General features: G+C 44.7%; 1 protein-coding gene across 1 annotated transcript; it reads left to right on the plus strand.

Annotated features, from left to right (window-relative positions):
* The first annotated feature begins 43,430 nt into the window (after positions 1-43,430).
* Positions 43,431-107,999, plus strand: LOC148539223 (organic solute transporter subunit alpha-like). The gene is made up of 8 exons (XM_088451510.1): positions 43,431-43,542; positions 71,296-71,447; positions 74,967-75,040; positions 86,151-86,309; positions 88,700-88,811; positions 102,743-102,889; positions 103,888-103,993; positions 107,815-107,999. Exons 1-8 carry the CDS (start codon positions 43,437-43,439, stop codon positions 107,997-107,999), a joined length of 1,041 nt encoding a protein of 346 aa, XP_088307636.1. The 5' UTR covers positions 43,431-43,436.
* The last annotated feature ends 36,180 nt before the right edge of the window (positions 108,000-144,179 follow it).

Genomic DNA, 144,179 nt, shown 5'->3' on the forward strand with positions numbered 1-144,179 from the left:
GGGACCCAGACCACGATGCTTCCGTCCAGCGCTTCCAGCAGCGTTCACCATGCGTTCTGGAGAAGATGGCCGCCGAGGAGCAGAGAGGAGGCTGGCCTGGGGGAGGAGCGCTGCCACAGGACCAGTCGGCAGCATGCAGAGAGGGCTGTGTGCAGCGGGGGAGGCGCCGGCTGTGAGACAGGGAAGGCGCGCTCCCCTGGCATGCATTTAACCCCTGGGACGCCGCAGCGCTACCGCTCTGCTGCGGTCCGCTGTCCCAAGGGGTAGTGGAAAGCGCAGGTTGGTCGCCTGGCTCCACGCTGCAGCCAGTCCCCAGGGAGCCCCCTGCCTGGGGACTTAGGACCATGTGACCAGCGGGGACCCACCGCGGGACCCCGCTGCTTACCTTTGTCCCCCTTGGATCCAGCCATGGTCCGGAACATCTGGGGTCACCGCTAGCTGTGACCCCAGATGCTCACCAGCATCCCCGGATCGGTACCGGCGTTCTGGTACCAGCGGGGGTGTAGGGAAGACAGCATGGACGTCAGGACTGACTGTCCATGCTGTACATCCAGATGTGCAGCCACAGCTGCACTGAAGAAAGCTTTAGGGGCTCTTCTAGCCCCCACTCCGACAGGTGCACCCGACTCCGGCCGGGCACCAAACTAAACTGAGGTGCCTTGGCTCGGGGGCGGGGTATAGGAGGGGGACCCTAGTGCATCCTGGGAGACTGACGTCACACCTATACCCCAAGGTATCCTGTGGATACCCTATGGACCCTGAAGTAGAAAAACACTTACCTGACACCCGCTCCTGCTCCTGGTCCCGCCGCCGAGATCAGCTCCTCCGTCCGCCGCTTTGCATTATGGGAGTGACGCAACACTCCCATTACCCACTGCGGGAGCCGGAAGATGTCCGGCTCTGGCAGTGGGAGCTGCAGCCGATGAGAGTCGGCTGTGTGTTTGTGCTGTGTAGCACTGACCGAACTCCGTCCGGTCAGCGCTACACACGCGGTGCAGCTGTGTCACAGAGACACAGTCTGCCCACGTCCCGCATGGTACGCAGCTGAGGCACCCTGCACTATGTGGCGCCTTACGCAGCTGCGTACCATGCGTAACGGGAGAACCAGTCCTGTGTATATATATATATATATATATATAAAAATACACCTCACATTTTTGTTTATTAAATCCCAGATGGGGCATGGCCTCACTACAGCTAAATCTATCTACATATATAGATATATCTGTTATATATCCTCAACAAAAAGAATATGCCTCTGGCCTATCATATAGCTGTATCTATATATCTATCTATAGGGCTTAAACATGTTAATGGTGTGATTTTACAGATATAGCTAGCCTATAGCTCTATAGCTATATCTATAAAACCACACCATTATCATGTTTAAGCCCTATGGATAGATAAAGCTTTATGCTATGATAGCCTAGGTGTCAAATTATTTTTGGAGATATATATGTTATAAATATACATCTATAAATCAACACCATATGCAAGTTTATACCCTGCTCCAGGGCCAGGCCAGCACCTCATCACTAGATGTGAGTATTTGAGTGTGACATGTACTGTCAGTCTGTCACAGTGTTATTCCAACTTACCAGCCAGGCAGCCCTGGGCCAGGGGGGATGAGGATAGATTGCCTTCCCAAAACCTGGTGATGGCGTCTGGTCTGGAGACCCGGGTGGGCGGTTCAGCTGCTCCAGCCCACAAAACAATACTGCTTACATAGAGCTGGGCGCTGGCGCTGGGGCGCCAATATAACTACTCTGTCAGACTCCCAGGCCTTTCCAAGCGCAGGCCGCGGCTCCCAGCCCAGCCTTCACCTATGCACTCCTGCCCTTGCGTGATGTCCCTGTGACCTTGCGGCGTGACGTCATGACGTCACGTCGCCGCATACAAGGCATCCGACGGCCGCCCATTAGAACTGCGGTGCAGCTGTGTCACAGTGACACAGTCTGCACCGCGGTAAAACCTCTCCGCTGCTGGCTAAGTAAATGAATGTCTGCATGGTCGCGGCCGCGGCGCCCTTCACTATGTGGCGCCTTACGCGGCCGCGTACCATGCGTAATCATAGAACCGGCCCTGCTTACACATCATTAGTGGCCCAATATGCATGAGACATGGCCGTGCCTGCATTCCTCCTTGTTTGGCCATGGCCACTTACAGTACCGGATCTTCTTCACTATGTATTTAACTGAGTGTCCCTCCCCGTTCCAAACTAAAAACAGTTACCTTTGTAACCCATTTTGTCCAAAAGAGTGTGGGGGCATTCCGTAGTCACGAGTGAGACACTTGCACTGAGGTTTTCTTATCAAAAGAGGCTCTCTGTCATATTATGAAGTATATTTACATTATTATGGTAGATTACATAGAGTGTACATGTTATTATAAGATGTGTATGGTAACTCTTTATTTGCATCGTTAGGTGTGGCGTCATTGATTTTCAAACTTGTGTCACGGGCAGCCCTAGCCCAAATTTTTTGGTAAGCGAGTATATTTTTTGGCGCCCCCTATGCAGTGCCCCTTTTACAGTGCCCCCAGTAGTGGTCCCCCCTGTGCTGTACCCCTTGTGCCCCCAGTAGTAAGCCCCCTATATAGTGCCCCCAGTAGTGGTACCCCTTATGCAGTGCCCTTTAAACAGTGGCCCCAGTTGTAGTTGCCCCCTATGCAGTACCCCCAGTATTGCCCATTATATAGTGCCCCCAGTAGTGGTCCCCCGATGCAGTGTCCCCAGTGGTGGTCACCCCTTGTAGTGCCCCCAGTGGTAGTCCCCCCCTTTTGTAGTGGTCCCCCCCTTGTAGTGCCCCTAGTAGTAGTCTCCCTTGTAGTAGTCCCCCAGTAGAGGTTCCTCCCCCTATGCAATGCCCCCAGTAGTATCCACCCCCTTGTAGTGCCCCTAGTAGGAGTACCCACCTTGTTGTACCCCCAGTGGAGGTTCCCCCCCCTATGCAGTGCTCCCAGTAGTAGCCACACCTTGTAGTGCCCCTGGTAGTAGTCCTCCCTTGTAGTAGTCCCCCCTTGTGGTGCCCCATAGGCAAACGCAGGGGGAGTTTCCATCTATCTGGAAACCCCCCTGCCCAGCCCACACCATGACCACAATAGAAATAGTAATATAATAGAATTTTACTAGTGCTGCATTTTATTCTCAGTATCATAAATGAAATAATTAGCACCACCTGTGGATCTTTTATCATATAACAGCCAGTGATAAATAACCCGTGCACCAACTAGGAGATCTGGAAAACATGTAGTGTTAGGGATACACTGCTATAGAGTAGAGATGAGCGGGTTCGGATTCCAGAGTTCTGAACCCACCCGAATTTAGCATAACCGAGTCAGATCCAAGCAAGCTCGGAGTTTCCCACCTTACTCGGATCTCGAAACTGAGGCTAAATGATAGAGTCTGAAATGTCACGGTTCGCAAGCTTTCGTCTCTATGATCAATGTAGTATATAAGGGACCACGCAACGGACGCCATTTCACTTCGGCTGTGGAGACTGAACAGGGAGGTGCTGGTGCTATCTGCTGTGTCCTGGGCTGGTGCTGATCCATTCTGGTCTCTGGTCATGGTGCTGTCACTGTCACTGTGCTTACATGGTCAGTGTTGAGTCATAAGAGAAGTGACTCAAAAAAATAATTTTCCTTTGTTGGTGCACTCTTGATATTAGATAATTATAACATTAAATATTAATACAGCATAAAACTTAACTTTTAATTAATTAAGCAGACAAACATAAAAAGACATACACAACAGATCTGCTCGCAATTGAAGCATATAATGCTGCAGATCACTTACTCCCATTAGGAGCATTGAATGTAAAGCCGGCTCAAAAATAAATGTAGGTCTATTACTATGCCAATAAGCTGTGACTTAATGTGTGCTAATTGTTTAATACACCATTATCCATTACATTAATTCCAAATTGATAGACCATCTTTTGAACAAGAAAAGCAAAAGTTAAATATATCAGTAAAAGAACCACTCCAATAAATCAATCCTATATTAGACTTTGCTAGTAGTCTAAATATGGGTGTGGTTTATATTAGGGGTGAGCGGGTTCGGATTTCTGAAATCCGAACCCCCCCTAGCCCCCCCGATCCGAGGCCGATCCAAGTCAGGCTCGACTTTTCCCGCCTGACTCGGATCTGAAATCGAGGCAAAACGTCATCATCTCGCCTTCTGTGCTGCTATTGTCCATAGGGGCTGTGTCCACTATTTCAAAGTCCATAGGGGCTGGCTGGACTGTGTTGTGCAGTCAGTTGTCCATAGGGGCTGTGTCCACTCCAAAGTCCTGTGCAGTGTCCCAGTCCTAAAGGGGTGCTGTAGTGTTGTCCAGGGGGTGCTCTGTCCGTCAGGGGTGCTCCCCCCAAGTGCAAAAAAAATAAAATATTTTTTCTGTGTTTGTGAATTGTGTGCACTGTGGCTGCACGTGCATCAACAAAGGAGCAGCGCCAAGCGTGCGCCTGTGTCCCATAAGTAAAAGGCCGGCTGGCTTGTCCGTTAAAGGGTGCTGTAACCCCCAAAGGGCACTCCAAACAAAATAAAAAATATATTTTTTTGTGTTTGTGAATTGTGTGCGCAGTAGCCGCACGTGCATCAACAAAGTAGTGCCAAGCGTGTGCCTGTGTCCCATAAATAAAGGGCTGGCTGGATTGACTGCTAAAGGGTGCTGTAACCCCCAAAGGGCACTCCAAACAAAATAAAAAAATATATTTTTTTATGTTTGTGAATTGTGTGCGCAGTAGTCGCACGTGCATCAACAAAGTAGTGCCAAGCGTGTGCCTGTGTCCCATAAATAAAGGGCCGGCTGGATTGACCGCTAAAGGGTGCTGTAACCCCCAAAGGGCACTCCAAACAAAATAAAAAAATATATTTTTTTGTGTTTGTGATTTGTGTGCGCAGTAGCCGCACGTGCATCAACAAAGTAGTGCCAAGCGTGCGCCTGTGTCCCATAAATAAAGGGCTGGCTGGATTGACCGCTAAAGGGTGCCGTAACCCCCAAAGGGCACTCCAAACAAAATAAAAAAATATATTTTTTTGTGTTTGTGAATTGTGTGCGCCGTAGCCGCACATGCATCAACAAAGTAGTGCCAAGCGTGCGCCTGTGTCCCATAAATAAAGGGCTGGCTGGATTGACCGCTAAAGGGTGCTGTAACCCCCAAAGGGCACTCCAAACAAAATAAAAAATTATTTTTTTTCTTTTTTGTGAATTGTGTGCGCAGTAGCCGCACGTGCATCAACAAAGTAGTGCCAAGCGTGCGTCTGTGTCCCATAAATAAAGGGCCGGCTGGATTAACCGCTAAAGGGTGCTGTAACCCCCAAAGGGCACTCCAAACAAAATAAAAAAATATATTTTTTTGTGTTTGTGAATTGTGTGGGCTGTAGCTGCACGTGCATCAACAAAGGAGCAGCGCCAAGTGTGCGCCTGTGTCCCATAAGAAAAAGGGCCGGCTGGCTCTTTTCGTAAAGGGTGGTGTAACCCACAAAGTGCACTAGTCTCCAACAAAAATAAAAAAAAAATTTCTGTGTTTGTGTGCGCGTTAGCCGCACGTATATATCAATATAACATATGTGGAGGACCAAACTTTCTCCGATAAAAATAAAATAGGGAAAGATCAAGAACCACTTCCTCCTAGTGCCATTTACGACACGGAGTGGCAAGGAATGGCTAAGGTCTTTCCCTATGTTCATGACTAGTGGTTCAGCTTCACATGATGATGGAAGCCCTCCTCCCACTAAAACAATCAAAAGAGTTAAGCTGGCAAAAGCACAGTGAAGAACTGTGCATTCTAAGAAGATATCACAAATCCCCAAGGAGAGTCCAAGTGTGGTGGTGGTTGCGATGCCTGACCTTCCCAGCACTGGACGGGAAGAGGTGGCTCTTTCCACCATTTGCACGCCCCCTGCAAGTGCTGAAAGAAGCACCCACAGTCCACTTGCTGATATGCAAACTGAAGATGTCACTGTTGAAGTACAACAGGATGAGGATACTGGTGTAGCTGGCGCTGAGGAGGAAGTTGGCGAGGAGGATTCTGATGGTGATGTAGTTTGTTTAAATCAGGCTCCGGGGGAGACAGTTGTTGTCCGTGGGATGAAAAAGACCATCACGGTCATGCCTGGGCAGAAGACCAAACATTCCACCTCTTTGGTCTGGCAATATTTCTATCCAAATCCGGACAACAACTGTCTTGCCATATGTACCATATGTAAAGGTGAAATAAGTAGGGGTAGGGACGTTAACCACCTAGGAACATCCTCCCTTATACGGCACCTGCAGTGCGTTCATAAAAAGTTACTGTCAAGTTCAGAAACTTTGGCTAAGACCATAAGCAGTCCAGGGACAATTAAATCCCGTTGTCCTGTTGTATCCAAGCACCTGCAAACCACACCGTCAACTCCCTCCTCGTCAATTTCCTCCTTAGTCAGGATCGGAAGTAGTTCTGCAGGCCATGTCACTGGCATGACTGACTCTCCTATCCGGGATTCCTCCGGAGGATCCTGCATTGCTACGCCTCCTGCTGCCGCCGCTGCTGCTGTTGCTGCTGCTGGGAGTCATTCATCATCCCAGAGAGGAAGTAGGAACACCACTACTTTTACTAAACAATTGACCCTCCAACAGTCCTTAGCGAGGAGGATGAAGTACGACAGCAGTCATCCTGAAGCAAAACGTATAACTGAGGCCTTGACTGCTATGTTGGTGTTAGACGTGCGTCCGGTATCTGCCATTAGTGCAGTGGGATTTAGACAATTGATGGAGGTAGTGTGTCCCCGGTTCCAAATCCCGTCTAGATTCCACTTCACTAGGCAGGCGATACCGAGACTGTACAGAAACGTCAGAAAAAGTGTCCTCAGTGTCCTGAAAAATGCTGTTGTACCCAATGTCCACTTAACCACGGACATGTGGACAAGTGGAACAGGGCAGACTAAGGACTATATGACTGTGACAGCCCACTGGGTAGATGTATCACCTTACGCAGCAACAGCAGCAGCGTCACCAGTAGCAGCATCTCAGAAACGCCAGCTCATTCCAAGGCAGGCTACGCTGTGCATCAACGGTTTCAGTAAGAGGCACACTGCCGACAACCTCTTAGAGAAACTGAGGGAAATCATCGCACAGTGGCTTACCCCACTTAGACTCTCCTGGGGATTTGTGATATCTGACAACGCCACCAATATTGTGCGGGCATTACATCTGGGCAAATTGCAGCACGTCCCATGTTTTGCTCACACAATAAACTTGGTGGTGCAGAATTTTCTGAAAAGCGACAGGGGCGTGCAGGAGACACTTTAGGTGGCTCTAAAAATTTCTGGCCACTTTCGCCATTCAGCGACTGCGTGCCGAAGACTGGAGCACCAGCAAACACTCTTGAACCTGCCCCGCCATCACCTGAAGCAAGAGGTTGTAGCGCGGTGGAACTCAACCCTCTATATGCTTCAGAGGATGGAGGAGCAGCAAAAGGCCATTCAAGCCTATATATCCACCTATGACATAGGCAAAGGAGGGGGTATGCACCTGACTCAAGCGCAGTGGAGAATGATTTCCGTGTTGTGCAAGGTTCTCCAGCCCTTCGAACTTGCCACACGTGAAGTCAGTTCAGACACTGCCAGCTTGAGTCAGGTCATTCCCCTCATCAGGCTTTTGCAGAAGCAGCTGGAGAAAGTGAAGGAGGAGCTAAGACGGAGCGATTCCGCTCGGCATGTGGGACTTGTGGATGAAGCCCTTCATTCGCTTTGCCAGGATTCCAGGGTGGTCAATCTGTTGAAATCAGACCACTACATTTTGGCCACCGTGCTCGATCCTAGGTTTAAAGCCTATGTGGTGTCTCTCTTTCCGGCTGACACAAGCCTGCAGAGGTGCAAAGACCTGCTGGTGAAAAAACTGTCAGCTGAAGCGGAACGTGACACGTCAACAGCTCCTTCTTTATTTTCTCCTGCAACTGGGGCTGCCAGGAAAAAACTTAGGTATCCTAAGCAACCCGCTGGCAGTGATGCAGGGCAGGCAGGACCAAGTTTGGACATCTGGTCCGGACTGAAGGACCTGGCAACAATTTCTGACATGTCTACTGTCACTGCATATGATACTGTCACCATTGACAGAATGGTGGAGGATTACATCAGTGACAGCATCCAAGTAGGCATGTCAGACAGTCCGTACCTGTACTGGCAGGAAAAAGAGGCAATTAGGAGGCCCCTGTACAAACTGGCTCTATTTTACCTGAGTTGCCCCCCCTCCAGTGTGTACTCCGAAAGAGTGTTTAGTGCAGCCGGGAACCTTGTCAGCGAAAGGTGTAGGAGGTTGCTTCCACAAAATGTTTAGAAGATGATGTTCATAAAAATTAATTATCAACTCTTCCAGGGAGACCAGCCTCCAGAACATACAGAGAGACCTGTGGTGGTGGATTCCAGCGGGGATGAGTTAATACTCTGTGAGGATGAGGATGTACACAACACTGAAGAGGGTGAGGAATCGGTGGATGAGGAGGATGAAGACGACATCTTGCCTCCGTAGAGCCAGTTTGTGCAGGGACAGATTAATTGCCAGCTTGTTTTGTGGGGGCCCAAAGGAACCAATCATTTCAGCCACAGTTGTGTGGCAGACCCTGGCGCTGAAATGATTGGTTTGTTAAAGTGTGCATGTCCTGTTTATACAACATAAAGGTGGGTGGGAGGGCCCAAGGACAATTCCATCTTGCACCTCTTTTTTTTCTTTGCATTTGCATTATGTACAGTTCGGGGCCTAGTTTTTCAAACTGCCATCCTGTCTGCCACTGCAGTGCCACTCCTAGATGGGCCACGTGTTTGTGCCGCCCACTCGTATCACTTAGCATAGTCATCCAGCTACCTCGGTGCAACCTTTTGGACATAAAAACACTATTGTGAGGTGTGAGGTGTTCAGAATAGACTGGAAATGAGTGGAAATTAAGGTTATTGTGGTTAATAATAGCATAGGAGCAGAAAAACCCACAAATTATGTGATTTTAGCTGTTTTTATGCTTTTTTTAAAAAAAAATACAGATCCATAACACAAAACCCAGAACCCAAAACACGGAAGGGTGGTTTTGGCAAAACCAATCCAGATCCAAACACGAAGAAAGATCCAGATCCAAAACCAAAACACAAAACACGAAAAGTGGCCGGTGCACACCCCTAGTTTATATACAGCAAGTCTAATTACATCCTCATATAATATACTAAGCAATATCCAATATTATATCATATGGAAAACAAAGCAATTAATAGCCTATGTAATTGTATCCATATCAAACATATTGCAGAATGTGATATTGAAAAAAATAATAATATAAACTAATATAAGGTATTATTAGTTATAATATGCAGTAGGACCAATCCAGGTAAAAAATAGAAAGAAAAGACCCCCACCTTATTCGGGGGGGACCACTCACTCCTACCCCCGTTTACCCCTGTGGGTATTGAACGGGTCAGAGGGAGATGGAGACCTCCTGGAAGCAGGGTGAAAAAATGGAGACAGAGAAGGTGTTGTCGGTTCCTACTTTCCCTGCTGACTCTGGTATCCTCCTGTTGCGATTGCGCAGTGCAGGGCGGAATCACCGGTGACAGCGGGATGAGGGGGCCGACAGAGTTACCTGATTGCCTGGCAAGAGGAATTGGCAGGGGAGAGATGGTCGGGAACAGCGTCCCGCTGAGTAGTCTTGCCGCCGTCAGAAGCCGGGTCACATGGGCGCCCTGTGAAACCCGGAGTCCTGGCGCTGGCTGATGTCGCGCGTTTCACACAGAGAGCTTGTTCACATCGGAGCCTAGGATAGGATAGGATAGGCTCCGATGTGAACAAGTTCTCTGTGTGAAACGCAGCGCCAGGGCTCCGGGTTTCACAGGGCGCACATGTGACCCGGCTTCTGACGGCGGCAAGACTACTCAGCAGGACGCTGTTCCCGACCATCCCTCCCCTGCCAGGTCCTCTTGCCGGGCAATCAGGTAACTCTGTCAGCCCCCTCATCCCGCTGTCACCGGTGATTCCCCCCTGCACTGCGCAATCGCAACAGGGGGATACCGGAGTCAGCAGGGAAAGTAGGAACCGTCAACACCTTCTCTGTCTCCATTTTTTCACCCTGCATCCAGGAGGTCTCCATCTCCCTCTGACCCGTTCAATACCCACAGGGGTAAACGGGGGTAGGGGTGAGTGGTCTTTCCCCAATAAGGTGGGGATCTTTTCTTTCTATTTTTTACCTGGATTGGTCCTACTGCATATTATAACTAATAATACCTTCTATTAGTTTATATTATTATTTTTTTCAATATCACATTCTGCAATATGTTTGATATGGATACAATTACATAGGCTATTAATTGCTTTGTTTTCCATATGATATAATATTGGATATTGCTGAGTATATTATATGTGTACCTTCTGACAGGGGTTAATTATGAGGATGTAATTAGTCTTGCTGTATATAAACCACACCCATATTTAGACTACTAGCAAAGTCTAATATAGGATTGATTTATTGGAGTGGTTCTTTTACTGATATATTTCACTTTTGCTTTTCTTGTTCAAAAGATGGTCCTTCAATTTGGAATTAATGCAATGGATAATGGTGTATTAAACAATTAGCACACATTAAGTCACAGCTTATTGGCATAGTAATAGACCTACATTTATTTTTGAGCCAGCTTTACATTCAATGCTCCTAATGGGAGTAAGTGATCTGCAGCATTATATGCTTCAATTGCGAGCAGATCTGTTGTGTATGTTTTTTTATGTTTGTCTGTTTAATTAAAAGTTAAGTTTTGTGATGTATTAATATTTAATGTTATAATTATCTAATATCATGAGTGCACCAACAAAGGAAAATTATGTTTTTGAGTCACTTCTCTTATGACTCAACACTGACCATATAAGTACTATTTGTACTGTTCCAATGGTGCACCACCAGCAACCCTTTGTGAATTATTAAGGAATTATATCCTATTTTCATTTTAAAATATGCTGGTTTTTGACTATTATATCACACTGATTGCTTTAAATAATTGATTTCTCTGTCCTGTGCGGTTTCAAATAATCCCCCCCCTTTCCCTGGTTCACTGTCACTGTGCTGTCTGCTGATCCATTCTGGTTTCTGGTCATGGTGCTGTCACTGTGCTATCTGCTGATCCATCTGTGCAGTCTGCTGTGTCCTGGGCTTGTGCTGTGTCCATCTCTGGGCCCAAGTTCTGGACTCCAAAAAAAAAAAAAATCAAAGTGTGTTTTATTTTATATTTTTCTGTGTGTGCTCGTGGGTGTTAGGCTTAACCGCAGTAGCGCACAAGAGCCAGCCAGCAACGCACGTTGCAACAACCTTGTGCTGTCCGACTAAAGTCGTGCTCAATTGGTGCTCTGGGCCCAAGTTCTTCTGGAGCTGGTAAAAAATATAAATCATCATTTGTCTTTTTTTCTAATACTTTTGTGTGCGCGCACGACTGCACGTGTGTGAATTTTTTAACCGCACCTTGGCTACACTATTGGTGATTGTGACATTGCTTCAAGACTGCAGAAAATATGGAGGGCTGTCACATGACAGGAGAGCAATGCCAAGAACCACATGTTGTAGCTGCCGGCAGCAGTGCAAGGCCATCAACGTCGTCGTCCTCTAGGAAGGTCCATGCCCCAAGGCTTAAGTCACGCCATCGATATGGTAAAGCAAGTTTTACTGAAGTTAAGAAAAAAAAATTGAAAGGATATTTGCCTTTAGATAAACAAAAAATTGGCAATATGCCATTCACTACACGAAGCGGAAAGGATAAGGCCTTTCTTTATGAAGACTGTTGATAGCCCTTCTGCTTGTAGTAGTAGTGGTGGTGGTTCAATTAAAAATGTGAAAGTTGTTAAGACAGCTCCGGGAAAACCAACTGTGTGCCCTGAGAAATTGAAATCACAAATCCCAGAGGAGAGTGCAAGTGTATCCGCGGTTGCCATGTGTGAACCCGACCTAAATACTAGTGTACTGGAGGATCCTCCAAGTTCCAACATTTGTGTGCCCTCTGTAAATGTGGGGAAGGGCAGTCAACATCTTGCACACGTAGTCATTGAAGATGCTTCTGTGGAATTGCACATGGAGGAGGAGGATATTTTGGTAGTTGAAGGTGCTAAGGATGATGAGGATGTTGATGATGAGGATGTTGGTGATGAGGATGTTGATGCCGAGGATGTCCTTTGTGTAAGTAAGGCAACAGCTGTTGCCCATGGTTTGAAAAAGCCAAAGCCCATTGTTGTCATGCCGGGACAAAAGTCAAAAAAATCTACTTCTCACATGTCGAATTATTTCCATCCCGATCCGGACAACAGTTGTCAAGCCATATGTGCCCGTTACCATGCAAGAGTGAGTAGAGGGAGGGACCTAAACCACCTAGGAACCTCCTCCTTGTTACGTCACTTGGAGTTCATTCATCAAATATCAAAGTGTATGTCGCCAAGTTCCAAAACTCAAAACATAACAAGTCCAGTGTCACCTACCTGCTCCCTCTCTGTGGGATCCAAGCGCCTTCGATCTCCAACACCAACACCTGCATCATCACCTACATCCTCATTCGTTATCGGAAGTAATTAAAAAAAACAATTGACTATTAAACAGTCCTTTGATAGAGGAAGTAAGTATAACAGCTGTCTCTCCCCGTTTCACAGCGGATGACTGATGCCATGACGGCTGTGCTAGTATTAGATGGTGAAATAATAAAAAATGAGGATGATAGTGTGGAGGAAGTGCAAAAGGTGGTTGAGGATGAAATTTGTGTCCTATCTGACGCTAATGTGGATGTTGATGATAAGGATGTGATTTGCGTAAATCAGCCACCAGTGGCAACAGTTCTTGCGAATGATAAAAAGAAAGCCAGAACAGCAACGTCTTGGGTGTGGAATTATTTTAATCTAAATTCTGACAGTTGTGAAGGCATCTGTTCCATTTGTAAAGCCAAAGTTAGCAGAAGAAGGGACGTTAACCATCTAGGCACCTCCTCCCTGTTACGTCATTTGCAGCAAGTTCATGCAATTTGTTTAACAATATTATAATTTGTAAATTAATAACAAGCAGTCCAGTATCAGCTACCAGCAGTTTGGACCATAACATGCAATCAACATCCACCAACACCCTCATCATCAACCTCCTCCTTAATAATTGAAGGTAGTCCTTCAAAATAATGTTTTGTGGGGCCCAAACAAACCAAGGAGTTCAGCCATGAAAGTGTCAGTCCTAGTCGCCAAAGTGCTTGGTTTGTTAAACTGTGCATGTCCTTTTTAATATCTCACATAAGAGTGGGTGGGAGGGACAATTCCATCTTGCACCTCTTTCCTTTACATTTGGCACAATTTGGGGCATTGCTTACTGACATTATTATAGTTTATTAAACTGCCATCCTGTCTGCCACTGCTGTGATCCAAAACCAAAACACGAAAACAAAACACGGAGGAAAAAAGTCCAAAACCAGATTCAGATTCAAAACCAGGGGAGATCCAGATCCAAAACCAAAACACGGGGATCGGCGCACATCTCTACTATAGAGCCCAATATGTACATATATGTCCAGGGCAGTGCTAGGTCCTTCTGCTGCTCCTCCAGGCTCCTGAACTTGCTCCAATAGTCAGGAATGGTGCACACATCTAAAATAAAAACATTCAGCTCAGCCAGGATGGCCCTACTGCCGCATCTAATGGCTTACTGTGATCACGGGTCCTGTATATGCTGGAATTATTACACACACTACACTTTGTATGACACATATTAAAGCTGATTAAGTACTAATTCTTCCCTCTACATGGACCGGCCACACTCACTCTAAAATCAAGCATTTGGAAATCCTGTGTTTGCCACTGTGCCCCTACGCAGTGCCCCCAGTAGTAGCCACCCCCTTGTAGTGCCCTTAGTAGTAGTCCCTCCTTTGACCACCCCCCCCTGAGTAGACACACATGTAATAAAAAAAATAAAAAACACCTGAATCCCCGCTCTGTCTCCTGTTCCCGCCGCCGCCGTCCGCTCCTCGGTCCATCCTCCCGGGCCAGGCTGCTCTGCTTTATGGGAGAGACGTCATGATGTCTCTCCCATTACCCACTGCGGGAGCCGGAAGATGGAGCAGCTCCGGCAGTGGGTGCGGCAGCTAATGAAAGTCTGACAGACTCTCATTGGCTGCTAATTTAAAAAACACAGCTGCCGGCGGCTGCGTTTGTCACTGTGTAGTGCTGACCGAACTCCGTCCGGTCAGTGCTGCACGCACGGTGCAGCTGTATCACCGAGACACAGCCTGCCCGCGGCCCGCATGGTCGCAGCTGAGGCACCCTCCACTATGTGGCGCCCTACTCAGCTGCGTACCATGGATATGGGTAGAACCGGCCCTGCGGGTGGGACAGAATTACACATACCTTCTCACATAGCGAGCTATTTTATACAATCACTATGACTGTACAGGTGGGATAAAATGTATCATTTACCCATTGTGAAGTAAGAACTTGGTGTAGAAGAATATGTTACAAAAAAAAACAAGAAGAAAGTATTAGTTTTGTGCAAAACAATGATTTTTTAATTTTGTCACGGGTGGGACATAGTGCAAAATCATTTTCAGTAACACCCATAACTATATAAAACAAAATCAGTGCACTTTTATTGCTATATAATAATTTTTGTCATTTAACATGTTAATCTTATTACAAATATTATTGACTTGAGTATAGTTTTTTTTTTAACATTCCACCTTTAACCCGGTTCAAACACATCTACCATAGGCCCGTATTCATTTTGAGCCGAGCAGCGATAATTTAACGCGGCCCGGACTTAACGCTGACTTCGCCTGTTTTGTAGGCGTTAAACTATCGCATGTGTGCCTGCGTATCCCCGTATTCAATTTGAAAGTAGGCGAAAACGGGACCCGGCGATACTTGGATCGGAGTAAAAAAAACGATAATTTTTGGGAAATAATCATAGGACCCCCGTAAAGATGTCCAGACATGGTGGATCACTATGGGTACCCCCATTTTTGGCTGCAAAAGAAAGTCGGGTTTTTAAATAGCCGGGGCTGGTGCTTTTTTTCCCAACTTTGAAGAAGTGATGCAGAAGAGCACTTAGCTTTTTTTTCATTTTTAAAAGTGGTCCCATCAAATTTGGGGTACATGAAAATGGGTACTAGCATATTTTTAAGTCCCAAAACGCATATTTTGAAAATTCTGCAAAAATGCACCTGCCACGGCTATTTGAAACCTCGACTTCCTTCAGGAGTTAAAAATGGGGGTACCCATAGTGATCCCCTATGTCGACACATATTTAGGGGGGTCCCTAGAATATTTTCCGAAAATTCCCATTTTGTTTAACCTGTAAAAAAACGGGGTAAAAATAAAAAAAATAAAAAAATGACATAGGGCCCCCCCCCAAAAGCCAAAACAGCCCCAAGCTTGCCAACCAGTCCTAGTTTCTAAAAATACGGGGAACAAAATGTGTAAAGTTCCTCCGTATTTTAGAAACCAACCCAAGGTTGCAGGGACCAGTTCTGGTTTTAAATATAGGGGGAAAAAAACGTTGGGATCCCACTATATTTAAGACCAGCACCAGACCTAACCGACTGGGGTCTAATGCCACAGCCCTGAGACCCAATCACCGGGGCTCCAGGTCCAAAGCATTAGCACCCCAAATCGGTCAGCGCAAGCTGGTGATCTCGGGGGAGTTGAGGACCCCCCAAAGAAGGGTTCCCCCCTTCCCGATCACCACAGGCTTACACTGAAGCCTGGGGCTCTTCCCCATACCCCTGGTTCAGTGGGTATGGGGGTAATGGGGGGCCAAATAATGTAAAACTATTGTGTTTTACAGTGGAACTACAAGTGCCAGCATGCCTGCCATCCAGCTACTGACAGTTCCCACGTTGGCGAGTCACACCATGTGGAAACTGTCAGTAGCCGGAGCCAATCAGTGGCCGCTCTACAGATCACCAGCTTGCGCTGACTGAATTGGGGTGCTAATGCTTTGGACCTGGAGGCCCCGTGATTGGGTCTCTGGGCTGTGGCATTACACCCCGGTCGGTTGGGTCTGGTGCTGGTCTTAAATATAGGGGGAACCCAACGTCTTTTTTTCCCCCTATATTTAATACCAAGACTGGTCCCTGCAGCCTGGAGTTGGTTTCTAAATTATGGTGGAACCCTACACATTTGTTCCCCATATTTTTAGAAGCCACCACTGGCTGGCAAGCCTGGGGCTGGTTTGGCTTTGGGGGGGGACCTTATATCATTTTTTTTGTAAACTTTTAACCCTTTTTTTACAGGTAAAAGACAATGGGATTTTTCGGGAAATATTACATGGACTCCCCTAAACATGTGTAGACATAGGGGATGACAAAGGGTACCCCCATTTTTAACTCCTGAAGGAAATCGGGGTTTTCTAATAGCCACGGCAGGTGCATAAATGCGGCTTTGAATAAGGTGATGCAGAAGAGCATTTAGAAGTTTTTTTTAGGTCAAAACAACTATGCCCATCAAATTTGGGGTACTTGAAAATGGACTTCAGCATATTTTAAACTTGCTAAAGTGACTTAAAAAAATCATGGAAAACCCACCTGCCACAAGCACCTACAATGAAAAAAACACCTGGAGCATACTTAGGGACCCCCCCAGAGTCAAGTTCGCTAGTCTGAAGGCTGCACGGGGGTTCCCGCAACGTTGCACCCCAAAACTCCATTCACTTTGCGCCTTGGTGGAAAGTCTTTCAAATTGCATACGGGGTAAAACCAAAACAATGACGTCATCGGCAGTAAATTACCGTGGATCCGGACTTAACGCCTCAAATTGAATACGGCCCATAGCAGGAAACATAAGAAATACTGCCTCTCACTTATATAAGAACTGGTGTAGGTAACACACGCTGCTAACATGTCCTATGCCGCTCAGAACTCTCTAGCGAACAGGGCCTGTTTCAGAGATGGACAAAATTACAGGGCCGCACACAAGCAGCTGTGCAATTCCATCCATCTTAATGTAAATGCAGAAGGAGGTGTCAGACACCTCCATGCTGCATTTGCAAACACCATCACAACCAATGTTTGCAGCAATGGTTACCCCTTTGGTCAGGCTGCAAGAGCTGGAGCTCTGGCGTCCGAACAGGTGCTGGTCACGTTAGAGGGGATGTAGTTCATATTCTATCAGTCAGAATGCTGCTGCTCAGAATGCCATCTCCAGAATCCTGACACCAGTCAGAAACCTGGTGCCAGCATCCCGACCACAGTTATCCCGACGGTAAGTATTGTGGTTAGAGGGAGGGTTAGGCACTAGGGGAAGGGTTAGGATACTTACCTGCAGGTGTCGGTATCCTTACCCAATCGGGATGCCGGCATCAGGATCCTGAGCACTGGCATCCCGTATCCATCCCATATACAGTGTCTGCTTAGCAATTATCATTGACTCTTTGTACTCAGTGCACTGTGCACCGCCATCGATTATCTTACTGGCTACAGTTCAAACATACACTTAGAATGTGCCTCAGACCTGAAATCTATTTCTAATATTTTCACTGATATTGTTCCCAAGTTCTAGGTCTGGCTTAGGTGTTACCACAATCAGATAGCACTCCCCTGCCAGCCCGTATCTCATCAAGTTCTCCTGTATGTGTTCCTATCCCAGAAAGAACATTGTATTACAGGTTGAGTCTCCCATATCCAAATACTCCGAAATTAGGAATATTCAGAAATACAGAATTTTTTTAACATGACTGAGATGGTGACACCTTTTCTTTTCAATGTACACAAACTTTGTTTAAGGCACAAAATTATTTAAAATTTACAAAATTACATTCAGGCTGTGTGTATAGGGTGTATATGAAACATAAATTAATTTCATGTATGTACAAAAACTTTGTTTGAGCCACAAAATTATTGAAAATATTGTATAAAATAAAATTTACACTGTGTGTATAAGGTGAATATAAAATATAAATGCATTCTGTGTTTAGATTTGGGTCCGATTCCCAAGATATTTCATTATGATCGGCAAATATTCCAAAATACGGAATATTCCGATATCCAAAATAACCCTGGTCCCAAGCATTTTGGATATGGGAGACCAGGGTTGTCTTAACAGCAGTGTGGGCCCTGGGCATACCTACCCATTCACAGGAAAAAAATGTAAATGGTCAATAAAATTAAACCCTCCTGCATGCCCAATAATAATGAACTTAAGCCAATGCTTACTCCTAACCAACTGTACACTTAACCTCAAAACCATTATCTCGCTACAAAAACTTTTGTATGTTATTTGTCACGGACGGGACAATTAAATCACTCAGTTTTTGCTAGTTAAATACTATACATAAACTTACCTTTTCAAACAAATTCTCAGATAAATCTTGAGGTAAACACTTTAAATAGCATCCAGACTCACTAAGAACTTGCAGAACATAAACATCTGATACATATGTAATGGTGGCAAAAACTTCTTCTGTAGCAGCTACCAACATATGAATTTCTACCATGATATAAGACAGGGATGGGAAACCTCAGGCTTGGGAACGCCTACCGTCTGGGTCCAGCCCCACTGACATCACAAGTGATGCCAGTGGGAGTGATTTTGGCTCTGATAGAGCCATAATCACTCCAGGGCTTGCAGCCACGAGACCCTACCGCAGGGTCTCGTCGCAAGCCCGATGGTCGCGATGGTCTTGACCATCGCGACCATCATCATGGACGCTCGCATAAGCTGTGGGTGGTAACCCACAGCTATGCGAGCGTCCAAGAGGCCGCTCCATTTTTAGGTAGGAGGGCTCTGATTCAGAGCGAGCGCTCTGGTCAGAGCGTCCGGCTCTGAATTAGGCCCAGAGCTTTCTCGCAAGCTCTGTCCCTGCAAGGGATTTTTAGTAAATCCCTGTGATATTGGCTGAATTCGCAATGCAAATTCAGTCGGTAATATCACACTACAATCTGCATTCAGTATGCGGATTGAAGGAAATAGAACCCATAAAGACCACAGGTGTGTGCAGTAGCCGGCACAGAGGGTACCTTTTTGGCACTTCCCCCTCCATCGGGACATTGTCTACCCCATCTCACCCTCTCTCCGGGACATACACTGCCCACCTGGATTCCTCTGATGGCCAGGTGTGTAGTCTATGTCCTGGAGGAGGGTGGACAGGGTAGTCTATGACCCAGCAGAGGGAGAAGTGCCTTCTGTGCTGGCTTCTGCGCTTGCCTCACTTTTACAGTAAGATTACATTGCCACAGCCATTTGGTAGCCATTTTCAGGGCTTCCCTCAACACCACCTTGCGACAGCTGAATAACGAATAAACTTCTTTAATAAAGTTGTATGGCCGCCAACCAACATGGAATGAATTAGATTTTCATTTTAATCTGCCTACTCCTAATTGTGTTGCATCCCCCCAAGTCTTGGTGCCCTAGGCTGCAGCCTAAATCAGCCTAATGGTTAATCAGGCACTTCCCCTATTCCTCCAGTAGAGCAACTTTTGGAGGAAACTCCTCTGTTTTCTAGGTTCATGAATCAGGACTCTCCTGTTGAAATGGGGACATCTGTACGATATAAAAAAAAGGAAATTTTGAATGCTAATAGGGGTATTCAATATGAAACGAAAACTTCGCCGTCTATGCGGGTCGAAGTTTTCGCCGCACATCGGAGCTTTTGCCGGCGAAAAAGTATCGGGCGCACCCCCGATTATACCCGTATTCAATATGAAATCATCGAAAACGGCCATCGGCGAATGTAAAATCAGCGAAAACTTCGCTGATTTTTGGGGAAATGACCCTAACACGCCCCAAAAAGATGGTCTGACATGGGGGATCACTCTGGATACCCCCGATTAGGCCTGCTGAACGTTTTTGGGGTCTTTAAACGGGCTCAATAGCTGCTATTTTGGGGATTTGGGAAGGTGGTGAAGAATAGTATTTAGAAGGTTTTTTTGCAGAAAATAAGTAGTCCCAGCAAATTGGGGGTACTTGAAAATGGGGGTGAGCATATTTAAAAGTTGCTATAGTGAAGTTTTAAAAAACGTGAAAAATCCACCTGCCGCAAACACCTGCAATAAAAAAACCCCTGGGGCATACTTGGAGACCCCCCCTAGATTGTAGTTCGCTAGTTTTTAACTTTGTACTCCCCAATTTTTTTTTTCACCCCCCCCAAAATGAAAGTGATTTTTTTGGGGTTCTCTGATGCTTTTTGCAAAAAAATTTTGACAGTTTACCTTTGGGGGACTGTCTGAAGGTTGCAGGGTGGTTTCCAAAATGTTGCACCCCAAAACCCCAATTTTGCACTTTTTTTCACCACCCATTCCTTGGTGATTCTTTTTCGCAGGGTCGAATGCAATATACTTTTCGCACCGGCGAAAAGTTTTCAAATTGAATACGGTGTAAAAGTAAAACCGGCGAAAATGATGTCATCCGAGCGAAAACCTCACAGAAATGAATAGATAAATAAGCTGCCAAGCTTCTTCGTATCTCAAAACGAATTAAAAAATAGTAAGGTTTTGACATTAATACATTTGGATTAAAGTATAAATACAATTATATATAATTAAAGAAAAGCATATCACAAAAGCACATATACAATAAATATAAATGGCATGGATTAGAAATCCTGCAATAATAAACTCCATTGTGTGATTATGTCCATAGATATATGAGTACCTCCACAATGGGATAATCAAATAGTGAACAAATATTAGCAGCATGTATATTAACATATGAGGCATACTTGCCTACTCTCCCAGAAGTTGCAGAGGGCGCATCATTTTTTGGGTAGCCCCCTGTACTCGCAGAAGAGTAGGCGGATCTACCGCATCCTGTCTGCCTCCTAGTGAAGTGGGCAGATGGAGAGATCAGATTATACGGGAAGTTTTTGGTTCCATAAGGAGGGGCGAGGCTAAAATTACAGGAACCACGGCTTTTATCGAGGGCCGGCCCGAGCCTAAAATTTTTGGTAAACAAAGATACATTTTGGTGCCCCCTGGCTGAATTTGCACACGCTGAACGTGCGTGCACCCGACAAAGCAAAGGGGTGTGGTCTCGTGGGAAAAGCCATAATCACGAGCGCCAATCATGCTGGGTACATGCCCAGTGCTCTTGGAGCTGCTGGGCATGCTCCCAGTCCCTTTCTCCAGTCAATACATGCCGCATACATGCGCATGTCATCTATTCACCATTTCCCCTACCCCCCATCTGGAACACTTTGTCGCCAAAAAAGGGATGGTTGGAAGGCATGCTAAAGGAAAGGTTTTAAAAGAAAGGTGCGTAGTCACACAATAGTATTCCCAATTCAAACTACACCACACAATAGCACGATCTCAGCGGACACTCTGCAAATAAAGCCTCCCTGCGGCGGCCGCAGGTAAGAGGCGGGAAGGAGTGGGGCGCGCGCGGGGGGGGAAAGGAAACGGGAAGGAGTGTGGCGGTGGGAGGGTTGTGTGGCCGCGCTGGGGATTGAGCGCCCTCTGCTGGCTGGCGCCGTACGCACATGCATAGTCGGCGTAACGGGTGGGCCGGCCCTGCTTTATCCCTGCCCCCTCCTCATGGACCTGCAAATTGCATCATTTTGCCATGACAGGGGCATGGCCTAATGATTTGGAGGTCCCGGCCACCCAAAGCTGTCAGGTACTATACATCGCATCTGTGGGCTTCCCCTGAAGAAGAGTTAATTAAAGTAGGTAAATATTATATGATGTGCAGCAAATCTCTATTAATTACTACTTAGAGCAGTTTAACGCAGAAAGTCCATCGGATACATGATTATCAATGCTGCCAACAGACCCAGGAGCTCCAACGAGTAACACACCACTAGCCAGCGGGTAAGTGGAAGGCTGGTGTAGTAAAAGCGCAACATACAGCTGCATCTTTCCCATCCAATTGTAGCAGTCTAGACTGTCAGCACGTCCTCTGTTAGAGCCGATACCCTCAGGCGGTGCCCGAGTAAAGTACAGGTGTAGTAAGTGTCCACTTCTCCACTAAACATCAATGCATTTATGTCTCCATTGTGAGACTTTTTCTAGAAGCTGTATTTATTCATATAAATTTAGTTATGCTATTACATCTGCATCTGACTCAGTGGCGTAAATTCATCCCAGATGCCCAGAGGCAAGTTATAATTTGGTGCCCCCCCCCCCTCCCCACAAGAAAATGGAAAATAAATATGGTGCATATCCATCTATCTACATATCTATCTATCTATCTATCTATCTATCTATCTATCTATCTATCTATCTATCTATCTATCTATCTATCTATCTATCCTTCTATCTATCTACTATAGTATAGACATGCACAAAAATACCAATATAGAATATGTGAATTTGTTTCTATTAGGCCTATTTACTAAAGTAAATTTGCAGGATAATCCTCAAAAAAAAACTTTTTCGGGAGATATCTGCAAACTTAAAGAATCTCCAGAATGTGTCTGCATTCCAGAGACTGGCCCTGGTAGTTAACACTATCTCAAGGTTGCGTTAGCTGCTGTTGCCTATGGGCTACAGATTGCAAAAAGTACCAGTAGAGGAATCCGTAGCATCCCTCCCTGGCACTTTCTACTCAGACCATGCATGCACAGTAGTGCTGAAGGAGAAGTGAAGGGTTTGCATGAGGGTTGTGTATAGATCCCCTTTAGTTAATGTGCCTGGTACACATGCAAAAGGTATACAGCTCTCCCATCGTATACCAGAGACACAAGCTAAGGGAAAACATTGGAACATTGGGCCTGATTCAGACCCGGACGCAAGTGGCCGTTCGTACGTTAGGCGAACGTAAAGAAATATTTAAATTCAGGCACACGCTCGTATTTTCGTTCGCATCAAAACATCCTCCCCAAACTCAGGCGACCCCTCCTCTAACTAACGAGCGTGCCAAATAGCGAGCGTACATCCCCGAAGTGGCTTGAAGGGAACGCACGCACTAGTAGTACCCGGAAGTTGGCCTGAGACATTTAGATTAACTGCTCGTTTATTCTGCCTACCTCCCTCAATCGTAACATGCCAATCAATATATCAATTAGCTTAATTGGTGTTTTTTTTTTTTATACACAATGCAATAAACTTTATTTATGTCCGTGTTTGTGTTTACCCACAGAATACGTACGGCTTAAACATTCGCTTTTATTTGTCAAAATACATGTTAACCCCTATTAAATAATTGGTATATTTGTTTTTAGCCCCGCATATTTCATGGAGTTCATTTTTTAATGTAAATTAGCTTACGCATATCACTGCATTAAGCCTATCATAAGTCTCCTCAGATTTCTGGCCCTGTCGAACACATGACTCATACACTAACCAATAGAATTGCTCCTGTTAATATCCTAAATACATTAGCCAATCAGAAAATTTTTGAGCACTTTATCAAAAATGATTTTTTGCCAAAACTCCATTGCCATCATGAGAGCCTCCGCATTCACCAGGCGCGAGCTGCTGGTGCTTACGGAGGTGATGGATCGGCGGATAACCAGCCAGCCTCCACCCATCACCAACCGGGAGAAGCGATCCGCATATGCGGAGGTTCGGGCCCGCCTGCGCTCCTTCGGCTCACGCCGCCATATCGGGCAGCTGGAGCGCAGGTGGTCGGACCTGCAACGGCGGACGCCCCGCTTGCTGGCATGCTTTCGCATGCAGATCGCTGCGAGTAAGTTTAATGGATTGTGGTTTTCATGTTTGTCTTTGTGGCCCTAACTGCATGGCCATGTTTTCCGTGTCTTTCATCTTTATTCATTCTCCTCATATCTGCATGGCCATGTTTTCCGTGTCTTTCATCTTTATTCATTCTCCTCATATCTGCATGGCCATGTTTTCCCTGTCTTTCATCTTTATTCATTCTCCTCATATCTGCATGGCCATGTTTTCCCTGTCTTTCATCTTTATTCATTCTCCTCATATCTGCATGGCCATGTTTTCCCTGTCTTTCATCTTTATTCATTCTCCTCATATCTGCATGGCCATGTTTTCCCTGTCTTTCATCTTTATTCATTCTCCTCATATCTGCATGGCCATGTTTTCCCTGTCTTTCATCTTTATTCATTCTCCTCATATCTGCATGGCCATGTTTTCCATGTCTTTCATCTTTATTCATTCTCCTCATATCTGCATGGCCATGTTTTCCGTGTCTTTCATCTTTATTTATTCTCCTCATATCTGCATGGCCATGTTTTCCCTGTCTTTCATATTTATTCATTCTTTTTTTTTTTTTTTGGTTTGGGGGTGCATTTGAAATTGATTTTGTTTGCGGATTTGTGTTGGATCTAACCACAATTTGTTTACCATCTTTTAGGGGCCCAGCGAAGACTACACCATCAGCGACTCCACTCCTTCCCCTATTCCCCCCTCCTCCCCAACCTTCCTACACCCTCAGCCAGATTTTTCTGGTCTCCTTCCCCTCCGTCCCAATTCCCCCTCTCCTCCAACCACCCCTCTTCGAATGACCCCCTCCCCGGAGTCGGTCATTACACCACCCCGATCTTTGGGGAATGGACCCACCTCCGAGGAGGACGATGGAGGGCCTTCTGTAGCTGGCGTTGGGTCTTCCGGTATGTTTTTTTGTGCTGTTTTATTTCGACACAAACTGTTTTTTTTTTTTTAATTTTTAGGTTCTTTGTTTGTTTAACACAAAAATAAGTGGTTTTGGTCATTTGCTGTAACCTGTTACTGCTGTTTTCAACATACACATAGCACACCTGTCTGAATTTAGACATAGGCCTTGTATTTTTGCCCGACACCATTTTAGTGTGATGATTTTTATTGCCTATTTTTTTTTTTGGTTTTTTGTTTTAAATTGTTTTTTTATGTGGTTTCACTATTGTTGTATTAATCCCCAATTTTTTCTCACCCACAGAGGAACAGAGGCTTCGGGCAAATTTAGCCGGATGTGTGGCCCAGATGCACAGCCAAATCATCGGGGTGCTGGTGGTCCTTGACCGTATGTCGGTCCTCCTTAGGGAGTAGTTTTTTTTTTGTTCTACATTCTGTAAATAAATTGTTTTGTTTGAAGTTACGTTCTGGCTCATTCGTTTGGTCCCAACCACATATTGTTTACCCTGACATAAGTATAGTGTTCCTGCAAGGATTTCACATTTGGGCCAATAAGAGTGTGTGTTGTATTTTTGGGTCAAACAGCCACAAGAAACACCTAACAGTACAAATCTGATTTCCCTTTTTTAGTGTAGTCACAATTAGATATTTAACCATTTTCCAGGTTCCTAGTTGGTGTGCAAGCAGCTTAGGGCAATATTACAAAGCAAAAGGATTGTACAGGCTTCCTTTTGGTGTTGGTTTGGAGCCAGAATAAAGGAATAATTTTTGCACAAATGGCGTCAGTACTGGATTACCCCTTAGTCAAATGTTACATGTGTGAACCTGGTTACACTTGGTGGTAACGTTACAAAAAAGGGTCAACATTTCACTCTAAACAAATTTATTACCAACAAAACAGAAAATGCAAAGTGGTCACTCACAAACAAAACACACAGTGATAATCTCAAATACAACACATACCAAAAAACAAACACCCAAAAAAAACAATCAAGAACTGGTTAACGAAGGACCATGCCAACATGATTCCACATATATGGCGTGGCAAGAAGTGTTCCCGAATATAGCCACAAAATATCCACATACAGGTTTTGTAAGGGTAGCAGGAAGTAGTCATCGTTGGAGTGCCAAAGATTATGTCAAAAAACAGAAGAGGGAGAAACAAATTAGCAAAAAATTAGATGCTCTCAAACAAAACCAACCACATTAGGTATCAACACTGGTTTTTTGCAAACAATTACCTAAAAAATCTGGCCACCACATCATCGTGTAATGCCCCCCCACATACTGACCTCCGACCAACCTCGGGGGGGCCATCCTCAGGTAAGGCATCCTCTGGCTGCATTGGAACCCCACTCCTTATGGCGATGTTGTGAAAGATCCCACACAGGACCACAATTTTCGAAACCATATCCGGCAAATACATGAGTTCGCCACCAGAGCAGTGGAGGCATCTGAATCAGCCTTTTAAAAGGCCGATACAGCGCTCCACCACTTGCCTGGTGGCAGTAAGTGCGGAATTATACTCACTTTGTGGCCCTGGTGTGGGAGCCAAATAAGGAGTGAGCAGCCAGGGCGTGCAAGGGTAGCCACTGTCTCCTGTGAAAACGAAAAGACAACATCAGGCTCACTCTGTATGAAGCTTAACATTGTTATGTACTAAAGGTCTCCACTTACCCAGAAGCCACACATTACCAGCTTGTAGGTTGGTTAATTTGTGCCATATCCCTGATTGCCGGATGACGAAGGAGTCATGTGCACTTCCTGGTAATTTTGCATTCAGGGACAGGATCTGGAGGGAGGCATCACATACCACCATTACATTGAGGGAGTGATAGTGTTTACGGTTTCTAAATATTGCCTCCAGCCGTGCTGGAGGCTGAAGTGGTATGTGAGTACCATCCACAACCCCTATGATGTGTGGGAAGCCAGCTATTTGGTCAAAATTGGCCTTGGCCACACTAAGGGCACCCATATCCAAAGGCATTTGAATAAAATGATGGAGGTGCTTGAAAAGTGCCTCCATCACTGCCCTCAGGATCCGGGAAAAGGAGGATTGTGAGATGCCGGCCACTATTCCCACCGTTGTTTGGAACGATCCTGAGGCACAGAAATGTAACACCGCCATTAATTGCGTAAGTGGTGGAATTGCTGTAGGACTGTCAATTTGCCGCTCAAGATCACTCTCTATTAATGAGAGAGTGTCTATGATGATTTTTGGAGGAAGACGGTATCGTCTTAAAACCTCATCATCTGGCATTCCAAAAAGGGTGACACGTGTTCGAAATATCTGGGGCCTTGCACGCCTACGATGCCTACGCCTGGGACGAGATTGAGGTTGGTCGGCTTCCGGGAGCAGGGCCAGAACAATCCGACCCAAATCAACCTGAAATGACAACATTGGAAGGTCAGCCTTTTTACAACACCCAATAAAAATACATGTAACTTTGCTTTCAAAGACCATCCAGTGATGCTTACATGCCGGGGTATTGTCATGATATGTTGTAACTGCAAATAATAACATCAAAAATATACATCATTTTATGCTGGCCATGTCATTATCACAAATTTAAGCAACACAAAACATAAAAGGGGACACACACACATTTGGGCCAAAAGCAAAATGACATTACGCACACTACGCCAAATAGAGGCCAAATGTAATCAACCAATGCTCCAGGCGACAAAAAACTTTATTAAGGGATGAATACACATTTCAAAATGCGCAAATTACTTCGCAAATACAGGGCACAATAGCAAGTAGTAAAAATGCGCTAAGTAGATCGCAAATACAGGGCACAATAGCAAGTAGTAAAAATGCGCTAAGTAGATCGCAAATACAGGGCACAATAACGGCGGGCAAAAATTTTAACAAAAAACACAGAGTTCGATTTGGCAAAAAACAACGTCACATGTGGAAGGCCAACCAAAGTTGCGTACACACAAACAAGAACATTCCCTAAACAATTTAACACATAAACTTACCAAGAGCTAATATGTAAGAAACCGACAAAAATGTCTTTGGGGCAGAGCCAAAAAAAAACCTAAGAGAGATAAAATGAGTGAAAATAAAAAATTAGAAAAATAGACACCACAATGAGAGACAAATTGCCCCGAAGTTATACTTCCCCAAACTTACCAAAACTGGAAAATATCCAAAAAACCAAAAGTGAAAAAAAAGTAACTGAAAACCAAGAAAAACCGCTAACACAAAAAACCCCCAATAAACGCAATCTCCTAAACCAGCCAACAATCAACTCCAACCAACGTAACCTCCAACATTCAATAAACGCCACCTCGAGTCGAAACGCCTCAACCCATAAATAGTGTTTAGTTTCCCGCCCAAATTAAGGAAGGATCAGAGGAACGCACAATCAATGATGCGGCCGCAAAATAAGGACGCATGCATAAATACGTCACAAGACAAAAACACAATTCTGGTGTATTTCGAGTTGGAACAACACACATGGATACAGACCAGGAAAACAATGGACAACAGTCCCGCGGTAAGTATTTCATGCATTTTGACTCAATGATGAATTCTAAACATATTATTGTGCAAGTTGGGAAGTTGACATTTCTTCAAATTACCCAAATAGGTGAGGAGGATGACATGGAAGAGGCTGCTGGGCCCAGTAATCCGGGCAAAGCTGCCAAAAAGAAAAGGCAGCCACAATTCACAAGAAAGGAGATGGAGGTTTTGATTCAGAAGTGTGTGGACATCCTGCCACAGGCAGACAGGAATATGAGTGCAAGCCAGAAGTGGAGAATGTGGGAAGAGGTAGCCGTGGAGGTCAATAGGGTGGGGGATTATGTCCGTCTAGCCCGGGATGTCAAACGACGGTAAGTAAACACTTGACCACCCTAAAACCAACAACCCAATCAAATAAAAATTAATGGTTACAATTTAACCCACAGATGGCAAGACTTTAAATATCGGCTGAAACAAAAAATGGCACACAGGGCTAGGCATGCAAGGGGGACAGGTGGAGGTCCCACCCCTGTGTCATTGGAGTTTACAGATTTAGAAGAGCTGGCACAGGGGTGTGTGCAGCCTGTGGAGGTGTTTGGCGTGTCCAAGATGGATACGGACATGCCAGACTTTGCGGCTCCTCATGTTGTCCCAGGTAAATGTTGTGATGTCACCAACTGTGAAATGTTATTGTGCCAATATGTAGATTCTAATGTGACTCTTTTCTAATTTTTCCAACAGAGACACAGGCGGATGAGTCTGCTCCAGAGGGGAGCCTTGGCCGCAGAATTTCTGCTGGCTCTGCAGGGGAGGAACCAGTACATCCGGCTGAGGACCCTGCAGAAGCCAGTCCAGGGCAATCCCCTTCGCAGGCAGTGTCCCTCCTGACAGAATTCAATTTAAAATCGGATTTCCATACGGAGATTCTGCAGAGGATGGACGCCAGTCTGGTACGGGTGGCTGAGGCCCTGGAGCAAAATGCTGTGGCCAACGTGACCATTGGTCATGCCCTGGCGGAAAATACCAGGGCCAACATCCGCATCACCACTGCCCTGGAGCAGCTCGTTCGCCAGCACATGGTGGAGCCGACCTCCCTTCCTGCCGGAACATCAGGATCCTCCACCTCTGGCACAACATCAGCCAATCCTCCAAATGTGCCTAGCCCTGTGCCTAGTCCAGAGGCCACAACATCTGCCTCTGGACAGGCCAGCCCGATGACATCCCGGACCCGGTCTGGCGCCCTCCCTCCCCCAGCCAAACGGGCGAAAAAACGGTGACACCATTGGCTACTTTTCCCACACTCCTTCTGTGCTTGCCTCATATTCCTTTCTGGCCAAAACTTCCCTCTCCTTTCTTGTTAATTGTTTTTAATTTTTACATTTACGTTTATTCAAAAATTATAGTTTGCACAATTAATAAATATTGTGGAACACTGCCCAAAATGTTGTAGTTCAATATGTTTTTTTTTAATGGGTGGATACAAATAAATTTGGCAGAAATGTACGACTTTGTATTCTGACATTCTTTACAAAATGGGTTACTTTTAATCCGGGCCCACAAGCCAACAACGTTGTAAAACACAAATTACCCATTGTAAAAAAAGTGCTCGTTAAGGAACGTTTTAAACATTACCTATGGAGTAAAAAACACCTTGAAAACACAAAATGAAGGACCAAACCTAAACATGATGACATTATTGTTACAATAGTCCAAAAACGAACACATTGCGGCCAAAATACACCCCCACAAATGTACGCTAATTGATTGTGTAATCCTGACATTAGCAGCTAGGATTTCCACCTGCGTTCGGTTTTGTGCTATCCAAAAAAACAGCTTTCCAAACACATACCAAGCCGGTTTTCAATCCAACACTAATTGAGTTTCTGACAAGCCGTGATTAATCGATGCAACATCGTGGAGTGCCGGGACGGAGGAGAAGGCCATCGCCACTGTGGTCGAGTTATCCAGCCCTAAGCTGTGCGAGCATTTTGAAGGGAAAGAGGATCATCCAGTGACGTATGAGTCTGTACGAACACATTTGACGTTCGCATTTGTTAATGTATGTACGCCCCAAAAACGCCTCGCCACGCCTGCGTTTTTCCATCTCCACCCCCGTCAACGCCCAAAAACGGCCGGTTCTGTCAATCACATTTGACATGTCACTTCCTGTACGCTATTTGACGAACGAGACAAAAAAAACTCGCAATCAGCCGTACGCACATGCGCAGTGTAACACCGGCGCATGCGCGGTTAGTCAACATCGGAACGCAATGAGCGTACTGCCTCTAACGAACGGCTCTGAATCAGGGCCTTTGTCTATTATAAAGATGGTGACTGCACTGAGGAATGTAATATATGTTTGTATGAGGAGCAACCTCAGCTACAGCCTTGGGGTTTGTTAGGAGTATATATAGCAGGCTTGCCGACTTTCTGGCTGCCCCATCCGGGAGGGAGCAGCCAGATCAGAATGACATGGGGGTGTGGCCAGCACAAGGAGGCGGGGCCAGCCAGACTACGAGTATTTGAGGGCGGGGCCAAGCGATCGCGTTATTTTGGCCCCACCCCTGCTACACAATGCCGATATTACAGGCATTGTGAAGCAGGGGGTGGGACAAGATTCAGCATCACCGCCCCCCCCCCCGCTGGAGTTTCAAAGGTAACTGCGGAGGGAATAGGAGGGCAGGGCGGCAGCCGGGAGGTTTACCTGCCTTCCCGGGAGGTCGGGAGTGGTACCTGATTTTCGGGAGGCTCCCGACCAAATTGGGAGGGTAGGCAAGTATGATATACAGCTATGCATTAGTCACAGATAAGATAGTAACCTATATAGTGCAATTAGCATGAGACTCAGAGTCCCCTTGATGGAGGAAAAAAACAGATGTTGGTGGGGAGCCCTCCTGATACCCCTGATGGAGGGGAAAGCCATCTGATACTGTAAGTCTGCCATGGTGGTGGGACTACAAGTAACAAAATGCCCTGTCTACTGCCAACTGCTTCACATGCCAGGAAGTTGCTCCACCAAAGATCTGCCCCCAGACTCAGCCGCTGGTGTCCCAGGCCCCCATCTCCCATACCCTCTTATCTGCAGCTCCGTCTGGTGCATCCTTGTTGACATCCAGTCCCTGAAAGACCTGCAGCCGCGCCTATGCTCGGGCCCGCTGCATATGTCTGCGGTTAGAGTTGCTACCAGGGAGGACTGGGATGGGGAGTTGTGGGTAAGGGGGATGCCGGAGCTGCTGCATGGGTCTGCGACTTGAGCTGTCGCCAGGAATGAGTTGGACAGTGAGTTGTGTGTGAGGTGGGGCGGGACTGCTGCATTGGTCTACATCTAGGGCTGCCGCCAAGGAGGAGTGGGTCAGAGATTTGTGGATGAGGGGGGTGCTGGACGTGTCACACTGGCATAAGAAGCTGCTTAGGAGCAGTGACACCAATGAGTGGGGACAGGCTATAGATCAGTGGTTATCAACTTTTTTCAACTCGCGAAACACTGAGCAACATTTTAAAATTGCCAAGGCACACCATCAGAAAAACACGCACATTGATACCACGGGGAAAAAAAACTCATACATTGGCGCCAACAGAAAACAAAATAAAACACATTGGCCACCACAGAAAACAAAAATATAACACATTGAAAACAACGATCACACTGGTCCCCACAGAAGGCAAATTAATACACATTGTCCCTACATAAAGACACAATTACACTGGCTCCCTCATAAAACAAAATAAAACACACTGGCCCCCACAGTAAACAAAATAAAACACATTGGCCCCGCAGAAAGCAAAATAAAACACATGGCCCCCACATAAAAAACATAATTTCTCTGTCCCTCCCTGAAAGCAAACTAAAGCATATTGGCCCCCAAGTCAAAAAATAAATCACACTATCCCCCTCAGAAAGCAATATAATACACATTGGCCCCCACAGATTGCAAAAAGTACCAGGAGAGGGATCCGTAGCATCCCTCCCTGGCACTCTCTACTTGCATTAGAGTTGTGTATATATCCCCTTCAGTTAATGTGCCTGGTACACATGCAAAGGTATATAGCTCTCCCTTCATATACCAGAGACACAAGATAAGGGATAACATTGCAACATTGTCTATTATAAAGATGGTGAGAGCACTGAGGAATGTAATGAATGTTTGTATGTACGAGCAACCTCAGCTACAACCCTAGGGTCAATTAGGAGTATATACAGCTATACATTAGCCACAGATAAGATAGGGACCTGTATAGTGCAAGTAGCATGAGACTCAGAGTCCTCCTGATGGAGGTGAAATCCACCAGATGTGGGGTGGGGAGCCCTCCTGATATTCCTGATGGAGGAGAAATCCACCTGATGTGGGAGCTTTGAGGACTACGTTTGAGTCATGAAACAGTAAGATTGCTATGGTGGGACTACAAATAACAAAATGCCCGCCTACTGCCGACTGCTTCACATGCCGGGAAGTTGCTCCACCAAAGATCTACCCCCAGACTCAGTCGCTGGTGCCCCAGGTTGGTGCATCCTTATTGACATCCAGCTCCTGAAAGATCTGCAGCCGCGCTTATTCTCAAGCCCACTGTACAGGTCAGCGGCTAGAGCTGCTACCAGGGAGGAGTGGGACGGGGAGTTGTGGGTGACGAGGGTCGCCGGGACTGATGCATGGGTCTATGGCTAGAGCTGCCACCAGGGAGCAGTGGGATGGAGAATTGTGAGTGAGGGGGGGCACTGGATGTTTCACACTGGCATAAGACCAACACCAATTAGCGGAGACAGGCTATAGATCAGCGATTTTTTATATTTTACAACTTGTGGCACACCGAACAAGATTTTAAAATTGCCAAGGCACACCATCAGAAAAACACGCACATTGGTTCCCACAGGAAAAAAACACATACATTGGCCCCCACAGAAAACAAAATAAAACACATTGGCCCCCACAAAAATACAACACATTGGCCCCCATTTAAATTACAAAAAAAACCAATCACACTGGTCCCCACAGATGGCAAAATATTACACATTGTCCCCACATAAAAACACAATTACAATGGCCCCCACTAGCCATACCTGCCATTGGCTACAATCCGAGCCCTCTTCAGGCTCACAGTTTCTGTACTATATGGGGGGGCCCTGCCTATTTTGTCAGTCCTGGGCCCCACAATTTCTGATGGCAGCCCTGGGTGAAGCAGGGGCATTTCTAGAGAGGAGGGGGCCCGTGTGCAGTCTCCAACACAGGCCCCCTCCTCTCTGTCCGGTGGCCGGCAGCTCACTGAGCTGTGCGCGGCCAGCGCCGGTGTTATAGACTCTGGGCACTAGAGTGCGCTCAGAGTCTATAGAGTATGCACAGGTCACTGGGAAAATGGCTGTGGTGGCCATTTTCCCTGTACTGCGCATGCGCAAACGATGGGAAAATGACCGTGGCGGCCATTTTCCAGTTGTTTTTAGAGCGCCGGACCCCCGCACCAATGTGGGACTCCGGAGAGGTAAGTATGCTATGGGTGCAGGGTGTGCGGTGCGGCAGCAGCGGGAGCGTGGTGAGGCAGGTAGTACTGGGCAGGGGGCCTTGCATAATGATAAGGGGTATTACTTTAGGGGGGCCTGCATAAGGGGCACTACTTTAAGGGGCAGTGCATATGGGGTAAAACTACAGAGGGCACTGCATAAAGGATACTACTTTAGGGGGCCCTGCATATGGGGCAAAACTACAGGGGGCACTGCATAAGGGGCACTACTTTAGGGGGCCCTGCATATGGGGTAAAACTACAGGGAATACTGCATAAGGAGCACTACTTTAGGGGGCCTGCATATGGGGCACTGCTTTAGGGGGCACTGCATATGGAAAAAAACTACAGGGGGCACTGCATAAGGGGAAAAACTACAGGGGGCACTGCATAAGGGGCACAATTACAGGTGGCACTGCATAAAGGATATAACTACAGTGGGCACAGTATAATGGGTATTATTGCCTGAGAGCCAGTGAGGGGGCAGCCTGAGAGCTGGTGAGATGATGCCTGCTTTCATGCTTATGGGGGCAGAGTGGGGCTGTTGAGATAACTCTGGGGGGAGGGGAGGTGGCAGGAGTGACACATGAGGGGCCACTGCAGTGGCATGGGGGGGGGCTGCAATGACACATGAATGTGGACTGGAATGGCAAGTTAGGGGGCTGGAGTGACACATGGAGGGGTTGAAGTGTGTATTATGTGTATCTTGCTTTTTCAATGTATTTTATGTGGTTCTGGACTTCAAAATGTATTTTATGTGGATGTGGTTTTTAATGCATATTTTGTGTGGCTGGCTTTTTTAATTTCTTTGATATGGAAGTGGCTTGTTTCAGTGTATTTTATGCTGAAGTGGCTTGTTTCACTGTATTTTATGTGGATCTGGCTTGTTTCAGTGTATTTTATGTAGATCTGGCTTGTATTTTCCATGTGCTGGGCTGGCCCCCAGCATGACTAAAAACGGGGGTATGACACAAGGTGACTACTGCAAATGTCAAACCAAAAATGTGCACACAAAAATGAGGTGTGGCCACGCTCCATTTTTGTGCGTTTCATGGGCATGCATAAATTAGCAGCTGCGCCTTCCTATGCAGCATGAGACCTCTCTGCGTTTCAGGAGAGCTGCTGAGCTTGAGACAGGTCAGACCTTCCGCAAGGACAAGATTTGTGTCAAAGGGACCGATGTTTATGCTGGTATGCAACATTGGATGGATATGAGAAGGCATAGCGAGCTTCTTTATACTGGCTGTGCTTTGGCAGATATTAGCATATTTTAGCAACTGCAATCCGTTAGCGGTTGCTGTTGCGATTGCATTTGCGTCCACTGCTGAATCAGGTCCTAAGAGAAGAATCAGCCTACATAATACGCTAAGCTGCATGAAACTGGGGCTAATTGAATCGCCCCTTACAGGGACAAACGCAAGATTTTAAAGGGGGGTTATCAAACGGAAGATTTAAAAAAAAGCATATATATATTATAAGGGCACAGTCGTGCCCTTATATTAAGGCTGAATCGAAAAAAACTGAATTCTCCCATAGAGAACTGTTGCTCAGTGCTGCATGCCAAATTTTAGGGCAAAAAATAAATAAATTAGGATTTGGGAGTAATCTAGAGTTCCAACTGTTAGTTTTTTCTCAGTTAGGACCACTTTTCTTCTGTTCTCTATGGAGGATTTTTGGGAAGGCATAAGTCAGGGTACAGGGCAAATTTAGACTTGGGGTTTGTTTTATTAGGTAGCTATTGTTCCAGGGTAGGTGCTTTTGGGGTTCAGGTACTTGAGAAAGTTACAGTTTTTAAACTATTACCTCACAATGCCCCTTTATATAGATAGGAAGCTTCAACTAGTTGTGCAGCCTCAGTAGGTGCCTCCAGCAGGGGAGTGTACTCACTGTGGCTTCACCTGGGTGCACCAAGATGGCTGTCCTATTCGGGCAATGGGACCCGGCAAAGGCAGCGGGCGGTAGTGGCGGCAGGGACCCAGCGACGGTGTGGGAGTTAGCCAGATGGGGACCTGGTGGCGGTGCGGCCATCAGCGGCGGTGCAGGCGTCAGCGGTGCTGGCATCGGCGGGACCCAGTGGTGGCAGGGGACTCCCTTATTTGGGTTGTACCCAGCTCCCCAGCCTGGGCTGACTAGGGTGAAAGGGTTCCCCTGGCTGTGGCATTACTCAACCGCTAGAAAGAGCTTGGTGCGGATTATGGATAATACAGGGGATCCCTGCTCTTTTTGTCCCCTATATTTCCAAAACCAGGACTGGCTCAGCTGAGCCCAGTGCTGGTTGTACTAAATACAGGGGACACCTTTGTATTTTGTCCCCTGTATTTTGACAACCAGGACCAGCAGCGAAGAGCCCGGGGCTGGTTGTGCATGATGGGGGGGATCGTCTTTTTATATATATTCAATTTCTAACAGATGTATGGATGGTTCTCACTGATACGTGCATGCATCTGTCTTATTGACTTGATTTTCTCAGGTGCATGCCCAGCGCCAGTGAGCCCCTCTGTCACCCGCTGATGACCCTGTGTACTGCCCCACATCTCCGATGCTACCACTATCCTGCACACCTGCAGTCTGCCCCCGCAGCTGTCTCTCCCTCGGCACCCCCAAAACACCTGTGTGCAGTACCCTCCTCCGCCAGCGCTAGTGTACTATTATGTTGCCCTTCTTCTCTGAAGGTTGTCCGGTTTGCTCCTCCAAACCTTGATGGTTAATTATAAAAAAAGCTCTGAAATTCCATAGACAAAAAAACTTTACAGTTTCACATGTCCCATTAAGGCTTTATTAGACATGATCTGAATTTCCCCAAAACCTACTGAATTTCTGCAACTCAAACTTAAAAAAGCAATGAAATTCCGACTATTAAGGCTGACGTCTTAAAGGACGTGTTCCTTGCACAATACAGATGTGGTATGCCATCACATTCTGTGGTTAACTACAGATTAAGCACTCTCACAGAGTGAGATTGCTGTCACTCACAAAATGGTAGCGCTGCTAATTGGAATACATACGATGGCATACCATATCTGTATTGCGCAATGAACACATCCATTAAGGCATCAGCCTTAATGATTGGAATTTCATGCTTTTTTAAGTTTGAGTGTCAGAACTTGAGTATGTGTTTGTGTATACTGTATAAATAGATGGCGATGGATCGGCGCAGGTGGTGGTTTCCAGGTACTCAGAAACCTCCCCTGCCTGTGCTAGTGGCTTAGGATGGAGTGAGTAGAAAGTGCAAGTGTTATCTAGTGTAATCAAATGTATATACAAAATTAATCTGTCAGAGCATCTACAGTATGGAGCTGCTGCCTTTCTTTGTTAAAAATCAGGTGCCCATTACCTGTCATCATGAATCATAAATACACGTTAAGAAATATACAGCACTGCTTTCATGCAATAAATAATATAATGTTCAAATATTTTTAACAAGTCCATAAATGTAATAATCTTCAAAATGTTCTCTTTTAGTTCTTCTTATTCTTATCCAAGTAGGCTCACTGCAGGAGAGCAGTACTCTATTTGTCATATTGTGTATTTATGGTCTAGTGAAAGCCTGGCACCCATGCTACCCTCACAGAGTTGGATACATGTTTGAGATGCGTCCAGCTTGGCAAGCTGCACAAAATGCAACCTACCCCCGGTGGTGCCTAACCCTAACCCCCCTTCCCGCACCCTAAACCTAACCCTCCCGGGGGGTGACTAACCCTAATCTCCCCCCCATCCACGGCTAACCACACATACTTACTGCCATCTAGCTGTTCGGGATTCCGGCTGTCGACATGCCAATGCCGTTATCCTGATGTCCTTCGGGCTATCGGCACTGGCATTATGCGGGGGCAACGAGATTCCGGCTTCGGTATTTCCACTGCCGGCATCCTGTGCGCCGGCATATAAACTGCAAGGTAGGGACAAAGTGCCTGATTCAGAGTTGTACACTAATAGCATTGCTACTGCATCTTTGGAAGCAGCAGCAATGCTAAAATATTCCAATGCCGCAGGAGGCATCTGAAGAAAAAATCTGCCTCCTGCCGGCATCACAGATCCGAATGCTGTGTCTGGAAATGCAGCTTCGGATCACCATCACGACCATTGATCACGATGGCCGCAGTCATTAACCATCTGTGTAAGTCTAAGTTGGCACTCCCACAAAATAGAGACAACACATGTCAATTTGGGGAGCGGTCACTGTTACCGCCCATTCCGCACTCTCAAATGGCCGTAACTTGTTAATCAGGCTGCGGCGTCCAGGGCACTGTGCCCCGGGGTCACAGTGGCAACATAGCACATGCACCCTGTGGCCCCAGTGGATGCACAGTACACTCACCATAGGACTGTTACAAAACCATCAGGTTTGGGTACAACTGTGAATCAGGTCCAAAGTCTAATCTCTCCCAGCTTTTGTCAGGCTCTAACAGCATCCATAGAGACTTCCATGAAAACAGTGGATGACTCGAGCAACCACCAGTTCAACAGAAGCCGTACCTCCTAGTCAAAAACTCAAAATGATCCAGTACTCATCCTGAGTTTGTTTTATAAATCCTCCTTTTATTCCAGTCTAGTTCCCAGATGGTGTGGCTTCAGCAGGGTAGTTCTTAAATGGCTACTAGGTTACACAGACTTGCACGTAACTTCACCCAACTTATCCAGTGATAGCCAGCACCCTGCAGTGACCAGTTCCGGGTAGTCTATCTGTTCTCAAAATTGGACAATGGGAGCATAATCACATCAGTTTCTGGGCATCTTAAGTCTAGTCCCAATTTAACCTTGTGTGATCTTTTTTAGTGACTTGTTACCCTAGATCAGGGGTTCTCAAACTTTTTTGCTCTGGGACCCCGTCTAACAATCAAAATTATTACAGGACCCCAGCAAGTTACTGCAGAATGACTGCCACACATGCGTGGTCAGCAGACCACTCATGCACAGTAGCACTATGGAAACTGAAGTGAGGTATCTGCTAATGCAGGGGCAGAACTATGGGAGACAATGGAGGTGCGTCCTCTATTGCCCACAATATAGTCACCCCACTTAAGGCTATTCTATATTAGTGTCTTTGTGCATAAGTGATAGATAGATAGATAGATAGATAGATAGATAGATAGATAGATAGATAGATAGATAGATAGATAGATAGATAGAAAGATAGATAGATAGATAGATAGGTAGACAGATATGCACCACATTTATTTTCCCTTTTGTTTTATGGGGGCACAAAAATAATAACTTGCCTGCTGGCATCTGGTATGAACTTACGCCACTGCGCTAATGCGATCATTTCATTTAGACATTGCAGGGACGAGCTCCTTTCGAAGCCCCTGTCCCTGCAAGGTGAGGCAGAGAGTGACTGGGGAGACAGTGGGTGACTGGGGAGGCAAAGGGTGACGTAGGAGGCAGTGGATAACAGGAAGAAGCTGTGGGTGACAGGGAGAAACAGTCGGTGATGGTGGCAGAGGGTGGCATGAGAAGGCAGAGGGTGACTGGGGAGGCAATAGGTGACATAGGAGGTAGTGGGTAATAGGGAGAAGCAGTGGGTGACAGGGGGTAGGCAGAGGGTGTCGGGTGACGGAGAGGCAGTGGGTGGCAGCAAGAAGCAGTGGGTGACAGGGGGGGGAAGTGGGTGAAAGAGAGACACAGTGGGTGGCAAGGAGCAGCATAGGGTGTCAGGAAAGACAGTGGGTGACTGGGGAGGAAAAGGGTGACATAGGAGGCAGTGGGTAACAGGGAGAACGAGTGGCTCACATGGGGAGGCAGAGGGTGACAGGGAGAGACAGAGGGTGGCAGGGGGTGACTGGATGACAGGGAGAGACAGGGTGATAGGGGGGAGGCAGATCATGGCATGGAAAGGCAGAGAGTGACTGGGGAGGCAATAGGTGACATAGGAGGCAGTGAGTAATAGGGAGAAGCAGTGGATGACAGGGGGAGGCAGAGGGTGACAGAGAGGCAGTGGGTGGCAGGGAGAAGCAGAGGATGGCAGTAGATGACAGGAGGCGGCAGTGGGTGGCAAGGAGCAGCAAAGGGTGGCAAGGAAGACAGTGAGTGACTGGGGAGGTAGTGGGAGGCTAAGGGTGACATAGGACACAGTGGGTAACAGGGAGAACCAGTGGGTGACAGGGGGAGGTAGTAGATGAAAAAGACAGAGGGTGCAGTGCATTTCAAGGGGGAGGCAGTGGATGGCAGGGGGGAGGCAATAGGTTTTCAATTTGTTTTTTTCTGTTCACCTCTCCAGTTCCCACACTGTGTGCTCCCCTGTTCCCCCATACGGTCTGTGCTCAACACTCCCCTCATTCCTCCTCCTGCTGAAGTTTCTTCTCCCTAAACAGCAATCAACACACATTCTGTGTCCTCCCACCCTGGCAGCAGTGGTACCCCAGGCTGCACTTACTTAACAACATCGGCACAGACTGCAGAGAGAGTCCGGCAGCTGGCTCCTCTGAGTCTGTCTGCTGCTGAGGCTTGCTGCCTGTGTGTCAGTTTTTGCTGCTGGGCAGGAGGACAAGAGAAGCTGAGCACTGGGGTGGGACGGGGCTGCCTGATGACTCCTCGGATCTCTCAGCCAGTGATCTGAGGAGTCTGAAATAACAGAAAGTTCAACTGGTTTCACTCTCCTCAGAGAGGTCATCAACCTCACCCCATGTGAGTCGCGACCACAAGCTGAGATGGCCGCGACCCACTTTGGGGTCACGACCCACAGTTTGAGAACTGCTGCCCTAGACCGACCAGTAGTATTTACAAAACATGGCTGACAGTTTACAAATCCTGCACAGTCTTAAATGGGGCCAGAAAATCAGTTATCACCACAATGTATCAATCACCAAGCAGATGAGTGATATTAATTTAAATACTAGTTAGGAGCAGTGATGCTAAGCTAACTGCTGGGCTGGCTAGTCTCAAGGGATAAACTCATGTCTGAACCGGCTAGCCATTTCACACATGCACAGTAGAACTGTTAGGGAATATAGATTAAGAAACAGCAAAGGGTATCCCCCAGCACAATGAATGATATCAGCAATAAGATGTGAAAAACTACATGGTGGTTGATAATTCAGAGATCTCAGTTGCATAGACTAACTCCTCCCTTCCATGCACCTGCGTGTTATCACTAGAGTGATTGAGCAGCTACCAATATGCATTGCAGGAAATATAGATTGTAAGCTCCACTGTGAATATGTTCTAATTACCCAATTAATAAAAAATAAAAAAAATAGCTAAAAAGACTACATACTAAAACACTTTCCTGCAAAAATGTGTTAATACACTTCTAGGAATGTCAGAGCATCAGGTTATCATCATAGAATTTCTGGTCTAGAGGTGTTGCAGGTACAGTCAGTGATGTGCGGTGAGATGAGGCAGGTGAGGCAGAGCCTTTTCTGCTATACTTACTGTAGGTATACTCCTCAGTTTTTACTAGGGATGTGCGCCGGACCATTTTTACCGGATTTGGTTCTAATTCGTCGTCCGGATTTGGATTTGGATTTGCCAAACTGCGGTGACTGGATTTGGATTTTTTACAAAAATTTACAAAAAAAGCTAAAATCACATAAATTGTTTTTCTTTTCTTCCTAGAGTATTATTAACCTTGATAACATTAATTTCCAGTCAATTTAGACCACCTCACAGCTTATAATATCGTTTCACCATTATTGGCCAAAGGTTGCAGTGAGCTGACTGGTTACTAAGCGACAGAGCAGCGGTGCAGCGACACAGACACCACAGTTTAAAGCACATCTATGACACATTACCACACAGCAGTGGCAGAAATGAAAGGTAGTGCAAGATGGAATTGTCCTTGGGCCCTCCCACCCACCCAGTGGGGTACGGCCAGCAGAATCACAGTACTTGTTTATAAAGTGGGCTACGGCCAAAGGAGTCACAATGCAAAATCTTATTCACATTACACCGCACATAGTGCCCCTGATTCACATTACACCATAAAGTAGTGTATATTATTTATGTTACGACACACGGTAGTGCCCCTTTTACACAATGCCCACAGTAGTGACCCTTTTACACAATGCCCACAGTAGTGACCCCTTTATACAATGCCCACAGTAGTGGCCCTTATACACAAAGCCCACAGTAGTAATGCCCCTTATACAATGCCCACAGTAGTAGTGCTACTTATACAATGCCCACAGCAATAGTGTCCCTTACACAATGCTCCCAGCAGTGGTGTCCCTTACACAATGCCCCCAGTATAGGTGCCCCCTGTGCAGTACCCTTAGTAGTAGGGCACCCTATGCAGTACCCTTAGTAGTAGGGCCCCCTGTGCAGTGCCCCCAGTAGTTATCTTGTAGTAGTGCCCCCAATACTTATCCCCCTGTAGTAATGCTCCCTGTAGTAATGCCCCCAGTGGTAGTGCCCCTAGTAGTATTCCCCTAATAGCATGCCCCCAGTAGTAGTGCCCCAGTAGTATGTCCCCAGTAGCAGTGCCCCCAGTAGCACTGCCCCCATTAGTAGTGCTCCCAGTAGTATGCCCCCCAGTAGTATGCCCCCCCAGTAATGTGCCCCCATTAGTAATGCCCCTAGTATGCCCCATCAGTAGTGCCCCCAGTAGTATGCCCCCATTAGCAGAGCCCCCAGTAGTATGCCCCCATTAGTAGTGCCCCCAGTAGTATGCACCCCAGTAGTTTGCCCCCCCATTAGTACCCCTAGTATGCCCCCATTAGCAGTGCCTCCAGTAGTATGACCCCATTAGCAGTGCCCCATAAGTAGTGCCCCCAGTAGTGTCCCCCCATTAACAGTGCCCCCATTAATGGTGCCCCCAGTAGCATCCCCTTACATACACACACAAATAAAAATAAAAAAAACTTACCTGAATCCCCGCTCCTGCAGCTGTCCGCTCTGCTCTGCTCTATTACGCGCTGTGGAGGGAGTCGGAAGACGGAGCTCATGAGTGAGCTCCAGCCGGCTCCCTCCGTGCAGCAGCCAATGAGAGTCTGTCTGACTCTCATTGGCTGCTATAACAAACACACAGCTGCCGCTGGCGGCTGTGTGTTTGTTTCTGTGTAGGGCAGACCGCTATCACTGCATTCTGCCCTACACTAGTAACCCTGACGGCGGATTCTCTCGCGAGAATCCGTCATAAGGAGGCTGCCGTTCGGCCTCTAAGGGGGATCTGAGTCAGGAGGAGAACACCCAAACAGCGTTCGGGTGGACTTGGATCCCCAATGTTCGGAGTGGTCGGATTCCACAGAATCCGAACCGCTCATCTCTAGTTTTTACTATAAAAATTGTAAGAAAAAAATATTATAATATAATAAAATATTATAAATATCTTCATTCTTTTATTCTAATCCATTTTATAGTCAAAACTCTGGAGTAACTAGTGTATGGCAGGTGAGGCGCTGCCTCCCCTGTATACCTTTTCCGCACATCCCTGATGAAAACACACCAAATTTCCAGCACTATATATTGCTGCACCTTTGTAAAATGCCCACATGAACTCTTGGGTTCAATTATGTATCTGTAAATCTGGCTCTGATACTAGCCAGTGCCTCCCCAGCCATTTACCTAACTGCATATCACTGCACCTGGCACCTCCGCAAAGTTACCTATGCATATATTACAAAAGGAATATCTCTGGGCATTAACTAGGATTATACAGAATGGCAAACTCAGTTTCAATGTAGGTTAAACATCTCCTCCCATCAGTGATAGTGATGTGATTCAGCTACACCCCCAGCTTGTATCATATTAAGGAGCACTGCATAACTGATTTACAGCCTGTTTTATAGCCTTTGGTTGATGTTTAGCAAAACTTGTCTTGGCTTTAATACTTATACAGCAACTATAAGGAGTTGAAGCCTCAGTACTTCCAGCAGAACTTTTTTGTTTTACCTTTTAGTGTTTTTCAGCCTCTGAAAAGTTGTCTTTAAAACTCCCTCTGGGGACATTGGAACTGTGCGCTGTAACTGAGAAGCCAGGAGCCCTGCACTGCCACAGAGAGCAGGGGGAAGGCAGAGAGCAGGAGGGAAAGGGGAGATATCTACAGAAGAGGAGGACAGAATGGACAGAATGAATGTGACACAAGCAACTACTAATGCATCTGTTACTCCATTTAATCCAATCTGCGGTACCAGACAAGCTCCATACACATATCAAGTCCTTGAAAGTAAGTGCAACTGTTTCTACTTTTATAAAGTTTTAACGCCCTTTTCAGATGGTGTTAGCTGCGGGGACCAATCTCCGGAATGGAAGTTTGTAAATCTGGCAGCATTGCATCCCCCTTAGAAACCTACGGGAGCTATGGCTGCCGGCGGGAATGGAGGGATCGCAGCAGGTATTGGAGATATCTCCTTCATACATGGGGGTGATACTTAATATTTGCAGTTACCGCAGGAAAACTGTCTTTTTCTGGGAATAAGATGCAAATATCTAATGATAAATGGGCCCCTATGAGTCCTATTTAGCAATATATGTGTAATGCACCTGAGAAGTACCGTTCTGTTTCATGACAAGAATGAAATATTTAGCATAGCAATTTATTAATCAGCCTGAGCCGGGACGGTGTTTCCGCAATCCTAGGTGTTACGATCTACAGATGTGTCCTCGTACCCATAGACTTTTTGCGCTACTTGGCACAACATAGACGCTCCGCCATGGGAGCAATTCCCAGACTTTCATACTTATTTCTAAATGTAGCATATTTTTCGCATCATAGCTGCACCCAAAGTCGCTTATAGTGTCCTGGGCATTTAGGAATATTATTTTTGTCGCAACTGAGTTTGTATAAAGTCGCAGATTAAGCATAACGCTGCGCAGTGCGATGCATGGTGTGGCTCACTCATATTGGTCCTCAGGGCCTGATTCAGACCCGCTCACAAGCGCATAGTGCTCGCAAGCGGGACGATGGTGGCCCAGTGCGCACGCGCAGTGTGCGCTAGCCCCGGAGCAAGCGCAAAAAGCACTTGCTCCGTGGCTCACTACAAAAGGGGCGGCTGTGGACAGCTCGCCCCATTTTGTAGGCGTGGCGGGGGGTGGCATCACAAACGGAGGCGTTCCCATGCGAACGCCTGCCGTTTGTGGGCAGCCCCACTGACATCACCAGTGATGTCAGTGGGAGAGCTTCCGGCTCTATTAGAGCCAGAGGCTCTATGGGGCTTGCGGCCACGAGACCCTACCACAAGGGTCTCGTCACAAGCCCCGATGGTCGCGATGGTCTTGACCATCGCGACCATCATCCTGGCCATTCGCAATAGCTGTGGGTGGTGACTTACAGCTATGCGAGCGGCCAGGAGGCCGCACAAAAAAAAGAAAAAGCCTAGATTCAGAGCGAGCACTCCAAATCAGGGCCTCAGTCTTTTTCTCTCTACCCAGGTTAGCGTCTGAGTCGCACACAGTTACTGCACGCAATGCCAGCATCAGTGTAGAGGGTACTTGTGCACTGTACTATTACTGCACTAATGATGCGAATAATTCGAAAATTTGGTACAAAACTGTGTGGTGGGGCATATATAGCACAGCTTAGTCATCCATGGTGCACCAAATGGGACTATTTGGTGCAATTTGAGGATAGATATATGTAGATACATCTGTACATGATTGCAGTCTATCGCAGATGCAAAAGATTTCTCACATGCGCCAAATCAAGTTCATTAACTGAAGACACAGTACTGATTGTTACTAAGAGCCCGATTCAGCAGTGTTCACAAGTGTGATTATAAATGCAATCGGACAATTGTTGCGTTCTGCGCATGCACATGCATCCCAGTGCGCGTACGCGAACACTCCACTGCGATCAAGACTTCAGTCGTAGTGACTATGCAGACCCAATGGAGAGTCATTGACAGGAAGTACCGTTTGGCAGGCACGCCGACAGCCACGTGGCCTAATCACAGGAGGCGTGGTCACACCCCCTTAGGGGGGGGAAACACACATTTTTGCAGCGCTCTGGGGAGGGGGGGTGCTATGAGCCCCTCAGCCCGGCGTACGGCCAGTGGGGCACGATCAGTGTGATCGATCCCCCCCACAGGCATAGGAGACTGCTGCTTAGCCGCGAGCAGTCTCCCAGTGCAGCCCAGCACACAGCATTGTGTGCTGGGCCGATGTGATGTAAGAGGGAGGGGGGGTGGCACCGGGCACCTCCAGCAAGCCTGGGCCCGTGTAATTAATACCCGCCCCACCCACTCTCAGTGCCCCTGCCATTTGGGGGTGGTGACGGGGGGTTAGCCGGCAAAACGCAGGCATGCCATTGCGTTTGAACGCCGTTGCAGGGGCGTGCATAAATTAGCCACTGCAATGCCATACGCAGCTTGGGCTTGTGCTGCATGCAATGAGGTTATTCCCAAGCAAGGTCAGACCTTGTGCAAGCATGCGCGAGTCTGCGATTGTACTCGATATTACCGATGGGTTCGCAGTCTTGCTAAGTATTACAGATGTGTGTAAGGTAAGGTCATAGCGATCGCAGACATTAGCATATCTTTGCAGTGAGACTGCGTGTTTAATCGCTTTTGCAATTGCAGTTGCGATCCGCACTGAATCAAGCCCTAAGATGTCTATTTCTTAAACCCAAAAAAGTGGATAAAATACTTACTGCATTAATGAGGATCCTGGGTATTTACCAAAACAGTTATTGGAGAAAATGATAGAGTGGTTAATGGAATGGACAGGACTGGGAGAGAGTTTGGTAGATGAGAAGAATAAGGTGAACCATAACTAACGCAACGGGCAGGGAGGCAGAGGAAATTGTGGTCATGTGCAGCTGATACACAAAACTTTGCATATATTTAGTTTTGTAACCAAAGGGGGTCAATCAATCTGTTGTGTATTATTTAAGAATAGTAGAAAAACAAAGAATAAACATGATCACGTGTAAAAAATGCAGCTCTTGTACTTTTCTCAGTCAAAGAGACAGTGGTTGCAGCTTGCTGCATTCACAGTCATTGTTAAATACTACAACAATGACAGGAAAAACATTTAGTGATTGTGATAACCTAATACCCCTTTTACACCAAAGCAAAAACCTGGGTTTTTGCTGGGTCTACCCGGGTCGCAGCTCAGTGTAAAAGGGTCCCTGAAAAATAACCCAGGTCAAGTGACCCAGCAATCCAACCCAGGTAGCTACCAGGGTTGGCCCCAGGATGGACCCAGGTAATGGTGCAGTGTAAACGGTGCAACCCGGGTTATCTGACCTGGGTCATGCCTAGAATGAGCTGATTGGTGGTTGTGGAGCATTCACCTCCCACTTTTTATGACCTCATAGGTTTAGCAAGGCAGACCTGAGTTCAGTGTGAACAGGGCTGACCTGGGAGTAACCCAGATTGAAGGTGCAGTGTAAATGGGTCTGACCAGGGTTGGAACCATGTCCAAAAACCCAGGTTGGACCTGGGTTTTTGGTGGAAAAGAGGTATAATTAGTCTTTTGGACAAATATTTAAGCTGCCTTGCTATCTGGTGAGTGGAGCTGAGGTCAAATCACCCTGGTGGATTTAACTATGTATGTGGTTCCCTGAAATGTCTTGACAAAGGGCCCTGTGTGTGTCCCAAATAATTGACTTTGATGAGAATCATTGGGTCTAGCACAATCAAGATTGAAGTCATGAAATGTACAACACTTATTAGTAAATAAAAGCCAGTGCTGAACATTGATAGTTAGGGGCCTATTCATTATTACATAATTATCACTAGTGATAATCATGCAATGTTTAAAAAACCTTTTCGGAGGCATTCATCATACCTCATTAACAAAACTACCACCTGCGAAAAGCTGATCCCTTTGCAGAGTCTACATTTCGTAATTGTGTTGCTTTACCCCCTACAGCTGAGGTATTCATAAGTATTTCCTCACACTGCGTCTGTCTCCTCCCCTCGCTAACCCCACTGCTGTCTATAACCACAGACACACACCCTACCAGCTCAGAATTCCAGCCAACCTCACAAAGGCCATCGCTGTGGATGACCACCGCCCTCCCCCCGGCGGGTGTCTGTCTAAACACGTTGTGTGTGTGACCATACATCTGGATGCCGCACCTCCCCCAGCCACCTGTAACCAACTTTCCCCCCCACCTGCTCCTGTGATCAGCCTATGTGTCTGATAGACTACAGGCTGATCACAGTAAAAAAAAATGTAAATAAATAAAAGAAATAACACTTACAGTAGCCCTGCGCATGTGCAGCGACCGCACTGCGCGTGTGCAAGACCCGGAGAAACTCTCTCGCTCTGGAGCTCGCTACAAAAGGGGCGGCTGTCGATGTTGATCGACAGCTCACCCCTTTTTGTAGGCGGGCCGGGAGGATGGTTTCCAAAATGGAGGCGTTCCTTAAGGAATGCCTACCATTTTGTGGGCGGCAGCACTGACATCATCAGTGATGTCAGTGGGGAGCTTCCTGCTCGATCAGAGCAGAAAGCTCCCTGGGGCTTGCGAGTGCCCAGACCCAACCTTAGGGTCTGGTCGCAAGCCCCGATGGTCGCGATGGTGATCACCATCGCGACCATCACCCTGGTCGCTAGCTAAGCTGTGGGTGGAGGCCGCACCAAAAAAAGCTGTGGGTGGATGCCGCACCAAAAAAAGCTGTGGGTGGAGGCCGCACCAAAAGAAAGCAGCGCCCGCACTCATTCAGAGAGAGTGATCGCTTCTTGCGACCGCCTCTGAATGAGGTCCTCTGTCCCTGTGATATGTGATACATCCTTGTGATGTATTCAAATATCGCATTGCGAATTTAGGCGATATCATCACATCCCATCCACATGGGATGTAATAAAGTGAAAAATGCAGATTTTGAGGGCTTTACTGCATTTTCCAGATGTACTAAGCACCGGAAGGTGGGATGTACCGCATTGCAGATGCAATGCTTAGTACATCTTTTAGGCTAGACATAATCAGGATCAAATCCAGCCCAAGACATACTTTCTCATATGTTGATATGTTTGACCTCTACCTGAATAACCTTCCAGGCTAACTTTTCTGCAAGTTACAGGTCTATTACATACTTAGTTATGATTTTTTTGCGTAGTTCCCAGACCCTCGGAAGAGTGTGTAGATCTCCAGGTTGGGTAGATAACACTGTGAAATGTAGGTCTGTATGGAGGGGGTGGAGCTAAAATGACAAGAATCGCTTAACTATAGTACTGCTCCCCCCCTCGGACCCACAATTCACAGCATTTGCAGGCGACATGGCCTGAGGATGTAAAAGCCTGGCCCCACCCCCTCGAAGTGGTCATCTACATCTCCTATATGGACTTTTCCCCGGAGAGAAGAAATTAAATGTCGGCAACTACTGTATGGTCTATATAACGGATGCCTGGCTGAGTGTCTGAATAAAATGCTCTCCCGTGGTTGAATGGTGATTGGGTGGAACTTGCTACCTGGTATAAGAATTAAAATGTAAAACCCCTATAAGAATTAGTGAGTGGCCATTGTGAAGTGTAAGTGATTGTGATGCCTTGAGGGTTGTGTCCACAGCGTTCTCATAGACTAAATCTGGCCACACACTAGACCAAATTTCATCCAACCATCCAACTAGTTGGCTGATTGGAATGAAAATCTGGTAATATATGGGAGTATACGATGATCAGCAATTTGCTCCTAAATGCCAGAAAATAGATGAAAATGGTCGTCAGACAAGTTTGTTAAATGTTTAATCTAAAAAATTTGTTCAAACAACAGTTTTTGGCCATTTTCCGGTGTTTGAGAGCAAATTGCTGATTGTTATTTGCTTTAATACCTTACCAGATTTTCATTCCAACCAATCAACTAGTTGGATGGTTGGATGTAAGTTGGTCTAGTGTGTGGCCAGCTTTAGATTTTAGAATTGGGTCTAAGCTTTCAAATGATTAAAGAGTGAATCCAAGGGGGAGACTAATCAAAGCTTGGAGAAAGATAAAGTGGAGAGAGATAACGTACCAACAGTCACGGGCTTCCAGAAGGGCCCGGCGGGGGCCCGGGTCTGGCGCCGCCCCCCCCTCACTTCCTCCCTCCCTCCCTCCGCAGCAGCCCAGCACACAGCGTGTGCTGGGCTGCAGCGGGAGATTGCTTGCGGCTGCTAAGTAGCAGCCACAGCAATCTCCTATGCCTGAAGGGGGGAGTGATCACACTGATGGCGCCCCCCACTGGCTTTGCGCCGGGCTGAGGGGCTCACAGGCGGCGCTGCAAAACTCTTTTTTTTTTCAAGGGGGCGTGGCCATGCCTTCTGAAATTAGGACACGCCCCCTCTTTACCTGGGCCCCGCGTGGCTCTCTACGCCCCTGGTGAATGGTTGGCACTTTGGACCTTATTCAGAGGCGGCCGTACGGTCTACGACTGCACGGCCGCCTCGATGTTTGGCCAGTGCGCATGCGCACGAGGGAGCCGGCTCCCTCATGCGCATGCGTGAGACCCGCTACGACCGACAGCGCTGGTCGTAGCGGGTCTCTTTCCAAAGGGGGCAAGCTGTCGATGTTAATTGACAGCTCGCCCCGTTTGGAAGGTGGGCCGGGGGGGTGGCAGCCCAAACGGAGGCGTTCCCATGGGAACGCCTGCCGTTTGGGGGAGGCCCCACTGACATCACTAGTGAAGTCAGTGGAGAGCTTCCGGCTCTGACAGAGCCAGAAGCTCTCCGGGGCTTACGACAAGTGAGATCCTACCCTAGGGTCTCGTCGTAAGCCCCGATGGTCGCGATGGTCTCTGACCATCGCGACCATCGCCCTAGCAGTCGTTAGAGCTGTGGGTGTAAACCCACAGCCTAACGACCGAAACAGAGGCGGCCGGTCAGGATGCAAGCGACCGCCCAGTTTCTGAGCGACCGCTTGCATCCTCCGACCGCCTCTGAATGAGGCCCTTTATCTCTCTCCAAGATTTGATAAATCTCCCCCCAAGTGCGATATCTATTTCGGATGTTGTGTGAACCTTACTGCAGTGTGAGCTCAAGTTCAGCCTACTAAACTGGCTTCTGGGACGCTTGGTGTTTCAGTTCCAAGATGGAGGCCCCAGAATGCAGAGAGTGAAGCTGTGGAATATTGGCATTGTAAGGCCCAGTGCACAGTCAGGGCAGGATCCTGTCCTGCATGTGAGTGGATAGATCAGATCATAGATACTTGCTTTAAGAGACAATCTTACTAGAGTCCCAGGATTCCTAAATATGCCCCAATTGTGACCGACCGAGTGTGGGGAGACAGCACCTTGAGGTATTTGACTACACTGATGTGGCCACAGCAGTTTAGAGGCAGCGAAGTGAGAAATAATAAGTGACAGACCCTCTAAGCAGCTTTATGAGTGACAGACTTAGTGTCAGCTCTATATACAAGTGAAAGTGCTGCTTATGTAACCTGGTCCTGATTCAGATATGTGCGCAAAGCCGATATTTACTACGCAGATGACTGATTATCTGTAGACTGAGCATGCAGCTAATCGCACTGCGCATGTGTCAAGGTACATTACCATTGTCGCTCGCAATGACTTTTTACTTGAAGTGTGATTGACAGTCAGGGACCGTTTATGGGAGATAACAGGGGAGTGGCAGCAAAAACGCAGATGTGTCACGACCATTTTCAGAGTGCGTCACAGTCTGCATCTGCAATCCACAGGCAATAAAATTAGCTCTGGTCTCTCAGTACACTCAGCCATTTTGCGTGATCATAGGGTTACTCAGAAGGTCAATAATTGGAGGATCTGCGTCAGACTCTGAATCTTTATACGCAGCCGCTTGGATTTGCAATGCCGTCTGTGAGTGTCTCAGTACATATCCCGGTGGCTGCAACATTTGTATATTATCACACAGCCGCTGTGTACAAGGATGAAGCATTGGCAGCATTAGCGTACATCTCTGAATCAGGCCTTAAGTAAACTGTACTACAGCGTAAAGTTGTAAGTAAAGATCATTTTCAAAAAATGAGAGGTCATAGCGCTCATATATTTTACTACTGGTAATTGTTCACTACTACACCTGCTGTATCTGCACTTTACACATTCTGCTCTTATGAAACCTGTAGGGGGCTGTAGGGACATCTGTTTGCTCCTCACCCACAGTAGTCTGAATGACAGACCTAACGGCACTGTAGAGGAAGGTGTAATGGAGAAATAGCAGAAAATAAAAAGTCACAACTGTGGCTCTGTATCAGTGCGCACCTTTAATATAAAGTATAAGTAATTAAATAAAACAAATAACTCAAACCCTGCTCCCCAGTAAGGAAATCTGGATTGCTTCATTAAAACTTGAGGTTTGTGCAAATGATTATGCACAATGGGTGCGCTTTATAACTGTAACCAGCAGACACATGACCATTAAAAATATATTAAAAAGACCTATTATTTATTAAACATAAATAAAAAGACTAAATAAAGAGACAGATTGCCCCACAAGGACCAAGGAAAACAGGACATGCATAAAATTAGTAATTAATTGGAGTCCAAATCGTATGAATCCGCAGTGTCAGCCAGTATGCTCACCTCCTTATATTTGGTAGCAGGAGAGATTAAAATTGCACATCATCCAAAGGTGGTTAGCACACACCTATAATGATATATTACCAGAAGCAGGCAAAGTGGGAGCCGGAAGAATTCCCAGGGTTCCTCTTGAAACTAGAAGGTAAGTGCACCAGTCCAGTTCCTTAGTTCCAGTTTACTGCAGTGCTGAATAAAGTGATGAATAAAGAGTATAACACAGGATAGTTCCCACATGCAAATGATCTCAGTAGCCACCACTATAACTGCCGCTCCGTAATGAACCACAGAGTGCGGATCCTGTAGCTCAATCGTGTGAGCGGCCAGAGGGAGAGTCTCTCCTGTTACAATGTAACACACTGCTGACGGTATTAGCTCCGTACACTGTGGTGGAGATTATGTCCATTAATATAAATGGTCCTCAGGTTGAATACCTCTTGACGCGTTTCTCCATCTCGTTGGTTTCCTCAGAGGGTAGATGAACAGGGTCTCCCAATAAACTCCTTATATACTGGAATTAACCAATCACATTTGTTAAGACCACATTAATTAACTCATAATCAGGTAGCACTTGTGTCCCTGGATTCACATGTGATCGAACATATTAAAATACCATAACATAATAACATCAAATCTAAATAAAAATTACATTCAATAAACATTATACAGTCAGCATACAAAATAGACTATAAATACTACTAGTTATGCAAAAAAGTCCTTTTGCTTGATGTATAAGATGAAGAAAGGACTGTACTCTATAAAGTGCTGTGGCTCAGTGTTTAGAGCACCAGTATTACTTGACAGACCCAGGAACAAATCCTGGTCATTCTAGTTTGATTATATTTATTTTATTTTAGTATTTACTTAAAACTCATATTAAATTACATATTTTTCTAGAAGTAGGACGCACGATTGCAAGTTTGTTAGTGACTTGTAACCACTTATCCTAATACATACTTGCCAACTCTCCCTCATTGTCAGGGAGACTCCCTGAAATAGTAACAATCTCACTGACTCCCTGAAGAGTCCAGCAATCTCCCTGATTGCATCTTACCCCCATTATGTAGCTGTTATATACAGCAGGCTGTCCGCTTCACTCTAAGCTCCACCGTAGTGTACAACGGAGCTAATACCGGCAGCAGTGTATTACATTGTAACAGGAGATACTCTCCCTCTGGTTGCTGACATGATTGAGCTATAGGAGCCACATGTGGTTCATTATGGAGCAGCAGTTATAGTGGTGGCTACTAAGATCATTCAGCTGCGGGAGCTATCTTGTATTATACCCGTTATTCATCACTTTATTCATCACTGCAGTGAACTGGAATTAAGTAACCGGACTAGCGCACTTACCTTCTAGTTTCAGGAGGAACTCTGGGAATTCTTCTGGCTCCCACCTGCTTCTGGTAATATATCATTATAGGTGTGTGCTAACCAACTTTGGATGATGTGCACTTTTAATCCCGCCTGCTACCAAATATAAGGAGGTGAGCATATTGGTTGACACTGCGTTTTTATAAGATTTGGGGTCAAATGTAATAGGGTGAGAGTTTAGAAAATATGAGGTTTAGCAGTAACCTCCCACACTAATACATTGATCGAGTTGTATTTTCAAAACAGGAAACACCTGGATGAGAGTTTGGGGTAAATTTACTAAGAATCAAGTTTGGTCAAATTTGTTTTTTTAAACTCACTTTGCTTCACCAAAACTCGGGTGAGTTTACCATTTAACAACTCGCAAATTTACTAAGAAGTGAGTTTAGCTGAAAGTGAGTTTTCCGATGGTGAAGCAGATCGAGATCTCTCCCCCTACTTGCGAGCTTTGATGAGATTACCCGAACAAGCAGACTGCACATATCAGTGAGATATGTGTAAGCTGTTTGTGTTTTGTACCTGTAAAAAACGGGTTAAATGTTATAAAAAAAATGACATAGGGTCTAACCAGCCTAACCAGCCCCTGACTTGCCAACCAGTCCTGGTACCTAAAATTACGGGGAACAAAATGAGTAGGGTTCCACCATAAATTAGGTACCAGCACCAGGCGGGCTTAACATTAGTGGCCGCTCATTGGCTGGGTCCACGTGGGTCCCAGCCAATGAGCGGCCGCTAATGTTAAGCCACTGCTAGATTGGCTCACGGCCCGCTACTAATGACAGTTCATTTCCATGAACATTTGCGTACTGTAACAACATGCTGAAGTGTGTTGTTACAGTGTGTCCGTGGCCCTTATTGGATTTCTGCGGAGATCATCGTGGGACAAAAGGTGAGTATTGGATCTTTTTTTTTAGGTACTTCCATAGGATACTTTACGGTGACAAGGGAAAGTGAACATCTGGCAGCAGGTGAGTATGTGTGAGTGTGTATGTATATGTATGTAATAAAACTTTATTTTCACGGTGTGTGCATCTTGTGCTTTTTTACACACTTCTTTACAGGTGCAATACACGTACCAGTGGGCCCTTAATGCCCGGCATGCTGGTACTTGTGGTTCTCCAAGTACCAGCATGCTGGGGAGGCTTGCTGGGATCTGTAGTTCCACTGTAAAGACAATGTTGTTAATTCTAATTTTTACACACTACATACACTATCAACCCACCACCCAGGGCTATCAAACTAGGCCAGGGGTGCCCTGGAGAGGGGGACCCCTTTATTGGGGGGGTCCCCAACTCCCCAGGGATCCCTGGACTGGGCTGACTAGTAGACAGGACTGATGCTGCAGCTGGGGGGCCCAGTGAATGGGCTTCCCTGGCTGTGGCATCAGCCCCCCACTAGAAAGGGTCCGGTGATGGTTTTAATTATAGGGGTACCCCTACGCATTTTTTCCCCCTTATAATTAAAACCAGGACTGGCCCTGCAGCCTGATACTGGTACCTAATTTATGGTGGAACCCTACTCATTTTGTTCCCCATAATTTTAGGTACCAAGACTGGCTGGCATGTCCGGGGCTGGTTAAGTTTTAGGAGGGAGACCCTATGTCATTTTTATTTAATAAAAACACTTTATATTAGGTATACAGGCAGAAACATACACAAATCAGACTGATCTGTGTATGTTTCTGCCAATCTCGCAGCTCAGGAGGTGAGTGTTTAAAACTTCTATTTCACAGTGAGTTTTCTACAATCTCACACAAGATTGAAAACTCGATTCTTAGTAAATTTGCGAGTTGTATCTTTTTCATATAAAGTACTTCCTAATTTGGCCAATGGTGATTTTCTTCGAGTGAGTTTGCAATCTCACATGAGATTTAATAGTGAAAAGATAGAACTCACTTTCAAACTCACTCGAGTTTGTCTTTAGTAAATGAAAAACATGCCTAAACTCACGTGAGTTTGCAAACTCACACAAACTCACCCAAACTCGACTCTTAGTAAATTTACCCCTTTAAATCTTGAGAGTTTTTGGGCCAAATGTAATATGGTGAGAGTTTAGAAAAGTGAGAGTTTCTGACACTTTTTAAACTTTGCCAATGTAATAGAGTCCAAAAACAAAGTAACAGAGTGAACTTGCATTTTTTTTTAGACTTAAAAAACTCTCACGATTTAAAATCTCATTCAGACATTTTCCCATTTTGAAGATAAAACTTAATCAATGTTTGTATACAGTTTGAAACGTACACGTTGATAATTTTATTCTTCTGTATTTTGTACGTTCTTTGTTTGAAACCTCTAAAAAAACAGAGTGCAAAAAAAAAAAAAACTTAATCAATGTGAGAGTTTACTGCTAAACTCTCACATTTTCTAAACTCTCACCCTATTACATTTGGCCCATTGTGTCTGAAAAACATGCGAGTTTGTATGTTCTGTGACTTTATTACATTGGCTGAGTTTAAAAATGTGAGAGTTTTATTTCACATTTTCCATACTCCCGACCCTAATACATTTGGCCCCTTGACTCCAATTAATTACTAATATTAGGTATGTCCTGTTATCTTTGGTCCTTCAGAACTAGGTTTATTGGTTGTATTTTATTATGGGGAAATCTGTCTATTTATGTGTAATAATATGTGTAATAATAAATAATAGGACTTTTTAAATTATTTTTAATGGTCATGTGTCTGCTGGTGATGGTTATAACGCGCACCCATTGTGCATAATGATTTGCACTAACCTTATGTAATGGAGAATACAATACCACCCACCAGCCCAGCAGTCACTCAGAGACCTAATGACAGAGGACCTGCTTCAGAGGCGGATGCATATGTCACCACCACTGCAATCTTTGTATGCAGCGTCTATGCAACAATATGCAAATGCAGCTGGAGGCATCTTGTGTAAAATCCACATCCTGCTGGCTTCTATGATCCATTGCCTGCGTCAGAAGACCCAGCACCATATCACCATCGGGAACATCACGGCGGACATCGGATACCTGAGTAACCCATAAGTTACTCAGAATGGCCTCCCCATGTAAGGTGCCAAAGCCAGTAAATCTGCTTCGCAAGATGAGATCGCTGGCTTTGGCAAACCCACAAATTGCCAGCGACACGCCTGCGTTTTAGATGCTCCTCCCCGTGGCCTCCCCCAAAACAGCCGCAGCCTGTTAATCAGGCTGTGGCTTCCCACACATTGTGACCGGAGCCGAAAGCAGCATCACGGCACATGCGCACTGCGGCTCTGGGACAGTTAAATAAATATTGTCCAATAGCAACCGATGCGCCTATGGCAGCCAGTTTTAAATCAGGCTGGGAGTTACAGTGTAACTTACAGAATTACATAGTACTGTGGGGATGTAGTTATCAGACTTTGGAATATTATATTCTTTAGAATGTAAGCTCTTCTGAGCAGGGCCCTCTACCCTCTTGAGCTTCTCCTTACTTTATTTTCATCTACTTCTTACTCCCCACTAGGGCACCTAACACTTGGTTGCTTATGCTCTGTTGCACATTTGGGTGTTATGGTCACCAATATAGCAATGTATATTATACATGTCCTTGTCCTGCATTGTACTTGTATTGTACTGTTAGTCAGTTTTTTGGTTATGTACTTTGTAAGGCGCTGCGGAACACCTGTGGCGCCATATAAATAAACTATAATAATAATCAGACCGGCAGACGGCATTCCGCCGGTCTGAATCCCGTCACTGAATTTCCGACACAGGACTTAAGATAAGCGTTGAAATACCGGGGGAGGGGTGTTAGGTTTAGGCAGCGTAGCGGGGTTAGGTTTAGGGGTGGAGGTTAGGGTTAAGCACCCCTAGGGGAGAGGGTTAGAGTTAGGCACCACTATCGGGGGGGGTTGGGTTAGGCATTAAGGGGAAGCGTTAGGTTTAGGCATGAAGTGGGGAGACTTAGGTTTAGGCACTACCAGGGAGGGCTAGGGTGCATGGTGGGGAGGGTTAGGGTTAGGCTTCAAAAAGGGAAGGTTAGGGGGAGAAGGGAATGGTAAGTCTGCTTACCTGACCCCTGTCGGGTTACCAACCATCGCGATGCCGCTATCGGTATTTTGACAGGAGGCATTTACATACTGATTCCGTAATGTGTGTGCATTAATAATATTAGACATCTCATGTAAATCATAATTCATTTACCTATGAAGTTCCACATAGTTGGATGGAAGTGTAAATACCAATTATTATTTGCACCAAGTATAGGCTGGTGTAAGTGTGCCCTGATGATGGTAATGAATATCTAAAAAAAGCATAAGGATAGGGGGCGATACGATCGCAAAACGTGACTGCAATTCTACATACAGGAGAAATATACAGGACTTTCTATTGCTTTAATATCATGATATTTATGTTGCAAACTAAGGTAAAACCATTCTGTGTATCATATTTATTGCATATTGATTCATATATAAAATAGAAAACATTAGTGCAAAATATGATAAAGTTTGTACATGCTAATTAATGTTGTCAAGTCAAACTACCTATCAGCTGAATAGTTTCCTCAAATAAATTAACAATATCAAATTGTGCCCAAATTTTAGAATAATTAAAGCTGTAAATCTGGAAAATACACTGAAGTCATCTATTTTATGTTTGATGCTCACCAGCTGCTTGACTCAGTAGTTGTATTTCTGCAGTGCACAACTAAAGATAGGCGAGGGCTGCATAGGTCTGAGACTAGACAGAGTCCTGATATGTTTGTGATTGACTACGGTTAGGAACCTTTTACTAGGGAGTTTTTGTTAGTTAAGTGTTATTACTATTGGTTGTTGTCGGTCCTATAGCATAGTTAGGGAGGAGGGGCTAGTCGGTGTATATAGACAGGTTTTTTCAAATCAGGCTCCATCTTTTTACTGACTGGAAGGCCCACCCTCCCACCCAAAGCCATTATGTTGTTTTTTTCAAAGGTTTTTAGTCATAATAAAAATGTTCTCACAAGTGAGATACAGTAGGCTGGAGGGCGCTGCAGATCAGCGGCCACATGTGGCTGAAGAGAACGCTGAGGGGAATTTGCCCCTTCAAAATTAGGCCAGATGTCCTACTCCTGCTGGGGGGACCTGGGCACCTTTCTGTGGAGGCGTTCAGACTGTGCTCGGGTTAAGGTAGATGAGTCCTTTGCAGTGCGGTTGCTTCCTCAGGAGGGGCGTTATAGTCGTCCCTCATATGGTGATATATTTTGTTTGGCTAGAGTTGATCTCGTAGAGCCCTCTTTGTCACCTTTGAGAGATTCAAATTCGGTCATAATCAATAAAAGTTGTGACCTTTAAACCAAGCAGTGGTTGTCCATCTCTTTATTTAAATTTAGAGTTATAAGGTTGATTATTAACGGTTAATTGCAATCCTTAATGGACGCCTTATAAATCTCAGCGCAAATCTCTATAGTTATGGGTTCATGCATGTACAGTTACATACTCTTAATGAACGAGTCAATCAGCAGACCATTATGATTGTAGTTTCCACAGTGGGATTCAAATGTGAATGTTTTGTAAAAGAGAAAGTACAGCTCAGTCTCACTTTTGTGATATATTTTACAGTTCCCTGTCACATTGTGATAAATTTACCAATCCCAATGACAAGGGTAATACCTTATTCTAAAGAAGGGGCAGCCAAGCTACGGCCCGCAGACCAAACGTGGCCCACCCCCTGCAAGAATCTGGCCTTCCACCCTGTCCAGGATTCCTCCAGAGCTCCGAACACTTCTGTATGAACTCCAGAGGCAGTTTAGCTTTTCAATTGGGGGCACTACTGTGTGGCATATTATGAATTTAAGAAACTGCTGTGTGGCATATTATGAATTTAAGACACTGCCGTGTGGCATATTATTAATTGGAGACTCTGGCCCTCATTCAGAGCCATACGTTCTGAGCAGAGCGCACGCTCTGAATGAGGGCCGGCCTCCATTTTCATGGAGCGTCCTCCTGGACGCTCGTATAGCTGTGGGTCACCACCCACAGGCTATACGAGCGTGCATTGTGATGGTCGCGATGGTCGAGACCATCGCGACCATCGAATTTACGAGCCGGAGCCTGCGGTTGAGGTTTTCAACCGCAAGCTCCGGAGTGATTTTGGCTCTATCAGAGCCAAAATTACTCCCACTGACATCACTAGTGATGTCAGTGGGCCGGCTTCTGACGGGAGGCGTTCCCGTGGGAACGCCCCCATCAGGGAGGCACGCCCCCGGCACGCCCACCAAAGGGGGCGTGCTGTCAATCAACATTGACAGCACGCCCCCTTTGATTGGACACAACGAGCGAAGGACTTTCCTTCGCTCGTCGCGTCTGGCGCATGCGCACGACGGAGCTCCCTCCGTCGTGCGCATGCTCAGTCCATAACATCGACCCACTTGCGAGCGGACAGCCGCTCGCGAGTGGGTCTGAATCAGGCCCTCTGTTATGTAGCATATTATGAATTGGGGACACTGCTGTGTGACATATTATGAATTGGAAACACTGCTGTGTGGCATATTATGACTTGGGGACACTGTTGTGTGGAATATTATGGATTGGGACACTGCTGTGTGGCATATTGGAAAACTGCTGTGTGGCATATTATGAATTGGGATCACTACTGTGTGGCATATTATGAATTGCGGACACTGTTGTGTGGCATATTATAAATTGGGGACACTGATGAGTGAATTGGCGGACACTGTTGTGTGGCATATTATGAATTGGGGACACTTGTGTGGCATATTATGAATTGGGGCACTGCTGTGTGGCATACTATGAGCAAAATTTAAATCTAAAATCATTGAAAATATGTTTATTTCCTGATATTTGTATTAGTTTTAGTGTTTCTTTGAATAATATTTAGTCAGCAAATAACTATTACTTAATTACTGGGAGGCTTACTGCGGGAAATTTTTTTTATGGCTCTCCGTCCAAAGTAATCCTATTAACTTATCAGGACTATTATTGTCTGAGTTACTACTTGAATATGGATATTTATTGTAGTATCCAACAATAAATAATACTTTACATAATTCTGTGGCTCCAGAGAATATCTTTCCAAAGTGTGTCCGACTTATTGATTATATTAATTCTTTAAGTGGCAGGATGTTACCTGTAGTGCGCCGGTCCAACAATTTTATCATAAGATCTCTCTGATTATGAGTTGTGATCGCATATATAAATATTAATATTAGCACAGTCTGTGGTCGAATTCCCTTGAGACCAATTGTGGCAGTTGTGAATAGCAATATATATGTTCCAATAAACTGTGTCTCTTGGATCACGAAAGTCCATTTATCACCGGACTCATGCAGCAATAAAGTAGTCAGCTCACTTTCCTTGTGAGTATAACAGCTGCGGGTCCCAGCATGGTGTGTCCCGGCTCAATATATCCTGGCACAATGCGCTGTATGAGGACCGCGGCCAGCCGCCGGCGTGTGTTCAGTCCCGGGTGTAATATCTCTGCAGCTGCCACTTCCGCCCCCTCCTAGAGTCACGGGTACGTAGCCTGTTGGTGCTTTAGGGCTGCCACTGAGGAGAATATGTAAATCACTGACTGCAATGGATGGTTAGAGTAGGTCCAAGGTAGCAGAGGAATAGAAGTATCCCAATTGACGTGTTTCCCTCACACATTGGAGCTTTTACAAGGTCTTACGTAATTGTAGCCCTACTGCTGCTATGCAATGCTGAGATTACAGGCATTGGGGAGCAGGGGGCAGAGCCACAATGACGCAATTCAACGCAAATTGTGTCATTGGCCATCTGTGCCTCCTAGTGCCCACTTCACTGGGGAATTTGACCACTGCAGCCGGATGGCCCCAGCTCCCGGGAGACTTGCCCACCTTTCTAGGGTGGCCGGGAATGCCACCCGATTTTAGGGAGCCTCCCAGCCATTGTGGGAGGATAGGCAAATATGACTGCACTCCTCCCACTAATTTCAGCCCTCTGCCCTTGGTAGAGCAGCATCTTCTATTCATGGTTGTGTGGAGCTGGGCTGAGACATTATAGCCCTGCACCATTACCCCAGTCCATTAAAATCAAAGAGGAGATGCAGCCAGCAGTTTTACAAGTAAAAAGTTTCCATCTTCTGCTCCTGGATGTCATTGTGGAGACATCGTGGTGATAATAACTTATTTTTTGTCACCCATCCAGTATTTTAGGCAGCCCCTACACCCAGATGTCTTGTGCAGACCAAGGGGTAGTTTTACTAAGGCGCAGTTTGTCAAACCAGCTGATCATTGGCCGTTTTGATCAATGCTTTTAAAACAGCAATAGCTATAAATGCTAAACAAGTCTGGTTTACCATTTTCTCCTATTGCTGTTTTAAAACTATCAGTCAAAGCCACTGATAACTTAGTAAATATGCCCCTAAGGCTGGGTACGCACTAGGATGACGCATCGGTCAGCAGACTGATCCACCATTCTAGAGGCCAGTTTGGTGAACTATACACACTTACCAATTGGCCGATCGATGTGTCTGGGTTGACATCGCAAGTGTATGGGTGGTTGGTAGCTCGCCTGTACACACCTGCACACCAGTATATCTTATAGAGATGTCTGTGAGCAACGTCATTCGCAGACTTATCGGGTGTACACAGAGTAATTGGGTGTACACACCTGCCGATGCACTTGCTATATACTGTATAGCTTGTCGATAGAACGAGCGATATATCGTCAAGTTTGTACCCAGCATAATGTTCACCTTGCTGCAGGGCCGGATTAACAATGGGGCGGGTGGAGCTACAGCTCCAGGCACCCCCATGAAAACAGGCCCAAAGCATCTGCTGTAGTCTGGCCAGTGCGCACAGGAAAAAAAAATCCTATCAACAGTCACCACCATCGGCATTGGTGAGCCCTAGTGCCTATTCACTTCCTAGCCATTTATAGCCCAGCCCATTCACTTCCCACACCCCTGAAGGCTATTTGCCTTTGTCCAACATAGCTCCGCTCACCCACCGGATTAAGCCCCGTCTACAAGTGGTCGTTCGAAGCCCCACCCACCTCTCCCTCCCGCAGCAACTGGAATCCAGAGTGACTCAGTGGGCAGCAGCTGCAAATTAAAGGAGTTGAAGAAAGTAGGCAAGCATGCATATGTATGTGTTAATGTATGTATGTGCATACATACATCCGCACGAATAAAGGATCCTGGCATCTCTTCCCATTGTCCACCCATCCCACTCTCTGCTCTGTCCCACCTTCTCTCTATCCACTACTCTGCCCAAATCTGCTATTGGGGTTTGGGGGAGGGTACGGGGAGGTTAGGGTTAGGCACTAGGGGGTGGGTTAAGCTGCGGGGGGGTTAGGTCTAGGCTGCCGGGAGGTAGGATTAGGTTCAGGCTGCGGGGGAGAGGATTAGATATAGGCTGCATGGGGGAGGGTTAGGTTTAGGCTGAGGGGTGGAGGGTTAGGTTTAGGCTGCGGTGAGGGAGGGGTAGGGAGAGGGGGAGCTTTAGGATACTGACCATCAGGTGTCGGTATCCTAACCCTGTCAGGATGCCGGCGTTTGGATTCTGACTGCCAGGATCACAAGCGCCTGGCATCCCGTACCTAACCCGGTTAGACATCTGGGATGAACACTTAAAGAAATATGGCAATAATCAGTGAACAATTTTAAGGAAAGGCAGAAAAGGCAGACTATAAAGTACACACACTTTTGCAAAAAAATAAAAAACTTTATTTTTTATAGCTCCACTACCTCAGCTTTAGTCACATCCCCTGCAGTGGTATAAAATAGGCCCTTCGCAAATTTCAGCTCCAGGCCCATGTGGACCTTAATCTGGCACTGCCTTGCTGTAGCATCAGCCGTGATTAGGAGAATTATAGCAATTACTTGTAGCTTGTAGCAATCAAATACAATACAAGTTTCATATAACCAGGTTGGGCTAATAAAACTGGAGATGCTGATAAACTAAATTCCTAATGTGCTACTCATTCCAAGACAATGTTTTTCTAAAATAGTCTTCAATGAAAGAACTCCCTTTCCATGCCAAAACTTTGGCTTCAGAGCTTTCATTCAACAGCACTCCTCTGCAGTCACTTGTGCCTACATCCCAGACTCTAATCTGGAGACCTTCAGATTGCTGATACACTACATCTGTAGGATCAGGCCCAGTCTGAAGCATTTGCCTACAATATATATACATACATACATATATATAGATTGATATTTTATAATACTTTGCGCTATCAACAATCTATTTTTGTTGAGAAGTTCGATTGTGTTGCGAGCACTGATTGGATTGGGTGACAGTGCACAATTACTACTCACTAAAGTTGCCAAAAGCTCAGAGGTTCTGGGGAAAAGGAATCTTTTTTATTTGCTCACAACACACAGGTGTCTTGGACACTAGGGGGTAAATTTACTAAAGTGAGAGTTTTTAGAAGTGAGTTTTAAGTGATGTTGCCTATAGTATAATCAGATTGTAGCTATTATCTTCTAGAAGGTGCTAGTTAAATGGTAAGTAAAATCTGATTGGTTGCTATGGGCAACATCACTTTTCATACTCACTTCTAAAACCTCTCACTTCAGTAAATTTACCCCTAGAGATATGATTTTATTACATGTACTGATAACAAAACAAGACAGAGAATAGATTACAGTGTTTAAAATTATTGGAAACCAAACAGAATTTAGCTAGTACAGGGTTCACTTAATTGTTAGCTTTAGAAACGAATAAGACGAGAAGGGGTGAATAACCTGTAATTATAGAAGTACAGACTGGCACACCTACAGTGTTATTCTTGGGGGAGTGCCTCAGCTGTTATGGACATTCTGGCTGCCCCCAAGTCCTCCTGTCTGCATCTATTCACCGGCAGTGATGGTTGCAGCGCAATTTTTCCACCCGCTGGACAGTGTGGCCTGCGGGTGGGAACGGCATCCGGCAAGCTGTTTTAGCGGGATGTTGCCAAAAGGGCAGATTTTGAAATCTGGCAGCCTAGCGGGACACACAGGGTCAGTGCCAGACTATATACACAAACATGGGTTAGCCCTACACATGCAGGGGTCAGTGCCAGACTATATACACACACATGGGTTAGCCCTACACACACATAGAGGTCAGTACAAGACTACACACACACACAGGGTCAGTGCCTGCCTATGGGGCTGCTGAAGTATAAGCACTGAAACTCACCTTGGGACTAGGCACTCCTCCTACAGCCTCTCCTCCGAGCTCCCTAACCCAACTGCCACCAAACTGACCAGAGCTGCTCTCAGCACTGGGCCAGCTCCCCCATCACCCCCCGCCCAGGTGTCTCACTCCCCATGGCTCCCAACATGGAGTTGGAAGCGGGTTCCGCTAGAGAAGGACACTATAGTGTCTTCATGCCTGTACTGCACTCACAGGCTCTGCTGGGCTGGGCTGGGCAGCCGTCACTGCTCACGGACCCACGGTGCGTGGTAGGCCTCTTTTGCATGCTCTCGCTGTCACTGCACAGCATGCTCTTACGGACACACCAATAGATTGTTTTTCTCTTTATGCTCAGATGACATATAGGATCTACCCTTTCACTGCCACCGTACAGAATTCTCTCCCAGACACACTTATAGATTGTTTCCTACCTTATGCTTTAAGAGTCCGCTATGCATCTGGATTGATCTACACTATGTCAAGTTATTAACAATTGTATTATTCCAGTTTATTGTTGGTTGTTTTTTTATGTTTTTTTGTTTGTATGTTTGTCTTTCTGCTAACTACAGCCAGGTGCATAAATATTGGGACATTGACAGAATTTTCATATTTTGGCCTCTATTCACCACCACAATGGCTTTGAAATGAAACAAACAAGATGTGCTTTATCTGCAGACTTTCAGATTTAATTTGAGGGTAATTACATCCAAATCAGGTGAACGGTGTAGGAATTACAACTGTTTCTATATGTGCCTCCCACTTTTTAAGGGGCCATAAGTAATGGGACAAACTAAACAATCCTAAATCTAACTTTCACTTTTTAATACTTTGTTGCAAATCCTTTGCAGGCAATTACAGCCTGAAGTCTGGAACGCATAGACATCACCAGATGCTGGGTTTCATCCCTGGTGATGCTCTGCCAGGCCTCTACTGCAAATGTCTTTAGTTCCTGCTTGTTCTTGGGGCATATTCCCATCCGTTTTGTCTTCATCAAGTGAAATGCATGCTCAATCGGATTCAGGTCAGGGGATTGACTTGGCCATTGCATAACAATCCACTTTTTAGCCTTAAAAAACTCTTTGGTTGCTTTTGCAGTATGCTTCGGGTCATTGCCCATCTGCACTGTGAAGCGCCGTCCAATGAGTTCTGAAGCATTTGACTGAATATGAGCATATAATATTGCCCGAAACACTTCAGAATTCATTCTGCTGCTTTGTCAGCAGTCACATCATCAATAAATACAAGGGAACCAGTTCCATTGGTAGCCATACATGCCCACACCATGACACTACCACCACCATGCGTCACTGATGAGGTGGTATGTTTTGGATCATGAGCAGTTCCTTTCCTTCTCCATACTCTTTTCTTCCCATCACTCTGGTACAAGTTGATCTTTGTCTCATCTGTCCATAGGATGTTGTTCCAGAACTGTAATGGCTTTTTTAGATGTTGTTTGGCAAACTCTAATCTGGTCTTCCTGTTTTTGTGGCTCACCGATGGTTTACATCTTGTGGTGAACCCTCTATATTCACTCTTGTGAAGTCTTCTCTTGATTGTTGACTTTGACACATATACACCTACCTCCTGGAGAGTGCTCTTGATTTGGCCAACTGTTGTGAAGGGGTTTTTCTTCACCAGGGAAATAATTCTTCTGTCATCCACCACAGTTGTTTTCCATGGTCTTCCGAGTCTTTTGGTGTTGCTGAGCTCTCTGGTGCATTCTTTCTTTTTAAGAATGTTCCAAACAGTTGATTTCGCCACACGTAATGTTTTTGCTATCTCTCTGATGGGTTTGTTTTGATTTTTCAGCCTAATGATGGCTTGCTTCACTGATAGTGACAGCTCTTTGGATCTCATATTGAGAGTCGACAGCAACTGATTCCAAATGCAAATGTCACACATAGAATCAACTCCAGACCTTTTACCTGCTTAATTGATAATGAAATAACGAGGGAATAACCCACACCTGTCCATGAAATAGCTTTTGAGTTGAAAGTCCCATTACTTTTGGCCCCTTAAAAAGTGGGAGGCACATATAGAAACCGTTGTAATTCCTACACCGTTCACCTGATTTGGATGTAATTACCCTCAAATTAAATCTGAAAGTCTGCAGTTAAAGCACATCTTGTTTGTTTCATTTCAAAGCCATTGTGGTGGTGAAGAGAGGCCAAAATATGAAAATTCTGTCAATGTCCCAATATTTATACACCTGACTGTATCAATGGTGTATGCATCACCGTTTATATATAGGAAATCCCTTGCATGATTCAATCTCATTGTTCTCTGCCTCACACGAAATGGCAAGAAATTTTGTCTTCTTTAAGAGGAAAGGGTCAAATGTACCACACGAGTTATCCTTTACTATAGTCCGTATCTAGGTTACATGACTGACTATTATGCTTGCAGGTTCAACTCAGTAGGATATGATTACCATATTTGTTCTTTTCAGAGGATAGTGTTTATGACATGTATGTTCTGTTATTTAGGAGCGGTACACTATTTTCTGCACAACGGTTAATTTTCTGAAACAGCCCTAGAGTAATAATAGATACTATTCAGCTATAATTTTCCCATGGTTCTCACACCAACCTGAGGATTCTCTCATTGGCTGTCCGAGGCCCTAAGGTATGGCAACCAACAGCAGAAATTGGGGTTGATAAAGGGAAATACCCTTTACTTTATCCTCACGGGACTACTACACTAGCAGATCTCTCACTCCTCCTCTTCTACAAATGTGTATGAGACTGAGCAGCAGAGCCTAGTTGTGGAATCTTTAGTCCCAACTACTCTATTCATTCCTATAAACCTCTATCCTTTTGGATTGCTTTAGCTTTTACACTAGGAAATAAGACCTGAACCAGGTTATAATATCCTTACCGTGATCACTAACTATTTTAATGACTTACCTTTAAACCTGGTCTCAGCATAGGCATTAAGCACTGATTCTTCATTTTCCCAGTGGCCCTCATACCAACCTAATGATTCACTCATTGGTTGTCCTATACCATTTGGTCAGACAACTAATAGCAGTAATTGGGGTTGACGAATAGGACCACTGTTGACTATTATTCTTAGAGGTTACCGTACTAGCAGATCTCTCACTCCGTTTCCTCCACTTTTTCAGTGTGAAAGGAGCAGCAGAGCCTAGTATTGGATCTAATACCCCTTACTTTTCTATTTCTCTTTCTCAGTTACGAATATACTTGGGCAGTGTTATGCTAAGTTGTCGTTTGATATACTCCCTGAATGCAATTTCTAACATCTTTTGACCTGGTGTTTTTTTATAATTTTTATACATGTTACATGTTGTACTGTCTATTATATGTTTTGTCTATATTTCGCCTACCTTATCTGGGTTATTATAACCGAGACCTATTGCTTTCGTCATCTTTTGTCAGATATATTAGTATCTGTGTAAGTCCTTTTTATACCTAGTTAATAACAAGAATTAAAAGTTATGTTTTACTTTTGATTATCCAGCTATCTGAGTGCATCCTTATAGAGTTCCTTGGGTTAAGTTCTCCATGGACTGATACCCCCCTTTTTCTGACTCCTCCTACAGCCTCTCCTCTGAGCTCCCAGACCCAACTGCCACCAAACTGACCAGAGCTGCTCTCAGCGCTGGGCCAGCTCCCCCATCACCCCCCTCCCAGATGTCTCACTCCCCATGGCTCCCAACATGGAGATGGAAGAGGGTTCCACTGGAGAAGGACACTATAGTGTCTTCATGCCTGCAGTGCACTCACAGGCTCTGCTGGGCTGGGCAGCCATCACTGCTCACGGACCCATGGTGCGTGGTAGGCCTCTTTTGCATGCTCACGCCAAGCTCCACCCCCGTCACGGTCGTGCTCGCTAATGCACGGTGTGGATTTCAGATGGGCTGGGGGATTCTGGGGGATTGGGAGGGCTTTGCGGGACAGCGGGAGACTTGTGAGTGGAGTGAGAGACTCCCGCAGAATGTGGGAGCGTTGGAAAGCATGTGTTGTAGTCAAAGTGTTCCATACTATTCCATTTGTAACCTATCAAGACCATACTTGCCTACTTTTGAGCAAGCATTTGAGGGAGATTGTGAATTCAACACCTATGAGCACGCATTAAAGTGGACATGTACTGCTACATCAAGGAGGCGTGTCATAACATTGTCTTACATCCAAATGTAAATGAACCCCAAAGCAGTCAGTAAGATCTATTTGTTGATGAATACACACTGATACTTTTCAGAAATTACATGTAGCCATAGGGATCATTGTGCCTTATAATAACCAATGCAGATAATTGATACTGATAGATCGTAACCAATCTATTGTAATTAATCACCAGCCCAAGCTCATTAGCGTATGTCAGACCCTTGCATTACTGAGATCTCAGGAGACGGAATCAACACAAACATCAGTCTTGGTTTCAAAATTCCCTCTGGCTATATTTGTGCGTCGTACAATAATATAAAGCAGTGTTCTTGCTTTCCAACATATCAGAATATTCACACATTATATCTCACTACAGCAGTCATTGTTAGCATTAATTACATTATTATCTGTACACGTGGGAGTGAACTGTTAGCAAGAAAGGGAGGCGAGCACACATAGGCTGACAAACATCTGCACGTTTCAAGGTTCTATAAAACTCAAAGCACAGCAGAAATCAGTCTCTATAATATTATACATTTAAAGCTATGAATAATTTAAAGGTACACACCATCTTGTCACAAGATGGAGTCTTATGTGAATAGCTTAATAACAGATTTATTGATATATAGGGGCATATTCAATTTTGGAATACCGCGGATATGCGCTCTCCCGATACCCGTGGTATCCTATTTAAGAAAAAGTGGTTGCAGGGTTTTTAGCTCTGAAAACCCTGCGCCACGTTTAAAAAAAAAAAAGAATTCATCACTTACCTGGCTGGGGGTCTCCGGTGGTCTCTGCGGCTCCCAGTAGCCTCCCCTCTGTCTTCTCACTGGGAGTCTCATGGACTGGTGGGAGGATCCAGGGGCTGGTGGGAGGGGCAAGGGCTACTGGGAGATGTAGCTCTCTCAGCGCCCATTCCGGGGGGGCCACACAGACACTGGAGGGGGCCACACACACCGGGGGTCACACACACACACACTCACTCATTGCACACTTACAAACAGTTACAAACACTCACACACACTGACATACTCAACCTGCTGTAGAAGACTCGGCTTCCGATGCTGGCTGAAGAAGACAGCGCTGCAGAAGGTAAGTAATTAAGGACTAATTAAGCTAATTGGTAACTTCCAGTTGCTTAATTAGTCATCAGGGAGGGTACCACCGGGGTGCCAGAGCAAGTCCTGCTGATTTTTCATAAAAATAAAGTTTTTAGGAAAAATAACACTTGCTCTCTAGGTGCGTGATAAAAAAACCTCCCGGCGCATAAAAAAAAAAAAAACGCAGCTATTTGAATAGCAAAAACTCGCACCTGCTGGAAAAACCCCACAGGTGTGGGTTTTTTGCTATTCTCGCACCCAATTGACTATGCCCCTAATGCTTCCATTTGAATGTATAAATCAATGCGGGGTTTTATATAACAGCTTCATAATGGGGGTAAGGTGCAATCAGGGAGATTGTTAGACTCCAAAATGAGAGTCCGCACAAGTTTAACAGATAAATATGAGAATAGTTACTCGAAGAGTTGAATTACAAATAAAATATACCAACATAAAGGTCTATTATGGTAATCAAATTTCATAAATGACTCTGGGTTGGTGATGCGCCCACAATATTTGTGTAGAACACATGAGTAAAAAGTTTTTTGCAAAGACACAAAAAAAGAGGAGAAAGACAAATATGCCTTACATGGGGCACTCTTGTAAGGCATATTTGTCTTTCTCCTCTTTATTTGTGTCTTTGCAAAAAACTTTTTACAGATTGTTAGACTCTTCAGGGAGTCAGGGAGATTGCTACTGTTTCAGGGAGTCTCCCTGACAATCAGGGAGAGTTTGCAAGTATGATCAAGACTCCCTTTGGTGGAAAACCTTGTACTATGGTAGGATATAAACCAATATTATCAGTACAGAGCAGGCCAGTATGCAAACTGAAATAATTATATGCTGAAGGGCACCAGAAAGTAAAACCTCAATTTTGTAAAAACTGTAAATTATATTTTTGGACCACTATGCAATTAACCAGTTTGTAATTTTACAATATATATATACTTGTGCAAGTTTTTATGTTTGTATAACAACTTAAAAGTTTTTTACAGTAAAGATCCCTTAGTAGATAATAAAATGACCCTTTAGAAGATAATAAAATGTTTACTATAGTAAATGACGTTTCTTCAACTCAGGATTTGCACACTAAGGGTCTGATTCAGAGCCGGACGCTATTTGCGCTCGCTCGTTCAGAAAAAGGGGGTGGCTATTTAAATTAAACGTTCGCTCTTTGCGGTCTGTTGACACCTCCATGTCTGAACGAGAGAACAAAACATGCGGTCATTATTTGGGAAAAAATGCCCCCTGGCCGCTGGCATCATACGTCATGTCCGGTATTTATTAGATTAATCGAGTACATCGAACAGCGTATGAACTGCTCGCTATTCTTGTGGTAGCATTTTCCTACCGCAATCATGCGAGCAGTTCTGGCTACAAAACACCCCACTGACGTGGTCGATGACGCTTTTTTGTTAATTATGCACACCCTTAAAACGCCCCTTTTGACCTTTAGGCACGCCTGCATTCTGATTTCCACTACCCGTTTTCAAGCACCTTCCCCTGTTACCACCCACATACGCCTCATCCTGTCACTCAAATTAGCAGGCATTCGCTGTATTGCGAGCACACGATTTTTGGCCGCACTGACTGGTTCGCGCATGCGTATTACAACCCGTACGCATGCGCAGATGTGCGACCATCGCTCAGAACGAACGAGCGTCCGCTTACGAGCGGCTCTGAATCAGGCCCTAATTCTATCCAGTACACTTTTAAAGGCTCTTAAAACAATAATTTATCACTGTACAGTTATTTTACAGATAGTATCACATTACCACATTATCTGAAAATCTCTTTATGTCCTTTGTTCTTCTAGATCTTGATATCACCGGAATATTGCTGTTTGCTATATTAACAATTATGACAGCAATCACAACAGCGGTATTCTTAGAAGAAGCATATTACTTCTACAACAAAATACCTGGTGCCAAAAAGACAGTCATCATCTGGGTAAATGCCGCTGCTCCGGTATGTGCACCAAAGAATTTTTTTTTATAAATGTTTGTAGTACTTTAGCCATAAACCGTGTGTGCAGATACGCTGAAAGTGGGCATTACAGTGTGCAGAGGCGCTGATAGTGGGCGTTACAGTGTGCAGATACGCTGAAAGTGGGTGTTACAGTGCTTGCTTTCAGATGCAGGCAACTGCACCAGGGGAAGGCTGAAGCATGCATCTCAAAAACATAAGTAAGAGTGGACTCAACTGCGTCCACCTCTGAATCAGTCCCTATGTATTGTCTATTGCAGATGGATCACACTTTCTTCTCACATTTTAGATACCTTGTTTTTTTTTTTTTTGTTACAAATTGCCGGATCCATGTACTGTAGCCTTTGAATATCACCTTTTTATTTTGTGTGTCAGAAGGCCTAAATTATCATGAAAACTACTACTGAACTCTCTATGAAAGAAAAAGCAGCAATTTATAGAGAAAGAGAAAAGAATGTCATTAGTGCATACAAATAAATAAATAACTGGTGTACTTGGCAGTCGGTAACAAGAAGATGGCAGAAATGACCAAGAACCTCCACAGTGTATGGGTGAAAATCACAGAGCTAAGAGGTGGCAGGGGATACATAATTTGCACGGGCATTCCTTGGAGGCCGCAATGGCAGATTATAGTGAGGGCGGATCCATAGCCCTCTGGGCCTGATTCAGAGCTCATGCAATGTCGGGGTTCACGCAGTTGAGAGACTATTTGCAGCTATGCATACGTGCCTGAAATCCCAATGTTAGAGTCTATACAGACGGTATCAGAAAGGTGGCGGAAAAGTGATGGGCGTTACTGGGTGGTGACTGGGAGGTGGCTACTAGCGCATGCAAAAATGGCTTGTTCAGTGGGCATATAATGGGAGTGTCACTGGTGTGTCCGTGCAAGTGGCTGCTTACAGAAACACACATCCACAAGCATAGGAGGCCATGGACAGATGGAGAAACTGCACCTGCAATAGGGCTGGTGCAATTTTTTGATGGTGCAACCGATGGTGGCGTATAAGGAGGCACAGATCAGTATTACAGCGTGCATAGGCGCTAAATGTGGGCGTCTCAGTCCTTGCACATTCAGCTGCACTAATGTACAGCAGGGAAGGAGTGTGGTGGCCGTTTGCATAAAGTCACAGACGGGTGACCGCCAATAGCACAGACAAAGCACATGTAAGCTACACACCCCAAGGCTACGGGTGACTGCCAATAGCACAGACAAAGCACATATAAGCTACACCGTCATGCAGTTACACACCCCAAGGCTACGGGGAAGTGAAGGACTGGTATTACACTCCGCAGCCTTGAGGGAAAATATCACAATCTAACTTTCAACAAATTCAGAAATTATAATTTTGCACCACAAAATGCAAGCTCTTTATTAGTATTAAAACAGAACGGCCAGATCACTGCTAAAGTACATAGATAAGATGGGTCAATTATTTGGCGTCTACCAGGCCGTTAGGGGGGAAGTGCCAAGATGCTGTTATGTTCCCCATCTCATCTCATAAAACTAGGAAACGGTGGGAGACATGAGAATATCAGGAGGCATGACAGGTCTGGTCAATTGTTATCCATGGTTGGCGTCACCAAGTTTAAATAAATCATTTAATTATATGGCATCATAAACAGGTGACGGTCGGAACTCAAATGTGTAAAGCTGGGTACACAATGAACACATATATCAGCAGATGATGGTCATTCAACGACCAACATCTGTGTCTGACCGCGTGTCCCTCCCCTCTCCCCGCGGCCTCTGCTGCATGTCGCCCGTAAACACCATACTTGCCGAAAATCAGCTCCCTCCTTCCGGGAGGGAGCTGATTGACGGCTAACAGCGGGGAGCGTGTCCGGACAGTTATGACACATTGGGGGGCGGGGTCACATGATTGCGTCATCGTGGCCCCGCACCCTCTTCACATTGCCGAAAATAATGGCATTGTGAAGCAGGGGGCGTGGCCACGATAACGTAATTCAGCACGAATTGCGTCACCGCCCCCCCCCCTCCCGCTGCGAGGATTTCTAGTTTATTCTGGGGGGAGGCTAGGTGGGTTGGTAGATGCCGGGAGACTTGCCTGCCTTTCCGGGAGGTCGGGAGCGGCACCCGATATTTGGGAGGCTCCCGGCCAAATTGGGAGAGTAGGCAAGCCTGGTACACACTGCCCGATGGACAGATATATCTGCCATTGGCTGTGCAGCAGAGCCAATGCGATATGTCTGCGAACGACGTCATTCACAGACATATCGCTGGTACACACTGGTCGATGGGCAGTCGATATATTGGTTGATCAATATATCTGCCAGTGTGTACCCAGCTTAATAGTGTCAGCAAATCCACAAGCAAATGTTCTCTGTTATTATTAGTCCCTTTGAACTTCAACAGTGTCCTTCAGTGGCCTTCCATTGGCATAGACAGAAAGTGCAAAGGAATCAAATGTCATACACTAGATCTACTATAGTAAATGTAAAATAAAATGTATTTACATTATAAACCACTGTCTGTATAAGAATATAACAATGCAATATTTTACTGCTATAGGCCCGTATTCAATTTGTGGCGAAAAGCCGGAATCAGCGAAAAAGTTTCGCCGACGACGTCATTTCACCAGGCGGAAAAGTATTGCGTATTCAATTTGAAAGACTTTCCGTCTAGGCGGAAAGTCAATGCAATGTAGTAGGCGGAAAAGTTTCGCCTATGAATAGCAGGTGGAAAAAAGTGCAGAATTGGGGGTTTGGGGTGCAATATTGCGGGAACCCCCGTGCAGCCTTCAGACAGTCCCCCAAAGGTAAACTGCGTAAAAAAATTTAGAAAAAACACTTAAGAACACCCCAAAAAATCACTTTGAATTTGGGAGCAAAAAAAAGAAATGTTGGAGGACAAAGTTAAAAACTAGCGAACTAGACTCTGGGGGGGTTCCTAAGTATGCCCCATGTGTTTTTTTCATTGCAGGTGCTTGCGGAAGGTGGATTTTTCACGTTTTTTAAACTTAACTTTAGCAACTTTTAAGTATGCTGGCCCCCATTTTCAAGTACCCCAAATTTCCTGGGGTAAGTTATTTTCTGCAAAAAAAACCTCCTGAATACTCTTCTTCACCACTAATGCAAAAACGCAATTTAGCAGCTATTGAGCCCGTTTAAAATCACCAAATACCTTCAGCAAGCCAAATCGGGGGGTAACCATAGCTAACCCCCATGTCAGGCTGATTTCCCCAAATCTGACATGACTTTCCGCTTGTTTAAGTTTCGCCGGGTCCCGTTTTCGCGTACTTTCAAATTGAATACAGGGATACGCTCGCGATACTTTTCAGCCTGCAAAACACACGATGTAGGCGAAAAGTCCGGGAGGCAGAAAAGTATCGCGGGTCCGCTCAAATTGAATATGGCTCATAATTGTAATTGTCATCTTTTTTCCATGGTGCAATTAGAAGCACATTATGAACCATACTTATGTCACCCTGTTTTTAATTAATTCATATTGTTTTGTTTTTTTTGTTTATTTTTTTCTTACAGATAATTAGTATAACATCCTGTGTTGGAATGTGGATTCCTAGGAGTACAATGTTTACAGACTTTACTGCCTCTTTGTATGTATGCATATATTAATATATGTTGTTGTCCTTGTTTTTAAAAAAAAAAAAAACTTTAACATTGTTAGTAGTTCATTTATCCTTGAAGGTGCATACACACACAACGATTTTTTGGATTATCGATAACGATATCGTTCAATCGTTGAAAAAATCGTTCACTTTCTGAGTTAAAACGATGAACGATTATCGTTCATGCGCGTTCACGTTTTTAGTTTGTAGTTCAGTCAGACTGACCAACTCAACGATTTTCAGTAAGGGAATATGCAAAAATCGTTTGTACTTCAAAAAAATCGTTCATTACATTTAGTAAATGAACAATTTTAGTAAATGATTTTCGTTCATTTTTCCCTTGAAAAAATTTACGAAAATCGTTTACTAAAATCGTTCATTTACTAAATCGTTGTGTGTGTATGCAGCTTGAGTGGTAATATGTGATTCTAAAATAATTTTATTTCTTTAATTGTTTTTCACAAATTGATTAAATCAGTTGCTTTCATAAACGGAATCTAGAAAGCCTTTCTCAACTGGGTGCTCCGGAAAACATACTTTCCTGCTAATAGTGTACATCAATAGTGCTAGTTCCCTCTTACCAACACTTATTGATCTACTCAGGGCGAGCACACTGCACTGGTGACGGGTGACTAGAAACAATAAGGTATCATTTGTAGTAAAAGTACCTACAAAGAAAAAAAAGATATAGATATATATATATATATATATATATATATATATATATATATATATATATTGATACTGGCCTAGCACACTCCTTCCAGCTAGTTAATTGCCACGGTGCCCGCTACATATACAAATATAGAACTCCAAGCGCGGCACTCTGCGGTCTTGACAAATAATGATGAAGGCACAGGAGTGCTGCAACGTTTTGGGCTTTATTTGCCTGTCATCAGTCTACAAAGTGAAAAATCCCTAGCGTGAGTAAATATTAAATAAACAACGTGATAAAGTGATGGTAGGCGTTTAAAAAAGCAACTTGGCTTATTCAGGTTGTCTTTGGTCAACTGACCAACCATAATTCATGGTACATGAAAAGAAAAATATGGCAAAACATTGTGTGTATCGTTTTAACACTGCATAGCTAGAGAATACTGTATTGTCAGGAGTTAGGAGCTACTTCTAGTTCCCCATATTTATATAACACTCTAAACAGTTTTTATATATATATAACAGTTTTATTTAACAATATCCATGAATAAATGCAGGCAATAAACGTACAAGGGAAGGCATAAGGTCAGGGTACAGGGTGAATTTGGACTTGGGGTTTGTTTTATTAGGTAGTTATTGCTCCAGGTCTGAATTCGCCAAGTACCCTGACTTTTATGCCTTCCCAAAATTTCCCCATAGAGAACAGCAGAAAAGTGGTCCTAATTGAGAATGTCAGAAAAAATTGACAGTTGGAACTTTAGATTACTCCCAAATCCTAATTTTTTATGTTTATGCTCTGAAACTTGGCATGCAGCACCAGACGACAGTTCTACCCGCCCATGCCAAATTTCATCTTGGTAACTCCAATAACTTTTGAGGTGTAGCCCCTTAAACATCATGGCCCTCCTTCGGTAGTTCTATGGGAGAATACAGTTTTTTGCGAGGGGACCCCTATGTTGTTTACCCTCTGTATTTTGGCAACCAGGACTGGTTCTGATTAGCGTGGTACTGGTTGTACTGAATACAGGGGACCCCTACATTGTTTGTTCCCTGTATTTAGTACAACCAGCACTGGGGCTCCAAAGCACGGTGCTGGTTGTGCTGTGAGGGCACGTAATTTTTTTTTTATATTACACATTCATATTTAAACAGATGCATGGACAGATCACACTGACATGTCCATGCATCTGTGTCTTATTGATTTGATTTTCTCAGGTGCATGCCCAGTGCCAGTGAGTCCCTCTGTCACCCGCTGACGTTCCTGTGCACGGCCCTGTTGCTGCCACTGCTCTGCACCCCACTGCCCCACACACCTGCAGCCTGCCCCCACAGATATCTCTCCCTCTACACCCCCAAAACACCTCCTGCGTGCTGTCCGCTCCCCCACCCTTGCTAGTGTACATATTTGTTGTCTTTCTGCCCTGCAGGGGGCCCAGTTTGCTCCTCAAAATCCTGGTTAATAAAAAGCTATGAAATTCCATAGACAAAAAACCGTACTGTTTCACATGTCCCATTAGGGCTTCTTAGACATGATCTGAAATTTCACAAAAAATACTAATTTGTGTCTCTCAAACTTAAAAAAGCAATGAAATTCCGATCATTAAGGATGATGCCTTAATGGACGTGTTCCTTGTGCAATACAGATATGGTATGCCATCACACCCTGTGGTTAATGTGGTTAACTGCAGATTTACACTCTCACAGAGTGAGATTGCCGTCACTCACAAAATGGTGGAGCTGCTAATTAACAGAATTGTGTGCTCATTGGAATACACACATGCAGTCTATGCAACTGAGGTCTGAGTAGAAGATAGAGCTGCACAGATGGGATAAGAGTGTAGTGGATGATGGAAGAGACAGAGCGGTGTGGATGGGGACAGATAGGCGTGGAGAGGGGGGAGAGATTAAGCACCACTGATGGGAAGGAGCCAAAGTGATGCAGATGGGTGGAAAACAGTTGTGCGGATGGGGGGGACAAAGTGATGCAGATGGGTGGAAAACAGTGGAGCGGATGCAGGGGAGACAGAGTGGCATGGTTTGGGAGAACAGAGAGACTTGGAAGGGGTTACAGAGTGGCATGGATGCAGGAAGACAGAGCAGCACAGATGGGTAAAGACAGATTGGTATGGATGAGGGAATACAGACTAACACAATGGAAGAACACACATCAGTAGAGATTGGGGAAGACAGAGTGCCAAGGTTGGGGGGGCAGAGTGGTGGAGATGAAAAGAAAGAGTGGCACAGATTGGTGCGGATGAGGGAATAAAGAACTAGCACAGTTAGGAGACAACACAGATATAAGGATTGAGGAAGTTATAGCAGCATGGAGGCGAAGATAGTGTAACTGTATAGACAGAGTATGATAGTTTTAGAAATTAGGGAGCTGAATGTGTATTCTGAATGTGATGGATATATGGAGTGAGAAGGATATTGGAACCCAGTGGGATTGTTGTGGTGAACAAATGGGAAGATGGTGGGCACTGAATGAGATGTGTGTGCCACATAACTGCTCAGACCTCAGTTGCATAGACTGCATGTGTGTATTCCAATGGGCACACAATTCTATGAATTAGCAGCTCAACCATTTTGTGAGTGACAGCAATCTCACTCTGTGAGAGTGCTGAATCTGCAGTTAACCACAGGCTGTGATGGCATACCATATCTGTATTGCATAAGGAACACGTCCATTAAGGCGTCAGCCTTAATAATAGGAATTTCATTGCTTTTTTTTAGTTTGAGTGGCACAAACTCAGTAGGTTTTGTGAAATTTCTAAGAAGCCTTAATGGGACATGTGAAACCGTAAGGTTGTTTATCTATGGAATATATATATATATATATATATATACACACACACACACACACACAGTCTCGGATCGGGTAATTGGGATTGGTGAACCCGAACTGGGTTGATGAACAGAGACACCTGGACCAGTGAGTAGTTGTAATTTAGATGGTTTAATGTAATTCTTGGTCATACAGCTGAATGAGGACTTAAATATGAGATGTAGAATAATGTCCTCTATGCAGAGATGCGCAACAAAAGATACTGAATAAAACTCTAACAAAAAGTCTCTGGAGTACATGAAGTCGACAGGAACTGTAGTCTTGGAACTGTAGAATTATACGAGGAATGTTAAGACTTGTAATAGGTTTACTGAATAAGAATTGGATACTTGAATGTGACTCCTGGGTGGAATACGCTGGATTGGAGTGAGAACTTGAGTCTGACTCCGGGATGGAGTATGCTGGAGTGGAGAGAACACTTGAATAGGACTCCGGGATGGACTGTGCTGGATTGGGTGAGCACTTTGAATAGGACTCCGGGATGGAGTGTGCTGGATTGGGTGAGCACTTTGAATAGGACTCCAGGATGGAGTGTGCTGGACTGGAAGCAGGAGTATGCCCGACTGGAGTATACAGGGACTAGATGCAGGCAAACTGGAACAGGAACCAGCGGAGCTCAGGAACATAGGTCTTGCTGTAGCAAAGAGCACTATTGAACTGGCAATGAGACAGAGTCAGGGAAGGGCTTTTATACCCCTGGTCGGATGCTGATTGGCTGGAGCAACTGGAGAATGCTGCTGACTGGATGGATCTGGACCACCTAACTTGATCCAAGATGGCCGCGCCCATGATCCGGAGGTCTGACACATCGAAGTGCATGAAAGTGTGGCTGGGACACCTAGGCAACAGCGGGGATGCAGGAAACCACTTTCAGGCATAGGCCCCACTCTGGATTCCACTGACAGGAGCGACCGGCGGCTCAGCAAGCCGCGATGACATAAGCGCATGGGGAGATGCAGGGGTTGCAGCCGGAGGTCTCTAGCATGTTTGTGACATATATATATATCTATCCTGTGAAGATAGTTCTACTTACTTTCTGCAGATTCATCATTATTATTATATTTTATTTATAATGTGTTAACACATTATGCAGCATTGTACATTGAGGGGATCATGCTTCAAACAGATGTTATACATACCTCAGAACCTTCCTGGACTGGGGCATACAGGGCCAGCCAAGGAAATGCAGTGGCAGGAGCCCACTGAAAGGGTTTGTGACCAATCATTGGGTAGGTGTAATCAACAATTGTAAGAGCATCATCATCCCACAAAGGACATGGCATAATATTATGCATTATCAGATTCCCAGAAACAGCACTGTGCCCTATTTAGTCGTATAAAATTTATCTGTGCCCAGGTAGTCTAATAATATTATTCAGTGGCATGATTAATATAGCAATAATAATAATATGTGCCACATTTAGTTTAATAAATGGAATTGGTGCTCCTTCAGTCTAATAATAATCTTTGCCCCCTTTAGTCTAATAACAATAACCTGTGCCCAATTAAGTAAAAGTGTCTCTTGCACACACTGTGCCTCTTACACACGCAACACTGTGCCTCATACGCTGTGCCTCCCACACACAACACTGTGCCTCTCTCTCACACACACAACACTCTCTCTCACACACATACACTGTGCCTCGCTCTCACATATACATATGCTGTGCCTCACACATCCTGTGTCACACTAACACAACCTTTTCCCTGTGGGGTGTGGTATTACCGCCGGATGCATGGCCTGCGGTTCAAATCCCGACAGTGGCTGCCCGGCAAGGGTGAAAATCCCAATCGTCCTAAGGTAAGTATCGCTAACCTAATTCCCTACGCTAACCCTAACCTCCCTCCAAGTGCCTAACCCTAATCCCCCCTGTAAGTGTCTAAACCTAACCCCCCCTTCCCCGCTGCCTAAACCTAAGTCTCCTGGGGAGGTGCATAACCCTAACCGCCCCCTGGGGGTGCCTAACTCTAACCCCCCCTTTCCCTAGCTTAACCCTAATCTTCACGGGGGGGCCTAACCCTAAGTCCCCCAGGGAGCCCTCAACCTAAACGTGGCTGCCCGCGCCCGGTGCCCGGCTTACCTTCGTTCAGTATGTCAGACGTCGGTCTTCCGCCGTCTGGTTAATGACAGGCATTGAGTTTCAGACGCCTGTCATTAGAACCACGCCGGGATTACCGTGTCTGGAAGCCGGCAGTCGGGATTTAGACCGTCGGCTTCCGGACTACATCCCCCCCTGGGTGCAGCTCCTCTCCAGTGACCAGTACAGGGGTGTATCTAGGGGTCCGCGCACCCCTTGCAAAGTAATGGACTGGCAACCCCACCCCCCATATTTTCTGAATAATTACACTCTGTAATTATCAAATTAAGAACCAAAAAATTGAAACAGACATTAATTTAAAAAAAAGATGATGGATATTATAAACCCCCTTTCTGTCTCTCCAGCCAACACCCCCTTCTGTCTCCGAAGCTCTAACCCTCTTTCTGTCTCTTCAGCTCCAGCCCACATATACTTACCAAGTTTGGCTGCAGTGTCCATCACACTGCGGCCTGTTCCTCTGCGTCTTACCTAAATAAGAAACTTTATTCATTGTACCAAGCAAGGCTGCCTGGCCCTGGACATCTATATAGGGTAGGATCCAAGGATGGACCCGGGACTTCAGTCCTGGCATTTCCCCCATCCCCCCCCCCAAATTCTACCCCCTGACCATGGGTGGCACCGTTGGAAGGCGCCCCCCTTCGACTAGCGCCCCTGGCGAGTGCCATCCTGGCCAAGGGGTAGATAGGCCCCTGGACCAGTATCCTGTTGCTTTTTTCCTCCACCTTCTTCAATTCTCAGCAGTAAATGTACAGTATGTGGGGCTTGTTGTGCTCCTATTGGCAGAGTGACTGTATGTGATGTGCTACTTAGCCAATCAGAGCACAGCAGACACTGCTGAGCAGTTCCTGCACTGATCAGGAAACTCCTCAGCATTACAGACACAGCATCCGCAGCAGTATGAACACGGAGAGGTGAGTAAATGGTTTATGGTTACATGAAACCTGGTGATCCTGCTAGTCAGGCCAGGTCAGTCTAATAGGTACCAGCCCAAACCTGCATGGCCCCTTCCCCCCTATGATAGTGGACAGACCTCCAAAGCAGGAGGGCTCACCGGGGTTTAACCTGGACCCTCGCCAGACCAGTCGACCCTGTCTGGAGAATAGATTGGGGCAGGGAGATTTGCTCATGTGCAGTAGAGAAATCACCAGGAATATCGTGTGAGCTCCATGTTCCTGGAGACATTCGCATGTGCAGTAGACTCTGACACAGTGACATTCTATTCACAACTGCGCCACAAGAGAGTAGGGGGTCTGCATGGAGACAACACATGGGCCCCCTTCTTTCTGAAGCCACCCCTGCATGAAACAAAGGGTAAAGATGGCCCTGACCAAATGTCATTACAATCTAAGAGGCCAATATAGCACTTAATACATAAGGTAGTCGAAGAGCAAATTTACCTTTTTCTGAGGATACATGTGTAACGGTGTGTTACAGTTGTTTGCTTTAGTGCCTCCACCCAAGCTTTATTTAAGACATCCATTGGTTTATTGCTAATTAACCCTCAAAAACACCTTATATAACTTAACAATAAACTTAAACTAATAAAGACACGGACACAATACAGCTTGGCTAAAAGGTCACAGCTTTTATTTATAATTAATTAATTAATCAACCTAACTGACGTGGCCAGGAGATGCTGCAAACTCAGGCCCTGATTCAGAGCCGGTCGCTCTGACAGAGCGCTCGCTCTGAATTAGGGCCGGCCTTCTTGTTTTTTAGAGCGCCCTCCTGGCCGCTGGCATAGCTGTGGGTGACCACCCACAGCCATAGCGAGCGGCCAGGAAGGTGGTCGCGATGGTCAAGACCATCGTGACCATCGGGCTTGCGACGAGACCCTTGTGGTAGGGTCTCGTTGCCGCAATCCCCAGAGAGATTTTGGCTCTAACAGAGCCAAAATCTCTCCCACTGACATCACTCGTGATGTCAGTGGGGCTGCCCCCAAACGGAGGCGTTCACATGGGAACGCCTCCGTTTGGGCAGCCACTCCCGTGGCCCACCCACCAAAGGGGGCGTGCTGTCACTCAACATCGACAGCACTCCCTCTTTGGTACGAGACCCGGAGTGACGGTTTGCACGTCGCTATCAGGGTCTCGCACATGCGCACGACGGAGCCGGCTCCGTTGTGCGCATGCGCACTGGGCCACCATCGACGCGCTTGCGAGCGCATATGCAAAAATGCATAAAGTGGGGGGTCAACTTCGCAAACTAGCGAAATAAGGTTCTGGGGGTTAACTAAGAAGGTGTCAAATGTTTTTGGGATTGCAGGTGCTTTTTTTATAGACATTAAAATATGCTAGCACCCATTTTCATGTACCTCAAATTTGACAGGACTACTTATTGTCTCTCAAAAATACTGCTTTATGCCATTCTTCACCACTTGTGCAAAGACGCTAATTAGAGGCAATTGTGCGAACTTAAGTACATAATCGGGCACTGCTACATTGATCCCCAATGTTTCTGCATCTTTTTGGGGGGTTCAGGCTCATTTCCCCGATTCTGACACCACTTTCCGCCTGTTCTGACTTTGCGTGTTGTCGTTTCCGTGTCTTTTGGAATTGAATAGTGTGAATAGCGGGTACGCGCACGATAAGTTTCTGCTGCTAAAATATACGATGTAGGTAAAAAGTCTGGCATGTGAAACTTTATCGCGGGTGCGAATCTAATTGAATACAGCCCTTACTGTTTTACTTAGTTACAGAGCCGTAACAAGACTTTTTGGCGCCCTGTGCCAGAGAGAGCATTGGCGCCCCCCCCCCCACATTTTTTAAATAGGAACATAAGATAGTGCACCTGAAAAAGGGACATGGTCTCATGGGGAAGGGCCAGGGAAGAGATAGGGGAGGTCAGGAGATGCTGGGGATAAAAGAAGAGGAAGCTACAAGTGAGAACGATAATAAACAAAAAATTGAAAGGCCCAAACAGCACCCCATGCCCTGCGGTGCTCGCACTACCCTAGCTACGGCCCTGCTTAGTTATATGGTACCCTTCAACTCTTAACAGAAACCGCCCTGTATTAGTAATAGTATTGTGATATAGCTATGAATGTAATAGTAGATCAGGGGTCTTCAAACTTGGCCCTCCAGATGCTGTGGAACTACACATCCCAGCATGCATTGCCACCTTTTTGATATAACAGCATGCTAAAACTATGTGCAGTGCATGCTGGGATGTGTAGTTCAACAGCATCTGGAGGGCCAAGTTTGAAGACCCCTGTAGTAGATGTCTATTATCAGTATCCAGTAGATTCTAAAATAGTTTTATGACCCCCTTCAGTAGAGTTGACTTCAAAAAGTACAAACCAGGTTTGAAAGGGATGTTCTTTTCCTGTATCCAATTCTAAGCTCTCACTGTTCCTCGGTAGTAGGTTGGAATGGAAATAGTATATATAGGTGGAAATTAAAGTGTTCACAAAAATATATCTTAAGAAATACAGATGTGTCCTCTTGCATCTTTGCCGCTCACGCTGAAAACGTGTGCACACATCGTGCCATACATTAGACGTGGCCACGTGCTCCATGGTACCCCATGCCGCTTGCTCCGTTCCTACCATGCAAATCTATGCAGTCACAGGTGCAAACGCAGCACGTGTACCTGTTCGCGAGTGTGCGAATTGCACCATGCTTGCCGCGATTTGCTGCATAAGCGGCAGAGATGCAAGAAGACATCTGTAGGCGTGAAGTCTGTCTTTCTCCTCTATAGCGTATGTGCCACAGCTGCCATAGCGGTTTAGTGCTAATTTTCCATGGTGCACTCCTAAGTTTGTGAAGGTTTAGGACAGGGGTTCCCAACCACGGTCCTCAAGGCACACTAACAGTCCAGGTTTTAGGGATAGCCATACTAGAGCACAAGTGACTTAATTAGTACCTCAGTTATTTTGATTTAACCATCTGTGCACAATCATGGATATCACTAAAACCAGGACTGTTAGTGTGCCTTGAGGACCTAGGTTGGGAATCACTGGTGTAGGAGGTTCCCTTATTATAACTGCAATCAGGCTCAGTATGTGGGAGTTGGTTTGGCTGGAGCCGTGCTTAGTAACACTCCCAAGCGTTACCTGATGTCCCTGTGGTTTCTAAATAGGTAGTCTGGCTTTATGTACTAAACAATCCTATCACAGAATCATATAGATGGCAAAGGGGCAGTAAGTCTGTTAACACTAGTGACTCATACAGTATGTCTATGAACTTGGTTTGCTGAGGGGTATATACATATATTTCCTTGGTTGATGCTGTGTCCTAATTTACAAACAGTTAACAGGATGTGAGTGACTGCTTTAATTAGTGGGGCAGGTACTGACCACTTCAGACTTCTTCCAGTCAGCACCTTTTTTTTCCAGTAGCTCCCACAAATATACCCACCAACAGCTATTGGGGGCTGTAAGCTGATCCTTCCCCCTCACACAGGGGTCTATTTACTAAGCCTTGAATGGAGATTAAGTCAACGGAGATAAAGTTCCAGCCAATCAGCTTCTAACTGTCATGTCACAGGCTGTGTTTGAAAAATGATAGGAGCTGGTTGGCTGGTACCTTATCTCTGTTGACTTTATCTCCATCCAAGGCTTGACATCCACCTCCTGCGGATGCTCCCTCACATATCTCTGTTGTAGCTGCAGGTTTCAGCAGCGCTGGAGCCTGTCCCCTCACTCAGGCCATTACCTCAGGAACTGCTCTTCCTTTCCCCTCATCAGATGTAGGGGAGCCAACAGGTCTATCTGCCTGTCCAGTCGGGCACCTCACCACTCCCCTTGCCGCAATGCTATTTTAGCTCCCATGGGTTGCCATGGAGACATTCACATCACCCCACTGCTAACCGCATGATGGACTCTTCTAAATTAACCCCCTTACTACTGCCTAAATATGGCACATGGGGCTTCAAGGATTCTCTAGCAAGCTGGCTGATGCTTTTAGCACTGTGTATAAATAGTTACCTATAGGTCAGCTATAGCTACTTCGGCCATGAGACACCACAAAGGGACTGCCTGATATATCTCCCAATTGTTGGTAATTAAAATAAAATCCTGGTTATATCATAAAACACTTGAAGATTGGCAATGATAACAAAAATATGTTTTAAAAGATGATTCTATCTATAGTATATCAGTTGACTACAGTATTTCACAAGACTGCACCAAGATCCCTTCTAACCAATATTGGGGGAGATTCAATTAACTACGATAGCTAATTGATCATTGATATTTAATTAGTCCAACCCAATAAGTGGTGAACTTTTTTCGCATTCTGGGTGTTAACGCCCGATAACCTGAGCTAACCCACTCATTTAACCGGCATTAACATGGGTAACGGGAGAAAAAGAGAGCCTAATTGAATTGCCTCATGTGATAAAGCCTGAGGCTACCTCCCTTTTTCTCCCCCGATAGTTTATTGGGACTAATTGAATTCCTCCCGTAGTCTAATGTCATTGCAATTTTTTTAACTTTATGAAACAATATGATGCTAATATATTTAAATCTCATACACATCTTTTTATCCTCCTGTACAAGGTTTCTGTCTGTGCTTATCCACCAGTTTCAGATGATGCTTGTTAGGGAGTTTGGTGGTAGGAGAGAATTCCTCAAGAAGTTTGGAGGAGAAAAAATTGCTCTCCACACTGGTCCATTTTGCTGTTGTTGTTTGTGTCTGCCACCGAAGGATATAAACAGGTTAGTTAAAGCACCTGACACCTTTTCAGTATGAAACTAAACAAATACTGTATCAAATATTTTGTTTATTTTTGCTTTTTGATGTTTATGATTGCTGAAACATTAGGCCTGATTCGAGATGGTTGGTGATGCATCCGTGGTCGCAGCCGCTCTCGCAATAGTGCAAATACAGGACAGTGCGATGAGTTGTAAGAGCGGTGAGACACCCACTTTCAGGCTGTGTGGTCTGTGCATTTGCAATGGAAGATATAGAACTGTACATTGAGAGTTCCCAGGCTTAGACAAAATGAGGAGATGGGGTATATTATTCTTATTAGTAGCATCTTAACTCTGTCCAGAATCTTCCTAAAATGCAACTTTGTTACCGTTTTGTTTCTTTTTGTGGATTTTAAATTGTCTATCCACTTGTATTTGTATAGTTGTGTGGTAATGACATGTATGATAATTTTGTACTAGCTTAGAGCATGTGACTTAATAAGCTTGTTTACAGTATTGTGTGCAGTGAATGACTTTTAATTACCTTACAGTATTTTTCTTAGTATATTGCATACATGGGGCCAAATGTAATAGGTTGCGAATTTGTAAAAAATGCGAGTTTAACGCTATACTCACATTTTTTACTCACTTGCAAAAGAAATAGCGTGCGACTATAATAAAACTCACATTTTTCGGGCTTCAGTAATACTCGCAAAAAAAAGCACCTCACATCCAGATGTTTTCCTATTCTCTAGAATCAGGGGTGGGCAATAAGCGGCCCTCCAGATGTTGTTGAACTACACATCCCAGCATGCATTGCAACAGTTTTAGCATGGTCAAATAGCAAACCTGTGGCAGGGCATGCTGGGATATGTAGTTCTACAACATTTGGGAGGCCACTTATTGCCCACCCCTACTCTAGATAGAACTTGGGCAATGTAATAGAGTGCGAGTGCTTCACTCGCACATATTACTGCCTGAGAAATCACAAAAACAATAGACCAGCTTCAGGATAGTGAGTTTATCCTGAGCAGGTCAGAGTAACACAGAAACATGCACATATCCATGAGATACGTCCATGTTTCTGTGTGTACATATGAAAATATATATATATATATATATATATGTATATATATATATATAATTGTTTTTAAATGACGTGCAGATGTGCAACCCCCACCCCCCCAAGAAGCATAACCAGCCCCGGGCTCTGTACAACCTGTACTGGTTTTTAAAATACAGGGGACAAAATATGTAGGGGTCCCCTGTATTTTAAGTATCAGCACAGGTTTTCCTGATCTGGTCCTGGTTGTGTAAATACAGGGGACAAAATGAGTAGGGGTTCCCTGTATTTTCCATAACCAGCACTGAGCGGGGGTAATACCCCGGCCAAAGCATTGCCCCTGACCGCTAGTAAGCCCAGGCCGTGGATCCCTGGGGGTGTATATGAAGGGGTCCCACTCTACCCACATGTGCCCAGTCATCGCAGGAGCGGCCAGCCAATCAGCGGGTGCCTCCATCAGAGCAGCCCACTGATTGGCTGTGCTCGGTTAGCCCGTATCCTCCATAGACTTCAATGGTGTGAAATCTCCATTGAGGTCTATGGTGGGAACCGCCACATTGTAGCCAATGATGTAACCGCAAGGTTACTTGAGGTGAACCTTGTCATTACCATCAAAGGATACACATCCCCAGCGATCCATGGCCTGGGCAGACCGGGGATCCGGTGAAAGGGTTTCCCTGGCTGTGGCATAACCCCCCCTGCTCAGTGCTGGTTATGGAAATTACAGGGGACACCCTACTCATTTTGTCCTCTGTATTTCTACAACCAGGACTGAATCAGAAAAGCCCTGTGCTGGTAATTACAGGGGCCCCCTAAGCATTTTGTCCCTTGTATTTTAAAAACCAGCACAGGCTGTACAGAGCCCGGGGCTTGTTATGCTTCTAGGGAGGGGGTGCACTGATTTGTGAAGGCTTCTGTATAACTCGCACCTTTTATTGGTAGTCGCATTAAAAGGTGTGAGTTTACATAGAAAAACTTGCACACATTTGCATACTGTAGTAGCCTCAAGCTCAAAAATGTGCAGGTTATTACATTTGCGAGTCACGAGAACCAACTCGCACCTTCAAAAGACGCGAGAAGTTGTATTTTAACTAAACTCGAACCCTATTACATTTTGCCCATGGTCTTTTTGGTGAAAGGCAAATGTTACATTCTCCTGTGAACATCCTTCTTCTGACCAAAGCCTTACATTTATACAAGATTAATACTGCTACACTAACAGTAATGTTTGAATGACTGAGCACTACGGGATTGAAAGATATCCTAAATCGGGTTACTATAAAATGTTCTACAAAATATGATAAATAACAACAAATAACATAAATGTTTTGTGATTTTTCCGTTTGTACAGACGATTATTACTTATCCTGAAATTGGGAACTTTTCAGTTTGCATGCCTGAGACCAATGCTCATGTTTTTGGCTGTCGTCCTTTGGACTAATGGGACTTACGCTATAGGCGATGTGAGTATTTAATTGGTTGAGATGCACAAGAGACTTCTTTGTATGAAACTTAAAATGACGTCTGGCAGCTGGCACTGCAGAACAATTCAGTGTCTTAAAGGCTATGCCTGCTTTATGTGTGTCAGGTACAGTATATAAACAGTATGCATGTGTGTAGAACACAGTCTGCATGTACAGATTTGGTGAGACATACAGTACTGTAAGGGTAGATCACCAGACTTTACAATGTTAAAATTAGGCGAAACTCCCATAGGGGAGACTCTAGAATTTTGGAGGCCTCAAGCCAGAAAGCATGTCATGACCTCCTATACACTATCACTTACAAGAACACCATACAATTTACTGCTCACTGGATAAACTGAAATTACACAATACATATCAGGGTCGTGCTGTCAGGGTAGGCAGAGCCTCCCCCGTCATACTCCTGAGATTTGATGTAAAAATGATTAGAATAATACAAAGAAGATATTTATAACTTATAAACATCTTCTTTGTTTATTTTAATCATTTTTATAGTTAACACTCACCAGCTTTGTGGAGCTCCCTAGGACTGCAGGGAGAGGATAGATGAGGCAGCCACAGTTCAGCTTTGCTTCTGTATAATCAAAAACTGCTTGCAGACCTGGGGCAGGGCCACACCATGGGCAGTAAGCTGCACAGATAGAGAGCTAAAAGAGGCATGCCTCTGAGTATGGGGGCGTGCCTTGAGCACTGATGGACACCTTGGATGTGTCATGTGACAAGGAAGTGCACTGCAGTGTGTAGAGATCAGAGCTCAGTCAGCAGAAGCAAGAGAAGACACAGTTATGCAGGTAGGAGAATCAATGGACACTGAAGTGTACTGTAGTCAGGGGAGAGTTACAGTGAGTAGGGGGTGACACAGTCTCCCAGCACTCTGACCCATCTCCATGTGTGTCTCCTAAGCATTTTATCCCCTGTATTTTAAAAACCAGCACAGGCTGTACAGAGCTCACCGCACGTCACTGTCGCATATATGTATATATATATACTGTATGTATAGATTTTCTTTTCAGAAAATGCAGTGATGTAAAATAACCTTGAGCTGGTTACATACTGTAGGATGTATCGTATGATATATCATTCCAAAGCGAATGGGAAAGATATAGACATATATATAATGTGACAAAAGCACTGGTAAGATTATACACGGGAGATATATTTGTCCCAGATTTCTTACCTATATGTATTAAAAACCCTAAGAAAATATCTGTGATTGAAAAACACACTTGATAGTGTTTGGGGTTTAGTAAAAGCCAGATAAGGGTTACTGGGGTTATGGATGGAGAGTGAGGACGGGCTCAGTCCATTAGCCCATTTCGGGTCTTCAGGTCTTTAGCCTGAGAACAGCCTAATTAGCACTTGCACCTTTAAGAAGCTGATAAAAAATGTTTCGGGTTTTACTCAATGTCTCACTAGGAAAAGAGGCAGCAGGCCTGTTAAGAGACATTGTGATTTGTGACTGATGTTTGTGGTAGGGGCATTAGGTCCTACCATTGATGAAAGAGGGAATCTCTGAGTTTAGTTAGAGCTCAGACGGGTTAGGATTTTATTTTATGTATTTCTTATTCTGCACAATAAACTAGCTTTGACTAAATTCACGGAAACCCTGGATTGGTGTGCTGTTTCCTGGCTACTGTGTGTTTGTAATTGCCCTTCTACCCCTTGGAGAGGGCACCTGTAACTTGATCTTATCACAATTGGTGGAGAATGTGGGCAACACACTGATATTGCAAGTTTACAAAAAAAGTATGCTTGAAATTTAAAGTGACAGACACCAGTTTGTTGTTGTGGACATCAACTTATATACACTGAAATCCATGGTGTTGGCATCTGCAGATGCTTAGGGAAGCCAGATTCTGTTTCAACCCTACACCCAAAAATAACATGATGGAATTATTAAGGCCTTGCTACAGCGGCTCAGCAGGAAGCCACCAGGGTTTATCAAGTGATTATCGAGGAAAACTGCAGACAACAGCAATTGGATACTGAGGAAAACCGCAGACAACCGCAAGTGACTAGACAACAGCAATTGTTTATCGATGAACTCTGCAGGCAACAGCACCAAGACCATGAGCAGCAGCACCAAGACTGTGAGCAACAGCACCAAGACTGTGAGGCCCTTAAAAGAGGTGGTGCAGCATCTAGCAGCTCTGTCCAGGACTACGTCCACCTATGTTCCAAATATCTCTCGCTCCATACAGGCCAGTCATTTTCTGCAAAAGGTGACCCAGAGTGATGATGTTGAAGCTTATCTAACCACTTTTAAAAGAACAGCTGAGAGAGAGAGTTGGCCTAAAGATCAGTGGGCAAGCCTTGTGGTACCCTTCCTGTCAGGAGAACCAAAAAAGCCTATTATGATTTGTATATGACTGATGGTAAAGACTATGATAAGTTAAAAAAAAACCTTAACTTGGTCGAGTTCATCACTGAGAATACCAAACAGAAAAGCCTCCTCACTCTCAAATGCATGACCTTGTCTATCTTACCACAAAGTGGCTACAGCCAGAGTCTCTAACAGGACCCCAAAACATAGAAGGGTCATTATTGATCAATATCTACAGTCCTTGCCTACAATTCTGCACAAGTAGATTAGCAAATTTGACCCTAAAACAACAAACCAATTGGTAGAAGTGGTAGAGAGGTATGTGGCGGCTGAGGAACTGTTAAGTGTACCCCATCAGGCCCTAGTCCCACAATAGCGATCTCCAGTGACCACTGGTAAGACTATTCCAGGGGAAAAGGGTGCTGGGAGGTGGAATGAACCTAAGACTTTAGGTTTGGAAGCTGGAAGGCCTGCAGGGCCAGGAAGGTTCCTACCCCGTAAAAGACTTGATAATAATATGATCCAATGTTTTCGATGTGGTTTAGGTCATATTGCTGCTAATTGTTCGCTTACCTCTGAACCTGTGCAATGTGATGCTGCTTATGTTAATTGCAGAATGTCTTTCGTTGCTCAGCTAGCTAGTCAGATAAGCAAATGTGTATAGTCACTTTAGAAGGCAAACGGGTAGAGGCTCTGTTAGATTCTGATAACCTGGTAACTCTTATCAAAAACAAATTGGTGAACCCCTTAAAATATAAGGAGAAAACTGTTGGTGTAACTTGCATACATAGATGTTTCCAGTGGAACAGAGGGTTCAGGAAGACAGCAACAGAGTGATATAAATGACACAATACACCACACAGTTTAAGTTAATTCATTAAAAAGATTTATTAGTACTTAGCTTAGTTTTCTAATTAATTATGATAACGGCCCAATACAGCACAATCACACCCAGGAGCCTCACCCTATCACCATAGGCCGTGTCAGAGTTCAGCCGGGGATCGGCCGTCCCTTACCGTCCCGCCGGCTTCCTCTGACTTCCCGGGCAGTCGGGCGGCTGGCACGGCGACGTGGGAGGAGCTGAGCATTCACCCTGTAGCTGTGGTGTCAGGCGACCCGGTGAGCGGGGATCGCAGTTTCCGTCATGGGCGCCGCCATGACACTTTCCCTATGTCAGTACTTCCTTCCCTGAGTGGCCCGGCTGGTCAGCTGATGCTGTGAGCCTATCAGCAGGCTTCCAGGGGTATATATCCGGCTCCTGTACTCCAGGTAGTTGCCTGAACAATCATTGTCGCCGCTAGTGTACTAGAGGAGTCTCGTTCCAGGTCCCCGTGCTTCCAGTGTGTTTCTTCCAGAGCTTCTAATCTATCTCTCCACAGTGCCTTTACTATCAACAGCCTGTGTGCAAGTTTAACCTCCATCTCTCCACAGTGCCTTTACTAGCAACAGCCTGTGTGCAAGTTAACCCTCCATCTCACCACAGTGCTTTACCATCATAGCCTGTGTGCAAGCTAACCCTTCATCTCATCACAGTGCTTTTACCATCACAGTCTGTGTGCAAGTTAACCCTTCATCTCACCGCAGTGCTTTTACCATCACAGCCTGTTTTCAAGTTAACCCTTCATCTCACCTCAGTGCTATTACCATCACAGCCTGTTTTCAAGTTAACCCTTCATCTCACCTCAGTGCTATTACCATCACAGTCTGTTTGCAAGTTAACCCTTCAGCTCACCTCAGTGCTTTTACCATCACAGCCTGTTTGCAAGTTAACCCTTCATCTCATCGCAGTGCTTTCACCATCACAGCCTGTGTGCAGGTTAACCCTTCATCTCATCACAGTGCTTTCACCATCACAGCCTGTGTGCAGGTTTACCCTTCGTCTCATTGCACCCTAGTGCATGATCTCCGGCCGGCAATCCGGTATATACTTCGTGGGATATCCAGCTGTTACCTCAACCTACCAATAAATCTTCACACCTCTCTAGCCAGCACCTCAAGTGCCTTTCTCCAGCCAGGAGTTCTGTCCCACTCCCCACGTACCTATTCCAGGCATTACCCTTGGGCCATGGGTGTTTTGATTCTCTTTTTCCCTGCAGACCTTGGTCACCAAGTCAAAGGACCGCGACCTGCTTACAGGAAGCCGCACAAGCCCATATCCCGCTTGGAGGGGTCACTGGCGAACAACTCCTTGTGAGTTAGACTCCACACCATTGACTAGGTCTAGCCAACGACCAAGACTTGTGGATGCGGAGATCATACGTCCAGGCCCCTCGCCTTCGCCTCCTCCCACAGCCTCAGACCTCGGCTTTCCAAAACCCGCCGCCCAGCGTGACAGGCCGGATGGGTACACCGGACCCAGCACTTTCTGCAGTCAGTCTGGGAGATGGGATTTAAGGCTCCAGACTTCCACATTCCACAGCTAATTATAGGGCTCCTAGCAAAGACCGGATACTATATCCCTTATATGGTCATAATATAAAAACAAATATTAACAATAGGGGCAGCATTGCCTCAAATGTGGTTTTGGTGCAGTATTATAACAAATGGCACTGACATTTATATGTTCAAGGCTCATTACTTTCTACAGTAAATATCACACAATCCAAGTCAAAATATATAACTACAGCAAATTCCTTTGAAAATCATATCACAGGGCACCTTCTAAAAAAATGACAGAATATATGGTTAACATAATTGAATATTAGTATCAAACTACATAGCCTTATAAGTAGAAAAATATTCTAATTAATTACTACAATCACTAATATATACATTAAAAGTACTCTGAACAGTTTAACAGCAAAATAGCGCAACAGCCATTTTGTTTGTATCACCTGTCACAATGGGGATACTCTGTATTATGATACTGCGGAAGTGAACATAAAAATGCAGTGTGGTTTTGCTCTAGTCCCTATGGGTTTGGTTGATGGTTTTATGTATGATGCGATATTGGGGAGAGACTTTAACCTCCTCTGGAAGCTGTGGGAAAGCCGATTTTCTACAGAAGTAAATAACCCAGATCCGTTGAGGATGTTACTGATGCAGTGGCAGTGGGAGTGTCTTCCAAATCAGAAATGTTCTCTTTTTCAAGCATGATTGGGTAGCCAATGAATGATGAGAGCAGTAGTGGGGAACAGGATGATGTACCTTCTACTGAAATAGAAAATGTTGTTGAACCAATTGATTGTCTGCCTGACCTGGAGGTCAGAAAAGAGATCTTTGCCTTAGAGCAGTAAAATAGTTAAATGACCCTACTCTGGTAAAAGCTAGAGAGAATGTAAAGTGATTGATTGGAAACCACGTAGACCCTGATTGTAGATCATCATACCCTCACATGGCAGTACGTCAAGATTTGTTGTATTGGGTGACCAAGAAGTGGGAATATATTGTGGAACAATTGGTAGTCCCTAAGGCAATATAGAACATTGTTAGACCTGGCTCATGGTCACATAACTGCAGGTCACCTAGGTGTAGATAAAACCAAGGAAAGAATTTCACAGAGTATTCTCTGGCCCGGGGTCCATAAAGAGATATCTGAATATTGTGCATCCTGCCCTGAATGTTAGTACCATGCTCCAAGGCCACATTTTAGAAGTCGGCTTGTCCAGTTACCCATTATTGAGGTTCCGTTTGAGAGAATAGCTATGGATTGGTTGGATCCCTAATAAAATTTGCCCAGGGCAATTAATATATTTTGATGATAATGAATTATCACACCAGATAGCCAAAAGCGATACCATTGTGCAATACATCAACAAAGACATTGCTAGAGAACTAGTACATGTCATAGCAGATTGGAGATACTTAAGGAAATCCTGACTGATCAGGGACCCCTTTTTATGTTGAAAATCATGAAAGAGTTGTGCCACATGTTTAAGCTAAGAACCTCTCTGTATCACCCACAGACTGAAGGTTTACTGGAGAGGTTTAATAAAACGTTAAAAAACATTGTAAAGAAAGCTGTGAATAAAGATGGAAGAGATTTAGATTATTTGCTACATTATTTATTACTGGCCAGAGGTTCCCCAATCCTCCACAGGGTTTTCACCTTTTGATTTGTTGTATGGGAGACACCCAAATGGACAATGCAAAGGAGACATGGGAGGGACAATCCAGTCCTTACAGAACTGTTATTGAGCATGTTTCTCAAATGCAGGAAAGAATAGTTACAGTGGTGCTGATAGTGAGAGAGAACTTGGAACAGGCCCAACAGGCACAGCAGAGGGTCTACAATCACAATGCCCAGTTGCACATCTTTCCTGGGGACAAAGTGCTTGTTTTGATTCCCACAGTAGAAAGTAAAGTTTTGGCTAACTTGCAAGGACTCTTTGAAATCCTTGAAAAAATGGGGGAGGTTAATTATAAAGTTTACCAGCCTGGGAAAAGAAAGTCAGAGCAGATCTACCATGTAAATCTTATAAACCCTTGGAAGGATAGAGTAGCTATGTCAGCCACCCTGGCCTCTCCAATACCCTCAGTACCTTTGGTTCCCAAAGTAACAATAGCTAAAACCCTCTCCACTGTACAACAGCAGGAGGCTAAAGAATTTCTCGTAAGAAATAGAGATTTGTTTTCTGACATAACAGGTAAAATAACAGTCATTAAAAATGACATAATCACTGACCCAGTGGTTAAGGTTAACCTAAAGCCATATAGCATCCCAGAAGCCCAACAGAAATCAGGGTCTAAAGAAATAAAAAAAAATGGAGTTAGGTGTGATTGAGGAGTCACATAGTGAGTGGTCAAGTCCCATTGTGCTCATCCCAAAACCTGATGGGAGTTTGCAGTTCTGCAATGATTTCCTTAAGTTGAATAATGTGTGTAAGCTTGATGCCTACCCAATGCCTTGGGTGGATAAACTTATTGAAAGACTAGAAACAGCAAGGTACTTAACCACTCTAGACTTAACAAAAGGGTATTGGCAAATGCTATTAACAGATAATGCCAAAGAGAAGACAGCTTTTCCTTCACCCAAAAGGAATGTTTCAATACAAGATGGTTCCTTTTGGGTTACATGGGGCACCTGCCACCTTTTAAAGGATGATGGATAGAATTCTAAGCCCCCATAGACAGTAAGCTGCTGTCTATCTTGATGATATAGTCATCTACAGTCCTGATTGGCAGTCTCACTTACCAAGAGTACAAGCAGTATTAGACTCCAACCATAAGGCAGGATTGACAGCCAACCCAAAAATATGTTTAAGGATGGAAGAAGTAAAGTACAGTACCTTGGATACACCATCGGCACAGGTTTGATAAAGCCCCAACTTAATAAAATTGAGGCAATACAAATTGACCACGAACCCTGAATAAGAAATGGGTGAGAGCTTTCTTAGGAATCACAGGGTGTTATAAAAGGTTTATACCAAATTTTGCCACCATTGTTGTCCCACTGATGGACCTTACAAAGGGCAAACAGTTATGGTTAAATGGAATCCTGAAGCAGAAAAGGCTTTTCAGGAGTTGAAGGTAGCATTGTGTACCCAGCCAGTTTCAGATGACACCTGACTTTAAAAGTTAATATGTGCGGTCCTGTACCAGAACAAATAGGGGGAAGAGTATCCTCTTATTTAAGCAGAAGGTTTAATGTCCATGAGAGAAACTATGCCACTGTTGAAAAAGAAGCATTGGCCATCAAATGGGCATTGGAAACTCTCAGGTACTACCCAGTTGTAAAGGAAATTCAGGTTGATCTCCGATCATGATCCCTTAAAATAGATGTTGTAGAACAAAGAGAGCAATGGGAGGTATAACAAGATGGTTCTTGGCATTACAAAACTTTAAAATTTCAGTGGAACACAGGCCCAGGAGCCAACTGGCCAATGCAGACCCCTTGTCTTGTGTTTGGGGGCTGCAGTTGCTCTGCCCCATAGGTTGAAACAAATGGGGGAGATATGTGACAAAAGCACTGGTAAGGTTATAAACGGGAGATATATTTGTCCCAGGTTTCTTACCTATATGTTATGAGCCACCGCAAAGGTTCATTCCCGCGACAGGTCCTGGTCGTCCAGGCGACCAGGTCATCACATCGCACTGCTGCACTGCCCGATGGTCTCTCGGTTGCTAGGCAAACAGGACACTGGGCAGCCACAGACAACGCTGGGCTGGCCCTTATTTTCATTCAGGATGCCAGCTTTCTGTGCAGCTTTGCAGCTGCATGGAATTAATCAGGGAGGCTGGTCTCTCTGGCTGATTGCAGTTTGGTGGAGATGCTTCTTATAAGGCAGCCAGCCCTGCACACCAATGCCAGTTATAACTTATGTTCCTGTGTAAGCCTCTGGTCTGTATCCTGTGTCCTTGTGTTTCTCCTGCATATGCCTTGCCTGGTCTATGTACCTGGACCCTGTCTCAACATCCGTGAGCTTTTGTATACTTTTAGCCTCTAGTGAATTACCATTTGCAATCTGTTATACCCTGCTCCAAAGTGTTTATCAACACTGCTATTCACAGTGATTGTCCACCTCTGCTGGTGTATATTATTGCAAGCTGCATCTGCTATTCACAATGATTGTCCACCTCTGCTGTTTAACCATCTGCTCGCAATATATTGCCAGTCCTGCTCTGTAGTAACCCTGTAGGTGCTTTCAACATTTATATTTATTTTGCCTGTATATTGCTTTGTTAATACTACTCCAGCCAAATATCCTGCGATTACCACAGTATTGTTTAAGTTCTTACTGTCCTGAATTTCAAGACCTGGCAGCATCCCAAGTACCGATGAGTGTGCTCTACTCTAAAGGAACAAAGGACTGCTGTTATAGGAAGACCTCTTTAGCATGGCTCTAGGGGTCTTATACATATACTCTAGTGTTTCATAACACTGTCTATCTAAATACTATAGATATTTTAATCCACAACCCATGCCCCACTGCATACCAAAAGGAATTAAACTCAATGTACATCTAATATTAGCATCCTGAATGTCTCCAACATTTTTTTTGTCAAAACAGGATATATTTCCAAAGGAATAGAAAATATATAGTGTATTACTTTTAGTTGCTGCTTAAATATACATATATCAAAATTTGAAGATTGTATAAATGCAACATAGACTCACAAATATCCACTATGCCTGAATGAAATACTTCTCTCAGTTCTCCACAGTAGCCCATGTACATCAATATCAAATATTCAACATAGCATAGTGTTGTAAATACTAATTTGAATTAAGAAAAAAAATTGTACGTGCAAAATATAAAATATTAAGCCAATCTGGATTCCTTAGGTTACAAGAATGCAATAGTTTCTGGCTGCATAACATCCTCCAATATGTGTCCAAAATATTAGAAAAAGTTTATAGTGTTAGAGTTGAACCTGAAACGTTTCATCTGTCCAAGACTTCTTCAGGGGCTGAATGGTGATTACAATAAGAAATCAAGGTTAGTCAGGTGTGCTGCTCACATTGGTTTCTGCCATTGACAAAAACCACAAGTGATGCCACTACCGCCTAGTGTCTGGAGGGAGCCGGATATCACTTCCACTCAACTCAGCCAGAAGTTAAGTAGATAGAAGAAAACAAATCTCACAGTTAGCATCATTATTAGAACTCCAAGCAGCATCCAATATATTTGTGTGCATGTTCTTGACACAATAGTGAGGTTTCTGAATCTTATATAGTGACCACCATGTTTAAAAATTTCCAGCACCATTTTGGTATAGGTCAAATGTTATATAGTGGCTCCCATGTTTGAAAAGTTATACCATTGCATGGACAGTGTTGGCTTAAGACATCGGTGCTACCATTTTGGCCTAGCTTAAAGTGTGCAAATAAGTGTAAACAAAGAATATTCAGCAGAAAACAGTGAAGCATGTAGAACCATGGTACAGGTTGAGTCTCCCATATCCAAATATTCCGAAATACGGATAATATTTTTAGCATGACTGAGAAAGTGAAACCTTTGCTGTTTGCTGGTTCAATGTACACAAACTTTGTATAAGGCACCAAATTATTAAAAATATAGTATAAAATAACCTTCAGGCAGTGTTTATAAGGTGTATATGAAACATAAATTAATTTCATGCATGTACACAAACTTTGGGCCTGATTCAGACCCGCTTGCAAGCGGGTTGATGGTCCCCCACTGCGCATGCGCCACCTCCGGCGTGCGCATGCACGAGACCCATCCAGCGATGGCTGCTCCACCGCTACAGGTCTCGCTACAAGACGGGGCGGCTGTCGATGTTAATTGACAGCTCGCCCCGTTTTGTAGGTGGGGAGGGGGGGTGGCTGCACAAACGCAGGCCTTCCCTTAGGAATGCCTAGCATTTGTGGGTGGCCCTACTGACATCACTAGTGATGTCAGTAGTGGTCTTCCTGCTCTATTAGAGTAGGGAGTCCACTCGGGCTTGCGAGAGCTGAGACCCTACCACAGGGTCTCATCGCAAGCCTGATGGTCGCGATAATCGCGACGGGCTCCAGGCCACTCGCAAAAGCTGTGGGAGGTCACCCACAGCTTTGCGAGCGGCTTGGTAAAAAAAATAAAAAAACGCCCTGATTCTGAGTGAGCGCTCACCAGCAGCGAGCGGCTCTGAATCAGGCCCTTTGTTTGAGCCACAAAATTATTAAAAATATTGTATAAAATTACCTGCAGGCTGTGTATAAGGTGTATATATAACATAAATGCATTCTGTGTTTAGATTTGGGTCCCATTCCCAAGATATTTCATTATGGTAGGCAAATATTCCAAAATACGGAATATTCCGATATCCAAAATACCCTGGTCCCAAGCATTTTGGATATGGGAGACTCAACCTGTATCACATATTGGAGAGGAAAAATATCCCCCTTTAAACATTATTAAAGGTTAATACATTTGTGCATATATAAAAAATAAAGAAAAAAGGACTTCATATTATAAATGTAGGGTTAATAATATCAGTTAACAGTGTTAAATGATAATTAAAATAAGATTAATACATATCTTACCAATTTCAGGAAGTATGCAAAGTTTCATAAGAATCAATCAATCATAATTCATAATGAATAATAAATGTAAAATAAAAAAAAATTATAATCAAAGCCCTTGTTTAAGACCTACCAGTGCCAGAGTACTCATTTATAATATATATGGAGTAATTTATTTGGCAAGATCTCCTCCAAGTCGCATATGAGGTGTGGCTAATAAATAAAGAGACCGATGCTAAAATTTATCTTTAATTATATTAAGTACATTTTAACTCCATTCCCCTTCTATGTACTCCCCTTCTGCATACACACACCACTGCATTCTTATTTTCCATTGGTCAAAGCCACACTGTAGCTCATCTGTCAGCTCTGTCATTCTCTTCTTTACCTCAGTAACTGATGTAAAATGGGTTCCCCTGAGTACAGATTTGACTTTCTTTTCTCTAAAGTCACATGGTGCTAGGTCTGGTGAGTATGAAGGATGTTCTAGCACTGCAATGCTATTTGTTCAAAAAATGCTTCACAGACAGAGCTGTGTGGGCTGGTGCATTGTCCTGATAGGGGATTAAACCATATTTTTACAACTCTGTCCTCTTCGGATTCTTCCCTGCAAAGTTGCTACAACATTAATGTAGTAATGCTGATTCACTGTTGCTCCTTCTGGTACCAAGTCTTCCAAAATAACATCTTTGATATTAAAGAAAACAATTAACATGCCTTTAAATTTGGATTTGCTTTGACGTGCTTTCTTCATTCTTCGTGATGATGGTATTTTCCAGTGAGTGGACTGATGTTTTGTCTCAGGAGCTTACTGGAAGATTCGTATTTCATCACAGGTAATAACTTTATCTAAAAATTGCAAATCCACTTACATTTTTTCCAAATTGTCTGTACAAATTTGCTTTCAATTTCCTTTCTGCTTGGCAGTGAGAAGCCTTGGAATCATCTTAGCACATACTTTTGTCATGTTAAGATCTTGATGCAAAACTTGCCTAACAGTTTCTTTGTTGATGTTTACCATTTCTGCTATAATTCGAATGATGAGTCAACGGTCAATTTGAGCAATTTTCAAAATTTTTTACACATGACATTCATCATCTTCGACATACTCACGACCGTAACTAAACCTTTTGTGTCACTCAAACACACATGCAAGTGCCTTACAATCAGCCCCATAAGACTTGGTTAGCATACAGAAAGATTTGGTGAGCATTTTGTTCAATTTAACTAAATAATTTAAGTTAACACATTGCTCTACTTTTAAACTAAGCATTTTGAAAGCAAACTATCTTTGTGAGAGGGGAGAAACTTGCTAAACCATTTTCAGATAGTCCAATGTCAATGTTAACCCACAACCTATTAACTCAACCGTTATTGTTTATTTTTTACAAGTACAGTCTCATTATTTAATAGCCACACCTTGTATGTTTTCTGGCTTTACATTATTTAAAAAATAGAATCTGTATTTGTAATAATTATTAAAATGTTTTGAAAACCAAATGTGTCTCAGTTGTTTTTTTAATATTTCTAACGTGTTCTTGATTTCACAGATTCAGTAACCTTATGCTTTTTCCAATATACTTAAAACAGGAGCATTCTAGAAAGTATGTAAGGGATTATGGCTGACAATTCATAAAGTCTTTTTTTTTAAAACTTACTTTATTGGAACAGTCTATAAAGATTTTTATTCATTGGCCTAAAAAAGTTGCATATATTGCAACGAGAACATTGAAAGAAACCAAGTTTTCTTTTGTTTATCTAGAAACATATGACCACTAGTTTTAGTATTGTTCATCATGCTTGGTGCAACCATATAACACTTCTTACTTTTTTTAATGTAATCTCAGGAGGTTTTTTTACTCCCATCAAATTATTTATTTCTCATAGTATGCCAAAAGATCATTCCTTTTTAAGGTTTCAGTTTTAGTCAAAGCCTAGGATGGAACGGGCCCAGAGTGTCCCATTCTCTGAATCTATCCAAAAATGAGTTGTTTCTGCCATAAATTTGTATTAGGGCAATATTTTTTTGGCCTACAGATTTGTGAGAAGGGGATGCTTTGACCATACAGAATTATGAGAAGAGAATGTTTAGCTTTCATATTGTAATTATATGTGTTCAGTATAAGAATAATGTATTCAGTAAAATGAGCATAGATGTCACATTCACCATGTGGGTTACTGTCAGGGCACCTGACAGCACCACAAGCCAGTGTATCCTATTACAGTGGAAATCATCCATCCGCCAGCTTCCAATTGCAAGACTGTATTGTCCTAGAAAGCCGTGATGGTGGCTTGAAAAGCTTGACACTGACAATCATCTGTGTTAACCTCTTCCCATACCCAGCACTGGTTTGATGGTAGATCTGGTCAGTTGTATGATTACACATCCATGGCAGATAGAAGTCAGGGATAGAGAGGGCAGGATGCCACCAAAAGTAAATAGAATGGGCTACGCTTTGGAGACAGACTGGATTTGTATCAAGGTGGTGGTTGCCTAAGGACGCTAGAACCAACAGAGGGCTACAGCAGCCACTTACCTTGCTTAAATGTCCGTGCCCTCCCTATTCCACCATTGGCCATTTAACTTAGTCAAAGACCTCTGTACTTCAGTTACAACATCACTGCTCAATTCATTGAAATAGTCATGAGCTCTACTGATTAAGGCTTTCTTTTGTTTTGCAGTCACGGGCACAGTCAGCTACAATATATATCAATGTGTCTGTTGGTGTAATTACCATTACCGCACTTTGGGCAGTGGGAATTTTGTTTAATCATGTCAACCCATTCTTAAAAGAAAAGAATATTATCTCGAAATTTGCAGCTTACGAGGTAAGATATTGAACCATAAACAAATAGAATTCATAATAGTTGTTCAATATTTTCAATAGCTGATTACTGTACAATGCCATTGTAACGCTAATTTATAAAGTGTCAGGCCATCCCCTCTAGGCCTCCAATCTACTCTCAGATCAAAAGGAGGGTTAAGGAGGGTGACCTGGCATCACAAGACCATTCCACAAATGTTGCCAAGGAGGCAGCAATGCTGTGTTCTGCCCTTGGCTGGCCAGTTGGACTGCATCCTAGCTTAACTATAAATCACAGTGTAAGAATAAAGCTGTCCGCACATGGGGCCTGATTATGAGTGACATGCTTCTACAGGTACTTTTCCCTATGGCCGCAGCATTGTACTAACATTCATATGCTAATGTGCCAATCAATCAAACTAAGGACCTGATTTAGCTTAGGATGGAATTGCACAGCTGCATTAAAGCAGCTTTGCAACTCCATTCTTGCAATTATGGTAATGCAGCAGAAGGCATCACGCCTCCTTATCTGAGCTGCGTTGTACAACGCAGCATTGGATAATCTGCGAGAACATCAGGTACCTTGACTTGTAGCTGCTCCGGTCTCTGTCTCCTCCTAGAGCTGTTCTGTGTGGTGTTGTCCTTCCCACAATGCATTGCAGAGGACCAGGAGGCAGGATGCAGGCTAAGCTGGGAGCAATAAAGAGGGAGGCAGGTGAAGCACTGACAGTGATGTCACCAGCCAGCACCTTGGGAATCCTGGGTCATATCTGAGCAGGAAGATGAGCCCAGCACGACCCGGGCTAGAGGTTCAGCGGGGGACGCAAGGTTGTATCCCTTCAGGCTACAGCGCACTGGGAGATAGCCCTGTCAGCATGTTCTTTAAGCCACCCATGTGTGGGATCTAAATCACATTTTATATATTCATACTCTATCACACTATACAGTTTAGCATCAGCAGTGGCATAGGTAGTACATTGTATATACAATCAGTGCAATTGTTTTTATTACCTTTATTTGCAGTTTGTTGTCATTCTGAGTCAGCTACAAACATCAATCATCAATATTCTTGGCACCACTGGTGTGATATCCTGTGTTCCACCACTTCCTGGCCCATCCAGAGCATCATGTGAGTTCCTTTTCATTTTAACACTGCTTAAGATTACTTAACAAAGGGGTTAGGTATATACGTATGTTAGACAATCACAATGTTGACATTTATCATGTCGACACGGTTGTATTGTCAACATTGAACATGTCGATATGTTCATGATGTCGACCATGTTTATATTCAGGATGATGATATTGTTAAGGGTAGGGACAGAATAAGAAGAAAACTAGAATTTTGACATTCTAACAGTTACCCTAATGGCAACTCTAACCCTAACACTAACCGTAATGCTAACCCTAAACTGAAAGCTAACACTAGCCCTAGTGATAACCCCAATGGAAATGTCAACATTTTGCAACTTTCAACATTGTGTACCTGGTAATAAGCAACATTATGATTGCATACCTAACAGATGTTGATGTTCATATATGAATGTACTACAGTGTAACTACCGATATAGAGCAAATGGGTGAGGTACGGGATACCGGCGTTCAGAATACCGACAGCAGCATCTAAACCTCCTAAACATTCTTTTCTGCAGCCTAACCCTAACCTTTCCCCCCAACAGCCTAACCCTAACCTTCTTCCCGAGCAGCCTAACCCTCGCCCTAACCATAATACTTACCGGGATACCAGCGGTCGGGATTCTGGCGCTGGGATTCAGACTGCAGATGCGATTCTGGTGCCGTTATTCTGAGTGCCGGCATCCCGACCGCCAATATGTCAACTGCATCCCGAGCAAATAGAAGGAACAGAGTTGAAATAGGTAGCATTTCTGTGATTTTGATGTTGCCTACTGTTGATCACAGTGTATATTGTGTACAGAGATGCTGCATGCAGATCAAGAAATAGAAAAAAGTAAAAAAACACTTTGTAGAATGTAAATTTGTGTTGATTTATAATCTGGGTTTAGGGCAACCTTGTTCGTGTTTTTTTTTTTTACAATATAACAATCAGGAATCCCTCATTTGTATATTGCTGGTAGAGCAGTTTAATACTGATCTGCATATACCGTATATACTCGAGTATAAGTCGACCCGAATATAAGCCGAGGTACCTAATTTTACCACGAAAAACTGGGAAAACTTATTGACTCGAGTATAAGCCTAGGGTGGGAAATGCAGCAGCTACTGGTAGTAATCCCCCCCTGGTACTGTCCCCAGTAGTAATCCCCCCCTGGTAGTGCCCCCAGTAGTAATCCCCCCCTGGTAGTGCCCCCAGTAGTAATATCTCCCCTGGTAGTGCCCCCAGTAGTAATACCCCCCCTGGTAGTGCCCCAGTAGCAATATCCCCCCCTGGTAGTGCCCCCAGTATTAATCCCCCCCTGGTAGTGCCCCCAGTAGCAATATCCCCCCCTGGTACTGCCCCCAGTATTAACCCCCCTCTCTGGTAGTGCCCCCAGTAGCGATATCCCCCCCCTGGTAGTACCCCCCGGTAGTAGCCCCCCCCTGGTAGTGCCCCCAGTAGCAATATCCCCCCCTGGTAGTGCCCCCAGTATTAACCCCCCCTGGTAGTGCCCCCAGTAGCAACATCCCCCCTGGTAGTGCCCCCAGTATTCCCCCCCTCCCTGGTAGTGCCCCCAGTAGCAACACCCCCCCCTGGTAGTTCCCCCATTATTAATCCCCCCCCTCTGGTAGTGCCCCCAGTAGCGATATCCCCCCCCTGGTAGTACCCCCCGGTAGTAGCCCCCTCAGTACAAAGAAATGTAAAAATGTAAAAATGTAAAAAAACACACTTACCTGTAACCCCGCTCCTGGTCCCGACGCTGCTACAGGCTCCTCCGCCGCTTTGCATAATGGGAGAGACGTCGTCATGACGACGTCTCTCCCATTACCCACTGCGGGAGCCGGAAGATGGCTCCCGCAGTGGGAGCAGCAGTAGCCGCTGAGAGTCTGACAGACTCTCAGCGGCTGCTGATTATACCAAACACATAGCTGCCGGCTCCGGCGGCTGTGTGTTTAGCAGTGTGTAGTGCTGACCGAACTCCGTCCGGTCAGTGCTACACACGCGGTGCAGGCTGTGTCACAGTGACACAGTCTGCACCGCGGCCCGTTTGGTACGCTACTCAGCAGCGTACCATGCGGGCATGACTCGAGTATAACCCGAGGGGGTGCTTTTTCAGCACAAAAAATGTGCTGAAAAACTCGGCTTATACTCGAGTATATACGGTATCTTGTTTATATAGAATTATTTGGAGGGATCAGTTCTCTCCTAGAGAAGGGTGTTCTAGTGTGGACTCTAATGTAGTTTAAGAGGGGTATTCAATATGAAAGGTTAACTTCCCTGGCGAAGTTAATATTTCATATCGGAGTTTTTTTCTGCGTAAAGGTATGGTGCGCGCTCCCGCTTATCCCCGTATTCAAAATAAAATTAACGAAAACGGGAAACTCCGAAGTTGGATTTGCGTAAAGTTACGAATGTTTCCTTAAAATAATTGTAAGACCCGCCTAAAGTTGTAAAAACATGGGGGAACACTATGGATACCCCCGTTTTAGCCTTTAATTGAAAGTCGGGGATTTAAATAGCCGCAGCAGGTGTTTTTTTCCCGACATTGAAGAAGTGATGCAGAAGAGCACTTAGGTTATTTTTTTCGTTTTTTTAAGTGGTCCCATCAAATTTGGGGTACATGAAAAAGGGTACTAGCATATTTTTAAGTCCCTAAAGTCAGTTTTTAAAAATTCTGCATTTGTGCACCTGCCGCTATAATTCTATTCTAGAAAACATCTGCCGCATACTTGCAGAATAGCCCTGAACCTATTTCCATATTGTTAAACAATTTTTTCCCATTTTTTTTTTTGCACCCCAATTTTAAAATTAATTTTTTTGGGGTGTCCCTATTTTTTTAAATGTCAATCTCAGGGGTGCAGGCTATTTTTTTTAAGCCTGCACCCCTAAACCCCAATTCTGCACTTTTTTTCGACATCTATTCAATGGTGAAAAGTTATCACCGTTTTTTATCAAAGACTTTTCAAAACTGCGATAAGTCTTTGAAATTGAATACGGTGTAAAACTAAAACCAGTGATATTAACGCAAAAAAGTTAGAAAGTGCGAAATTAACGCAAAAAACGATGTTATCGCACCCATATTGAATACCCCTGTCAGACAGTAAACTTTTTCCTGCGCTTATTAAATGTTTAAAAAGTCTTCACTAAAAAGCCCTTAATAAAGTTTCAAATGCAGCTCCTCTTGTATGATTACAGCAACACTGGAGCTAGAATAGATAAACTGTATAAACACAAACAGTGCACCTATAATGTAGTATTTTCAGGATTGGCAAAAAAATCATATAACAATGTAATACAGATATTTGATATATTTGAAAGTTTCTGATCTACAGACGAATGAGGTGAAATGACCTTCCTTCCAAGGTTTAGCGCACTTTAAACATGAAATGATACGCCAGGATAGCCTTAGTGTAAATTCCTCTAGGGTGCATCCTCCTGTAATTAAACCATTGTACCGAAAGCACCCAACAAAGAAAACCAAAGGCCACTCATTGTGTAATGTAAAATTATTTTAAGAAATAAAATCTTATTAGACAAGTGAATACTGTTACATATAGATTGCTTCTCATAAGCTGGTAACTTAACCTCCTGGTCAACAAATGGAATCAGCGACCATTTCATCGTAAAACAGAGTGCGAGCTCCAAGCAGCTTTGTTTATTGCCTATTGGTGGATGATGGATCAGCCAAACAATGCCACCCATGGATAGGCAAACTAAAGTTATGCACAAACAGCTCTGTGTTTTACTTTCCAATTTGTCTTTTGTATGGAAGTCCTAACATTAATGACTGCAATTATTAATATTGTATCTGTTGAATATTATGTTTATCTCAGACATGAATCAGCAGCTCCTGATGATAGAAATGTTCATCACTACTATACTATGCCGAATTCTGTATCGAAGGAGATATGACGAGCAGCCTGAATCTAGTGACAAAGAGGAAAGTAAAGATAATTTGCACAACAGCGCATTGTATCTAAATGGGATAGCAGCAGATGATGGTCTAGAAAAGGTTTAAAGGATATCTGAAAGCAATGGAACCTAAAACAGACTTTCTCACCAGATGTTTTGACAAACAATTCCGCATTTTTTAACAGATATTGGATGGGTTATAAATACATCTGTAATAGTCAGTATAATTATATATATATATATATATATATATATTTATTTATATACATATACACACAGTATATATCTCAAAAATTTAAATGTAATGAATGAATGAGTCATAATCAGGGCAATGGCACCCTGCATAGAAGTAGAAATCTGTTCTATATTTTGCAGTGGGTAAAGAAGATAATCTAGTCTTTCCCCACTCATGCTGCCATGTTGGGTATGGGATCTAGACAGTCAGGATGCTGTCGGTCAAAATCTAAATGGGTTTTGGTATTTTATCTGAATTCTTGACCCTTACCCTAACCCACCCTTCCCGCAGCCTATCCCTAACCCTTCACTCCTGCAGCCTTAAAGACTAGGAACATACCAGGGCGTGGCCTAATGGGGGGGAGGTGTGGCCATGCCCCCCTTAGGGAAAAAATTGCTAAATGTTGTGAAGAGGGGAGCTCTGTCAAACCAGCAGAGGAGAGGAGACTCCCTCGTCCCACTCCAACCCAGACACAGCAGACCGTGCTGGGCTGCTGTGCTGACAGGAAGCGGCACCATCTGGGATTTTTTCCACCTGCCCGAAGGCACCTGATAAGGGACGTTTTTTCTCTGCTGCGATTGGGAAAACACATGGAACTTAACCTGAAAAGCGGGAATTTTTAGTGCGGTAAAAACAGAGGGTAATTGAATTGCCTGAAAAATAAATTGCAGTAAAGTCCCGTTTTTACCACACGAAAAATTATCGTGGGCTATTGAAATCCCCCCTATGTATAAAATGTTCCTTCTAATGAGCCACAAAATGATGTCAGTCTGGAATCTGGTTTACCTTGGTGTTAAATATGAGTCAAAGTAAGGTATATTAGCATTACCTATACAGTTTTCGAAATCATAGACAGTCTGCTTCATTATAGTACCATGTACATATGAAAAAAATATGAAATAACAGCACTTACCCAGATCAGGGAAACAAGTATTTATGCAGCTGTAAAAAAAGAGGTTTTTGCTACCTCTTGAAAACAGTACAGAAAAGGCAATATACTGCGCTTAAATACCCCAGACAGGACATTAATTAAAAACACACGTAAAAAATTAATAGGTTTAATTACCCGCACTTATTATCAGAAAAAGTACAGAAATTTACATAGACATAAATACCAATAAATACACTACCTAAAGGAATATATATATCATACTGATAACAATATAGATAGTATTATAAAAAAATACAGAGAGTTGATCAGACTCTGGACCTCATTCAGAGTCTCTCGCAAGATGCGGTCGCTCGCTTGCAAAAAGGGGCCGGGTATGCAAATCAAGCGATCGCTCTTTGCGCTGTAAGGACGCCCTCTATGGCTTAGTGAGCGACGGCAGTTAGCGTACGCTGGACTATAAAACCTCCTACCTGTCACTCGCAGCACACGTCATCTCCGGGAAGAGTCTGATTAATCGTGAACATCAAGGGCCATCGGAGCTGCTCGCCGCGCTTGGGGTTGACCTAACCTACCCCAAGCACTGCGAGCAGTTCAGGCTAAAAAACAACCAAGTCACATGTGCGATGACGCTACTTTGCTAATTATGCGCACCCATTAAACGCTGTGTCTGACGGTCAGACACGCCTGCGTTCGCACATCCACACCCCCGTTCACAAGCACCTTCCCCTGTTACCAACCACAAACAGCACTATCTGTCACTCAAAGCAGCGACCAGAAACTGGCTTGCGAGCTAGCAAAATCAGATCGCAACGAATGACTTGCGCATGCGCACTGCGAATTATGCGCATGCGCAGATGTGCGATTATCGCTCCCAGTGAGTGAGCGTGCCCTAGCGAGAGACTCTGAATGAGGTCCTCTATGTATAGGAACCATATATTACTTTCCCAAACAGGAAAAAATCCCCAGTCATGGGTCTCTGGAGTAAAACACAAAATCACAATTTAATTCAGCTTATTTGCTCAATTGTGCACTGATTCATCAGATGCGATACATATAATGCATAAGAAAAATTTAGTCTCATGTATCCAATGGAATGATTGCACTTTGGACCTCATTCAGAGTCTCTTGCTGGAGCTGTGCACTCGCAAGCGGCCCGATGGTTTGCGTACGCGCACGCTTCGTTCTGCGCGTGCGCGAACTACTCTGTGCGATCGCAGGCCTCTCGCTTGCCCAGCAAAGACAGCCCAGTGAAATGAGTGACAGGAGAGGCCGTTTGTGGGTGGTAATAGGGGCAGGACACTCGTAACGGGGGAGTGGAGGTGCGAACGCAGGCGTGCCTGAGTGTTTCAGCGCCGTATTTAGAGGCGTGCATAATTAACACGCATCGTCATAGTACACGTCACATGCCTGTTTTTTACACTGAAGTCCTCGCAGTGCTTCCGGTAGGGTAAGGCAACCACAAGCGCTGCGATCGCTTCCGATTGTCCTCAATGTACCAATGTTTTAATACCCTTCCTGGATATGACGTGTGCTGGTGGGCGGCTCTGCCTGTGCGATTGGGCGTACGCTGGCCGCTCGCTAAGACATGGTGGACGTGCTTATGCCTTGGCGAGCGATCGCTTCCGTGGCGTCATTTTGACAAATTTGCATATGCTGGGGGCGAGCGACGCATCTAGCGAAAGACTCTGAATGAGGTCCTTTGTATCCAAAATAAAATCCTCACTTGCCACAAGTGGTATGACAAGTATACGGCAGTCCACCTCAAAGCATTCATATAATCATTCTCAATTTGATTTCAACATTAGGACATCTATTTCCCAGTTTTAGTACTTGCCGTCACCTCTCATCAGCAGCCTCAGGCGGCGTTGGTAGAATGTAATACCCGCACTTAAAGGGAGTCCCGTACCTCAGTGGGATAACACTCCCATATGCCGTCAGTCTCTGTAGCCGCGTGGGTCCCCAAATTAATAGATCAAAAGACGGCTTGGCGCTGGTAATAGGTGAATGCTGAGGGTACAAGTCCAAAAAACAAGGAGAGCAGCAACGCACATTTCAGCTACTACCGTAGCCTTTTTCAAGCTGCTTATTATATATTACAAGTTGAGTCTCCCATATCCAAATTGCTTGGGACCAGGGGTATTTTGGATAATGGAATATTCCGTATTTTGGAATATTTCCATATCAGAATGAAATATTTTGGGAATGGGACCCCAATATACACACAGAATGCATTTATGTGTTATTTATACCTTATACACACAGTCTGCAGGTAATTTTATACCATATTTTCAATTATTTTGTGGCGCAAGAAAAGTTTGTGTACAGAAATGAAATTAATTTATGTTTCATATACACCTTATGCACACAGCCTGAAGGTACTTTTATACAATATGTTTAATAAGTTGTGCTTTAGACAAAGTTTGTGTACAGAAATTAAATTCATTTATGCTTCATATACACCTTATACACACAGTCTGAATGTACTTTTATACAATATGCTTAATAATTTGTGCCTTAGACAAAGTTTGTGTACATTGAACCATCAAAAATCAAAGGTTTCATTATTTCAGTCATGCCAAAATTATTCCGTATTTCGGAATATTTGGATATGGGAGACTCAACCTGTACTATCTATATTGTTATCAGTATGATATACATATTCCTTTAGGTAGTGTATTTATTGGTATTCATGTCTATGTAAATTTCTGTACATTTTCTGACCATAAGTGCGGGTAATTAAACCTATTAATTTTTTACGTGTGTTTTAATTAATGTCCTGACTGGGGTATTTAAGCGTGGTATATTGCCTTTTCTGTACCATGTACATATGCCAATTCTCAAACTGAGCATTAATTGATTGCATTTATTATGCACATTGATTGTATCATTCTAACATACACTTTAAGGTTCATATAAATAAAGGATGTAGGTAGGAGTTATGTATTAGAACAGTAAGTTATTCCATGAAGTAGCTACCACATGTATGTACAGAATGTCTGTTTTCAAATCAGTATTAATCACCATTGCCAAATGTGCTACAAAATTGTTGTCTATCAAAATAACATATGTATTAAAGATAAGCACATCATACATCTAAATTCGTATATTTATTTCATTTTTTTCTATGCCTATTTACAAAAGGAAGTTGAAGTAAAAAAAAAAAAATCACGCAGTAGAAATTATAACATATGAAAACATTTTAATAAAATAAATAAAATGATGTGCTGGTTTCGTTTATTCCCAAACCTAATGTACCTGGTTCTTTTACATCAAATGCAAAACATGAATGTCAGTCATCGCCTTTGTGTGCAGAAAGGTCCATGAGATTCTTTTTTATTTTAATTGTATATTAAATATAGCGCAATTAATTGCGCCAAAGTAAAGATCTTACATTATGAACATGTGTTCTGCTGTCGAGATTGTACCATTATCAAGAACTTATATGGAAATCATCTAAATACTCTTATTCATCTTCTATACAAGAAGCAAGGTACAGAAATGTCATCATGACATTTATTTCTTATAGATATTTTTGAACTTGATTGTACCATAGTTTTTCAAGTAACATTGTGGGTGGGATGCACTAACATAGTGCAGTACTTACCGCCTCACACCACATCCCTACTGATCGCATATGCACTAACATATGTGATCAGTAGCACAAAGGACAGCTCTTCTGATAAGAGCTGTCCTTTGCGATCCTTGCAGCCCCGTGGGCTTCCGGGTTTATGACCCGGGAGTCCATCTGCGCATGCTCAGAGTGACGCGGCGGCCGCGGGGCAAAGCTGGCGTTACCCTCCACAACGGAACCCCGGCGGCCACGCATTAGTGCATATGGAAAATGCGGTAAAACCCCGGAAATGGCCCTGTGTGTGAACAAGGTTAGCACCATTTACTTTTCTTATATATAAGTGTTAATACTATGCAGCTTGTTTCCATTTTTGATACTATCTATGCAGCTTTTTACTATGGCATATCCATAATCAGAAGCGGCTCCTACCTGTAGATTTGAGGAGGGCTGCCACTGCATGGGATTCCTCTTGATGACGTCACTCAGATGTCAGCTACTGGCAGCATAGATTTTAGCGCATGCGCAGTCAAATTAAAACAGCTTTTATGGACTGCATTGTCTGCAGCCCCTAGAAGCACTGTAAGCCTGCCAGTTAGCGGTGGGCTTCCTGCTGTAAACTCTTAGTGCTAATCGCTCACCGGACTGGCAGTCCCAGGTGGAGGAGTTTCATTCCTCTGGGACTGCTAGCCTGATGTGAGATTAGCACTAAGAGCTTCCAATAGGAAGCTACTACTTGTATTTAGGAGCCGGTCCGTCTGCTTCAGGGTCCGGGACAGGGCTGGTGTTAGGGTGTATGGCAGCCGGAAAAGAGGGGCATGGTCTCACAAGCAAGGGGCATGACCATTGGCCACACAATAGTACCCCAAATTCAAATTACGCCACACAGTAGCACAATCTTATTCATATTACACCACACATAGTGCCCCTGATTCACATTACACCACATAGTAGTGTTCCTTAATCACATTACTACACACAGTAGTGCCCCTTACATGCAATTCCTACAGTAGTAGTGCCCCTTATGCAATGCCCACAGTAGTAGTGCCCCCTATATAATGCCCTTATACAATGCCAACTGTAGTAATGCCTCTTACACTCAATTCCCACAGTAGTAGTGCCCCGTGCCCCTTACATGCAATGCCCACAGTAGCAGCACCCCTTATACATTGCCCACAGTAGCAATGCCCCTTATACAACACCGACAGTAGCAATGCAAAATAGTGGTGCTTATATTAACCTAATAGCTTTTCAAAGGTGCTTGTAAAGGGAGGGGTTTACTCTGAACTACAGAAAGAAAAGACAAAAAAGTTTCCCTCCAGCACATTACAAAAAAAGCTGCACAAAGGCTTGAATACTACATTGTAGTAGAAATCCAGAGGTCTTTGTTGCATATGTTTGAAAATACATGGTTAAGCACCAGGCCGTGTCAAGGCTCCTCAGTATTGGCGCCTCTAACGCTACATAATAACACCACCCACTCTTGGTCATAATTGCATACTGTTGTGCCACATGATACATTTGCCTCCACACAGAGCCCATTCATGTCATGCCACACAGAACCCATTCAGGTTATGTCACACAGTAGTATCCCTTATACACATTATGGCATGCAGTAGTAGTGCCCCCTATACATTATGCAGCACAGTAATACCCCTTACACTACATAGTAATGCCCCTTACACATTATACCACACAGTAATTCCCTTTATAGATTATGCCACATAGTAGTGCCCCATATAACACATTATTCCACACAATAGTGCCCCTTACACATTATGTCACACAGTAATGTCCCTTATAACATTATGCCCCCAGCAACTGACCTCCCCATCTCCCTCCAACAGCCTCTCGCCTCCCCCTGTGTGCCATCAGCAGCTTGCAGGTATGGACCTGGGGCCAGGGCACCAGCTAATTACAGCTGGCATACCGGCAGGCAGCGGCCGACATGGACAGACAGCGTCGGACCAATTTGAATCTGGTGCCAGCCACGAGCCAGTCAGAGTTCACATGCTGGCTGCCAATTAAGAGCCGCCACTGCTGATTGGCTGCCGTCTGCGAGTTCTGATTGCCTTGCGACCAGTGGCGCTGTCTCTCATGTCTTCCTGCTGGTGCACCAGCTGTTATCAGCTGGATGGCAGGCACCAAATCAACACTGCTGCCACCCAGAGCCCCCCTCGGTGGCCCTGACTGGACCAGCCCGCCTTATATGCGTGACTGGCTGCAGGGGGAGCGGTGGGCCCCAGAGGCAGCTCAGGCACCATGGCAGCTGCACCTCTTGCACCCACAGTAGTTACGCCACTGTTTGCATGCATATTAGCAGTCATATATTACTACCCAAAGTTAAAGAGAGAGGAAAAGAGCGAGAGGTGATAGGTTTTAGTAAAGGTTGAGATGAGCACAGGAGAAAAGGCTTGATTGATTTGTGGGGGTATAAGGTAAAGAGGAGAGGTAACGAAGAAGGAAGATTTAATTCGTAGGACCAATTGAAGAGAAGATACCAGAGGGTTCAGGGAAAGAATTAAAAAGGTTGTTGACTGAGGAAGAGAATGTCATTTTACGCTGAATGTTATAAATCTTGTCCTTGAAGTCGGAAACAAGGTCTTAGGCACTGATGGTAGCTGAGTATTCAAAAATGTAGAAAAAATTCAGTGCACTCTGACACTGCAGCCAAAGAATACGTGGCACTGAGTAGCATTTATAACCCCCCTACAAATAGCAATAACTGAAATGTATATTTACTAGGGATGTGCAGGCTCGGATAGGTTTGAGTTTGCATACCGAGTTCGGATTTTTCCCTCCAAAAAAACGGAACTCAGAAAGAGGCAAAACGTCATCTTGCATGGACAAACATCATCATCCCTGGACAAAAGTCCAGGAATGATGATGTTGGTCCATGCAACATCCCTAATATTTACTCTTTCATCACTGTGTACATACTGTAAGTCTTCTTTTAATTCTTCATACGTGGATTAATGCTTAAAAAAGAAAATGTACACACAAGTGTATTACCCTCAATAGCATATATATATATATATATATATACATATATATATATATATATATAAATATATATATATATAACACCCATAAATAAATCAGAAAGATGTGAACCACCACTTCTTTAATCCAACAGATCTAGAAATTCTTCACCAAAGGGTCCAAATGTTCCGCACCACAGACACTTATAAGGTTAAATACACTTACTTACAGATTGCAGATTTTTTGAGCCTTTAATATTAATGTTTCTTCTAGATCTTCCAATATCATATTTCCATCATGTAAAAACAAAAATAAATATCTAGTGCAACATTTTTTGGGCCTTCATTTACATTCTTTGGGATCTTCATTTATATTTTTAATAGATAATGCAATTTCTTAATAATCTAAACAAAGAAAGAAAAGTTTGGCGCAACAGACAAAGTCTGATCTTCAGTTTCTCAGACTTGCCTACCCTCCCGATTTGGCTGGGAGTCGGGGCTGCTCCCGGGCCCCCCGTAAAGGCAGGCAAGCTCCCGGCAGCCGCCGACTACTCCTGCCCCCGCAATTGTATGAGAATCCCCCGCAGTGGGTGGCCAGTGACGCGATTCACGCCAAATCGCGTCATTTTAGATCCGCTCCCTGCTGCACAATGCCGGAAATTTTGGCATTGTGTAGTGGGGGCGGGGCCAAAATGACGCCCTCTCCGCCCACAAACGCCGCCCACATCCCAGTTTTTGCCGATCTGGCTGCCCCTTCCTGGAAGGAGCAGCAAGAATGTCGACATTTACAGTATGTAGTTACTTAGTAGAATATGGATGGTATGTATTTATTTTGCTAAATGTTTACCCCTACTCATGTGATGAGGGAATCTGAACTATGTTGGTAATTATATCATGTGTATTTAATAAAATTGATAAAGAACACAGAGGTAAAACAAATATAAGACAAAATGAAAAATAACATGTGATCATCAGATCTAATAATGTAAAAAGATATAAAAAAAATACAGGGCAATAAGGTGATATAATATAGCATAATATATCTTGGCAGCACAGTATTCTGACATTCCAAATGTAACTACACTGAGATACATATGTTTTGTCTGCAGTGAAAATGTCGACATACATTATGTCGACTACATAATATTGACAGATAGTTTCCAGGTGTTGACATTTTAACTATGTCGACATAATAACATTCAACATTTTGGCGTCGACACTATGAATGTCTACTTGGTGAATACATACCACTACATCCAATAGAGAGATAGCACAGTTCTGTACTTTGTCATTTTATTTCATTTGGACTTTTTTTGGTTAGTTTGCTTCCATTGTGGAAAGGAAATTGTGATTAGGACACACTTATAGGGCCTATTAGCTGCATGTCTCCGTACGGAGTGTGTAAGTGTGTGGCTGCACTTCCGGTACCTCCAGTCCGGTGGACGTAGACCCATAGGGTGAGATCAGATCGCGAGGGGGGAGAGTTGCAGTGCAGTTACCAGCGTTTCACCGCCATTGCAGCGGCAATTTGTCCCGTTTGCAGCATAAAATATTGAGCCATATGTGTCTGTAATTGCATGCGGAAGCCAGATTTACTAATGTATTCATATGGCTAAAGCGAGTATCCATACGGCTTCAAGCAGAAAGCAACACCGCGCATTGTTTTTCTGTCCAAAGCCGCAACCGCCATTATTAGTATCGGCACTTACAACTGTCCCATGCTGGGTGCAAGAGATCTTTCAGTAACTGACATCCCTTCACTGTATGCGTGCCTCAGGATAGCACGGAACGCAAGCTACTGTACACATTCAATCACACCCATGACACTCCTACGAGATGGATCTCTTGCGTCAGACTGCAGTGATAGAGTATTTTGGAATGGTTTATCAGCTAAGTTTCACTTGTATTATTATTTTATTATGTGCAAAATTATTTATTTAACTTTATTACTAATGGTCCATAACCCTACTTTATTTGATTGCATTTTTATTGTTAATTGATTTGGTTTGGTTATCCAGGCGCTGCAAGTCCTGTTGTGTTTTGTTGCTTTGTTGATATAGGCTAGATTGTCATATATTTTTGTAGCAGCCAGGTTTACTAATCTTACTTTATTTAATCATAGTGCAAAACATTTATTTTAGGCTGGCATTCAACTAATACTAAAGCTGAGCATAGAAATAGAAGGCACAATTAGCTGTAATTTGTCTAGGATTGGGCATGGCAGTTGGTAAGCCAATGCTGTCAGCAAATAACAGGAAGATGCTGTTGTAGTGAGCTAAGGAACACAAGCACTGGAGGACTGAAAAAACATTGCCTGGCTTACCTGTGTCACACTAATGGTTAGTCCACCATATAGTGAAAATCACATCAGTCAGTGGATCGTAAGGTGTAAGAAATGAACGTTGGTGGCTGTGCAAGATGGTGTGGCAATATTATTGTCAATCATCTGCTTTACTTTATGCAGCAGTGTATGTGTAAATGGGATTATTTAGCAGTATAATAGTCATCTCACAAGGTTGGGAAAATTCTAGAATAGATACAGGAACATGACATGAATTGAGCTTCAACAGCCACCATATAATAAAGAGAGGATCCTAGTCACAACCATACAATAGAGAGAGCATAGTTAGTGAGCGCCATACCATACAGAGAGCATCCTAATGACTGCCATAAAATACAGATAGCATCTTAGTGAGCACATTACAATACAAAGAGCACCCAAGTAAGCAATACAATACAGAGAGCATCCCAGTGATCACCATACAGATAGCATCCCAGTGACTGCTATGAAATACAGAGAGCACCCTAGTCATACAATACAGAAATCATCCTAATGACTGTCATATACAATAGTAAGAGCATCCTAGTGACTGCTATACAATACAGACTTCGGTCAAAAGACCTCCATATAATACAGGCAACATTTAAGTGACTGTTACAAAATATAGAGACCATACTAGTAACCAATACACAATACAGACATCATCTTAGTGAACACCACAGAATACATAGCATTCTTGAGTCTGCTACACATCCACTAAATTAATTAACCACTTCTCAATTGTTAACTCATAACAACCATACTGTATGTGATGTAATTGGTAATTACATATTGTAGAACTATGGCCCTGATTCAGAGCCGGACGCTCTGAAAGAGCGCTCGCTCTGAATCAGGGCGTTTTTTGTTTTTTTTTGTGCGGCCTACTGGCCGCTCGCATAGCTGTGGATGACCACCCACAGCTATAGCGATCGGCCAGGTTGATGGTCGCAATGGTCAAGACCATTGTGACCATCAGGCTTGCGACGAGACCCTTGTGGTAGGGTTTCGTGGCCGCAAGCCCCAGAGAGATTTCGGCTCAAACAGAGCTGGAATCTCTCCACTGACATCACTCGTGATGTCAGTGTGGCCGCCCCCAAACGGCAGGCGTTCACATGGGAACGCCTCTGTTTGAGCAGCCACCCCCCGCTGTGGACCACCATCGACCCGGTTGCAAGCGCTCAGCGCTTGCGACCGGGTCTGAATCAGGCCCTATGTTTGAATCGGATGGAGGAAATACATTCAGTGCAACAAATATATACTGTAGTATAATCAGGAAAAAAAGAAAATAAAAAAAAATGTTACACAAGTCATTACTATAAATACAAGTGTAAGCAAGACAACTTATATGACACTAGTAAAGTAAAAATTAATCTCAGAATGGTCTGACTCATAGCATATCTTCCAAGAACACAAAGTACACCAAGAACACATAAGGATTGGCTAAGACCTCAATTGAGTGTCAGATAAGGACTATAAACTGTTTGATAAGAAAACTATATTTAAAGCATTTATGACATTTGTAGGCTTATTGGTAACCACAAAATATGTCTTTGCATGCTAGACACATGGCTCACATGTACAATGTTCTATTTCAAATGCACATGACACTAGGATTGTCTAATATATAAGTATAATTACAAACCTTGAAGAGGTAAGTGACCTTGAGATTAGTGTTTGTGCTGAAGAGACCACTGATGTAACTTCCATAAAACCTAATCTGGAAAGTAAGCAAAATTTAGAAGTAATGAGCACAATCTATGGAAAAAGGCAACTTGACCTGCAAAAGATACAAGCCATGCCCTTTTATGAAATCGCATCACTTGTTAAGATGACACTATCCCCTTTATGACTACTCTCAATTCAGCCATATACAGTTATTGTTTTTACTAGCCAGCACCGTTAGGTGGAACCTACAGTATTGTGCGGCTAACCCTTCAGTTAATAAAACACAAACATGCATCACATAATGGAGAGCAGACCAAATTAAGGGGGTCATTCAGACCCGCTCGCGAGCAAAGGACGCTCGCAAGCGGGTCGATGTTGCCCCACTGCGCATGCGCACGACGGAGGGAGCTCCGTCGTGCGCATGCGCGAGACCCGGATAGCGACGGGCTCTCCGTCGCTCCGGGTCTCGCACCAAAGGGGGCGTGCTCTCGATGTTAATTGACAGCACGCCCCCTTTGGTGGGCGTGCCGGAGGCGTGGCTGCCAGACGGAGGTGTTCCCATGGGAACGCCTACCGTCTGAAGCCGGCCCCACTGACATCAGTAATGATGTCAGTGGGAGTGATTTTGGCTCCATCTTTCTGGCCGCTCGCATATGCTGTGGGTGGTCACCCACAGCTATGCGAGCGGCCAGGAGGCCGCTCCATTTTCAGGTAAGAGGGCACTGATTCAGGGCGAGCGCTCTGATCAGAGCGTTCAGCTCTGAATCAGGCCCTAAGTTTTTAGAAACACAGTGGGCCTAATATTGAGTCACACATAGGACTTCAGTCAGAGGCGCTCGCAAAATGCGAGCGCTCGCTCTGAATGAGGGCGGCCGCATCTGTTTTCAGGCCCGGCCTCCTGGCCGCTCGCTAGGCTGTGGGTGACCACCCACAGCTTTAGCAAGCGGCCAGGTTGATGGTCGCGATGGTCAAGACCATCGCGACCATCGGGGCTTGTGACGAGACCCTTGTGGTAGGGTCTCGTCTGCCGCAAGCCCCAGTGAGCCGAGTGATGTCAGTGGGGCCGCCCCCACATGGCAGGCGTTCCATCGGGAATGACTCCGTTTGGCAAGCCACCCCCCCGCCCCGCCTACAAAACAGTGCGAGCTGTCGATCACCATCTACAGCCGCCCCTTTTGTAGTATGCCCCGGAGCGAGAGAATTTCTCTCTCGCTCCGGGGCTTGCGCACGCACAGTGCACCCACTGCGCGTCCGCAGGGCCTCTACATCGACCCGCTTACAAGCGCATCGGCGCTTGCGAGCGGGTCTGAATGAGACCCATACTGTGAACACAATTTCAGACACCCGTGGATAAGGGAATGAAATTAGAATGTCTACAGGGAAAAGGCTGAGATGCATAGTACTTAAAGAGGCACATGCAACTTGCGATGCAAAGTATGCATGCAAAGTTTGCTAAAAATTGCTAGATGTGGCCGCGTTCAGACTTGCATGTGACTCAGAAACAGCTATAGCGAGCGGCCATGATGATGGTCGCGATGGTCAAGACCATCGCGACCATCGGGCTTGCGACGAGACCTTTGTGGTAGGGTCTCGTTGCCGCAAGCCCAAGAGTGCTTTCGGCTCAAACAGAGCAGAGCGGCTCAAACAGCACACCCTCTTTGGTCCGAGACCCGGAGCGACGGTTTGCCCATCGCTATCCGGGTCTCGCGCATGCGCACGACGGAGCCGGCTCCGTTGTGCGCATGCGCACTGGGCCACCATCGACACGCTTGCGAGCGCATAGCACTCGCGAGCAGGTCTGAATCAGGCCCTCTGTCACTTTTGTTCTTGTTCCAATTTTTATAGCTGCATACACACACGATTATTTGAACGACTATCGTTAAATGATATCGTTTAACGATAATCGTTTGAAAAAAATCGTTCACTTTCTGAGTCAAACGATGAACGATTATCGTTCATACGCGTTCACGTTTGTAGTTTGCAGTTTGTAGTTCAGTCAGACTTGTCAACTCAATGATTTTCATTAAGGGAATATGCAAAAATCAGTTGTAGTTCAAAAAAATCGTTCATTACACTTTAAAAATTTTTATCAATAGCGCAACAAAATGTTGAAATATGAATGTATAGTAAAATAGAACAATTTATTTGTCACAAAATAAATGTAAAATAGCATGGATAAAGGAATGTGCAAATGAGTTGGATATAATATAGCAAATATGATATAACAAATAGATAACAGTACAGTGAGTTAAAAAATGTAAAAATACATGAGCAGCTGATAAAAAAAAAACAGGCAATTCATATACATAGGTTGTTGTGACAAAGAATTAGAAAAATACAAAAATAAAATAAAATAAAATTATTTGTAAGGAAAATGTCTGACTTAGTAGAGCAGGGTCCTGATGTTAATGATGATTAGTTTGTGGCATGTGGCTACTGAACGTTGCATGTAATGCAATGGTGCAAAAGTCTTGTAGGTGCATGCACCTTCTACCTCATCCTGTGGTTCCGTTTGCTGCTGCTTGCGGCACAGAAGTGTGCCGTGGTGAGGGAGAGTCTCCTTGTGCGGTCTGTGTGCCGGGTCCCTGTCCGTAGTGCTTCCGTAGCCTGAAGCGGTGGCGGCGGCTGCTGCTTCCGGCTCTCCGTCGGTGAGTGTGCACAATAGCTCACCGCTGGTAAGGTGGTTGTTAGGGTCCGTCTGGCAATCCCACGCCCCCTTCTACGCTCTGGGATTGCCGGACGGACCCTAACTTTTATGAACAATTTTCTGTCAGATTATCTGTCCGATTTTTTAAAGTGTAATGAACGATTTTTTTGAACTACAAACGATTTTTGCATATTCCCTTAATGAAAATCATTGAGTTGGTCAGTCTGACTGAACTACAAACGACAAACGTGTACGCACATGAACGATAATCGTTCATCGTTTTAACTCAGAAAGTGAATGATTTTTACAACAATTGAACGATAAACTATATCGTTAACGATAATCGTTCAAAAAATCATTGTGTGTGTATGCACCTTATGTGATAGGGTCACATTTGGTTAACGTGGTGAACCATTCCTCATTGCAGCTGATATGCTTTGTTGTGTCTGAATTGATATATCAGTAATCCTTTTTGTGGTTATCTGAACACTCAGGGCTGACTTGTCTCCGCTGTTGCATTTCTTGTTTTGTATAGGGGTCACATTTAAATCTAAATTTTCAGAATTTGTAACTTTTTGTATGTAATGCAGTTGCCTCAGCATTCAAGTCACAGGGCACATATAACTTTGCTCTAACTGTGGGCCTAATTCAGACCCCCTCGCGAGCGTAGGACGCTCGCAAGCGGGTCGATGGTGCCCTAATGCGCATGCGCACGACGGAGGGAGCTCAGTCGTGCGCATGCGCGAGACCCACATAGCGCCAGCCAAGCTGTCGCTCCGGGTCTCGCACCAAAGGGGGCATGCTGTCGATGGTGAGTGACAGCACGCCCCCTTTGGTGGGCGTGCCGGGGGCATGACTGCCAGACGGAGGCGTTCCCGTGGGAACGCCTACCGTCTGGGTCCGGCCCCACTGACATCACTAGTGATGTCAGTGGGAGTGATTTGGGCTCTGATAGAGCCAAAATCACTCCAGGGCTTGCGGCCACGAGACCCTACTGCAGGGTCTCGTCGCAAGCCCGATGGTTGCGATGGTCTTGACCATCGCGACCATCATCATGGATGCTCTCATAGGCTGTGGGTGGTAACCCACAGCTATGTGAGCGTCCAAGAGGCCGCTCCATTTTTAAGTAGGAGGGCCCTGATTCAGAGCGAGCGCTCTGGTCAGAGCGTCCGGCTCTGAATCAGGCCCAGTGTCTGTTGTTAACTTTGTCTCTAACACCACAACCAAGATGTCAACTTCAGGCATCAAGTTCTGCAGCATTGCTTTACATTTTTCATCAACCACTTGCACTCCGACAGACGTGTTGCTGAGACACATACATAATTTTGTCTATGTAATCACTCATACTTCTTTATGAATTCAATTAAGTGTTATACAACACACATTTTAAATGTATTCTTCTCCTGAGACCTCCATCTTGATACACTGACTGCAGTCCTGTCCACCTTTCTTCTATTCAAGATGGTTATCCGATGCTACGTCTTCAGATGCAGCACTCAGATCTGATATGCTATCTGGAGGAATCTATTTCCTTCAGACGCTCAGCTGCTGTGTGTTCTGTGTTCACATCTGAATCAGGCCCTCTTTCACATGTATTATAAAGTACAGATGTTGCTCTACAATTAAGCCTAAAGTTCCCATGGCTTTCTGCTTAATTTCCTGATGTTGTATGGAATTTTTCTACTGTGCATTAATATGCCGCATGGGTGGTTTCCCTAGTGGCCACCCCCTACATGTTATATATTTTGCTGCACTTTCTGCCCTGTTGCAAATAAAGCCCTGGTTTTTGGACTAGTTTAGTTTCCTCCACCCCAGTAATGGTTGCAAGGAGTGCGCTTGTGTGCTGCCTCCTATGCACAGGGTAGCACAGACGGTGTAATGGTTAGCATTACTGCCTCACAGCACTGAGGTCATGGTTTGATCCCCACTACGGCCCTAACCGTTTGGAGTTTGTACATTCTCCCTGTGCTTGTGTGGGTTTCCTTCGGGTACTCTGGTTTCCTCCCACACTCCCAAAAAATATACTGGTAGGTTAATTGGCCCCCAACAAAAATTGGCCCTAGTGTGTATGGGTGTGGTAGGACTATAGATTGTAAGCTCCACTGGGGCAGGGACTCTGTAAAGTGCTGCAGAATATGTGTGCACTATATAAATTCCTGGTAATAAATAAATATGCAGTACCCTAAAAGGTAAGCTGACTCGGTCACGGATCTGTCAGAGCTCAGCCAGACAGGCCCAATCTCTGGCATGCTTTACGGCACCTGCGCTGCATCTCTGCTTGTCTTTTGTCCCTGGCATTCAGTGGCGTAACTAGGGCAGGGCGGGCGGGGTTCGTGCCCTGGGCGCCGTTGGACCGGCGGCGCGGGGGGGCGCCGCCGGCCACGGTACCGGCCCGCCCGCCCTAGTTAGCCAGTGTAGCGCGAGTGCGGTCAGCGCTACACATTTACACAGGACCGGCGCTAGGCTTCCAGCGCCAGTCCTGTGCTGCACGCCTGAGCCCGTTCCCTCCCCCAGGAGGCGGGCTCAGGCTGTGCATAACACACGCATCACCGCCAGCGCTGGCGGCGATGCGTGTGTTAAACAGCAGCCAATGAGAGTCAGATAGACTCTCACTGTCTGCTGCAGCACCCACTGCAAGAGCCGGACTTCCGTCTGGCTCCGGCAGTGGGTAATGGGACTGACGTCATGACGTCTGTCCCATAATGCTGAGCGCGCCCGCCCGGGCAGGAGAAGCGGTGCGATCAGGACCAGGAGCAGGAGCAGAGATTCAGGTAAGTATATTTTTATAGATATATATATATATATTTTTTTTTTTGTAACCTATCTGCACAACGGGGGAGGGGGGTGGCTACTACCGGGGGGACCTCTACTGGGGGAGGGGTGACTACTACTGGGGGGACCTCTACTGGGGGAGGGGTGGCTACTACTGGGGGGACCTCTACTAGGGGAGGGGTGGCTACTACTGGGGGGACCTCTACTGGGGGAGGGGTGGCTACTACTGGGGGCACCATTGGGAGCACCTACTCTACTGGGGACTACTACTTGGGGGGGAACTACCACTGGGGGCATTATGAAAGGGGCCTACTAGAGGCACTGCACTCGGGGGACCACTACTGGGGGCAATAATAGGAAGGGCCACTACAGGGGGCACTGGATAGGGGGGATCACTACAGGGTGCCTGCATAAGGGGACCACTACTGGGAAAACTGCATGGGGGGGACTACTGCTGGGGGTACTATATAAAGGGCACTGCATAGGGGGGGACTACTACTGGGGGCACCATATAAAGGGCACTGCATAAGGGGATATTGCTACTGGGCGCACTGCATTGTGGGGACTGCTACTGGGGGCAATGCATAAGGGGAACACTACGTGGGGCACTGCATTTGGGGGGGCCACTACTGGGGGTACTGTATAAGGGGCACTACTATGAGCCTGCATAAGAGGGACCACAACTGCATACTGGGGGTACTGTATAAGGGGTACTACTGGGGTTAAGGTGCATATGGATAGGAATGTTCAGCGTGAAAATAAAGGGGTGTGTCATGTTGACACGCCCCATCTTTAAGTGACCACGCCCATTTTTTCCCGCGCGCGCATGTCGGTGTGTTAGGGGGGGGGGCTCCATTTTCAAATTTGCCCTGGGCTCGCTCCAAATACCCTAGTTATGCCACTGCTGGCATTCCATGAAGACGGATGAACCAAGGAGACTTACCAGTCATAGCGCAATTACTGGACACTGCAAGTACACTATATCACCACCATTATATTGGGGGGCATTAGTGCTACCAACTGTCGCTGTCACACCCAGCGCACTACAGCACCCAGCAACACCCAAAGCTCCAGGCTGCTACTGTATATTGCAAATTAAAGTCCTTTGTATTGTCCATTTTTTTGTGGTGCAGCTGAAAACAATTAAGAACCATTCACATATAAAGTTGTGATATATGAAAATATCACACACAGCGCATAAAGAAATAGGAATAAGCCAAGCTAGGCTTATGACTGAGACGCTGTGACGCTGGTGGATTGGAGAGGATGCCAGAGGTGCCGGCTGATGTGGGATGACTGGAGGTCCTATTTCTTTATGCACTGTTTGTTATATATACATACAGTATATCTATACACACACAAGGTGGTCCATAAGTGTGAAAACACCCTTATAAAAAAGAAATGAGTAAGAAAATATTAATCCAGTGTCTACACATCTTGAAGTCAGCCATCTTGGGAAGGTAGTCATGTGACATATCAAACAGGTGCAGAATTTCATAATAAAGACAATGGTGTTCTTCGTTTAAACATATTTTTATGCATACACCTGTAACATCCGTGTGTATTATGCTATTTATTATTCTACCTAATTCAATAAATCCAAGAACTGGTTAAGCTGTACCACTGTACCATGTGTGGACTAACCACCACGAGCACTAACAACTAAGGGCCTGATTCAGTACAGATCGCAATTGCAGCTGCAAATACGCACGGAAAGGAGCTGCAAAAATATGCTAATGCTTGCTAAAGCTCAGCCATCATAAAGACACCCACTGCTGCTCTCTCATATCCGTACAATGTCACTCTTCTGCGCAAACATTGGTACCATCGATGAACCTTGGCTAATCATGCAGCATTTACAACAGCTCTGACCAGCAGCAGACACTGCAAGTCTCCTTGCACACAGAGAGCTCTCCTGCTGCGCATGCAATCGCCCAGGAAATGGCGTTCAAACAGACAGGCATGTCTGTCACCATCCCCAAAATGCTGTCATGCTGTCACTCACTTTGCGATAGTCCGTAGTCGCAATGTGATCGCTGCGCATGCTGAAAGCAGCTTATATGCATGCACGATGGCAAACAATCGCTCGATCTGAATCTGTAGTTGCACTTGCGATCTACTGAGGGCCTGATTCAGAGATGGACACAAGCGGTTGTGTAATTCCGTCCATTTAAAAGGCAAATGCAACACCTCCTTGCTGCATTTGCGTGATCCCAGCACTGCGACCCAGGTATCACCATTGGTCACCATCGAAACAATCGCGACCATCGGTCATGATTGTTGTCGATGTTCCATTGGCCAGGCTGCGGTAGCTAAAGTTTTCCACAGCCTGGCCGGGTCCTGGCAGCTTGCGAGGCCAGGAAGTCTGCGTGCCACACATGTGCTCAGTGATCAGATGAGTATTTGAGAAAATTCTAAAATTGCGTACCTTGAAAAAAGGCACATTCCAGATCCACCCAAGGCTTAGGAGGAACCAATCACATAGTTGGGAGAGTAGGGTAGCTACCTAGTGAGATCAGGAAGAGCAAGGCCCCCCTGTGGTTTTGAACGAATCATAAGCCATTCTTGAGGATTTACGTTTCCATATATAAGAAAACATTAATCGCCTCATCTGACTTAATAATGTATGGAGAATTGCACAGGGGAGAGCGCAAAATAAATACAACAACTTTGGCTATAACATCATCTTCAATGACGCCAATCGGCCTAACCAGGAGACCTCGTGACGCATCCTAGCTGTTAGGATAAATCTATAATCTTTAGGTAAGTCCTTGGGGGCTGAAGTGCTTGGCAAGCTGCAGCCGTGAAGCAGCCTTGAGGGCTGGAAATCCTTGCCTAGTTGTGACCCATCGGTCGTAGAACAAGATGCAGCCTTTGGGTTGTGCAGCAGCCTTGCGGGCTGGAAAGCATTGGCTAGTTGTGGTCTGTGGGCCTTAGAACAAGAAGCAGCCTTTGCGCTGTGCAGCAGCCTTGTAAGCCTTGGCTAGTTGTGGCCTGTGGGCCGTAGAGAAAGATGCAGCCTTTGGGCTGTGCAGCGGCCTTGAGGGCTGAAAAACCTTGGCTAGTTGTCGCAGATCTGAGAATTGTGCCACCGGGTTGACACGGGAGGTGGTACGCTGGAGTGCGGCCTGTGCCGCCATGGTTTACACAAGCGGTGGTACGCTGGATTTTGTACTCTGGATGCTGGAGTGCAGCCTGTGCCGCCGGGTTGACACAAGCGGCTGGACACTTCATTGCGTACTCTGGACACAGGAGTGCGGTCCGTACCGCCTGGATGACACAAACGGCAGGTAGTAGTATGCGGACCGTGCCACCTGAATGACACAAACGGCAGGATAACAAAGCTGACAGGAGAACTGGGTACTCGACTGAACAAACAGGAGATGAAGCCAGAACCCGGAAACACGTGAAACACTATCACCGGCTTCAGAGCAGCCTTAGCACCAGAAGGAAATAGCCGCAGGAGTCAATCCAGAATAGACCAGGGATGATGGACAGTTGATAGGAGGAGTTTAGCGAACGATCACCCGCCTCGGCATTAGCATATGAGAGGCTTGTGACACTAGCATTAGCCAATGATCAATTGAGTCAGTAAAGAGACGTAATTAACATTGTGAACATACTGAGTATTAGGAGGGATGGAGATTCCCAGGTATGATAAGGAAGAATCCTTCCTAATGAAAGGGAAACATTTTTTCAGGGACTGAAAAGTCAAGTGGGGATTTTAATGGGCAGAGCTTAAGTTTTGGTAGCATTTAATTTATAATACAAAGCAGCACTATAGTTATCCAAAATAGTGTGAAGGGAAAACAAAAGGTTTTCAGTTCAGTCACAAATAATACATCATCTGCGAAGAGACACAATTTGTGAGAGGATTACAAACTGAGAGCTCAGGGAATGTAGAGGATAAATAAATAATTTGGGCTAGGGGATCTATAGCTAGCACGGATATTAACGGGGAGAGGGGGCACCACTGTCTAGTACCATTAGAGATTGGGAAAGAAGAGGAAAGGAAACTGTTAAATATTCAGGCTGAGGGTCCAACATAAAGAGCTTTAATAGAACGGAGAACATCACCCTGAAATCCGAACTTGAACAAAACCTGGCGGGTATAGCCCCAATGGAGCCCATCGAACTCTTTTTCAGCATCGAGAGAAAGAAGAAGAAATTGTAATTTAGTATATGATACCCACTCAATCAGATCAAGGACCCCACGAGTATTATTGGGAACCTGGTGCCCCAGAACAAAGCCAATCTGGTTGGGGTGTATCAGCTATGGAAGTAATAGGTTTAGACAGTTCACTATCAAATTAGCATAAATTTTTACATCTGTGTTAATGAGTGCTATCGGTCTATAATTCTTACATTCAGAGGGGTCCTTTGGGACAGTCACAATTTGGACTTCCACCATTTCCGCTTGGAAGGAGCCAGCATTAGAAGCCTCTGTATAAAGCTGTTGAAGAAGTAGAGAAAGAGCCTCACTAAACACAGTGTAAAAGGAGATAACAAAGCTCTCAGGGCCAGGAGCTTTCCCCTTAGGTAACTGTTGAATCACCAACTCTATTTCCTCTAGAGACCAAGGGGGTGTCCTCATCTATAGATGGGAGAGAAAGGGTGTCTAAGAAGAAATAGTAGAAGCAGTAGGTTGAGGAATGGAAGAATCTTCATGTAAATTGTATAATTTTGTATAATAATCAGATAACAAATTGGCGATATTGAGGGGGTTAAGACATTTTGAACCAGAGGGAGTAAGGTATTTAATTCTATTACGTGCCTGTCATCCACAAAGTTTATGTGCTAGGAGTCGGGAAGCTTTATTCCCGGCAGTGAAAAATTTATGACGAAGGCCAGCAAGAGCTAAGTGCATGCGAAGCATAAAAAGTTTCTGGAGCTGTTGCCTCACCTCTTGGAGTTGTTTACGCTCAGTTCTAGTAAGATGGGATTGATTCTGAGACTCCAAAGACTGAAGAGTAGATACTCTGTGTTTTCCAGGAACAAGCTTTAAGCTGAGCTCCTTTTGAATGGATGTACCGGGGAGAACCGCTTACACTGCACACCAATAAGGGAAAATAGATGTATAGTCAGGAGAATTAGGGGTAAATTTACTAAAGTGAGTTTTTAGAAATATAGATGTTGCCCATAGCAACAAATCAGATTCTAGCTATTATCTTCTAGAAGGTGCTTTTAAAATGTTATGTAGAATCTGACTGGTTGCTATGGGCAACATCTCACTTCTAAAAACGTTCACTTTAGTAAATTTACCCCTTAGTCTGCATGTACAATGTAAGAGATTCAGTAAAGCCTTTAGAGTCTCAGGATCAGTTAAGTGATACTCTGGAAAGTTCCAGGTGAAGGAGGAAAATTATGGGTCGTATCCCAGGCCCATAACATGGGGGCATGGTCAGACCACATAATAGGGAGAAGTTTAATTTTCTTGGTAAACTGAAGAATCCTTTTATCTAAAAGAATAAGGTCTATTCTAGAATAACTATTGTGAACCGAAGAGAAAAGTATAGTCATACAAATCGAACTCCGCTAGCAATTTCTTGAAAGCAAGGGAAGGACCCACATCAAGACGAGAGAAGGGGTGCCTGCTAGAGGAGGACCTATCTAATATAGGGTCGGGGACCAAATTAAAATCACCCATTAAAATAAGTCCCCCTTGATGGACTTTAGATATTTCTTCAAAAGTTTCATGAAGAAAAGGGACTTGGCGAGAATTAGGATCATAGAGGGAAACCAAGTTGACCGGGGTATCTTCAGCAATACCTGTGAGAATGAGATACCTCCCATTTTTATCTTCAATTTTCCGGTGTAGATAAATGGGGTATTCGCATGGAACAAAATAGCAACACCATTACGTTTGGATGGACCAATGGCGGTATAACAAAGGGGATACCTATGATAAATATGAGGTGCGGAGGAGGAGAAGTACGTCTCCTGGAGGGCCACAATATTAGCTTTATGCTGGCGGAAGGTGGAGAGGGCTAAACGCAGCTTATGTGGGAAGTTAAGCCCTTTGACATTTAGAGGAAATACCATAACCATTGAGAATAATAAAACAGTGAACGAGAGTAGATGACCTAGCTATACCTGTCACATAAAATAAGGAAAAGAAAAATAAAAAACAGGGAAAAGATAAGAAAAGTATGGGGAAGGAACAAAGAACTCAAAACTCCCAGTGTATCGGGCCACAGTAGCTTCCGTAAGGAAAAAATACAGCAAAATGGTTAAAATATGAGGGATGGATTGACACATTCCTCCACCCACGAGACCATATATACGAAATAGAACATAAAGTGCAGATCAATATAATAAACTATGAACATACTGTAATTCCTAAGAGAGAAAAACAAATTATATATATATATATATATATATATATATATATATACACACATACATACAATCAGGGGCATAAATATTGGGACATTGACAGAAGTTTCATATTTTGGCCTCTATTCACCACCGCAATGGCTTTGAAATGAAACAAACAAGATGTGCTTTAACTGCAGACTTTCAGATTTAATTTGAGGGTAATTACATCCAAATCAGGTGAACGGTGTAGGAATTACAACGGTTTCTATATGTGTCTCCCACTTTTTAAGGGGCCAATAGTAATGGGACTATCAACTCAAAAGCTATTTCATGGACAGGTGTGGGCTATTCCCTCGTTATTTCCTTATCAATTAAGCAGGTAAAAGGTCTGGAGTTGATTGTAGGTGTGACATTTGCATTTGGAATCAGTTGCTTTCGACTCTCAATATGAGCAAGCCAGCAAGCCATCATTAGGCTGAAAAATCAAAACAAACCCATCAGAGAGATAGAAAAATATTAGGTGTGGCCAAATCAACTGTTTGGAACATTCTTAAAAAGAAAGAACGCACCAGAGAGCTCAGCAACACCAAAAGACCCGGAAGACCACGGAAAACAACTGTGGTGGTTGACAGAAGAATTATTTTCCTGGTGAAGAAAAACCCCTTCACAACAGTTGGCCAAATCAAGAACACTCTCCATATGTGTCAAAGTCAAAAATCAAGAGAAGACTTCACAAGAGTGAATATAGAGGCTTCACCACAAGATGTAAACCATTGGTGAGCCTCAAAAACAGGAAGACCAGATTAGAGTTTGCCAAACAACATCTAAAAAAGCCATTACAGTTCTGGAACAACATCCTATGGACAGATGAGACAAAGATCAACTTGTACCAGAGTGATGGGAAGAGAAGAGTATGGAGAATGAGCCAAAACATACCACCTCATTAGTGAAGCATGGTGGTGGTAGTGTCATGGTGTGGGCATGTATGGCTGCCAATGGAAGTGGTTCCCTTGTATTTATTGATGATGTGACTGCTGACAAAAGCAGCAGAATGAATTCTGAAGTGTTTCGGCAATATTATATGCTCATATTCAGTCAAATGCTTCAGAACTCATTGGACGGCGCTTCACAGTGCAGATAGACAATGACCCGAAGCATACTGCAAAAGCAACCAAAGAGTGTTTTAAGGCTAAAAAAGTGGAATGTTATGCAATGGCTAAGTCAATCCCCTGACCTGAATCCGATTGAGCATGCATTTCACTTGATGAAGACAAAACTGAAGGGACAATGCCCCAAGAACAAGCAGGAACTGAAGACATTTGCAGTAGAGGCCTGGCAGAGCATCACCAGGGATGAAACCCAGCGTCTGGTGATGTCTATGCGTTCCAGACTTCAGGCTGTAATTGCCTGCAAAGGAATTGCAACAAAGTATTAAAATGTGAAAGTTAGATTTAGGATTGTTTAGTTTGTCCCATTACTTTTGGCCCCTTAAAATGTGGGAGGCACATATAGAAACCGTTGTAACTCCAACACCGTTCACCTGATTTGGATGTAATTACCCTCAAATTAAATCGGAAAGTCTGCAGTTAAAGCACATCTTGTTTGTTTCATTTCAAAGGCATTGTGGTGGTGAATAGAGGCCAAAATATGAAAATACTGTCAATGTCCCTATATTTATGCACCTGACTGTATATATATATATATATATATATATATATATATATATATATATATATATGTATATATATATATATGCATCACAGCAATCAAGGAATATACTTTCACCCTAGAACCATTTAGAAAAATTGTATCAATGCAAACCATAATAAAATGGAAAACATATGAAGACAGAATAAAACCACATAGTCTAAGCAATAAAACAAGCTAGATATATGAAAAACTCAAAGTCCATAGGCTGAAAATACTTGTGGCTGAGGAAGTCAAGCTCAGTATCTAGGAATAGAACACTTATATGGAAGTGTAGGAAGAAGCAATGCTCTTATTTGAGGATCCAGTCATCGACAATCGAAGCCAATGCAGGCTAATATCTGACAGCAACCTAATCAAGAATAACTCCACTGCAGCCAACAGCAATACTTGAGAAATCAAAGCAAAGAAGTTCGGAACATCTATACCCCACCTGGGACCAATCAGGCTGGAGAGGGAGGCCCTGGGAAGTCAGGGCAATAGAGTCAGAGATATTCCATTAAGCCAATAACTTGGCGCTGACTTCCAGGGAAAAGATAACAAATGTGGAGCCATCTTTCCGCACTAAGGCCCTCATTCAGAGCCGCTCGTAAGCAGCAGTAGCGTTCCAATGTTGTGAAACCACGCATGCGCCGGTGTTACACTGCGCATGTGCGTACGGCTGATTGCGAGCTTTTTTTAAGTCGTTTGTCAAATAGCGAACAGGAAGTGACATGTCCAATGTGATTGACAGAACAGGCCGTTTTTGGGCGGTGACGGGGGTGGAGATGGGAAAACGCAGGCGTGTCGAGGCATTTTGTGGGCGTCCCTAACTTATCTCATGCGAACGGCAAATGTGATCGGAACAAGTCATACGTCACTGTCTGATCCACTTTCCGTTCAAACTGCTCGCACAGCTTGTGGTCTGGAATACTCTACCACAATGTCGATGGTCTCGTCCTCCTTCCCGTGCCTCTTCAATGTTTCTTCGATTTATCATTTCAGGCCAGAAAAGCAATCAACTTCGAATTGAAAACAAACTTGTAATGTGTCTAGCAACTAGTTTTTTTTTAGTAGCACAAAACCGTACGCAGGTGAAGTACTCAGCTGCTAATTTCTGGCTTAGACAATCAATTAGCGTACCAATTTTTCTATTTTTATTTGGCTTTTTTGGGGGGGGGTTTGTGTTATTGCAACAATATGGTCATCATGTTTGTGTTTTAGCAACATTTTTAATAGTGCCGGAAATTTCTTATCCATTTTGTTTGGGCAAAGTGTTCCTTTAAACTCCTAAATGGTTTTTAACCCTTTGTAATCTGTTTTTTTTTTCTTTTTTTGGGGGGGGACGGGATTACCTAAAAACCATTTTGAGAATAATGTCACATTACAATGGAGCAGATTTTGAATTGTTTTTATTTTTTACACACATTTTTATATTTTCATGTGCATTTGCCAGTTTGCAGTTCTGGCTTACGTCAATAATTGTGCCAAAAATTGAAAACACAAAATTAGTGGCATTTTGCATAAATAAAATAACACACATTAAAAACAATTCACAAGAAAGGAGAGGGAAGTTTTGGCCCTTAAGGAATATGGGGCAAGCACAGAAGGATTGTGGGAAAATTAGCCAGTGCTGTCATCGCTTTTTGCCCCGTTTGGCTGGGGTAGGGTGGGAGCCTGACCGGGTCCGGGATGTCCTTTGGCTGGCCTCTCCAGAGGCAGATTTTGGGGCCTCTGGAGTAGGCAGGGGGCTAGGCACATTTGGAGGGATGGCTGTTGTTGTGCCAGAGGTGGAGGATCCTGATGTTCCGGCAGGAAGGGAGGGCGGCTCCACCATGTGCTGGCAAACGAGCTGCTCCAGGGCATTGGCAATTCGGATGTTGGCCCTGGTATTTTCCGCCAGGGCCTGATCAATGGTCACGTTGGCCGCAGCATTTTGCTCCATGGCCTCCGCCACCCGTAGCAGACTGGCGTCCATCCTCAGCAGAATCTCCATGTGGTGATGCGATTTAAAATTGAGATCCGTGAGGAGGGCCACTGCCTGCAAGGGGGATTGCCCTGGACTGGCTTCTGCAGGGTCCCCAGCTGGATCTACTGCTTCCTCCCCTGCAGAGCCAGCAGAAATTCTGCGGCCAAGGCTCCCCTCTGGAGCCAGTGGCGGGCTGGGCTGGGGGGCAGGGTGCCATCTGCCCCCCGGGCCGGTACAATTCTAGTATTTCAGGGCCGCAGGCAGTGGCAGACACCACAGGATGCGATGCTCTGGCTCCCGTGCTGCTGCCCCGAGAGAGATCCGATTCAGGTAACAGTGACTAAAATAAAATGGCTGCCCCCATATCAGGCTACAAAAAGATGGCCGCTGTCGACCAATGGGGAGCCAGGTTTCCCTACCCACAATTCCAAGTGGGTGGAGAATGATAAAGGGGCGTGGCCTATCGGGGGAGTGGGAAGAACCGAAGAGGAGCTGAATGATAAAATACATTTTTTATCATACCCATAGAGGAGAGAGGGCAGAGATGAGGAGTGCCTGCTTCATGTCTTCTACACCCATACCAGGTAAGTGGAGGGTGGAGTGGGGCATATAAATGTAGTGTCACAGTGATATAAACATTTTGTTATTTAAAATATGTGTGTGCTGACTAAGTGTGACTGTGTGTGTGTGTGCTGATTAAGTGTGACTGTGTGTGTGTGCTGACTAAGTGTGACTGGGTGTGTGCTGACTAAGTGTGCATGGGTGTATGTGTGTGTGCTGACTAAGTGTGACTGTGTGTGTGTGTGTGTGTGCTGACTAAGTGTGACTGTGTGTGTGTGTGTGTGCTGACTAAGTGTGACTGTATGTGTGTGTGCTAAGTGTGACTGTGTGTGTGCTGACTAAATGTGACTGTGTGTGTGTGCTGACTAAGTGTGACTGTATGTGTGTGCTAAGTGTGACTGTGTGTGTGTGTGTGTGTGTGTGTGTGTGTGTGTGTGTGTGTGTGTGTGTGCTGACTAAGTGTGACTGTGTGTGTGTGTGCTGACTAAGTGTGACTGTGTGTGTGTTTGTGCTGACTAAGTGTGACTGTATGTGTGTGTGCTAAGTGACTGTGTGTGTGTGCTGACTAAGATTTGACTGTGTGTGTGTGTGCTGACTAAGTGTGACTGTGTGTGTGCTAAGTGTGACTGTATGTGTGTGCTGACTAAGTGTGACTGTGTGTGCTAAGTGTGACTGTGTGTGTGCTAAGTGTGACTGTGTGTGTGCTAAGTGTGACTGTGTGTGCTGACTAAATGTGACTGTGTGTGTGTGCTGACTAAGTGTGACTGTATGTGTGTGCTAAGTGTGACTGTGTGTGTGCTGACTAAATGTGACTGTATGTGTGTGTGCTGTCTAGGGCCCTCATTCAGAGCCGTACGCTCTGAGCAGAGCGCACGCTCTGAATGAGGGCCGCCCTCCATAATTATGGAGCGTCCTCCTGGACGCTCGTATAGCTGTGGGTCACCACCCACAGCCTTACGAGCGTGCAGTTTGATGGCCGCGATGGTCGTGACCATCGCCACTGCGAGCTGGAGCCTGCGGTTGAGGTTTTCAACTGCAAGGCCCGGAGTGATTTTGGCTCTATCAGAGCCAAAATCACTCCCACTGACATCACTAGTGATGTCAGTGGGCCGGCTTCTGACGGTAGGCGTTCCCTTGGGAACGCCCCCGTCAGGGAGGCACGCCCCCGGCATGCCCACCAAAGGGGGCGTGCTATCAATCAACATCGACAGCACGCCCCCTTTGATCAGACACAACGAGCAAAGGAAAGTCCTTCGCTCATCGCGTCTGGCGCATGCGCATGACGGAGCTCCCTCCATCGTGCGCATGCTCAGTGCAGACCATCGACCCACTTGCGAGCGGACAGCTGCTCGCGATTGGGTCTGAATCAGGCCCTAGGTGCGACTGTATGTGTGCTGACTACATGTGACTGTATGTGTGTGTGCTGACTAGGTGTGACTGTATGTGTGCTGACTAGGTGTGACTGTGTGTGTGCTGACTAGGTGTGACTGTGTGTGCTGACTAGGTGTGACTGTGTGTGTGCTGACTAGGTGTGACTATGTGTGTGTGCTGACTAGGCGTGACTGTATGTGTGCTGACTAGGTGTGACTGTGTGTGTGCTGACTAGGTGTGACTGTGTGTGTGCTAAGTGTGACTGTGTGTGTGTGTGTGCTGACTAAATGTGATTTTGTGTGTGAGTGTGTGTATATATATGGCTGCAGCTTCCGAGCGAGCGGTACGTGGCTTATCCCCGGAGGATGAGGAGCGGCTGACGGTGTTTGCCGGGTATACTTACATTAAACCAAGTGGTACACAGCCCACTCGGTGTGATACACGGTACGAATGTTACATGTCTGCAGACAGGATTGTCTGTCTATGTTTTTATGATTAAAACTTTTATGCACTATGGAGCGCCCCCTTTGTTCTATATATTAACAGATTTTATATATATATATATATACATATATATAAAATATATATACATATATAATGTGTGTGTGTGTTCGAAGCAGACATTTTGATGTGGGGGGTATGGAAATATCCGCTGACATTATTGTTATGGCCATTTTTAAAATTGCATTCGCCGGTAGAAAAGTTGGGCCACTTGCTCTGGTTTGCCCCCCAGGCTGAAAGTTGCCAGCCAGCCCCTGTCTGGAGCAGACTCATCCACCTGTGTCTCTGTGCGAAAAATGAGAAAAGAGTAACATTAGAATCTACATATTGTCACAAACACATTTCAGAGTTGGTAACATAACAACATTTACCTGAGACAACATGAGGAGCCGCAAAGTCTGGCATGTCCGTATCCATGTTGGACACGCCAAACACCTCCTCATACTGCACCCCTGTGCCAGCTCTTCCAAGTCATTCAGCTCCAAGGACACAGGGGTGGGACCCCCTCCTGTCCCCCTTGCATGCCTAGCCCTCTCTGCCAGTTTTTGTTTAAGCCGATATTTATAATCGGTCCATCTGTGGGTGAAAAAGTTGGCATTATTCCTGCTGTATTTGGCCCTGTAACCACTTTTTAAAAAAATTTAGTTTTTACGTACCGGCGTTTGACATCCCGGGGTAGACGTTCAAACTCACCCACCCTATTGACAGCACTGGCTATCTCCTCCCACATTTTCCACTTCTGGCTTGCACCCATATTCCGATCTGCCTGTGGCAGGATGTCAACACACATTTGTACCAAAACCTCCATCTCCTTTCTTGTGAATTGTGGCTGCCTTTTTTGGGGGGGATTCTTTTGTTGGCCTACTCGGCCCAGCAGCCTCTTCCATGGCATCCTCAACACCTTTTTTCAAAAACATTGTTTAAATTTAGATGTACAATTTTCTCTAAATTCTGGTTCTAAATAATCATTTAAGCCAAAAGAGTCAAATACTTGCCGGGCGCCTCTTGGCCATTGTTTTGCTGCTCTGTAGCCATTTTGAGCACATCAACTTGAACTACAGCAGACCGTTTTGGATTTTCCGTAACGTATTTATACATGCGTCCGTATTATTCGTCCGCATCATTGATTGTGCGCTCCTATGATCTGTCCTTAATTTGAGCGGGAAAATAAAGACTATTTATGGCTTTTGGCGACTCGAGTCGAGGTGGCGGGTGATGATTGTTGGAGGTTTCGTGTGTAGTAGTGGATTGTTGGCGGGATTAGTGGATTGAGGCGGGTTTTTGGAGTAGGAGTTGGTTTATTTTTCCTTATTTTCCGTTCGCTTTTTTTTTATTGCAGTTATTTTCTTTGTCGGTTATTTTTTGAGTAAGTATTTTTTACAACTCCTTTGAAAAATAAGGGATCTACAAACCAAATGTTCTTTTTTTTTTTTTTTATTTACTTTTTTACAGTTATTTTGGCTGGGCCCCATTGAAGTTTTTGGACTGTGACTTATTAGTCGAATTTCTGTAAGTTTATCTTTTTTCCTGATTTTCCAAATTTGATGTGTTGGTCTTCGCATATATTTTGTACATTACTGTTTTATTTCTAAGTTTAACAATCATGTATTAACACTAAATATAGCGTAATGTTTAGCCAAATATATTTCCTTTGTTTATCCCTTAAAAATGCGAACTATTTAGCGCACTAATGTTTCCTTATTCCCCATGTAAAAATGCAAACTATTTAGCGCACTAATGTTTCCTTATTCCCCATGTAAAAATGCGAACTATTTAGCGCAAGAATGATTTTTATATTATAAATTTGGGCATTCTTGTTTGTCCGCTCAATGTAGGGTGCATTTTCCAAATAATGTGTGCTCCACCCTATCTTTGAACACATTTTGCCAAATTTAAAAAATTCAAATCTGGCCCCCCAAAATTCTAAAACGAATTTCTAATTTTGAAATGTAGGTTGTTGCACTCATGATAATACCCCGGCATGTAAGCATCTTTGGATTTTGCTGCAAACATAAGTATTTTTTTGAAAGATAATTTTCAACAAACATTAACTACCTGGCTTACCATTTCAGGTTGATGTTGGTCGTCTTATTTTGGCCATGCTTCCGGAACCCGACCAACCTCAACCTCGTCCCAGGCGTAGGCATCGTAGATGTGCAAGGCCCAAGATATATAGAACACGTGTCACCCTTTTTGGAATGCCCGATGATGAGGTTTTAAGACGATACCGTCTTCCTCCACAAATCATCATAGACACTCTCTCATTAATAGAGAGTGATCTGGAGCGGCAAATTGACAGTCCTACAGCAATACCACCACTTACGCAATTAATGGTGGTGTTACATTTCTGTGCCTCAGGATCCTTTCACACCACGGTGGGAATAGTGGCCGGAATCTCCCAATCCTCCTTTTCAAGGATCCTGAGAGCAGTGATGGAGGCCCTTTTCAAGCACCTCATCATTTCATTAACATGCCATTGGATATGGGTTCCCTTAGTGTGGGGAAGGCCAATTTTTACCAAATAGCTGGCTTCCCACATATCATAGGGGTTGTGGATGGTACTCACATACCACTTCAGCCTCCAGCATGGCTGGAGGCAATTTTTAGGAACCGCAAGCACTATCACTCACTGAATGTAATGGTGGTATGTGATGCCTCCCTCCAGATCCTGTCCCTGAATGCCAAATTACCCGGGAGTGCACATGATTCATTCGTCATCCGGCAATCAGGGATTTGGCATCAATTAGACAACCTACAAGCTGGTGATGCGTGCCTTCTGGGTAAGTGGAGACCTTTAGTTGAAACCAATGCAAAGCTTGATACACAGTGATCCTGAATGTTGTATTTGTTTTTTCACAGGAGACAGTGACTACGCTTGCACGCTTTGGCTGCTCACTCCTTATTTGGCTCCCACACCAAGGCCACAAAGTGAGTATAATTCCACACTTACAGCCACCAGGCAGGTGGTGGAGCGCTGTATCGGCCTTTTAAAAGGCCCATTCAGATGCCTCCACCGCTCTGGTGGCGAACTCATGTATTTGCCGGCTATGGTTTCTAAAATTGTGGTCCTGTGTGGGATATTTCACAACATCGCCATAAGGAGTGGTGTCCCAATGCAGTCAGAGGATGCCTTACCTGAGGATGGCCCCCCCGAGGTTGGTCGGAGGTCAGTATGTGGGGGGGCCATACGCGATGATGTGGTGGCCAGATTTTTCAGGTAATTATTGACAAACATTTACTTAATTGTCCCAATGTCTACATGTACGATTGTAATGTGCCTTTTTAATCTTGTTTTTCATTTTTTTTTCTTGTCTTCCTTTAAAAACCATGTAAAAACGATGCCTACTACCTGATCCACTAAATTGTCTACATGTGGCCACATTGGAACTAACTTGGGGAAAAATTATTTCATCGCCTCATTTGTGGATTCATGTTGGCCTGCTACTTATTTCAACAGTTCTTGAGTATTTTGGGTTTTTTTGAGTTTGGTGTAGGTAGTTTTTTGTAGTGTGTTTTCACTGTGTGAATTGCTTGTCACAATTTACTTTCTGTTTGTGTTTGCTGTGTATTAAAGTTTTGTTTTCCGTTAAAAAGACTGTTTATTTACACATTACAAGCACGTGTAACCTGGCTCAAAAAATGCCACCTTTTATAATGCCGAATCCTGTAATGTGTGAAATGGTTAAGTCTTTGAACATGCTTTGTGGCTTAGAAAAAACAACAAAGGTATTAGGGTGAATCAGTAGTTTGTTAAAAATAGGCCTAAGCAGGTTTCAGTTTTTATGTACATTATCCACCACAAGAAAAACAACAAACTGTTGGTTTTTCGACAAACCTATTGATATGGTGAGGTGTTTAATGTGGCAGCTTACATACTTTCTAGCGCTTTGTACAATCTAATTTACCTTACTTTAAAGAACATGACCAAATAGTGGACTTATGGAAGGTTAAACAATGTAATATTTTCAGTCAAGAAATGAGACTCGTTAACATACAATGCTATTTTATTTTTGAAATTATACAAAACTGAATAACACAAAAAAAAATCATCTCCGAAGGAGCGCCGCCATGTGGTCCAGGACCACTAGCATGGCAATGACGTGGCCACGCAAGGCGGCCAAGCCCTCCTGCATACCATGCATCCACCTCTGGTCCTCTGTTGGTATAAAAAAAAAAAGGGATCCTTAATGAAATGACACCTTACATTATAAGTTTAATAAACAAACTAAACAAATAAATCTAGTTGCAAACAAGATCCAGTTTGGCGGAAAAAAAACAAGTACTGGCAAATGCTAAGATGGTATCAATACTAAATTATAATAGAACACACAAAAAGGCGACCCAAGAAGGACGAAGTACCCTTGTTAGGGTAAACCAAAAATCCCCAAGAATGAGTGTTTTGACATGTGTGATATGTATCAGTGGAAAATATCCAAGACATTGTATATCCAATTAAAAATTTATTTTTTAAACAAAAGAAAGGGAAACATACCGGTCATTGGGCTTGATGGTCTTTGAGGCCCTCCATCCTCCTCCTCCTCGGAGGTGGGCCAGTGCTGGTGGGTTGAGGGAGGGGAGATGGTGGAAACAGTTGACGGGGCGGAAAATTGAGGGGTGATGGAGGGGAGGGTGAAGAAAAGAGAGGGGGGGTGGAGGGGAGGGTGAAGAAAAGAGAGGGGGGGTGGAGGGGAGGGGGAATTTTGGGGGTGGTGCAAATTGGGAGAGGGAGGGGACTCAGCTATTGGCCGGGCAGGGGTGGAGGGGGAATTGGAGGAAGGTTGGGGAGATGGGCTGGGACTTTGCGATATTACGTCATGAGCCGAAGGAGCGCAGGTGGTGGCGAACCTCCGCATAGGCCGATCGCTTGGCCCGGTTGGTGATGGGGGGAGGCTGGCTGGTGATCCTCCGGTCCATGACCTCGGTGAGGACCAACAGCTCCCGTGTGGTAAATGCGGAGGCTCTCATGATGGCAATGATTTTTTTCACAACAAACAGTTTTAATAAAGGCCAGAGAAAACTTTTGATTGGCTAATGTACTTTGTAAATTAACAGGAACCATTGTATTGGTTATTGTATGAGTCATGTGTCCTACAGGCTCTAAAATATAATGTGAGTTATGATAGGCTTCATGTAGTGACATGCGTAAGCTAATTTAAATAAAGAAATTAAAATAGGAAAATAGGCCTATCATAAACACAGGAAAACAATAGGATAATTGGTTACAACATGTATTTTTGATAAAGTAAACCATTGGTGAGACCGTACGTATTCTGCGGGAAAAATGACACACACGGACAAGAATAAAGTTTATTGAAAATTAAAAAAAATACGGATTGCAAACATGTGAAGAGCAATTAAGCAAATTAATATATTGATTGGCATGATACGATTAAAGTATGTATGCAGAATGAACGAGCAGGTAATCGAAATCTGACAGGCCCACTTCCGGTTTGGACTTGTGCGAGCGTTCCCTGCAACCAAATTTGGAGATGGCGCAATTTTGCTCGTTCGTTAGCTATAGGAGGGGTTGGGAGACTTTGGGGCGGAAGATTAGCTACGAGCGAACTTACGAGCGAGCGCTTGAATTTACATTTTCTCGCTCGTTCGTCGAACGAGCGATCAGCCACTTGCGTACGGCTCTGAATCAGGCCCTAAAAGTTTAACCGGGAACCCCCAGCGGTACTGGATATATTAATCTCGGAGCACTTTCGTAATGGATTGGAAGGATCTGCATTTGTTTATAGTGTGGATCGAAAGGTCTGGGAAGAGCTGAAGGTTGTTTAAAACATCTGTATCTTCCGCCAGTCGTGCAGCTTTAAGAATGTCCTCCTTAATGTTGAAGTAGTGGAGGCGCAAAAGTATATCTCGGGGAGGGCTTCCAGGGGCCGAGAGAGGTTTTAGGAGATGATTCATACTGTCTAACAGCAAATCTCGGTCTTCTACAGAAGGTACTAATTTTTTGAAAAGGGTCAAAACAAAGTCCCGAAGTTCGTAAGTAGACACGGATTCCGCAACACCTCTTTATCTTAATATTATTTCTCCTGGACCTGTCCTCCAAATCGGCAAGTTTGTCTTTAACAGTTGCCAATAGTCTCAAGATGATTAGTACAGTTACCAATATCCACCACTTACCATGTATAGATGCATCCGGTTCTAGGTTAGGTATTCATGAACTGCAGAGCTCTCAGGAGCATAGAGAATCACTGTAGCAGCATGAGGCTAGAAAGAAAGGTAGAACAGCCCTACGGGGAGATATATATGAGGGACAGTCAGTCACCCACCTGCACAATAACAAAGGCTGGAAGCCTTGCAGTCATATGGTATGCTCCTGCAGGGAGTTGGAGCAAAGCAGACAGAGCCCAGACACACCGCAGCTGTGATGCAGGATATCAAAATGGCGGCTGCCCCCCCACGATTACCGGAGTATTCAGAGGTAGTTCCTGATGAGGGATACCTCAGCCCTCCAGCAGAGTGAGGGGGAACAGCAGGCAAGTTCAGCGACCGCCAGAGCTCCAAATTCGAGGCCGAAGCTCTTCAGGAGCTGTATAGGCCACGGCACACCAGACCCTGTGACCTGTTTTCTGGAGCCTGCATTTTAGTCAGGGGAAGTTCAGATACCTGTAGGGAGCAGGTGACCCGTCCCAGAGGACAAATGTGGATACAGGACACCGTTCCAAAGGGCCATGAGCGGGAGCTCCTGCAGATACGTCCGTCTCAGAAGCCAGTCAGGCCACGCCCCCCCACTATTCTATTAATTCTATTGTTTGGTGGGTTACCACCCCCAGGACCATAATTTTGCA

This window comes from Taudactylus pleione, unplaced genomic scaffold (genome assembly GCF_031769625.1).
Source record: "Taudactylus pleione unplaced genomic scaffold, aTauple2 ptg000026l, whole genome shotgun sequence".
In the NCBI taxonomy this organism is placed as follows: domain Eukaryota; kingdom Metazoa; phylum Chordata; class Amphibia; order Anura; family Myobatrachidae; genus Taudactylus; species Taudactylus pleione.

Coding starts and splice junctions, on each gene's coding strand:
- LOC148539223 (XM_088451510.1), top strand. CDS start 43,437: ATGGACAGAATGAATGTGACACAAGCAACTACTAATGCATCTGTTACT. Junction 43,543..71,295: donor CACATATCAAGTCCTTGAAA/GTAAGTGCAACT, acceptor TTGTTCTTCTAG/ATCTTGATATCACCGGAATA. Junction 71,448..74,966: donor GGGTAAATGCCGCTGCTCCG/GTATGTGCACCA, acceptor TTTTTCTTACAG/ATAATTAGTATAACATCCTG.